Source organism: Cyanistes caeruleus, chromosome Z (assembly GCF_971803275.1).
Source record: "Cyanistes caeruleus chromosome Z, bCyaCae1.hap1.1, whole genome shotgun sequence".
NCBI lineage: Eukaryota > Metazoa > Chordata > Aves > Passeriformes > Paridae > Cyanistes > Cyanistes caeruleus.
In genome coordinates this window covers 27,724,847-27,843,016 of record NC_141732.1, presented here as the reverse complement: position 1 = coordinate 27,843,016, position 118,170 = coordinate 27,724,847, and the positions used below count along the sequence as shown (strand labels likewise).

Genomic DNA, 118,170 nt, shown 5'->3' with positions numbered 1-118,170 from the left:
ATAGGCTTTCATGATCTTGTTTCCTCAACTAAATGCAGAGATTAGTGTGCATGTAGATTAACTGAATGCTTGCAGTCTGGCATTTCATGCTTTCTCAGATACTGTAACACATTTCAGCTCTCAGCTTAATATTAGGTTATTTCAAGAGGAGCCCTAGTGCAGGCACTGTTATTGGTGACATGGCAGGATTCTGTGAAGTGTTGCTAGCATAAGCAAATTCATTGGTTTTTAAGTCAGGAGGAAACCTAACAGTCAACAAGACGGTTCCTCCAGGCCAGAGGCTGTAAGATTTCTTCAATGTTTTCCTGTTTGCCTGTTTTCCACTGCTTCAACTCTTCCACTTGTCATGGAATTTAAAGAAGTGTATTTTTCCTAGAGACATTTCCTGGAGAGCAGACTGAAAGAAATGAAGGTTCAAAAGCTTCTGTTGCTCCTCAACTCCCAGTTTTCCTTCTCCCTAGGAAAGATGGTTGGGCCATATGTTTTTCAGCAGCCCAGCCATAAAGGCTTTGGCATTCCTCACCTTCGTCAGCACAGTGGTAGATATATATTTCCTATGTGATAAGGATGATGGAAACCAGAGCATAAGCATGCAGGAAGGTTTTCTCCATCCTCACACTTGGCAAGTGTGAAACAACAGGATGGGAACACGGGAAGACCTCATCAATAGAATATCCTGCAGGCAGGTCAGAGGTTAAAAAACAAACAAGAAGGGAGCCTGAAATATCAATTGTTGGCAAGAAAGTTTGAATACTAAAACACATGAATATGCATGAGCCTCAGGAATGATACAGTATAAAGATAACACTGTTTCAAATCTACAGCATGCTCTCTGGCGAACCGGCCAGAGACACCTTAGTGCTGGATACTTTTGTCCCTTTTCTTATCCCTCATTAAACTTATTAAAAATTCTAAAGTGTGAACTTTGTTTTTCACAATCTCCAGTATTATTCTGCCACACAACACTACTTTGGAGTTAGAATTGTGAAAAACAAAGTTCACTCTTTAAAAGTTTGAAGTTTAATACGGGATAAAAAGGGACAATATCAAGCGCTGGGGTGTTTTTGGCAATTGGCCAAAGAACACACCATTAGCTTAAAACAGTGTTCTCTAGATACTATTCCACTGATGGGGGTACATGCATATTCATAAGTTTATACATTATTCAAACATTCTTGTGAGGTTTTGATGTTTCAGGAACTCTTCTGTTTGCTTTTAACCTCTGACTTGTCTATACGACATCCTGTAGATTAAGTATAAATATATATTTTATTTCTTCCTGTGATTCCATCCTGTTGCTTCCCACTCCCTGATAACGAGGAGAAGTCAATAAATTCTTCTCTGGTGCTCTGTTTTTTGTCACTGTTATCTTATTACTTGGAGAGGCCTGTCTGCAGATGTGAGAAACAACATCATTGTTTTACACCATTCTCTGGGTTCATTACATAACTGCATTTTAACATTTCATAGTCTCCATTTTAATATTTTGCTAAAACCTAGGATATAACATCTATTTATCACACTACTATTTATATAAACTTTATATAAATATAAATAAACAAACATAAATTAAATAGAAATAAACTGATAGAGTATATTATACTAACAAGCAGTTAAATTAAAGGAATATTCATATCTAGGAATTGTAAATTGTACTATATCAAAATACTTGTGATTATTAACAACATGCAAAAGCTAATACATAAATGCAAGAGCCAATATTATATTGTCATTTATAACAGAATTTACATGGATATATTAGGACCCAAGAAGGTTAAAGATAGAAAATTGCTATTTGAAGTAAACTGTTATGGAACTCTCAGGAAATGAAATGAAGTGGAGCTGCAGAGCATTTAACATACAATACTCATCCTAATACTTGTGAAAGCCAATATCACAATATGGATTTATAACACTCTGTCATCAAAGTCCCTCCACAGAATCAGCAGTCAGTTATATTAAGTTCCTTACTTAACCTTTCCCCTAATTTTACAAACAGGTTCTTTCTTAATTTTGAGATATCTATTTCTCTGTTTAACTGCTGTTTAAGCTTTGTATACAGGTCCCGACGTGAGGTTAATACAGGGCTAGATTGCTATGCTGGCTTTGTCTTTTTTCTTGACAGTTTTGCCTTTACCAAATCTTGGACTTTTCCCTTAATGGCAAATGTGAAACAAATCCATTTTTCTCTTTTTGGACATTTGTTTGCCAAGCTGTTACCACTTGTTCTTAGATTTTCTGTAATCTAATACTTTTTCCCATTTCTGCATACAAGTATTTCATTTTGGTGGCACATAACAGTGACTGTTGACATGGGTGTGAGGAATAAAATAGGAACTCTGGTGGTTTTTCATGCAAAGCTTTCGGAAGCATTTGTAACATGGCTTTGCCAGTGTCTTGAAAGGGAAAAGGCAAAGTACAAGTGACAGAAGAAGGAACAACAGAGGTTGGGTATGGCTTATACCCTCCCCTCCCCTCCCCTCCCTATGGGGCTGCAGCCCATAGCAGCTGTACAGGATCTTTTTGGTGGCGACTACAGCGGCCAACCCGGTCTTGCCCTCTAGTTCCTCCTTACTTCTTTTCTTTTGCAATTTCCAGGCAAATTGCTTTTGACACCTCTTAACCATAGTTTCTCACCATTCCTCAGGTATTTCCCATTCAACAGACATTAGTAATTCCCATCCACAAAGCAAAATTGTTATTTCAATTGTTCTCAATAGATTTGGCACAATACAATACTTCATGCAATGAGAGGAGCTTTAACTTTGTGAACTACAATACTAAGTTTTCCACAATTTAACTCAGCTAGTATGTTTAGTATTGGCATGATTCAGACAGGGTGTATGGGATGGCACTTAAGGAAGTTGTAATTCCATCCCCTGCTTTATATAAGTCACAGGTTAAAGGCAGAACATGAGGATCTCTTGACTGAAACAGTCCGGTCTTCCTGTTTGAAGTATTCCTCCCCAAGGTGGGTATTGAAGGAGTCTCAGAACTTGTCTAGGTGGCACTTGAAACTACTGACATAAACTAAGCCTTACTTCCCAGATAGGCAGGATTTTTTGTACATTCCTTGGATCATTTGGATTGGCCTGGCTCATTACCACCAAGTCCCCACTTAAGACTCAATTTGGTATCACCCGGCTTAGATGTTACAATCCCTTCTTCAGCTTCCTTCACTGCTCCTTAGATTTTACTGGTGTGGCATGGATTTGCCCTCTTGCTTTGGTGCAGACTGCTGTCTCAGTTATCAGTAGTACCTGAAAGGACTTCTTAATAGCACAGGACAGTGAAAACATCACATCAGGATTTTTTATTGGCATTGTCTAAAACATTTGTGTTTTTTAAAAAAAGCTTAACAGTAAACGTAGAGGCAATTTTTTCTTTGTGTGAGCTATAATTAGTTAAACAAGAAAGGCCAGGCTAGTGTTGACATGAGATGAATCCCATTTATTACCTTTTTACCCTCTGGGTAATATCTAACTGTTTAGCTTCACAGACTTCTTCTTCTAACTGTTATAAATTGGCATGACAAAATAAAAGGGACAATTTAAACAATAATTAATGAAAGCCAATTTTATTAATCCAGCAAGCAGTAAAGCAAGCAAAAGCCAGCTGGGGCAGCCGGAGGACACTTCCTCTTAAGCGTCCCACACGCTCAGCCTTGGCTGAGGAGGTTCCCTTTTTTATACAGTCTCTGCCTCTGTGTCTTCCTGGATCACATCAGCGCCTGCGCCTCCTGTTGCTAGGGGGTCTTCTTCTGCCTCCCGGTGGTGGCGGGGAGGCAATTCTCCTGAAAAAGGAGATGTTCTACTTCCCCTTTGTACAGCCGGACAGCATCTTGCAGCTTCAGCTCTGCAGTTTCAGCCTCTTGCCTTCACAGCCGGACATGTGGTCATTGTGGTTAGGCGTTTCTGCAATATTAGCTCTTAAAAAAACCTTAATAATGAAATTTTATTTTAGTAATCTATTAAATTTGATTAACAAACAATAAAAATTTATTACATAACAGTTTCTGAAAACAAAAAAACCTCTTCCTCTTAACAACGAGGAAAAAAGGAAATAAAGGAAGAGAAGAAAAAGAAATCTTACTTTAAGAAATTAAAACTAAACACCTTGGTGAAGTTTGGAGAACTAGCGAGAGATTAAGGCTATTTTGCCTTGGTCTCATCCCCCACTGCTCTTTTTACTCACAGCAGCTCTTCCAGGCTGTCCCTCACTCCTGCCCCGCTGCTGCCGTGGCTCTGGGCAGGGCGAGCTCTGTTTTAGCAGCTCACTCTGCAGGCGAGGGGGACTCATAGACAGCCACCTGTGTGGGGACCCTGGGGGCGAAGCCCGTGCCCCGCCTAGCCCTGCTGCGCTGTCCCCACACACAGGACTGGCATGTTCAACACAGCCAGCCCCAGCACAGCCCACGGGCAGTGCCCGGAGCCCACAGTGCTGGGCTCCAGCGCTCCGCTCTGACGCCTCTGTCACCGGGCCAGCGGTGAACTGCGCGAACCGCACCCAGCACTGCTGCCGGGCCAGCGAGCGTGTCCAGCAGCCCTGTGCCTCTCCACACCCGGCACAGTAAAGGCAGGTCGGACCTCAGCAGCGCCCCTTGCAAACCGCGCCCCACGCCACCTCCACCGGCTGCGTGAAAACCAGAAGCCTCCGAGCCGGGCCCCTCTGGTGGCCACCCACACGGACCAGCCCTTGCAACAGCCTTCCAGATCCTGACGCTTGCAAAAAAGCGGTCAAACAAACCCCTCAAACGTGGCAACCCCCAACCTGGCATCCCTAGGTGTTCCTGATATTTTCTTTCCTTGGCACAACCCCCATTTTTAATTGTATTTGCAAGTCCCTTCCCAGCAAGTTGATGTCTTAGCTCCAGGAACTAGTAAAACATCTCCTGTTCTTATGCTGGTTTTCCTTCGAATTTCTACAGCTCCAGTGACAGGAATCTCAAACTCTTCTCCCCCTGCTACTTCTACTGTGTTACCACCTACACCACATCTTTCTGTAATTTTTACTACATAACTTCTTCCTGCTTCAGAATCAACCACAAATTCTAACACCTCTTCTTGAGGGCCTACCCTCAAGTTATCAAAGGCTTCAGATGGCACTCACCTCCCCCCAGAAAAACCAAAGAGAGCTTACTTCCTCCCTACTCTCTCCCTGGGTGCATCTCCTGGAATCCTTCCAAACCCTTCTCTAAACTTCGCTGTTCTCCCCAAAATCCAAGACTTTAAGCAGAGACATGGCCCACCGCTGCAGAAACTCACAGCACAATCACACAGGGAATTCTTCTGAGACCCAGGAAAACAAGTACTGCAGCCACAGAGTGCCCCTGGATTGGAGCTCATGCCACACGTTGGCGCTGCTTCGCATCCCACTCGCACATCTGGCCAAGAAAGAGCTCTCTGAGATAGTTCCACATTAGTCTCCACTCCTGAAATCAGAGAACCAAATGTGCCCGGGGCTCTAGAAGACCCGGAAAACTCGGGTCCCAGAGGAACTCCTCCAACTCCTTCACTATTTGAAGTAGGCACTGGGAACAACCCACTCCACAGCATGTTCCTGGCCTGTTTCACAGCTTCAGGAGGTTTCCAGGAGCTACTGAGAGCCCCTCTGATCCCCCTGTTCCTGGAGCGGGGACCGGAACACGGGGAACCCAGACCAGCATCTGGGGCTCAACCAGCCCACCTGAAGGCACCGGAAAAACCAGAGCAGGGCTCTGTGGGCTGGGAAGCGCCCTAAATGAGTTTAAACAATCTATGGGCACCAAGATCTAGATGGCCTCCACCCTTGCCCCACTTGAGAGGGGAGAGCTGAACTTATTCCCAGGGTACCCCTCGAGCCCTGACCTCATTGCCCAGCTGCTCCGGAAGACCTACGGAGTCCGACCCAACAGGAGCCCCACTCCACTCCTGAGGCTGATCCACCACTCCAAGTGCCACAGCAGGCCACAGCTCCTCAGGGAGTAGCTGCAGGAGCACTATCCCTCAGGAAAATCTTTTCACTGCTGCCACTGCAGCCCCAGTGGGGCAAAACCCTAAAAAACCCTCAAATGCTTCTGCTTCTCCTCCCCAGGGCCCTGGCCGAGCCATATACTAGCTCACAGCATACAGGAGCAACTGTCCCCCAGAGGCTCCATTTGCCTGGGGGAAAAGAAAGTGCTGGGAGGAGGGAGTCACTTCTAAAAATAACCTTGACTCTGCTCTGGGACCAGAGCTGCCACCCTGGGGCAGTCTCACTGAAAACCAATTTGGGGCAGAACTCTGGGGGCCCTTGGACCGCAAGCCCCAGCCCTGGTTTGCCATTCCGAGACTCCAAGACAGAAGCCCCTAGGGAGGAAGGGAATCAACACCAAGTGTCCCCACTGTGACCCAACCCCATCAAGACCCTCTGGTGGCATTGTCCCTGTCCCCACTCTCACCCCTCCACAGCACAGAAAATCTTTCTCCTTTAACAACACAATACAATCTACCTTCCTCCAGAAAACAAACTCAAACTTTCAATCAACAACCACATACATTTATTTACCCTTACTCTCTCACATCTGTGACCCACCCTCACTCATCTTAGTCACAACAAGACAACAATAAGATACCTTTTACTTTCAAGTCACTTGTTAATATCCACCCATGGGTATTGTAAAAAAATGTCCCAGGTTTCTTGGATTAATCTTCAGTTTGGCCGCTTTAAGCCCAAATTTATTGGATTTAATCCTCAAATTGTTTTGGGGAAATTTTGGGGATCCCCACATTTATCTTGTTTTCCCAGTGGATTGTGCCAGGGAAACATTTGTCTCCCTTCCCCAGAGGGGTCCAATCCCTCCCCTGAGACTCAGTCCCAGTCACCCCAGAGGCTGTCTTGCAACCTCCCTTCCTGCTCTCCTGAAAAATACTTACAATCTTTTGTCTTCTCTGGGTCTTCATGCACAAGAATTATGCAGCTAAATTCTGTGATTTAGGGAGCATTTTCCCTCTCCTGTGCTTTATCTGTCTCCTTGTCCACTGAAGGAAATTGGCCAGGAGACAAGACTCCTGTTTGATGCCTTTCTTAGGATTCAGCTCTTGGGGTGGGGGGCCCGAGGAGTTGCTGGCACCACGGCCATTCCCACACTGGCAGCTCCAAGGAGGAGGCACAATTCAGCTCTGTAGCACACACTGCAGAGCTGGGGCTTCCATCCTCATGAGAGTAGCCAGGACACCTGTTGTTCTGGCTCATAGTCTAGGGGGGTCAGTCCTTTCCAGTCCTCTTGAGGTCATGGTGATGCAGGAAGATGGTTTCTAAGCAGGCTTAGGTGACGCAGGGAGATGATCTTTCATCATAGATTGCTAGAATATGTTTCCCTGTCCTTTTATTCCTGTTAGCTCCTTGTTTTGGTGTCTTGCATGCCTTTGTTTGCATATTACTCGGTTGCACATCTTCCTGGGAGTTTCTTTGTTCTGGTGTGGCACAGCCTCCATGGGAGTTGCTCCTTCTGTGGCATACCTTTCTAATGGGTTGCTTTTGTTAGTTTGATTTAGCCCCCATGGGAGCAGCTTTGTTACAGAGTAGCAAGGAAGTAAGGGAAAGGGTACAGGAATGTCTCATAAGAACCTTTAAAACACTTGAGAAACTGCTAAGTAATTAACATTACTAATAACCATCGGAATAAACAAGGTGCACAAGGTTTACAAATGGGATGAGAACATTACCTGTACACAACTAAACACAGTATTTTAAGCGGGGTGGATTTCTTGAGAGATTTTATTCATGACATCCACAGGGTTTTTACCTGCAGCCACTGATTCATGCCAGAAGGAGCGAGGTCTACTGAAGTCAGCAGGGCGCACCTTTTCTCTGCTCAGGATCTCTCAGTGGTCTCAGAGGTGAGGTGCTCCTCCCAGATGAGTCCCCAGTTGTGAAAAATGACATTCACTGTTCTGGTAAATTTTAGAAGACACGAATGCTGTTGCTGGCCTGAAAAGAATGGGAAGGCCAGAGCTGTCTCTCAGAAGCAGGGAGGTCCCCCAGGAAGCCACCTGGCAGAGCCAGGCTGGAGCTGGGGGAGAGGGCTGGCTGTCAGGCTGCTAAGGAGGTGCCTGAAGCTGCTGAGTACGTCCTGTGCATTCTTTGTCAGATTGAGCAGTGTATTCTAGTGTATGTGCTTCAGCATGAGCCGCAATAGCACATGTTCCTCCTCACTTTAGTATCACACAGACATTTTGGACCCCCTACTGAAGCCATTGTGGTGCTTGAAGGCAGCCAGGGAGCACTTTGGAGCGTTCCTTTGGCCTTTGAGGGCAGCTGGGAGTGGGTGGGCTTTGCCTGAGCTTCCCTGTGCAGTAAAGACAAAAGTGGGGATTGTTTCCTGAGCAGCAGAAGGTTGTGACCTAGCAAATGGCCCAGTGAACGTGTGTGTGCTAGTCAGACTAAATTGCTCAGAACTGTGGGCTTCCTAGATTCCCCTTAAACTCATGACTTGTCACCAGTCATTGGAGACCAAATTCTTCAGAGAAATTACTTGGCTCTGTGGCTGCTTTCCTATTGGTGGTGTTTGTATCACTGGTATTATTTCCCCTCTTCTTTCTACAGGTCACATGGCCCCTGCCACAAAAATCTCCACTCCGTGTGCTTTTCAAATGAAAACGTAGGACACTTGCAGCAAAGCAATTGAGGAAGCTGAGGACATGACCAGGAACACTTCAGGATTACTTTCTCCAATGCCAGCTAGCAGCAGACTCGCAATAAAAATCCTAGAAACCCCCAAGCCCCTTGCAAGATTCCTTTCCTTGTCTCCCACGCAATATGGCTCTACATTCACTTCTGAATTCTTTCTTAAATGTCCCTCCTGTGGGCGTTCTGGTATGGTTTGGAATTGGGAACAGTCTCCTTCCTTTATCAACTCCAGCCTACCCTGCCTTTGGAATATGGCCACTGGCCAGGTTTTGCCCAGCCGTGGACTTGTGGATGAGGCAGAAAGTGCAATTGCATTTCCAGCCAGAAAGCAATGAAGAGCAGGGCAGCCAAAACCTCCCAAACATTCCCCCCTTTTTTTTTAAATATAAAAGCAGTATCTGTCATGCTGTCTACTGGGCCCTTTGGAGACAGGGTGACAAACAGGGCACTTGGACCTTCCACCTAACCCTACAGGCCTAGTTCCTTTCAGCCAGTGATACCTCTTGTTGTATCCCTGGTGATGTGACAGTCATATCCAGGAGCTGTCAAATGGCATTTCCAGTGATCCAAACTCTCAGAGTAGCATGCTGCAGGCTTGCTAACTTCAAAGTTACAACTTTAAGGCTTAACTCCAAGAACAGGAAACAGTTTAACCTTAGAATCCTGGGAAACCTCAAGAAAGGAAAAAAAAACCGCTTGTCTAAGTCACTTTTTGACTCATCGACTAAATACTCAAGTCCTCACCTTAGAAAGTCTTTGTGGTCATAAACAGATAAAAATCCTCAAATAAACTTGTCATCTCTAAAGGTCCCAGATCACCATAGATCAACTGCACGAGTCGTCACGGCTCCACAACTTCTGCTGGAGCTTGGTCAGGGAGATGTTGTCTCCTGGGCAGCATGTAGGTGCAGGGCAGACACCCCTGGCTACTCACCACCGTGGTCTGGTGTCCGGTGAAACACAGGGAATGCAATGGGTTCCCATGGGCCCTCCCACTTATTCGTATTCATGTCTTTGTTCATTACTTCAGGTGTGGGAGACAGGGCATCACCAGACAAATGCTGTGACCGGAAATGACTCAACATTACTGGGTTCTGGGATCGTTCCGCTGCTGTTAAGTGATTTAGGGTGTAAACAGCTTTTTCTACTCTACTCTGTCGTGTTGTGCTACACATTCCCCCGTTTTGTTTATCTAAGATGTGTTTTAAAGTGCCCTGTGCTTGTTCTACGATAGCCTGTCCAGTTAATAAATGGGGAATACCCGTTTGGTGTGACACACCCCATAGCTGTAGAAATTGTCTACTTTTTTGGGAGGTATAAGCAGGTCGGTTTTCTCTTTGGATGTTATGGGGGATGCCCAAAGCAGCAAAGGCTAATCAACAATGTGCGATGGCATCCCGACCTTTTTCTCCTGAGTGTACTGACGCCCAGATTGCCGATGAAAAGGAATCAATTGACACACGCTCCTATTGCAGTCTAAATTCAGGAATATCTATGACATCAGTCTGCCAGATTTGGAAAGCTTTGAAGGCACGGGGATTAACTCCCCTTTGTGGTGGAGCAGTGTGGCTCTGGCAGTCAGGGCAGGTATTAACTATGTTACGAGCTTCTGTGTTCCGCAGCATAAATTGCCTCCGTGGAGCTACAACACCTTGATGGAAGAAGGCGGCGTGTGTGAGGCTTTTGCTCGGGCAAGTGTGTCTGGTTGTGGTGCTGTGCCGGCGGGGCTAGCTAAGTGATCTGCTGGTGCGTTGCCCTCTGTAATAAAACCTGGAAGACTGGTGTGGCTTCTGATGTGAAGGATGTAGTAAAGACGATTTCTTGCTTGAATGCTACGCCGCAGGGTTTTGACTAGGCCAAATAACTGTGCATTGTCAATTTCCTTTAATAGAGCTGGATCTAATCTCTGTGTAATGGCTGCAACATCGGCAGACTCAGTGACTGTGTTTAAAGGAGTATGGGGAAAACGCTGAAAAGCCACGGTTATGGCATGTAGCTCAGCTAACTGAGCTGACCCCTTTTCATGACCTAATGTTTGCCACTCCCTTTCTTCCTTCCACAAGGAACAATTGCTTTTCCTGGTTTTCCCAAACCATCAGCAAACACAGCGAACACAGTAATACCTTTTAAGGGAGTTTTACTCTTCAGAAGTTTCAGGGATACTGCAGTGGTCTTAATTGCAGTGACGTATGACTCGGTAGATGGTAAGAGATTTGCCCTGAGAAATTTCATAAGGCACTTGGCAAAGCAGTGCTCTTGGCCTAACACCATTCAAATTATTCTTGTGTTATTGAAAAATGATTTTTGAAGGATCTTTTGCAGTCACTTGTAAGCACCTTTGATGACATCTCATGATTAGCTGGGCAATTAATTCAAAGATGCTAGGGGCTGTCTTTTTTGGTTGATGGGGTAAGAACATCCATTCTAAAACATGCAAAAGGGTCAGACAACTGAGTACCCCATTGTCCAATAATTGCAGCAGGATGGAATTCAGCAGTGCATATAAACACAGTGACACACACTTCTGGGAAAAGCCGGTGGACCTGTCTGTTTGTGAGGGTCTGCTCTCCTCTTTCAAGAATGGCTTTTTGCTTCCTGAGGGAAGTTAGATCAAGATCACCCTTTAGGAGGCAAAATAAGGGTACTAATTGTGGAGCGGTGGGTCCTAGATAGGTTCTGAGCCACTTGATAAGAAGTTTTGAGCATCACTGAAATTCTTAATTTTTGTTGAGAATTGAATTGTTTGGGGCTGAATAGTCTGATGCATAATTTTGGGCCCAAGGTACTTCCAAAGTGGTTGCTGCTGAAGCTTTTCTGGTGCCACTTGCAGTCCAAATGATTTTCATGCTTATATCAGGCTTGGCCAAATTAGTGAAAGATCTTCTTAGCTAGAGTGGCTATTAAAATGTCATCCATATCATGATATAATGATAACAGTAAGGCAATTGTTGCCTTACTGATGAGAATGCCCGAGCAACATGCCATTGGCAAACGGTAGGGCTATTTTTCATGCCTTGAGGAGGAACTTTCCATTGATTGTGCTCCAAAGGGGCAGTGTTCTTAAAAGAAGACACTGTGCAGGCAGACTTTGAGGTATCATTTGGCTGTAGTGGAATAGGAAAGAAACAATCTTTTAGATCCACAGTCAGAATGTCCATGTTGGCAGGAAGCATTGTGGGAGATGGCACAGCAGGTTGTAAAGCTCCCATGTTTCTGTGACTACACTGATTTTTTTCAGGTCCTGGAGCAACCTCCATTTCCCCGACTTCTTTTTGATGACGAGCACCGGGGTTTTCCAAGGACTTGTGGAGGGTTCTAGGTGCCCTTGAACCAGCTGCTCCTGTATCAAAGACTTCAGGGCATGTAGTTTTTCCTTCTCTAGGGGCCACTTTGGTACCCACAGAGGCTGAGAGATAACAATTTTAGGACTAGTGTATGAGATTTCAAACAGCCCTTTCAAACAGTAGCCCCATCAAAAATCTGTCCCTACCCGGACTCCCCAGGCAGATAAAACATCCCTCCCCAAGAGGTTAGGTGGTGCTGCAGTGAAGTAAGGTCAGATGGTGGCTGTGTGACCCTCTGGACTTTTCAGCAACACAGGCTTACTGCTCCAAGAGCTCTGCGTGGTCCCATCGAGGCCAGCAACAGTGGATCCCGCAGCTGTGGTGGGCCATGATGAAGGCCAAGTTTGGGCAGAGATGATGCTGACATCTGCCCCTGTGTCAATCATTCCACTAACCTTTATTTGGGAGGGCTGTGCCCACGGCACTGTGATAGTACACACCATGTTAGGCCTCTGATCGCCAGCAACCTGGGTCCAAAATACGTGAGGTTCGTTCACCGGTTGACCTGAGGCCTTGGTCTCCTCTCACCTTGGGGTCTGTATTTGGAACACAAGACATCAAAGGGATAAGCTGGGCTATTTTGTATTTTTCAGGGATAGTCACAATAGTGGAATAGAGGGGTAGCATGTATTTATCCGGTAAAGTCTGAATTAATAAGAGCAGGGTGTACATCGATATCTTGCATAGTGGCACTGGACCTTGCAAGTACGAGTGCTCTCAGCCTTCTCCCGATAGGCCCCTGGGCATCAAGTGGGATTTGATGTACTTTTAAGGTGCTTATGGTCACTGAGATGAGGGTGGAAACATCCATTCCAGCGGCTCCTTCATTCCTCCCTGTGAGCTACTCGCACAGGCCTGCTGTGATAGATTGGCATTTAAGAAAACAAAGAGAAACACCTCAAGAAGTCCAAACTGCTAGAGGCTGTTTGGTGGGAGTTTTTCTCCCGGCCAACAACTGGCCATTTCTAAGAATTGACATCCCTTTTGACTATTGAAAAGTGAGATCAACCTGTGAACACCACCTTAAGACCTAAGCCTGGGAATTTCTTTGTCTCTTTGTTTCTGGCTGGGAAAGGTAGCAGAGCTCCAGCTGGCCTCCCGTTCCCCTGCCCAGGCCATGTGGCCCACGCAGGGGCTGGGCTGGGCCTGCCGCGGCTCCCGGCCGAGAGATGGGGCCTGCGGAGCTTCCCCCCGGGCTCTGGCCGGGCCAGGCCGGTCCCTGGCTCGGCTGCAGTTTTTGCTCTGACTCAATTCACCAGAGATGGTCGAGTAGAGAAAGAAAAGCGCTCTTGACTTGCGGCGAGCTGAGACAGTGACCACACTCTCTAGAGCTACCATGAAGAATCTTCCATCGCAGACAGCTCCAGCTGCTGCTCCGGCATAGATCACAAAACCATCTACAAAGCCTGGACAAGGTTTTAACCCTTTCATTACCCAGATGTGACCAGCAGATTAATGGGTTTTTTTCCAGAGAAAGAAAGAGAGTAATCAACATGTAAAAAGAGACTTTATAAACTATCAGAGACAGTGAAGGAAAGAATTAAGCTTTAGAAGAGATAAAGAATAAGGAGATGCTTTAATAAGCTGAAATATTTTTCTGTGAAAGCTACAGAGATAGACAACAGCGTTCTGAAAAAACTGCTTTAATTCATGACAGAGTATTTTGGGAGGAATAGAGCAGTTCGAAGTGTGGATTTTGAGCAAAAGTGAAGTGGTTGTGATACAGTGAGGTGCTGGAACAGAGGGGGAGAAGTAATAGTTGAAGATTTGTGGCTTTGTAGAAGCAAAGAGAAAACTTCTGTTTGCAGGGAAGCTCACAGAGACAAATGAAGAGAACTTTTGCCTTTGAATAACTCATCCTTAAAAATGACATCCCCAGACTCATTTGACCCATAACACACCTCAGAGTGATGTAAAATGAGAGAAGACAACGGATAGCAGATTTACAAGCAGCTGGCATCAGAGAATTTTTTATAAAGAAAATTAGTTTTCTTGTGAGAAACTCCAGAGATTCGCAGAAAAAGACTTCTGTTTCTCTACAGAGACTGATAAGAAAACTCTAGCAAGAATTGGGACTGTTTTAAATACCAAAGTTTTTTTGTTGCTATGTTGTCATGATGAATAAGAAAATGGCTGAGTAGTGGGGGAGAAAAGGGTTTTCTGGGAGTATTATTCTTGTTTTCTTATAGTTATATTAATAATCTTTCTTTATTCCTTTTAAGTTTTATGCCTGTTTTGCTCTTCTTCTAATCCATATCTCACACCAAGAAAGAAGTAAGTTTTCTAGTAATTTTTTACTTACTGCTTTAAAACCACGGCACCTGCACAGGAAGGCAAGGAGACCTCACACTGGATTTTCCCTTTGCCTGCTCCTTGAGACAATGTCTGTTAGTATGGAATTGTGATCTGCATTGCTTGGCTAAATGACCGGGTTTTCCACCCTTGTTACAATTGATGTCCATATTCCTCTGACCCTGGCATGTTCCCACTGAGGCAGCCTTGCGGGGACAGTTCATTTTTAGGTGGCTTTGCTGTCTGCATTTCTAACACTGACAAGGTGACACTCTTACAGCAGCGGCAATTGAAACAGCTGGTAAAGTCATCCTGTGGGAATGAGAACCAACATTAGAACAGGCAGGGATCATATCATTTAGTGATGGATTTTCATTTGGTAGCAGTTCTATAATCCTTCAACCGTCCTCGTTCGCATTGCCCCTTCCTCACTGCAAAATCAAGGCATTTCTGGCCTCAGGATTTGTCATTTGTTTCTCCATCACACCTTGTAACCTCCACATGAATTGTAGATATGCTTCTTTGACTCCTTGTTGGATTTTGGAATACGCTTGTGTTGGATTGTCTTATTTGCTACTTTAAATAATGCCTTTGTTCCCAAGTATTTCATCCATGCCATTGTTAGTGGATGCAGGTTGGCCTGGAGTTTTGGATGTCTCGCTGGTGCTAGTCCTAAAAGCTGAGGGACCTTGGCCTCGTAACATGGATCTTGGAGTGGAACTTTTATATTGTTTAACTCCATGATTATCAGCGCAGTGTCTCCATTCCATCTGCTGATTCCAACAGCATATATTGGACAGTTGTAAACATTCATTTGGCTAGTTGCTTCATGTCAAATGGTGTTCCTTCCTCTGTTGTTAAAGAGCACAGCATATTAGCAACGGCAGGCAAACCTGATCCGTGCTTGGCAACCAGCTGACGCAGCTCAGGAAGTGCCAGCCATTGGAAAGGGGTGCATTTCCCTGGTAGATTTCCACTGCCTCTTACTACGGGAGATGCAGCAATTGTCCCGTCCTCTGGCTCCCAGCCCCCTGACACGGGCACATCCATTTTTTCTGCTCCTTCACTTTCCCCACTCACAATAGCTGCCTGCTTCACCTTTTGCCAGATGCTTACAGGATCAGGCAGGGCTGTTGGCAGTGCAGTGATGGCGGTGACATCTCAGGGCTAACCAAGGGGACAGTGGCTCTGGCTCTCTCTGGTTGTATCCCTGGCGTCCCTTGCCGCTCTATTTTCCAGAGGTAGCTCCATCTCCGGTGATAGCAGCGTGTCTGCTGCAACAGCAGCGGCAACATCAGGACTCTGTGGTCCACCATTATTTCTGGGTATGATGCTTCACTGGGCACCAGATGCTTCTGATGACACGTGTGTCCCAGGCGAGCGCTGTTGTGATGCTGCACAGGTGCGTTTGAAGCAGCTGCAGGATGCTCTTTCTCCATAGAAAATGCGTGGCCAGCACAGCCAGGCCCGCTCACAGAATGCCTGCTCATCAAGGCTGTGGAGCACAGCTCCACAACAGAAGCAGCTTGGCAGTGGCCAGGGCTTGACAGCAGCTGGACATGGTCCCACATTGCCCAGCAGTAAGCACCTCTCTGCAGCACTTGGAGGCAGGGCACGGAGGTGTGGCAGAGCACGGAGCGGCGGCAAACCCCACTCCATCACCAGGCACTGCCTCACTGGGGCAAGGAACCTCATCGGAGCAGCCAGGTGCCGCTTCAGGCTTTTCTGCAGGTGCCAAAGCCCATGCACCCATGCACCCATGCAGCTGATGTCCTGCAATTACAAAAAAGGAAAAAACAGAAAGGAGAGGTGTTGACCAAGCATGGCACTCTACAGCATCCTTAGTAGCTCTAAGGCTGTGGGCAGCTTTTCCCCTCTGTGCCACGGCTGTCCCACCACTCTTCACAGCTCAAATGCTGCCAGCAGCTTTTCCCAGCTGCCCCGTGTCTATCCCACAGCTCTGCTCAGCCCAGATGCTGCAGGCAGTTCTTTCCAGCTGTCTTTCTTCTCTGCCCCTTCTGTCTCCCCGCTCCACCCCTGACAGCTCCTGTATCACTTCCAGTGGTCACCAGTTGTCGCAGTCTGGGAGACACACAAGCGACAAGACACGCTGGGTTCATGCACAGCAGCCACCTTTCACTGAGTTCAGCTCTCTTTATATAGATCAGAAGGACTGCACGGGCAATCCCCACTGGCTGAACCGGTTGCCACCCGGTCAGCCAGGCAAGAGCTGCTCTGTCCCCAGTGCTCTAGGCCTGCTCTCCAACAGCTCCCACTGGTCAAGTGACATAATCGAGGCACTTACATAAACACACACCTTTCACTTACAGAATGGGGATTCATTATAATTGTGAGGCCTTCAGGCCAGCTGTTGACCACCACAGTACAGGAGAGCCTCATTTGTCTGCCCTTTGAGGTGGCTGCTCACTGCAGCCTCTTGAATCTGGAAACTTCCATCTGGAGACTGAGTTCTCTGCCCCGTGTTTTTTCCCAGAGACCAGGGCCTGTCATCTGCTGTCCCAGGTGGCTTTGAGGGTGGCCCCTGTGACCCTACTGCAAACAACAGCGGACAGTGGCAGGTGGTTGTTTCCAAAATCACGTCCTTCAGAGGCAGTGTGCTGTGTACATCCTTTGTCCAGCCAGGCCTGGGGATCACATGCAGGCACTGCTGCTGCTGCCACTGAAGTCAGTGAGGATTTGCTGGTTGGCTTCCATCCCAGCAGAACTGGTCACTTACAAAGCCAGGGGCTGATGCTGTCCTGCAGATCTCTGGGCTGCATGGGGGGGAGGGAGCTGTTCCTTGCTGTTATTCTCCATTAGGAAAAGCTGTGCCAGCCAGGTGTGCATCAACACAGCAAACAGGGAGTGCGAGAGTCTCTTCCATCTGTGTCTGCTGAGAGTTTTGACTTTTGAGATGAAGTGGCACAAAGTCCATTGCTTTAGGTCCCTCTCTGTATCGCTGTGTTAGATAATGTGCTACCTCGGCCTGTAGCACAGCAGCAGGGCAAAAAGCCTCTCAGCTCAGCAGGTGCAATAAGCTGCTATCAATGCACAGAAAAACTGCATTTTGTCTTTATGAGGGAGATGAGCACTGTTTGAGCAGTGAGAAAATAGGGAATGATGCTCCTGAACTTTCCTTCTTTCCTTCTGTCAATTACAGGCAGATCTCTGTGGCTCCTGGGTGTGCCCATGACTGGCAGCAAAAGGGGGAATCTCCAGTGCCACACCCAGGTTGGGCCATGAGGTGCCAGGACCAGGAGCATGGCCCTACATGAGCTCACCTGCAAATTGTGTCTAGACTTGCAGGTAGGTGCCACAGCCCAAGTCAATCAGTTGGGCCTGTCTGGTGGCCAGGTTGAGGAGGATTTGTTGGGTTGGATGTCCCTGTGCAGCATGTCACAGCTGCTGCCGTGTCATTGCTATAAACGGGCTCAGAGTTTTTGGGTGGAAAAACAAAGTCAAGCCCTTTATTAACCAAACTACAGAAAAACACCAGCAGAGGCAAGAGACACTGATTAGGGCACCTCCAACAATTATCAGTATTTTCTTCCACCATTTATGGGTATCATTCATTCCTAGATACTGTTTCCAAGGCAGCTCACCTACAGAAAAAGTGAATTTAGGGCCTCTTCTCCATGTACACTCCTCACCAATGGCATCAGATCGCAAGCTCCAGACTTCCTCTTCTGGTCTTTTATCTGGTGTGGATTCTCCTTTTTCTAATACCCATAGTAAATTCTGTAGGCTCAAAGGCATTCCTTTCCATGGCCAGATTTCGGCCATTTGGGTGTCACCACAAATCCAAAAGTTAGTAATGTTAAACTCACGGCTTATTCTCTCTGCCAAATCCAAGAATAGGTTTTCCCCCCTATGGTACCTGTATCCCAGGTCCCTGCTTTATTATCCCTCTCCCCTCTCTATCTTTGATCCAGTCTGGCTTATAAACTCCTTTGGCAGTACCACTTGCAATAGGCTTTTTCTGTGAACAAATCCAGTTCTCCTTCATAGAGCATTCCCCCAACAATTTTCATTTCATGTTCCCTACCTTTTCGGACAGCCAATACATTTTCCCATCCTCATTACAATAGTCAGTTCTAAAAAGTTGATACAATTGAGGTTTGGGTTAGTATGTACTCTGAGGACGGCAGTCCAAGAGTCTCCTGCATATGTGGGGTAGCAGCACTTATCACAAGGAGCCGCTTCTTCTCTCTGGACCATTACTTGTAAGAGGAGAAATACCAGCAGGAGTCTGGTACAGGTCACTTTCCCACCCATGCCTCACTTTCTCACCTGTGGCTCTTTTTGTGGCAAGAAGTGTATCCTGATCCAGTCATGCCTCCCTTCTTTTGGCACTCCTAGCCGGGTACTATTTTACTTCTTTGTTGCAGGAGCTTGTAAATTTTCCCTTTTGTATCCATTTGCTTGTTTCTTTTAGGGCCTGATTGCTAGATGTGTGGGAGAATGCTCTATCTGCTTCTTAGGATCTTGGCATCTGCAACAAGAAATACCAGAGGTTAACGAGGAACCTTCAACCTCGTACATTCTCATACGTTAGACAATTTCTTTAAATAGATTATACACAGTTAAAACTTAATATATTTTAAATACATTCAACAAGGGTTGAATATTTAAATAGAGTTAAATAATTAGTGTGGCTCATAGTTGCAACTTTTAAAACAGACTCTTATTATTTCCTGTTCCCAGGAGGTTGATTTGGAAATTTCTTCTTTCAAATGAGCTTGGTGTCTGACACTTTTGTTGTTGTCCATTCTGTGGGAGTAGAAGCTGGTTCCTTAGGAGCAGGGACTGGTCCTTTGACTCTGGTGACATGTGTCCATCCCTTTTCGTGTGTTTGGGTCACTGTTTCAGTGATTAGCAAAACTCGGAAGGGACCTTCCCATCTTGGAGTTAATGCTTGTTCTCTCCATGTTTTAATCAGGACCCAATCTCCAGGTTTAAATTTATGTACTTTAAAATCAGAGGGGGTGGTTTGAGGGAGTTATCCTTTCTCCCCTAATTCTTCCAAGGTGTTAGCCACTGCCTGTATTTATATTATATATTATTTCTATTATTGTATTTTCTGTATGTATATTATACTCCTCATATGTTCCAATGGTACCCGGAGTGGTCAGGAATGGTAGACCAAACATCATCTCGTATGGGGAAACCCCCTAATCTGCTCTAGGTTTTGTCCTTACCCTTGTTAAAGCAAGAGGAAGACACTTAAGTGAATTGCTTTTTGTCTCTTCTGTTAATTTCATGAGGGCTATTTTTAGTGTTTGATTGATTCCCTCAAAGTTCCCGTCCAGAACTTTGTGGCCTCCAGGGGGTATGGAGTCTCCAAGCCATATTTAGGGCAGCTGTTATTTGATGGAGGATTTTTGACATAAAATGTGGACCTCTATCTAAATCTATAGTATTTATTAGTCCATACCTTGGTATAAATTGTTCCAAAAGGAATTTATTAAAGACTTCTGCTGTTGCCTTGGTGGTTATGAGTTAGATGATCAATTATAACCAATAGATATTTGAATCTTTGTACCTGGGGAAGTTCAGTATAATCTAGCTTCATATTTTGGAAGGGTCTTCTAGCCAATTCTCTTCCCTCTTGAGGAAATTTCCCCATTACCTTTTGGTTTACCCGTTAGCAGATCGTGCATTCTCGAGTTATAGCTCTAAGGACTTCAAATACTCCAATAGAGGCATAAGTCCGTACAAAGGGATCATTAACACTTGGGTCCCCCAATGGGTTGAAGCATGGAGGCTCTCTAACACCTTCTGAGCCAGTGGTTTGTTTAGTACTTGCCTCCCATGCAGCATCCTCCATTCCCCTTTTTCATTTTTAACAGCACCATGCTTTTATAATTCTTCTTGCTCTTTTTCACTGAATATCGGAACTCCCTCATCTTCTTTGTTTCTATCATCCTTACCCCCCACTTCTACCAGCTGTAGTATTTTGCTGGTGTTCTCTAAAGCAACTGCCTTGGCTACTTGGTCAGCTAAGTGATTTCCTTTTATTCTCACTGAATCTCCTTTCTGATGTCCTTTCACGTGGACTACTGCTATCTCCTCTGGCCCCATCAAAGCTTCCAGCACAGCTTTAATTAAACCCTCATGAATTCACGATTTCCCTTTGCAACTTACAAAGCCTCTTTCAGTCCGAATTTTCCCAAAGGTGTGTACCACCCCCTCAGCATATCTGGAGTCTGCAGAGATAGGTCCGCTCTTTCGATTAAGCCATTTCCATCCTTTTAACAGTGCCTAGCTCTCGCAGCACTGTGCAGACCAACTATCAGGGAGCTTTCCTTTCTCTGTAACAGTCATGTTACACCCGCCAATGATGGCGTATCCCGACATTCTTGTTCCATTTACTACTTTGGATGAACCGTCCACAAAAAGAATTTCCCCTTTGGTTAACGGATGCTCCAGAAGGTCTTCTCTGACCTTGGTCTGTAAATCAATGATCTCAAGGCACCAGTGCTCTGACTCCTCTTCTGTTGGTCTTCCATACGGGAACTGCGAGGGATTCTGAATTTTTGTAATTGCTAATCCCAGGCTTTCACTATTATGCCAAATTAATTCATATTTTGAGAGTCTATTATCTGATGTCCAGTGACCAGCCCTTTTGCTTAGAATGGCTTTCAAATCATTTGGGGTATACACTTGGATTTTGCTCCCAAACGTTAGTTTCCAACTCTCTTTTATGAGGGCTGCTGTCGTGGCTATGGCTTGGAGACAATTTGGCCACCCTCTAACCACAGCATCCAATAATTTTGACACATAAGCCACAGGCTTCATAAGCCCACCCCACTCCTGTACCAGGACACCATAGGCAATTCCCTCTTCAGTATTAACAAATGGTTCAAATCATCGACTGTTGTAGTTGATAGCCTGAAATGTATCTTTTCCCATCTTTTATTTGTGATCCTCCCCCCACCCCCAGCTTCTCTTTTTCCTAATTGTTTACCTGGTGTCAAGTTACCACGGTTACTGAAGTTTCTCTCCTCAGCCCCACGGTGAGAGGCCGGATAGAGTAAAGAGAGGACCCCACTGGCATTTCCAGCTGCTTGAAGTTTCTTTAGCCCAGGAAAGCACGGGGTTGAGAGAAGAGAACCCTTCTTTCCAACACGGAAGTTTGTAACTCTGTTTTTCTTGTCCCAGAATGCCTCTGAGCTATGGAAGCTGAGAGGCCAGGCTTACCTTGCCTTCCCTTTCTTTCCCTCCTGGGTTGCCAGGAAACCAAGCCCCCCCTCTCTCCTCCTCTGCCCCTCTGTGGAGAATACTCCTACACCTTTGTGGGCATTTGAAGAAGTTGGTGTCTGTTATTTCTTATCTTGGTGTGTGTAACCTTGATTTGTAGAAAGTTTGTAAGATGTACTAACTGAGAAAAATAATTGGTTCTTTCTCTGATGTTCCCTCCCTCCGAGAAACCCTGTTAAAAGAGACCCCCAGACCTCAAATCCTTTGTCTCTCGTCCCTTGGATTCCCCTTCACAGAAATAAACTGTGGAATGCAAACCAGAGAGAGAGTCCCCCCCTGATTTCTTTACTCGCTCTATAGACTTGAATTCTTGAAGAAAATCAGTGAATCTCACAAACATATGCTGGCTCAAAACTCGAGTGAAGAGAAACCTCATCACTGAGCTAGCCGGGCCACACTCGAGAAGATCGAGTCAATCGACTTGGATCTGGCAAGCTCAATACAAGGGCACTAGCCAATCTTGCTTTCTATTTCAGGAACTTCTTTTCATCGTCCTCAAGCCAAGTGATAGGTTCACCCCCCTACCAATTAATCACATAAGAATTTAACTAATTTAGTATGATCTTCTATCCACAATTTGCAAGATCCAATTAGCCCCAATAATTTCCTTATATCCGTTTTGGTCTTTGGTGCCGATAATGATAATATCCCTTGGACTTGGTTTGGATCTAACTTTCCGTATCCTTTTCCAGTGAAATGCCCTCAATATTTCGCTTCAGGTTCTACAAATGGTAGTTTCTTTTTTGACACTCTCAAACCTTTCTCCCGCAAGAAATGTAGTAAACTCACTGTCATATTTTGGACCTCTTCTTTTGATTTCCCTGAAACCAAGAGATCATCTACATACTGTAGGACTTGTTCCTTTACTGAGCCCAGACCATTTCATTAGTTCCTCTAAGACTTGTCCAAATCAATTGAGAGATTCCGTAAATCCCTGGGGTTGCTGGGTCCATTGCAACTGTTGTTTCCGGCCTGTTTCCTCGTCTGCCCATTCAAATGCAAACCACTTCCTGCTTTCCTTCTCTAAGGGGCAGGACCAAAAGGCATCCTTCAGATCAATGACGCTGAACCATGCCTGTTCTGATGGCACTTTATTTAATAAATGATATGGATTAGCCACCACCGCGTACCTGGTGACAGTTTGTTCATTAACCTCTCTCAAATCTTGCACTAACCCATATGTACCATCACGTTTCCTGACTGATAAAATTGGTGTGTTATCTGGTGACATACATGGTTCTAATATTCCCCCTTCAACTAACTCCTTAATCGCTGTACTTAACCCTCGTTTTCCTTCTGCTGATACTGGATATTGTCTCACCCTGATGGATAGTATTTCATTTTAATCTCTATGGGGGGAATATTTAATAGTCCATGACATCCTTTTTCTGCCCACACCTTGGGATTTACCCCTTTTTCATCTTCATTTCTCAGTACCAACATCCTGGCTACCATACGTCCTCCCTCTGCTACCACTCCTATTTGTAGCTGCACTTGGAAGTCCCGGCTCAAAGGATTGCACCCTATGTCCAGCACGTACAGCAAATCTGCACACCCCTCCCAGAAACTCCCTTTTACTTTCACCTTTTCTACAAGAAATACTTCAAATGGTTCATTTTCTGCACCATTCACTTTACATCTGCAATTACTTAATTTATACCCCCTTGGAATCTCAGAAATATTGATCTATCTGACCCAGTGTCAACTGAAAATTCCTGTTCTTCGCTCTGAGGGACAATTTCCATCTTTACCACGGGCTCCCTCTGATGTTCAATCCCGTCCCATAGAGCATAGAGCCCCTGACACCCCTTATCGTCTCCCCTCAAAATCTTTTCCAAGGTATCTTGTTCTGTGGCTATACTTTCATCTTGCTCTCTCTTCTTACAAAACCTCTTGCTATGACCCTTCTCATTACAGCAATAACAAACCATATGCGCCCACAGGGATTGTCTCTCTTCATCTCCTTCTTTCTTCCCCTCTGCCCATCTTTTCAATCCCCCTTTCTCCTCTTTCACTGGCTCATTTTTATCAACCCCCATACTTGGCTTTGCCACTGCTATCATGATTTTAGCTTTTGCCTTGATTTTCTCCATCTCCCTTCTTAAGCATATATGGATGCTAGCTTTGGAACAGGCTGCAGGGAGCTGCAGAAACTGCAGGCCCATGGCCTCTCAGTCCTGCCTGAGAAGCTAGCCTGGGAAATTCATAGGAGGATTTCAAAACAATCCTCAGAGACAGAAAACAATTGCCAGGTGCTGTTTGTCTGTCCTCTTGTTTTCCTTGCAGGAGAGAGTCAGGGGGGTAGTGAGCCCCACTGACCAATGATGGTGATGTAGCACTTTGCTAACCAATAAGAGTTTCCTTTCTGTACTTTTCCACGTATCTGTCTATAAGACAAGCTAGAGCAATAAACTAGAGAGATTCTCCTGTTGTGACTCCCTTGAGAGTCCATGTCGTTCTTTATCGCCGTTCCCAATCAGAGCGACAAGCATACTTTTTGCACCTCCCTCAAGAACTCATTAAGGCCCTTCTCCTGCCAGTTACTCAATTTTTTCCAGTTTTCTTCTGATGTCTACCCTGGCTTTAGCTACAAACTGTATTCTTTCCAATACCTGTCCTTCTGGACTCTCTGGATCAACACTAGAGTATAATTGAAAATTCCTTTTCAATCTTTCGAGCCAAGTGCTGCGTCTTTCATCTTTCTCCTGGTGACTATCAAACACTAGCTTGGCATTATTTGCTCTGGCAACTGCCTCTCCTATTCCTCGTATCATCAGTGTTCTATAGTCCCTCATATTCCTCCATCCTTCTTCCTCGTTGGGATCCCATCCCGGTTGGTTATTAGGCACTTTTTCCTCTCCTCTAGGAACAATTTGATTCTCTCTTTCCCAAATCCTCATTGCAGCTGCCTGAATTAATTGATTCTCCTCTAGGGAGAAAAGTATACCCAGTATTGAATTTAATTCTTCCCAGGTATACATGCTTGGACCCAAGAATTGATCCAGTTGGTTTGGTATCTCAACTGGATCTTCCAATAGGGCTTTTATTTCCTTTTTATAATGTCTCAGCTCAGAGGCGGTCAGTGGGGCATCTACAAACCCTATTCCCCCTCTAGCACCCCACATAGGTACTTCTGTCAATGGAAACAACCTTTCAGATCTCTCTTTTTTACTCCTGTTTTTCTCAGCCTGGAATCTGGTATTGTACCTGTTGGCCTTTTTCATTCTCACTCTGTCTGTCACAACCGTATGTACTCTCTCCCCCTTGTGCACACTCCCTTTCCATTTCTGTCCCTAGTCTTTCTTTTAACCCCATCCTCTCTCCAACACATTTTGGAGTTATGGGGGAGAAAGAGAAAGGGATATTCTGGAGGCTGTTGGGGGCAAGGATAGGTACAGGAATATCTGATGACTTAGGTGAGGGTTTGAAGACCCAGCTGGGATTACAGAAATAATTGGACGAGACACAGGGGAGGCTGTGGGAACCTGGAGTCTTAAAGGTGGTTCTGAGGAGGATGTGTGTGGTGTTGGGGAAGTGGAAGGTGAATTAAGATTCGTGGGGCAGGTAGGAAGAACAGGTTCAGAAGGAGGACATGAGGGTATGGACAGGGACTTAGTGGGAACTGAAGGCAAGATGGGGTAAGGTGCTAATGGCAGAGGAGGAGGATGATGGATAACAGGTGGAGTTGGGGGAGGAGGTGGTGGGAGGTTATCTAGGGGGTTCCACTTCTTTTCAACTTTTCCTCCTTCTTCCCTACCTGACCCTTCAGATACTTGAAATACCTACACACTTTTCTCTGTCTCAACTTTCTCAAGCCAACAGGATGCATATTTTGCTGCTTCTTCATCTGGAACCTCTTTTAAACTGACCTGTTTATTTAATGCCAAGCATAACCATTTTTCCTTGCAGCCATACCAAGGCCAATAGACAGGGCCCTCTGAAATGCTTTCCATTGCCCATATTTCAGTACAATACTTTATCATTTTTATTTTATTTAGGCCCTTTAAAATATCTTCTTTTTCCCACCTGTTCAACATTTCCCCCAGGGGACTATTAGCGCCTACTTCCTTAGGGGTGTTCTTTCGTTTTCCTTTCTGACCTTTTTTCCTACACACTGTCCCATTGTCTTTTACTATTGAAACTCAACTATTACTTTCAATGAATACAACAAAATCCAGAAGAAATAACGAATGTAATATAAATCCAACGGTATTACGGTCTACCTAGATCAGAGATTAATAGGGAAACTAAATAAGAAAACACTTAAACAAGAGTAAATATGATATTCTAAACATTAGTTTAAAGAAATCCACTTTGGAAATGGCTACAGCGCAACTTATCAAACACACCCGAATGTTAACAACAACTGGAATGCCAACTGCAGGTGATCACCTGAAATAAGGGTAAGAGGGTAGCAAAACAGATTAATTAAAACATTCAAAAGCAGAAAGGCCAACAATTGAAGTAGTTGCTAAAATAGTATGGGAAACAAAAATAAATATGGTGGTCAAAGACAGAATGGCCAACAATGGAAATAGTAATTAAAATAGTTTGGGAAACTAAATAAATATGGGTGTCAAAAAAAAAATAAATGGCAGACAATTGAAATATTAATTAAAATAGCGTGGGAAAATAAAATAAATAAGTCTGTCAAAAACAAAATGGCAGACAATGGAAATTGTGACTAAAATAAAAAATCATTGTAACAATAAATATGGGTATTTATGATTAGCAGCTAAAGATGAGGAAATTCCTATGAATTAAATAACTATCCTATTCAATATGACCGCTCAGCTTAAAATGGATGCCTCAAATGACCCTCACAGTCCAAAATGGCCGCCCCGCCAGCCCATTATGATCTGAAATGGCCGCCCCGCCAGCCCCGTACCATCTCAAATGGCTCTCTTGAGAAGTGATCTGGGGACTCTTGGCTAGCCTTCACCCCAGAACTGCACTCTCCAAGGACCCGCAGCTATTCAAGAAAACCTCAAAACCACAGACCAACAGCAAATTCCTAGTAAAACTTCCAAACACAAGCCAAATCTCCCACAGATAAAATGGACATTAAATGAGCGAGAATAAATCACAAAAAAAATATAAATGACCAAATTATGACCAAACTAGAAATTTTAAACAAACTATAAATAAAAACATCAAGTATAGATATAGATATAGATATATAGATATAGATACCCCTCCTACCTCTGGGGTCCTAATTCCCTGGACAACAAATCCTCCCTTTGGTTGGTTTCCAGGCAATCACCCCTGCCCCCCCCAGTCCTTCCTCCCTCCAGTGCCTCTTGGGTTCCTAGTTCAGAGGGGACTTCCCCTTACCAACCCCCTCTTTGGGATTCCTAGCTCAGGGGGTGAGGGTTCTGGATAAGATCAACTGCACCTCACAAGCCTCCTTTTGGGAGGACAGGAGCCTTTGCGAGTAAGGCTGGTGTAAGGGAAGGTACTACCTGTCTCCCACGAGCTCCCTAAAAATCCCCTAAACAGGATTTTTAAATTGAGATTCTAGGAGTCCACTCACTCAATCTCAATTGCTTCCCTCTGTTCTCGGTCAGCCCACTTGCGGGAGTCCGGAAACGCGGTGCAAGCAGGCCCCACTTGCTTCTGGAGTCTCTATTAACAGCCCCTGTCTCACTCACACTCACACTCACTTCACAGCCCCTTCCCCTCAGACCCCACCCACCACACCAACCCGTGTGTCGTGGGCCTCGCTCCCTCTCGAGGTGGGGTTGCTGTGCCTCTGCTGGTCTTCGGGTCCTATCAGCTGTCCCTTCCACGGTCTCGATGTAGTCCAGGGGGACAAAAAATATATGCGCACCCAAATCCGTCCTATGCCGAGACTGCTCCCCGGCATGATAGTTCCAGACGAGTTCCCAAAAATTGTTATAAATGGGCTCAGACTTTTGAGTAGAAAAACAAAGGCAAACCCTTTATTAACCAAACTACAGGAAAACACCAACAGAGGCCAGAGCCCATGACAAGCCTGAACTCTGCAATAGCAATGCCAAACACTCTCCCTTAAATCAAACTCTGCAGGAGGACCCCAAGTGGAAGCTCGATGATCCTTTTATAGATGCCCCCTTGTCCATGATTGGTCCATTTTCAATCTGCCCTCTGATTGGTCCATTTCCCGGGCTGTCATTGGTCTTTAGCGTGGTGCACTCCAGACCAATCATTCCCCCAGGGCGTCGAGTGATTGGTTGGCTTTTCCACCAATGGTTGTTTCTGGTGCAGACATCACCCCTGGCACATCATGTTCTGGAGTGTTCTTTTAACTTACCACCGCGCAATACCCCACCAGCCCTGCACCATCCCATCCCATCTTGACTGCCCCCACACCAATCACCGGACTTTGCCCACTTCCCTTCTAAACCCACGAGAACACAAACTCCCTAACAACAAATGTTAACTAACGACTAGGAACATTTTCTATTGAATAATTAGTAACTTATAACCCAGACATCAACAATTAATCAACATGTTACAACAATTAGATTTCTTATGACACTTATAACACCTCATGTCCTCCAGCACCTGGCAGAGCAGCTTCAGCACCACCCAGCTCTTCTGATAGGATCTCCCACACCAGAATGAAATCAAATAGGTCCTGGCACTGCTTCATCACCAACAAGAAGTTGTTGTGGAGCTCAAACCATTCCAGGAGATGAACACCACAGAATCCAGCGGATATCTTGTCCAGCAGCTCAATCTCCAGGGTCACGTGGATGCCATAGGGCTGCAGGAAGACCACGATGCTGAGAGTGGAGCTGGTGCTGTGCCAGGGGTCTGGAAATGCTCACCCATCCTGGGATGCTCTGTTCCCTGCGCTGAACCCACCCTGCCCCACAGAGCCCCTGGCCGAGCCCCGCTCGCCCCGGGGCAGCACTGGCCACTTCGTTGCCAGGCCGAAGCAGGCTCTGATGGAATCATGGAGCAGCTCTTTCTTCCTCCATGGCCATATCCACCGTCTCGTTTAGCTTCTTCTTCACTACACTATAACTTTTATTTCCGGCAACCTGCAACTTTCCCCTGATGCTCGCATCCCCTGGACCTCATCCCGCCTACTCACCCCCCACACTGCCATCTCTTCCTCACAAGCAAAGCGCTGTCCGGACTTTCCCCTGGAGCATTAGGAAGTGTTGAATGAGGAGCCTGCCAGTGCCAGGCAGAGCCAGCCATGAGGGAGGGCAGAGGAGTGGATGAGAAGGGAGAAATGCAGCCCCTGCGGGACAGTGCTGCTCTCCCGACGGCTCAGGGTGGGGAGGTGGGGCTGTGCGCGGCACCGTGCCCTCGGCACCGGGGCTGTTGATGTTTTCTTGTGCGGTTCTGCGTGAAAATCTGAGACTGCGGATAGGATTCAAAGAAAAGAATTCAACTGCTACTCTTGCTGCAGTTTGGATGCCAATCCAATAGAGCAGCTCAGCTCTCCCCCACGTCCCTCCTCCCTTGCCAATCCAGCACTTTCACACTGGAGCAAAGGGCCTGTCTGCAAAGAAACTGCTGGCTGGTTCATTTCTCCTGCTGGTTGTTGACACAGGTAGAAAACCAAAAGAGGCTGGATCCCAAGTCTCTTTAAACATGGTAACTTTGCCATGCTAATCCAAGACGAAGAGTCTTGACTTCTGCACAGTGTCACACAAATCACCTCGGTTGTTGCTGTGTATTGTCCCTGCTGAGGGTAAAATACTATCAGAGCTTATTCCCTGTCTCTAGAACTCACACTTGAGCAAAGAACTGTACTCTAAGGTCTTACATTTGCACGTTTCTTGTGGTTCCAGCATTGCTTTCAAAGAAAAACAAGGAAAAGCAAAGTGTGCGTAGCTAATGATAGAGTGCCTAAAACTTGCAATGTCATAGGTTTTAGAGGTAAGGTGAATTTGGAATTAATGTGATTTAGAACTTGTGCAACATGGAAAAGGGGAGCTTATAAAGAAAGGAATTCCTACATATGAATATCCTGGATTGTTTCTTCCTGTTTTTATTTCACTGTGGGAAAGCTTTCTCAGTTTCCAAGAATCTTTTCCAGTCATGTTTGTTCTTTTCAAGCTCTTCTCTTTACTGGACAGCTAGGTTGCGCTTCTGCCACAAGATGTGCCACCAAGTGCAGCTTCTCTTGGCTTTCAACAATGTGTGTGCAGCAAGACTCTTGCAGCAAACCAGGAGAAATGGTTTGTGACTTTTACATCTTGTCTTTTCCTTGAAAACTAGAGAGTTGTGCCATTGGCTGGGTTTTCACTTAGACCATTGTGCCTGCCCAAGGAAAACTGCAGATAGTACCAGGAATTGTAAGGGACACAGCCCTGGGTGAACTCAGAGATAGGAGCTCCAGAGCCTACAGCCAGAAAGGGAATCTTGTGCAATAATCATTCCAACACCTCAATGTACATCTAGAGAGTGATCTAGAAGGTGAAGGTGGTCTGACAGAGGTAGTTTGCTTCTGTGTTCAGTTTAGATGATTCTACATCTTGTGCTTTGGTGTCACATTTCAGCTTTTGCGACCTCGGTCCCAGGCCAGCTGAGAGAAGTGTGGCAAGTAAAAAGATAGGCATGATTGGGTGACCCAAAAATAAAACCGCTTTAATGGCAAAATAACAAAAACAAAAGGCGAACACACAGTCCACCATAAAAGGTGAGAAAGGGGTGGCTACAATGGTGTATATATACGGAAGATCTGAGGGTAGCTCTGAAGGCAGGGTTCCAATGACAATCCAGGATTAGGAATATGAAAACTAATGCAACAAACAACAACCAATCCAGGGAGAGAACTAAGAACACTCTGGAAGCATAACCATGTATGTACAGGCTTGCTAGCGTCCGGCCTACAGGCTCTATTCCCATGGTCTTTGTTAATGTCTAAGGCTGGTTCATTATCAGTGCCAAGCAGTTCTAGCCCCAGCCTTTGGTATGAATTGAGTACAATCAGTTCATTCAAAGCAGCAGAACAAACATGACCTAGGAGAGTAGACGACTGAAAGAATTTGAGGAGAATATATGCAGGGAATGATTTGGCTATCTTGGTCTATAAGAATGATAATTCTTCTGACTTTCTAATATATTGCCTGTGCTTTTGACCTTCTTAACAAGGCCCTTTGCATCACACGTTCATCAGGAACTGAGCACACTGAGCTTCTGTAACTGCATGAAAGATGTTCCTCTGCAGGGACACGCAGGGGGAAAAAGGAGCGGGTGCTTGAGCCCTCTCTGCATGTGAAAGTTCAGACCCCACTTCCCACGTGTCAGTGGCAGGGCTGAAGAGCCAGGTCATGGCAGGACTCCAGCCCTCAGCATCTTCAGCCACTAAGGGCAAATGCTGCCTGATCAGAAGCTTGCAGCTCTGCACTGCGCCAGAGCTTTGCACTGGACCAACCAAAGCTACCCCTTACTGGTTCAGGATGCTCAGGCCCTGGACTGACAACACGTGCGGGATTGTTGTCATTTGGCTCCCCTTTAGCCTCTGGAGGCACAGAGCGAGCCACAGGAGGTTCTGCTGCTGGTGTGCTGCTCTGCAGACAGACAGGGGCATGAGGGACAGGGAGTAAGTTGTCATTTAGAACCTTATTTCTCCTGAGCTCTATCCCCAGCTGTCCGAAGGAAAAATAATAAATGTGGAAAGGAATTGAAATCCAAGTCTTTAAAACAAACTTCAAACGTGTTGATGACACCCATTAGATGGTACTATGTATGGTTCTGAAGGAGATCTTCCAGCCTGGCTGCAATCAGCAACTGATCTTCTGTCTGAAGATCTCAGTTTCATCTGATTGGAAATGGAAATGCAAAATTTTAAAATAGGCCATGATCCCTTTCCTCCCAGTGATGTGAACACTGAAGTTTTACAGAGGCTTCTGGCTTCCCAGGTAAAGCCAAGGCAAGCGCTGCTGCTGCTGCTGCTGTGGCAGAGAGCCCTGGCTGGGCAGGGAAGGCACCCACTGTGCCACGGGCTGTTTCTCCTACCTGAGCTGGGCGGTGCTTTTGAGCCAGTAATGACAACCGGTGGGAGAACGAAGGGGGCTCTTCTGGCACCGGCACTTAGGGATGCTGTAGGGTGACCTTCAGGGCAGAGCTTGGGCCCCCACAAAGCAAAGCTGAGGTGTAGTGTTCTGGGGCTGCAGCATTGTGTCCAGGGAGGCTACAGTTTACCAGTGACCAGCATGGGACTCAAGGAGATGATCTCCTGCTCTGTAACAGTTTCCTGATCTCTGGAAACTGTTGCCACTGGAGATGAACAGATCACACGGACACAGCTCCAGGTGTGGTGAAAGGAAGAGTTTATTTCTTCTCCCAGGATTTAGAGGTTTCTGACCACGGCCAGGGATTGGATGGTCAGGATAACACTTTCCCAACTGCACTGGCCATGAGAGATGTCCATCACAAGACGTGTATCAGAAAGAATGGACACATCTCTATGTTTAGAGTTACAGTCCTGGGAAAGTCTTTAGAAAACCATGTGAGCAAGCTCAGAAGCTGAGTTTTCAAGGCGACAGGAAACCATTTCTTCAACGCAGGAAAAAACTCAACTTAGATCCAGAGACAGAGAGCCCCAGACAGAGACAAGGTGGTGGGTTTATGGGACAGAACCAGGGTGGAGTTTTAAGGTTGGGGTCTAATAGGAACATAGCAAGGGAGAAACCCCAGGGGCTCAAGCGCAATCTGAACTCCCTGGGCTGCCACCCCACAAGGCCAGCGCAGGAGGGTCCAGGGTGGGGCAATTCTTCCTGGGCTCATCTCCCTAGAGGGATGGAATCCACTCTTCCCGGGCTTTAAATAACCACACCTGTCACTTGTCCAATGCTTATCTGAAAGTCAATGTTTGCCTCGCTGGGCAGGGGGCAGCTGACACAGAGGGAAACGGTTGTTGAGCACTTCCTTTCAAGCCTTCTGGCTGTTGGCAGAGAAGGGACACAAGTGCCAGGATGAGCAGCAGGGCCCGAGGCCGCTCCGTGCCTGCAGGGAGGGGCGGCTGCCGCTGGGGGCGCCATGGGAAGGGGGCGCCCCCGCGCGGGGCGGGCGGGGCGGGGCAGCCACCAGGGGGCGCCCGGGGCGGGGCGGGGCCCCTCTGTGAGGGGGGAGAGCCTCGGGCGGCTGCGGAGCAGGGCCGAGCCACAGACGGGCCCGGCCGGCCGTCTGTCCGTCCGTCCGCAACAGCGCCAGAGCAACGCACAGCGCCAGGGCAACTCACAGCTTAAGCGCAGCCCGGCGAGCAAGGGAATCTTGCCATGGAGGGCAGGCTTCAGGGCGTTTGATTGCCAGGCCTGCGCTGAGCCGGCAGGGCACAAAGCCTCCTCAAGCACCACTGCCTCCTCTGCAGGCTTCCTGCTCTTCCTTTGCTGACAGGGTCCAGTCAGCCAGGCTGGACGCAGGCTCGGCTGGTGTTACAAACAGCTGCTGTCCAGAATGAAAAAGACAAAACCCAAAGCAGAGGGAAGGATTGCTTCCCAAGCTGAGTTCCTCACAGGAGGAGGCAGTGTTCCTCTGGTTTCCAGAAAGATGCAGAATTTTGACACGAGTACACTAAGTGCCCCTTACTTTTGTGGCCAGAACCTTGCCATTGCAGGCCAGTGTAGCTCACAATCAATATTCACCCATTCATCCAGAGTCCTCAGCTTGTTGGGATTTTCCCCCTGAGAGCAGCCTGGGAATGCTGCTTGCTGTCCCAGGGCTTCTTCCTTGCAGGAAACTCCAAAGACTCACTTAGGTAACTCCTTTCTGTGTACCTTCATCATGACATTACCCCAAGCTCTTTCCAAGGCTGCAGATTGAAGCCTTCAGCATCTGTGGAATTTTCCATTTCTCCGTTTCCCACAATGCATGAATTCACAGACCCACCTAGAGCGGCTGCTATTGTGATGTCAGCGGCGGGCTGCCACGTCACAGCGCTGTCAAGGGGAAGTTGCCCTGGTGCACGCAAGGCCTCAGCGTTCAGAGCGGCTCTTGGCGTGCTCGTTGCAGGAGGACGCTGTATTGTGGTGTTCTCAGGCAGCAGTCTGTGCCCTGAAAAGGGAGTCTTTTTTTCTTTGCCTGCTCTTGTATGAGTCTGTGGACTCGTGCAGGCATCCTTTTCTTTCCCCTGTAGTTGTAGGGTGTGCAGACAGGTTACACGTGTGGTGTAGTCTGCACACCTGTGCACATTTCTTTTGGATTTTTCCCTTATTCTTTTACAGTCCGCGGGTTGCTGCGGGTATCCTTTTTTTTTTTTCTCTTCCTTGCACGGTCTGTGCAACAGAGAGTTTTCTCTGTTTTTGTGTTTTGGCCTGCGGACTCGAGCAGCCCTGCTGAAGAGATGGAGCAAGTCCGTAGAGCAGTTGGCAGGGCTTTTTCATCTGTGTCATGCCGCAAACTATTTAGTGGTCTGAGACGTAAGTAGAAGTTGTTCCCTTGGGGCTGCATATTGGAACAAAAGTGCCATAAAGATGCCATAAGGATACATACAAGGGATGTGCCTGTCTAACTGGACCCCCTCAGTGTGCTACAATAGTGAGTGGCTTTGCTCTGAAGGGCCAAAAGCTGAGCACTTTGTGTGTGCTCCTGCACCCTGGGGCTGGGCCTGTGCTGTGTCCAAAGAGATGTGCAAGCGCTGAGAGGCGTTTGGGGGAAGCTTTTCTGAGGAATTGTTTCCAGAAAGTGCAAAAAGGGAAATACTGCATGCAGTTTAGGAAAAAAACCAAAAAACCAGTCTAGGAAAGGGAGGAAACAAGCTGCTTTAGTTGCATGGTGGACAGTGAGCTACAATGGAGGCACTGACTACTAAGGATCAGAGAGTTTTCCAACAGCACCTGGCTCATTTTCCTTTGTCTCCGGCAGGTCGCCTGAAACGTGGAAGGAGTCAAGTCCATGGTTTGGTGAGTGGGAATTGCACCCTTGACATTCCTGGTGTCAGAGAATAGTGGAGCAAGCTTTGGGCTTGGTCTGTTGCAGCCTAATGTCAGCCTGGCAGGCCAAATGAAAGTCCATGTCAGTGTCTGCATGGCAGAGACAATGTCTGTCTCTGAAAGACTGGAAGGCAGTTCCTATTGGCTTCTCCCTAATACCTGAAATCCTGAGGGGAAGCCAGTTGACCAGAACTGAGCAGGGAAATGTTCCCTGCTTCTATTCAGACACTTTCACAGCAACTCAAGACTTATGTTGTTACTCCCATTAGCACCAAGACACAACAGCTTTTGCCCCCAGGTGACCTGTGTCTCCGCTTGCTGCTGCTGCCAGCTCTCAGGAGCCAACATCCCTGCTCTTATTGCTTGTCTGTGCTTTTCCCCTGCTCCTTCCCTGCAGGCCCCAACAGGAGAGATTCTTGCCAGTCAGGACTCCTCGGCCCAGGCAAGAAAGGTGGAGCAGCAGCAGAGCAGGGATCAGGTGCAAAGCGCCCTGGAGTTCAGGTGTGTGCTAGGCTTTCTCGCTTTCTCTGATCAGGGCTGGGCATTGCTGGGCTTTAGGAGGCCCAGCGTCAAAGAACCAATTTGACTTTGTCATCGTTTGACTGGCTCAGCAGTGTTGGGGGAAGGCAGCCCATGGGCAGGTCTGGCTGCAGCCGACTGAGCTGCAGCATAGCTGCCTCCTGGGACTCACTCCTCCAAGCTTGACAAGAAGCATTGCAAACTGGAGCAGAGTAGGAGCAAGGGAGCTTCAGGCTGGGCCTAAGGAGAAGCACTGAACCCCAAAGGCAATCATGCAGCAGAAGAAGCCCCTCAGAGAGCTTGTGCACATTTCACCTCTAGAAATTTGGAAGCCCCAGCTAGATGGAGCCTTGAGCAGCCTTTCCAGATGCCGTAGCTGATGCCAGGTGCTTGGAGCTAAAGTCTGGGCTAGAAGCTTCCAGGGATCCCTGCCAGCCTAAACCATGCAGGGATCCTTTGATTTTTGGAATTGGATTGCAAGTTCATACCTATCTCCTCCCTCAGAGCCTGAGGGTCGTGGTGAAAATCTTGAGACTTTTCTGAGCTAACTCTTGTGAAGTATGGTGCAGGACCTAGAGGTGCTTTTGATCAGAAGCAGTAGAAAGGAAAGGTGTTGCAACTTCCTGAGAGTCTCTGGGGATTCTAGCTGAGCACTGATTCTTGCTCACTTGTCCACCCACCCACTGGAACTTGTCAAGGCCCATTTGGCTGGTCCCTCTTCCTTTTTAAAGAGTGCCAAAACTTAGTGAGCGCTGCTGGCTTAGTTAGCCAAAAACAAATGTCGCAATTGTTCTTGTTCACAGAATTCCAGTAATTTAAATGGCAGGATACCTTTCCCTCCTCCAGGATAGTTCTTGTTCAGATCAAATCCCCGCTATGGTTTCTTTCTCATGTTGCTAGAAACTGGTGTTTTCACCTATGCTCCAGTGCATAGCTTTAGTCTCTTTACCTTGGAGAGTCTCTGGAAAATGAAGTATCTCTAGGTACACTATGAATGGCATTAAACATTGACGAGTCAGCCAGGAGAACACTGTGTTCTGTCCCCCTGCAGAGTGACTTGGAAGTGCAGATGAGCTCAGGGCTCTTTCCTTGTTGCACTAGTGAAAGCAAGAGTAATTGTGGCTGTCCTCATCTGGACTTAGCAAGCCTGACTTAGCCAAAGAACTTTTGCAAGTACAGTAGCCAGTGTATCAGAGAGGAGCGTAAGGCCTAGCAGGCAGGAAGCTGTTCAGCTGAGAGATCCTGAGCTTTCTGGAAGTGTTTCTGTGGTTTCTGGAAGCTTGTTGACTTCCTCAGTGGTGACTCTTTCACCTGCAGGAATGACAAAGAGCGATGCTGCTCTAGCCAGGCCATTCCAGCATTCTCTTGAGGTGGATCTAGAGGGCTGTTGCAAGTCCCTGAGGATGGCCTATGTGGGACATCGTACGTAGTCGTGGTTTTGCAAGGAGGCTGTGTTGCTATGAAAGGCTTGTTTGTGTGTGCCTCTCTTGTAGATGGAAGGAGTTGGCTGCATTTGGGAGAAACCGCCCCTCCTCACTGGAGAGGGCGTTTGAAATGGCAGCAGAGCCAGAGGAGGAATCACAGCTGCAGAGAGATCTGCGGAAAGAAGAGGTTCCTCAGGCAGTGCCAAAGGTATGCTCACCTTATTCCTAGGCAGCTCCTGTGGGAGAGGAAGCTGCCCTTGGCAAGACCGCCCCAAATGTTGCTTCTGGCAGCAAGCTAAGCCCGAGACTGTGGTGTTGTTCTTCTTGAAAAATGGTGCCCCCCGCAGTTCCAGGTTTGCCGCCCTCAGCGGCCAGCTCACAGGCATCTGGAGAAGCTGCTCCAGGAGTTCTCTCGCCAAGGGCACATCCTGTCCCAGGTGTGCAGCGAGAAGGCAGCGCTGGCACAAGAGAACGCTGCCCTGCAAGCCCGACTGGCAGCCACGGAGCGGGAGCTACGAGGCCTTTCGGAGCAGCTGGGAGAGGCCAGGTAAAGGCAGGGAGGAGACCCTGGGCAGGACTTTATGGAAGACATTTCTGAGCTAACACTTGTGAAGTATAGTGCAGGACCTAGAGTTGCTTTTGAGCAGCAGCAGCAGAAGGGAAAGGTCTTACGACTTCCTGAGTGTCTCTGGGGATTTATGCTGAGCACTGATTCTTGCTCACTTGTCCACCCACCCACTGGAACTTGTCAAGGACCATTTGGCTGGTCCCTCTTCCTTTTTAAAGAGTGCCAAAACTTAGTGAGCGCTGCTGGCTTAGTTAGCCAAAAACAAATGTCGCAATTGTTCTTGTTCACAGAATTCCAGTAATTTAAATGGCAGGATACCTTTCCCTCCTCCAGGATAGTTCTTGTTCCGATCAAATCCTAGCTCTGGTTTCTTTCTCATGCTGCTAGAAGCTGGTGTTTTCACCTATGCTCCAGTGCATAGCTTTAGTCTCTTTACCTTGGAGAGTCTCTGGAAAATGAAGTATCTCTACGTACACGATGAATGGCATTAAACACTGATGAGTCAGCCAGGAGAACACTGTGTTCTGTCCCCCTGCAGAGTGACTTGGAAGTGCAGATGAGCTCAGGGCTGTGAGCAGAGGCTGGGCTTTTGCTCCCTGGCAGAGACTTTGTGGGCATAGCCACCCCTGTGGGATATGGGAGGCAAAGGCAATTTGAGCTTTGGCTGCTGAGATCAAACTCAGCTGGCCTTTCTGAGCAGGGCTAAGTCATGGGGAAAGGCTGGCCAACCACCTGGAGGGGCCTGCTTTGCTATTTGAAGTGGTAGAAATAGTCTTGGATCTGAGTTTCCACGCCAGGCATTTTCCATCCTCGGGTGTCGGGATCTTAAGGCACATCTTCCTAGAAAATGTGTTTGTGTGTGCCAGGAACAATTTCTCTTCTTTCCCACAACTTGTAGGTCAGAGAAGGAGAGCTTGAAATGCAGCCTGTTGGAGGCTCAGCAGCAGGTATTGGAGCTGGAGATCACCAGGAGCCACCTGGAAGGCCAAGTGCGCACAGCCATGCAGGCCAAGGAGGTGATACTTGGTGAGAGCCTCGTGCGCTTTGTGTCTGGCGATGGCCCTGCCTAGTGCAGTTGCTGTGAAAGCAGCTCTGTGCGCAGGGCTACCGAGGAGTGAAGGAGCTGGGAACAGGTCCCTCCTTGGCTAAAACAGAAAGGGCTTAAGGTCAGCAGAGTCTCTGAGTGTTGTTCATGCTTGCAGAGGATGTGAGGGGCCTTCGTCAGGAGCTGCAAGCTCTAAGATCTCTCAGCCAGCAGCAACTGGAAGAAATGGCTCAGCAGCTCCGCTGTGCCGAAGAGCAGTTCAGCCAGGGTCTGAGACAATGGCAATCTGCTCAGGAAGAGGAAAAGAGGAAGCTCCTGCAAGAACAGGTAGGAAACAATATGCACCTGAATTTTTCAGGCAAGCTTAGTGGGCTGGCATAGGAGAATAGCAGCCTGAGTATGTGACACAGTGGCAAGGCTCTACTGTAGGCCAGATGTTGCTGGGCCAGGCAGCAGAGGGCTTCAAGGGCTCAGAGTTGAGGGGCTGAGAATGGCCAGAGGGATCTGCTGGGACACTGAATGCAGCCACGGTTTCAGGGTGTGAAAAAGCCGAGGTCTCCTGGAGGCTGAGTGCTGCCCACACAAAGCATGGCAGCAGAGAAGGAGCAGGATGTTTCCAATGCCCTCGTGCCATGCAGCAGTCTGCTGACCTTGCTGCCAACTGCAGTCCCAGCAACTGGGTTCCTTGCTTTCTGTCCTTCCACGGTGGACAGAGGTCTTCCCTTTGGCCTTGAAGCATTCTCAGCAGGCCCCATGTTGCTGGTATTTCAGCTGGTGGCCTGTCTTGTGATTAAGGCATGGGGGTGCTGGCCTTGTTGTCATCCTGCAGTCCACCTGCAGCTTTTCCTTGATCAAAGGACAGGGGGACATTGAGAACACAGCCTCTGAGAAGAGGCAAAAATCCTGAGGAGGGAGGGGCCTGATCAAACAGGCAGCCGTCAAAGTGGCAAAGGAAGGTGGCATCTCCTTTCCTTCCACTTGCTGACCCTCCTACTGAGTTTCTCATTAGGACAGGAGTTGTGGCGGGCACAAAGCCACTACTGTGAACTCCTTAGTAGGAGGGTTGTGGGTATGATGCAACTTGCCTTATTTTCTTTGGGGAGAATGACTGGGCCTTCATCTGGAAGCGTCTCTTCCTCTCATCAGGAAAGGCAGCTGGAACAACAGCGTTTGGAGGCTTGGGAGCAGCTGGAGCAAAGGGAGAACCTGGTGGCTGAGGTACAGAGGGAGCAGGAGAAAAGGTTGCTTGAGATGAAGCAGGAAGTTGCCATCTCGCAAGCGGAAGAAGAAAAGATAAGAACTAGAGCCGGCCAAGAGGCAACGCGTGTGCAAAGAGAGTTTCTGTGTTGTTTTGGGCTCCTCTGGGCTCCTTGTGGGCACTGCTTTCCTGGACACTGTCTGGGTGGGATTGTCCCTTAGCTGTCCCTAGTTCAACAAGAGAAAAAGAGCAAAATGCTTTTGGGAAAGTGTGAGCACATCAACCTTGCTTGCCACACAAGTGTTGTGTGGGAAGTTTAATGCCATCTTCTCTTTTTTCCTGTGCAGCTCCAGCACCAGGAGGCTACTCTCTTGCAGAGGGTGCACCAGCTGCAGCGAAAGCTTAATCATAGGCAGCGGAAGGTAGATCTGCTGAAGCAGGAGCTGGAGGAACAGCAGGAAGATTGGCAGGTGAGCCTGACTAGGCGGGTAGCAGAGGGAAGGGCAGTAATGAGGACGTGAAGTTTGCATGTCAGGAAAGGGGAGGCAAGGACTATTGCAGGCACTGGGAGCACAGAGCGTGACAGGCTCCAGCGCTGAGCAGCAGGAAGAAGAGTTAGGATGGAAGGGCTGGAGCTGGGTAGAGAAGCTGAAGGAAGTGCTTCTGAATGGAAGGTCTTTGGAGACTGGGAAAGGAGAAACCTGAGCATGGTTGGATTCCACCTGCCACTTGATGGCAGGTGCTAGTAAGAATTTTCTTGACCAAATATCCAGGACGAGCTGCAGGCAGTGGTGCAGGAAGCTCAGTGGAAGATGAAGGCAATGCAGGAAAGGCACAAGGAGGAAATGAAAAGGATGCAGCAGATGCTGCAGTACAGGCTGGCAGAGCAAGAGCAGGTGAGTGAAAGAGCAGTAGGCACTGCAGTCATGCAACAAGTGGTCACTGCCCTTCTAACCTTTCCCCTGCAGAGCAGCAGGAGGATGGAGGCCATGCCTCTGGCTGCCATGTGCTGTGCTCTCCATTGCAGCTGCTCAGAAGGACACTTCCTGGGCTGCTGAATCTCAGCTGCTGCCCTGGGCAGCAGGGCTAGTGCTTTGGCTGTGGGCCAGCAATGCTCAGAATGTATTTCTGCTGGCCTCCTGGTGCTCGCTTTCTTTTTGGGGCTTTCTTCAGGTCAACATGGTGACCCACATGGATTCTGAACAAGTTGTCCCTGTCCATGGTGAATGCAGTCCTCAGGACAGGGTGAAATTGAAACTTGTTCTTTCCCTTCCACAGTCTCTACTCGGGCTGGCTGTGACAAGCTGTAGTCTCTGCCTGCTTGGTGGGGTTGGACTTGAGCGGGAAGAGTTGAGAGCTCAGCTTGCAGCCTAACACAAGTGTTGTTCCTAAGGGCTTGCCTTTGATATGCGCTCTCTGGGGCATCTCTGCCAGCCACCTTTGTGACACCAACCAATTTCTTGTTCCAGATGGACGTGGGCGCTGCAGCAGCATCTTCCAAAGGAGCCTTCCCTCCGCAGCCTGAAAACCTGAGCAGGAGCAGTTCGTCCCGCCCAAGGCAGGAGTCAGAGCAGCGGAGAGAGAAGCATTGCCTGAAGCTGCTGAGTACGTCCTGTACATCCTTTGTCCGAACAAGCTGTGTATTATAGTGTGTGTGCCTGCTGTACTACAGCATATTCGTCCTCATTCTGGTGTCCGACAGACATTCTGGATTCCCTACAGAAGTCCTTGTGGTACTCAGAGGCATCCAGGGAGCACTTTGGGCCATTCCCTTTGCCTTAGAGGGCAGCTGGGAGTGGGTGGCAACTGATGGTTGCGACCTAGCAAATGACCCAGGGAACATGTGTGTGTGCTAGTCTGGCTAAATGGATCCTAACTGTTGGCGTCCTAGATTGCCTCTCGACTCCTTTCTTGTCACCAGTCATTGGAGACCAAACACTTCAGAGAAATTGCTTGGCTGTATGGCTGCTTTCATACTGGTGTTGTTTTGATGACTGTTAGGACTTTTCCTCTTCCTCCTGCAGTTGGTTTTGGTAAGAATTCTATATTTTGGTTAGCCCAACCTCCTTGAAAAGGGTATCAGGTGACAGCAGAAATAGGAGAGGAAGAGGTCTTTTCAGTAGGCCCCAGAAGTTAAAATACCATATTCTTAGAAGAATCTTTCGGAGTCAGAGAGGAAGAGGTGTTTTCCAAGTGCACGAAAAGCAGAGAAACAGAAGACTTTTTCTTTACAATCCCTCTTTGATATTTTACTTGTATGCTTAGGAAGATGCATCAAAGAGACAATGCATCTATGTGGCACAGTGAGATCCAAGTGCCCTGCAGGCAGTTCTCAGGAGGAAGGCTGCAGCCCCTCTGCTGCACGTTCCCCTGGTACCGGCCACTTTGTCACAGCTAATGCCCGGCCCATCAATACTCCTGGAGAGCCAAGCCCTGGCCTCAATCCCTGCTCGGATCATGCTCTAGGAAAGCACACCATGGCCCTGGTGACTCTGCAGTACAGCCAAGTTGCTTCTTGCATGTAATATCTGCCAGGGCAGGGCTGTCAGAGAATAACAGGTTGGGTACTGAACAGAGCCCAGTTTACTCAGAGTCTGCCGTCAACTGTTGGGTCAAAAGGGGCATTGATCCAGTCCTGTGTGGGTCTGGACTCAGTGGCAGTCATGGTCTGTGTCGAGTGGGGCACCAGCTTGTAATGGGACTCAGTCTGACTCTGGCTTCTTCACAGTGGTTGTCTGTGGCCATTGGTGGGCTTTGCCAAGCTTTTTGTCCTACCTGCCCTGCCACTGATGGCTGGTGTGACTGCAGAGGCTGGAGCCTTCCTGAGCTGTGAGGATTTAGCTGCCTCCCCATTGGCACAGCTTTGCCTGGACTTGTGAAAGAATCAGCGTCTCACTTGGGCAGCAGTCTGTGCCACGGCAGCGCCTGAGGAGCGGCGCTGTCCTTGTTACCCATCTCCACTGTGCCCATTTGGGAAGATAGGGCACGTGGGTGGTGCTGAAGAGGCCGAGTCCAGTGCTAGAGACTGCTGCACCCCAGGCTGAAGACAAGTACTTGTATTTCTTCAGTGCCCATGGGGAATGGGCAAAGTCATCTTCAGAACTTAGCCTGCTCAGCAATGAAGAGGATCCTAATTCTTCCAGCCATTGTTCTTGGTTATAGCATGAGCTGCTGTTCTTGACAAGTGGCAAGGCATTCTTTAGGCAAAATGCTGAGAGGTAGACCAGGTCCCCTACGCTCCTGGAATTCACGTTGCAATATTCTTTCTGCTCTGCAAAAAGCAGCTGTTGGTAAAAATTCATCCCAGATCCCAGAGTGCATTTAGTCTTTGGAAGTAGGAAATCTTTTGCTGAATCTTACAAGAGAGTGTGCATTCCCAAGGAAATGAAGGCTCCTGATTTTTCAGCTCTCCTTCTGATTTGTAAATGACAGCTACTTGCCTTGGTGCCTGTTGTTTTCTGATGTTGGTCTGCTCTGATGCTTTCTCCATGGGCTTAGTTTCCTCTCAAGGTAACCTTTCAAAGGAGTGTGGAGATCAGACTCTGTGCAGGCCATGTGTGCTACAGAGCTGCCTGCCTTGCTGGGGCTGCTGCTGCTGTTGTTCTTGTTGCCAACCGACCATAAATTGCTCAGAGTCCCAGAGAGTGGAGCTGAGTTTCAGATCTCCTGCAAGTCGGTATCTCTCCTTTGAAGTTTGTTCTTGTGTTTTGTTTCTTTCAGGGAGTGTTGTGAGCGTGGGAGATCCAGAGAGGAAATACACTGGATGGGAACTTATTGGTAGTGGGTGAGTGCAGCCAAGCTTACTTGTGCATGGGCCAGGTATTTTGCTGGTGCAATATCAAGTGGGAAGTCAGGCCAGCTGCAAGCATCTTCACAGCCTGGCTTTAGATTGTCCCTGTCTCACTACTGATCACAAGGCATCATCCAAGGTAACTGGATGCTGGCAATTTCTTGCCTGCCTCCAGGAGGAGGACCTGGAAGCCGTGCTGTCCCTCAAGCGTGTGGCACCACTTGGCTGCTTTTCCTAGGAGACATGGTTTTGTATGATTCAAAGTAATACGGCCACACTGATGAAGGAAAACTGTGAGAGCAGCTTCCCACCTGATAGCTGTCAGATAACTGCTGTCGGTGGCATTTCTTTCCAGTCTTTGGCTGAAAACAATATTCAGTGCTCAGGACAATAAGGAAGGCTGCGTGGTGCTGCCTGAGTTTGGCAGATAGAATGAAAAGAGAGTGGTGAGAAGGCCCAGCAGGTCTCTCTGTTCCATTGCCTGGAAAGACACACACACAGGCACAAAAAGGAAGAAGGGAAGAAAACCCCCACATCCATAATCTAGTGTGTACATTTGGGATTTGTAGCAGCCCTCTTCCTTCCTGTTGGATGGAGCTTTTCACTTGAACATGGTGCATGCAGAGGGCTGCTGGGCTGCTGGGCTACTGGTACAAGAGTAGACAAACCATGGTGTTTTACAGACACTCCGGGCAGCAGAGAGCTCCTGCCTGGGCTGCCTTTCACTTCTCAGCACTGAACAGCTTCTCTGTTCTTGTCACTCTTCTGTTTCTAGGGGTTTTGGAACCGTTTATAAGGCCTTTGACACTGCCACAGGACAAGCGGTAAGTGCCAACAGCCCTCACAGATTCTGCTGCTCTGGAGTGCTTTCCCTTGCAATGTGACCTGTGGCCAGAGCTTTGGGCCACCTGTCCTTGCTGCAAAGGCTGTCCCACAGAAACAGCCTACCTAGAGGCAGCCTGCAGAATGCATTTTGGACAGACTTTGTCTTGCATCCTGAATGGATGCAGGGATGGCGGTGGTGTGTTTCAGAGAAGGACACGCTAGTCCAAACTTACTGGATAAATATGCATAGAGTGATTGATGGCAACAGCCATCATTCTGGCCCAATTCCTCTTAAGCCCAGGTTCTGACACAGATGGGATCGCCCATTATCTTCCATCATGTGGTTTAGTTTGTAAATATAATACAAGATCTAAGGAAGGAGGGATTTTGTCTGGAGCACGGTTTTGCGTTTCAGTCCTAGAGAACCTGGCCCACACACACACACACACACACACACACACACGGGTCAATGAGAAGAAGTTGATGACGAGCCTTAAATAATACAACCTTGTGTTGGTTCTGTGTCAGTGACATTCCATTACAGGGATGCTATTTGTCCTGAACAGGCATGGTGGTGTCTTGGAGAGCCACACTGCTCTTTGGGGTTAAAAGTTCAGAGTCCTGACTTCTCATTTCTGGCTCCCAGCACATACAACTCCATCTTCCTGATAGTTCCTTATCCACCTGCAGTGCTGTGCTCAGGAACTGCGCTCGGAGGGAGGTCTACGAGGAATCCAAAAGCCCTAAACCACGCCTATAACATGGAGGGTGTCTGCCACAGAAAGGAGTATTGTTTTTTAAACCCACAAAGTAATTGCAAGTCTAAACCACATTCAAAAATGTTCTTCAGAGATGCAAAATCCAAACTATAAAAGTTAGGGAAGTTTTGAGAAAACACAACTTTACTTTCAGTTGTCTTAAGAGTTCTTTTTTGGACAGCATTTTCTCCATAATGTAGCTGTGCATTTACATTGGGGCACAATCAAGAATGGCAGCCGGTTCTGAAACAGTGAGTGGTCAGTCCCTAGAAATGCTAGCATATTTCCAGCCATTTCAATTTCTTTTCACAGAAGCAGAATTGCTTTTGGCTTACAAAACGTGTGTAAATGATAATAGTGGTGAGAAACCAAGTCTATTTGAGAAGCCTGTGGGTGCAGAGAGTGTTGTTAGCGCCTTGTGGTTGATGCTTTAGAGTCCCTTTTTCCCGAGGTGACAAGGCATCGTGGCCCATGAGCACAAGGAGAAAGAGGCTCTTGTAATGTCTGTACCTAATGGCTTTCAATGTCATTGCAGGTGGCTGTAAAGGAACTTGATCTCCAGCACCAGGGCTGCGAGGAGGTATTGAAAGAAATCCTGGTCATGAGGGAATACAAGAACCCAAATATTGTCACCTACCTTGAAAGGTAAGTACTTCTGGGATTTTTCTGGGAATTCTCCTTGCCATACTCACAAGGCAAAGGTTTAAAAGGTCTTTACTCGCTGGCAGAAAATGCATCTTTCCATTAACATCAAGCCACTCCTGGGCCAGGCATGGGAGGAGATTGCATTTTGTCCCCAGGAACGGTTCCCGGCATAAATAACTTGAAGATTGTTCTCAGAAACCTGGCTCTCTTCCTAAGCCAGCAGCCTGCACATTCACTCACTGCATGTCCTTATGAGGACATGGTTTTTCCTGAGTGTTGCAGGAGAAGTGCTGAGAAAGCATGACAGAAATGATTTCCCTTGCACTGTTCCCACCATTTTCCATTGCCTTGCATTCCAAAAGACTAGGCTAGGAGACACATGGTTTGCCAGGTCTGAAATTGTTTTTCCCCTTTGTGACTGTCCTTTATGCACCGTTTTCCAAAGGGTGTTTTGCAGTGCTGCACACTCGCCTGCCCGGGGTAAAAGCTGTGAAATCTGTTCCCTTGTTGCTGGAGTTAATGGTGCAATTGGTATATGAAGATAATGAAGCAGCTGCTGGCATGTGTCCACTTCCAGATTTATCTGGGCCATCACAAATGTGTCTTTTTCCCCTACTTGCCGCCTAAGCTGTCTCCTTTTCCACAGATGTGCCTTCCTCATTCAGACACAGATTGCAAGCACTGGATTGCCTAGGTGGAGATGGTCTTGATTTTATTCCATCTTCATTTACCAGCGACCTGGAAACAAAACTCAGCTGTAACCCTTCCTTCCATACAGCAGTTCAGCTGTGCACATTCATCTCCACGCTGTTGTTTTCATCTTCCAGCTACCTTCTGAATGAGATTCTCCTGCTGGTCTTGGAGTATATGGACGGAGGCTCTTTAGCTAAGGTGATCCACATGGGAACGATGGCTGTAGGACACATAGCAACGGTCTGCCGGGAGGTAAGGGATCCTGCTTGTGCTTGCCATGGCTTGGCATGGCTTGTCCTTGGAAGGTGCTGTTAAGTGAGTGATTCCATGTTCAGAGCTTTCTTTCTGCATTGCTCTTTTACGCTTCAGAGAAGCAAGAGCATCTGGACTTAACTGCCTGCCTGTGGCCCTGCCTGTACTGCAGTCTTCTTTACACTTATCTACTGTTGTTGAACCCTCTGTCTCTTTTGCAGTTTTATTTTCTGTTCTGTGCTTTGCCCCTCCAAGCCTTTGCCCAGAACCATTCTGCATTGCCTTCTTTGCCTGTAAGTGCAAAGTGGCTGCTGTTTGAGTTTTAAACCTATGGCAAAGCCAAAGAGAGACTCATCTCTCACAGGTCTGGCCTTCAAAGGATGGCATGGCCCCCACCATGGTGCTTGCTGCTGAAAACTGACAAAAGAGCTCCTTCTGGGTCTGCTGTCAAGGCAGCCTTATAACCCTTGTCCTCCAGTCTCCCAGCTGACAGTCATCCCCTTGGTACCCAAGGCAGGGACTTCTCCTCTTTTGGCAATCCGTTGCTTGTCCTCCGGATGGGGAAAGCACATCAGCTGCAGCAGCACTCATTCCCATTGGCTTTGCAGGGGACAGTCTCGAGCAAGGACTGATGTTTCCCCCTCAGCAACTAATATGTCTTCCCTTGGAATGATCGTGCTCTTCTAGAGTTGAAGCAGCAAGCTCTTCCTCTTGCCACCACTCACTGCTCCTTTGAGATCTGTGAATCTTCAGGAGCAGTTTCCTTTGGCATGTGATGCAATCAGATCAGGCTAACTTTTGGCTTCCCGTTTCTTTTTTCTCTCCCAGTGCCTGCAAGGCCTGGCCTTCCTTCATGCCAATGACGTGATCCACAGAGACATCAAAAGTGACAATATACTTCTGGGCCTGGATGGCTCTGTCAAGTTGGGTGGGTATTCTTAGTCAGGTGCAGCGCTGCGGGGAGGTGGTGTGGGGCTGCTTTTGAGTGGCTGCCAGCTGCTGCTGAGAGTGCACGCAGCACTCCTGCAAGCTCAGGGCACTGCTGCAAGGTGCTAAGAGGTGTAGAGAGCAACAAGGTGTCAAGGTTGGTTTGTATGTGCCCACTGCAGAGGGAGAGAAGTTCAGTCTAAAGCTTCAGGTGAATGAGGAAAGCCACGGTGTGAATGGTTTGGGTTTGCTAAGTGGACAATTCCCCATATGCATGGCTGCAGCCCTGCGGCTGCACAAGAGCACAACTCCTTTTCCACCTTGATTCAGCATTGCATTCTGAGACTTAGACTGAGGAACATTTTCCCTTGGTTTCCTCCTTGAAGCAGTGTTTGTTTGTCTCCTCAGCTGATTTTGGCCTCTGTGCTGTGCTCAGCCCTGAGCAGAGTAAACCGAGGTGTATGGCCGGGACCACTCGCTGGATGGCACCCGAGGTTGTCAGGAGAGAGCCATACGGCCCCAAAGTGGACATCTGGTCCCTTGGCATTGTGGGAATAGAAATGGCCATAGGAGAGGCTCCGTATACTTGGAAAACCAGTGCTATGGTAAGGTGCAAATAAGCCCACATGCCAGTGGCCTTCTGCTCTGTCTCCATTAGACACAATCCCATTCCCACGGCTTGGACAGCTTCCAAGAAGGCCCACTTCTAAAATGTCCCTGGGGCCCACGTAAGCTGTCAAGGCAAGAGCTGCTGGATGTTGGAATAGCTGAGGCAGCCCTGGGGCCTTTTTCTTTTGGGAGAAAAGGCTCATCTCTCACCATTTGCTAGGCAAGAAATTGCCACTGCAGACTGGGCCTTCAAATATGGGGTCTAGGTGGGTACTTAAGGATATGAAAGAATCACGTAGAGTCTGTTTCCTTCTTCCTCAGGCTAAGTATCTGATAGGCACACAAGGAGTTCCAGATCTGGACAAGCTAAGCCTACATCCCAGCTTGTGTGACTTTCTGGAACGTTGCCTGCAGATGGATGTGGACAAGAGAGGCTCTGCCAAGGAACTTCTGGAGGTACAATGCAGAGTGGCTGCAGGCCAAAGAGTGTTCCCTGTCAGGGTTTGCTCCTGGGCCGAGCTCCAGGGCATCAGATGGGCCCCCCTCATCTTAATCTCCAGTCTGGTTGCTTTTCACATGAAAACCAAGTAGGATCCAAGACTACTTCAGATTAGAAGGGACGGCTGAAGGTCATCTAGTCCAAGGCCCCTGCCACTGGCAAGGATATCTTCAAGTAGATCAAGTTGCTCAGAGCCCCAGCCAAGCTGACCTTGAATGTTGCCAGCGTTGGGGCACCTGCCAGCTCTCTGGGCAACCTGTGCCAGTGTTTCAGCACTCTCCTGCTAAAGACTTTCTTCCTTAGAGCCAATCTGAATCAACTCTCTTAGTTTAAAACCATTTCCCCTTGGCTCTTGCAATTGGCCCTGCTAATAGATGTGTCCTCATCTTCTTTAGAAGCCCCTTCAAATATTGAAAGGTCTCCTTGCAGATTGCCCTTCTCCAGGCTAAACAAGCCCAATTCTCACAGCCGTTGCTCAGAGGAGAACTCTCAACTTCTCGTCATTTCTGAGGCCCTCTTTTGCTCTCGGGTGCTGTTTTCAGGTTTACCTGCTAGCCAAGGAACTGAAGTATCGCAGTGCTGGGGACAGAGGCCCGCAGTGGGGTTTGGAGATCCCAATGAAAGCAGTCCCTGCCAAGCGCTTCTAGGCTGATCTGTGGGAAGGCAGGGGCTGTGGGGGCTGAGGGTGAGCCTCACAGGGGACCCAGCTTGTCCCTCCTGGCCCACTCTTAGGAGTTTCTGCCAGCCAAACAGGGACAGCCGAGCAGCATTTGTGCCAGCCCCATGTGCTGCCTGGCCCGGTCACGTAGATGAGAAGCGCTGCGGCTTTGCTGCCAGGTTTTGTGGCAGATGGGGAGCTGCTGAACGGGCCACTTCCTCGGCTGTCCCTGCTATGGAGGAAGATGCCAGAATTGAGTCCATCTGTGCTCTGCCACTTGTATCTGTGTGTTTCTGGACACTAGAGGAAACCAGCTTGACTCTGTTATAAATGAAAATGCTAGACTTGCCAGTACATCAGGCAATATAGCCAATTTATTAATTGGTTTGATAAAAGCTGAGCAAGTTTTTACAGCAAGTGGGCTGGGTGCGTTGAGGGCCTCTACCCTAAGCAATGCACAAATTCAGGTCTCCAAAGCTTGTCTCTTATGCCTTTCTAAGAACTTCACTTTCTCAAATCCTTACTTATTTTCTACTTGGTTTTCCCTCCTAATCAGTGGTTGTGGTTCTTGAACACCTGTTGGGGAGCTGGTCTGAGACGGTCTTCTGCTGTCTCCGTAGTCTCTCATCTTTCTCTTAAAATATTGTTTTCTATTAGCAGTTTGTTTAACTAAGCGTATATTTTGTTAGTCAGCATATAGTTTGCAAGCTTTCTTTCAATCATTTTCCAACTTAAAGCTAACTTCTCTAAAAATAGCTTCATAGGCTCTTTCTTTAGTTATTACAAAACTCAAAATGTTTCAAGGCATGTTTCAAAATGCTTTTCTAGAGCTTTTTAGCTCCCGTTGGTCTTACTTCCCTTTTTTAAGTGATTACAAGTTTTCCTTCAAACTAGTTTATACAAAGATACAAGGTAGTTTAAAGTTTAATATTTGGTTGTTAGAACAAGCTGTTATCTAAAAGCTGATTGTTATATAATTATTTTGTTCAGCTTTACTTCCATGCTTTATTTTAGCTGATTTTCAAACCACTTCTTAGTAATAATCCCATGGTCTCTGTCTGTATTGCTCGCAGACACACAGACATGGGTGAGTGTCACCATTAGATTGACACAAATCTCCACTTAATTTCTCACAACCCTGTTAGAAGCTCAGTTGGGAAAACAATGGTTCCCCTTTTTTTTGCCTTTTTTCATTTGGTTTCTTTTGTTTCTTTTTCCCTCTGGGCAGCATCCATTTCTCAGATTAGCCGAGCCTCTCTCCAGCCTCTTCTGACAACCCCATGGCTGTCATCCCGGCAGCAAAGTAATGCAGGAAGCAGAGGGGATGACGAGGACCACCTGAGCACTTGGAGAACAGAGCCTCTGAGACCAGGCAGAAATCCTGAGGAGCCAGGGGCCAGGAAACAGGCAGCCATCAGAGCAGGAAAGGAAGGTGGCATCTCCTTTTCTCCCATCTGCTGATCCTCCTTCTAAATTTCTGGTAAGGACACAGGTGCTGGAGAGCACAAAGTCACTATTAATGTGCCCTTTCCAGCTGGGGGGGCTGTTGTGTGGGGCATGAAGCTTCCACACTTTCTTTGGGGAGCTTCCACTCTTTCTTTGGGGAGCTTGTCTGGGACTTCATCTGCAAGTGTCTTCCTCCCCTCACCAGGCCTGTGAGATGGAATGTCAGCATGTGGAGGTGCAGGAGCAGCCGCTGCTGCAAGGAGAAAACTTCCTGGAAGAGGTGGAGAGGGAGCAGGAGAGATGAAGCAGGAAGTTGACACCTTGCAAGCTGAACAAGAAGACGTATGAAGCAGGGCCAGTCAAGAGGCAAAAGGTATGAAAAGAGAGTTTGTGTGTTGCTTTGGACTCCTCTGGGCTCCTTCTGGGCACTGCTTCTCTGGACACTGTCTGTCTGTCTGTCTATCTGTGATTGTCTCTTAGCTGGTCCTTGGTCAACAGTGCTGGAGAGACCTTTGTGCCATAAGGGTCGGGGCTTCTCAGGTGAGAGGCTGCCAGGGTGCAGATGTGAGGAAGGCACGAATGCTGTTGCTGGCCTGAAAAGAATGGGAAGGCCAGAGCTGTCTCTCAGAAGCAGGGAGGTCCCCCAGGAAGCCACCTGGCAGAGCCAGGCTGGAGCTGGGGGAGAGGGCTGGCTGTCAGGCTGCTAAGGAGGTGCCTGAAGCTGCTGAGTACGTCCTGTGCATTCTTTGTCAGATTGAGCAGTGTATTCTAGTGTATGTGCTTCAGCATGAGCTGCAATAGCACATGTTCCTCCTCACTTTAGTGTCACACAGACATTTTGCACCCCCTATTGAAGCCATTGTTGTGCTTGGAGGCAGCCAGGGAGCACTTTGGAGCATTCCTTTTGCCTTTGAGGGCAGCTGGGAGTGGGTGGGCTTTGCCTGAGCTTCCCTGTGCAGTAAAGACAAAAGTGGGGATTGTTTCCTGAGCAGCAGAAGGTTGTGACCTAGCAAATGGCCCAGTGAACGTGTGTGTGCTAGTCAGACTAAATTGACCAGAACTGTGGGCTTCCTAGATTCCCCTTAAACTCATGACTTGTCACCAGTCATTGGAGACCAAATTCTTCAGAGAAATTACTTGGCTCTGTGGCTGCTTTCCTATTGGTGGTGTTTGTATCACTGGTATTACTTCCCCTCTTCTTTCTACAGGTCACATGGCCCCTGCCACAAAAATCTCCACTCCGAGTGCTTTTCAAATGAAAACATAGGACACTTGCAGCAAAGCAATTGAGGAAGCTGAGGACATGACCAGGAGCACTTCAGGATTACTTTCTCCAATGCCAGCTAGCAGCAGACTCGCAATAAAAATCCTAGAAACCCCCAAGCCCCTTGCAAGATTCCTTTCCATGTCTCCCACGCAATATGGCTCTACATTCACTTCTGAATTCTTTCTTAAATGTCCCTCCTGTGGGCGTTCTGGTATGGTTTGGAATTGGGAACAGTCTCCTTCCTTTATCAACTCCAGCCTACCCTGCCTTTGCAATATGGCCATTGGCCAGGTTTTGGCCAGCCGTGGACTTGTGGATGAGGCAGAAAGTGCAATTGCATTTCCAGCCAGAAAGCAATGAAGAGCAGGGCAGCCAAAACCTCCCAAACATTCCCCCCTTTTTTTTTAAATATAAAAGCAGTATCTGTCATGCTGTCTCCTGGCCCTTTGGAGACAGGGTGACAAACAGGGCACTTGGACCTTCCACCTAACCCTACAGGCCTAGTTCCTTTCAGCCAGTGATACCTCTTGTTGTATCCCTGGTGATGTGACAGTCATATCCAGGAGCTGTCAAATGGCATTTCCAGTGATCCAAACTCTCAGAGTAGCATGCTGCAGGCTTGCTAACTTCAAAGTTACAACTTTACAACTCCAAGAACAGGAAACAGTTTAACCTTAGAATCCTGGGAAACCTCAAGAATGGAAAAAAAAACCGCTTGTCTAAGTCACTTTTTGACTCATCGACTAAATACTCAAGTCCTCACCTTAGAAAGTCTTTGTGGTCATAAACAGATAAAAATCCTCAAATAAACTTGTCATCTCTAAAGGTCCCAGATCACCATACATCAACTGCACGAGTCGTCACGGCTCCACAACTTCTGCTGGAGCTTGGTCAGGGAGATGTTGTCTCCTGGGCAGCATGTAGGTGCAGGGCAGACACCCCTGGCTACTCACCACCGTGGTCTGGTGTCCGGTGAAACACAGGGAATGCAATGGGTTCCCATGGGCCTTCCCACTTATTCGTATTCATGTCTTTGTTCATTACTTCAGGTGTGGGAGACAGGGCATCACCAGACAAATGTTGTGACCGGAAATGACTCAACATTACTGGGTTCTGGGATCGTTCCGCTGCTGTTAAGTGATTTAGGGTGTAAACAGCTTTTTCTACTCTACTCTGTGGTGTTGTGCTACACATTCCCCCGTTTTGTTTATCTAAGATGCGTTTTAAAGTGCCCTGTGCTTGTTCTACGATAGCCTGTCCAGTTAATAAATGGGGAATACCCGTTTGGTGTGACACACCCCATAGCTGTAGAAATTGTCTACTTTTTTGGGAGGTATAAGCAGGTCGGTTTTCTCTTTGGATGTTACGGGGGATGCCCAAAGCAGCAAAGGCTAATCAACAACGTGCGATGGCATCCCGACCTTTTTCTCCTGAGTGTACTGACGCCCAGATTGCCGATGAAAAGGAATCAATTGACACACGCTCCTATTGCAGTCTAAATTCAGGAACATGTATGCCATCAGTCTGCCAGATTTGGAAAGCTTTGAAGCCACGGGGATTAAGTCCCCTTTGTGGTGGAGCAGTGTGGCTCTGGCAGTCAGGGCAGGTATTAACTATGTTACGAGCTTCTGTGTTCCGCAGCATAAATTGCCTCCGTGGAGCTGCAACACCTTGATGGAAGAAGGCGGCGTGTGTGAGGCTTTTGCTCGGGCAAGTGTGTCTGGTTGTGGTGCTGTGCCGGCGGGGCTAGCTAAGTGATCTGCTGGTGCGTTGCCCTCTGTAATAAAACCTGGAAGACTGGTGTGGCTTCTGATGTGAAGGATGTAGTAAAGACGATTTCTTGCTTGAATGCTACGCCGCAGGGTTTTGACTAGGCCAAATAACTGTGCATTGTCAATTTCCTTTAATAGAGCTGGATCTAATCTCTGTGTAATGGCTGCAACATCGGCAGAGTCAGTGACTGTGTTTAAAGGAGTATGGGGAAAACGCTGAAAAGCCACGGTTATGGCATGTAGCTCAGCTAACTGAGCTGACCCCTTTTCATGACCTAATGTTTGCCACTCCCTTTCTTCCTTCCACAAGGAACAATTGCTTTTCCTGGTGGTTTTTCCCAAACCATCAGCAAACACAGTGAACACAGTAATACCTTTTAAGGGAGTTCTACTCTTCAGAAGTTTCAGGGATACTGCAGTGGTCTTAATTGCAGTGACGTATGACTCGGTAGATGGTAAGAGATTTGCCCTGAGAAATTTTGTAAGGCACTTGGCAAAGCAGTGCTCTTGGCCTAACACCATTCAAATTCTTCTTGTGTTATAGGAAGAATGATTTTTGAAGGATCTTTTGCAGTCACTTGTAAGCACCTTTGATGACATCTCATGATTAGCTGGGCAATTAATTCAAAGATGCTAGGGGCTGTCTTTTTTGGTTGATGGGGTAAGAACATCCATTCTAAAACATGCAAAAGGGTCAGACAACTGAGTACCCCATTGTCCAATAATTGCAGCAGGATGGAATTCAGCAGTGCATATAAACACAGTGACACACACTTCTGGGAAAAGCCGGTGGACCTGTCTGTTTGTGAGGGTCTGCTCTCCTCTTTCAAGAACGGCTTTTTGCTTCCTGAGGGAAGTTAGATCAAGATCACCCTTTAGGAGGCAAAATAAGGGTACTAATTGTGGAGCGGTGGGTCCTAGATAGGTTCTGAGCCACTTGATAAGAAGTTTTGAGCATCACTGAAATTCTTAATTTTTGTTGAGAATTGAATTGTTTGGGGCTGAATAGTCTGATGCATAATTTTGAGCCCAAGGTACTTCCAAGGTGGTTGCTGCTGAAGCTTTTCTGGTGCCACTTGCAGCCCAAATGATTTTCATGCTTGTATCAGGCTTGGCCAAATTAGTGAAAGATCTTCTTAGTTAGAGTGGCTATTAAAATGTCATCCATATCATGATATAATGATAACAGTAAGGCAATTGTTGCCTTACTGATGAGAATGCCCGAGCAACATGCCATTGGCAAACGGTAGGGCTATTTTTCATGCCTTGAGGAGGAACTTTCCATTGATTGTGCTCCAAAGGGGCAGTGTTCTTAAAAGAAGACACTGTGCAGGCAGACTTTGAGGTATCATTTGGCTGTAGTGGAATAGGAAAGAAACAATCTTTTAGATCCACAGTCAGAATGTCCATGTTGGCAGGAAGCATTGTGGGAGATGGCATAGCAGGTTGTAAAGCTCCCATGTTTCTGTGACTACACTGATTTTTTTCAGGTCCTGGAGCAACCTCCATTTCCCCGACCTCTTTTTGATGACGAACACCGGGGTTTTCCAAGGGCTTGTGGAGGGTTCTAGGTGCCCTTGAACCAGCTGCTCCTGCATCAAAGACTTCAGGGCATGTAGTTTTTCCTTCTCTAGGGGCCACTTTGGTACCCACAGAGGCTGAGAGGTAACCATTTTAGGACTAGTGTATGAGATTTCAAACAGCCCTTTCAAACAGTAGCCCCATCAAAAATCTGTCCCCACCCGGACTCCCCAGGCAGATAAAACATCCCTCCCCAAGAGGTTAGGTGGTGCTGCAGTGAAGTAAGGTCAGATGGTGGCTGTCTGACCCTCTGGACTTTTCAGCAACACAGGCTTACTGCTCCAAGAGCTCTGCGTGGTCCCATCGAGGCCAGCAACAGTGGATCCCGCAGCTGTGGTGGGCCATGATGAAGGCCAAGTTTGGGCAGAGATGATGCTGACATCTGCCCCTGTGTCAATCATTCCACTAACCTTTATTTGGGAGGGCTGTGCCCACGGCACTGTGATAGTACACACCATGTTAGGCCTCTGATCGCCAGCAACCTGGGTCCAAAATACGTGAGGTCGTTCACCTGTCGACCTGAGGCCTTGGTCTCCTCTCACCTTGGGGTCTGTATTTGGAAGACAAGACATCAAAGGGATAAGCTGGGCTATTTTGTATTTTTCAGGAATAGTCACAATAGTGGAATAGAGGGGTAGCATGTATTTATCCGGTAAAGTCTGAATTAATAAGAGCAGGGTGTACATCGATATCTTGCATAGTGGCACTGGACCTTGCAAGTACGAGTGCTCTCAGCCTTCTCCCGATAGGCCCCTGGGCATCAAGTGGGATTTGATGTACTTTTAAGGTGCTTATGGTCACTGAGATGAGGGTGGAAACATCCATTCCAGCGGCTCCTTCATTCCTCCCTGTGAGCTACTCGCACAGGCTGCTGTGATAGATTGGCATTTAAGAAAACAAAGAGAAACACCTCAAGAAGTCCAAACTGCTAGAGGCTGTTTGGTGGGAGTTTTTCTCCCGGCCAACAACTGGCCATTTCTAAGAATTGACATCCCTTTTGACTATTGAAAAGTGAGATCAACCTGTGAACGCCACCTTAAGACCTAAGCCTGGGAATTTCTTTGTCTCTTTGTTTCTGGCTGGGAAAGGTAGCAGAGCTCCAGCTGGCCTCCCGTTCCCCTGCCCAGGCCATGTGGCCCACGCAGGGGCTGGGCTGGGCCTGCCGCGGCTCCCGGCCGAGAGATGGGGCCTGCGGAGCTTCCCCCCGGGCTCTGGCCGGGCCAGGCCGGTCCCTGGCTCGGCTGCAGTTTTTGCTCTGACTGAATTCACCAGAGATGGTCGAGTAGAGAAAGAAAAGCGCTCTTGACTTGCGGCGAGCTGAGACAGTGACCACACTCTCTAGAGCTACCATGAAGAATCTTCCATCGCAGACAGCTCCAGCTGCTGCTCCAGCAGAGATCACAAAACCATCTACAAAGCCTGGACAAGGTTTTAACCCTTTCATTACCCAGATGTGACCGGCAGATTAATGTTTTTTTTTTCCAGAGAAAGAAAGAGAGAGTAATCAACATGTAAAAAGAGACTTTATAAACTATCAGAGACAGTGAAGGAAAGAATTAAGCTTTAGAAGAGATAAAGAATAAGGAGATGCTTTAATAAGCTGAAATATTTTTCTGTGAAAGCTATGGAGATAGACAATAGCGTTCTGAAAAAACTGCTTTAATTCATGACAGAGTATTTTGGGAGGAAGAGAGCAGTTCGAAGTGTGGATTTTGAGCAAAAAGTGAAGTGGTTGTGATACAGTGAGGTGCTGGAACAGAGGGGGAGAAGTAATAGTTGAAGATTTGTGGCTTTGTAGAAGCAAAGAGAAAACTTCTGTTTGCAGGGAAGCTCACAGAGACAAATGAAGAGAACTTTTGCCTTTGAATAACTCATCCTTAAAAATGACATCCCCAGACTCATTTGACCCATAACACACCTCAGAGTGATGTAAAATGAGAGAAGACAACGGATAGCAGATTTACAAGCAGCTGGCATCAGAGAATCTTTTATAAAGAAAATTAGTTTTCTTGTGAGAAACTCCATAGATTCGCAGAAAAAGACTTCTGTTTCTCTACAGAGACTGATAAGAAAACTCTAGCAAGAACTGGGACTGTTTTAAATACCAAAGTTTTTTTGTTGCTCTGTTGTCATGATGAATAAGAAAATGGCTGAGTAGTGGGGGAGAAAAGGGTTTCCTGGGAGTATTATTCTCGTTTTCTTATAGTTATATTAATAAACTTTCTTTATTCCTTTTAAGTTTTATGCCTGTTTTGCTCTTCTTCTAATCCATATCTCACACCAAGAAAGAAGTAAGTTTTCTAGTAATTTTTTACTTACTGCTTTAAAACCACGGCACCTGCACAGGAAGGCAAGGAGACCTCACGCTGGATTTTCCCTTTGCCTGCTCCTTGAGACAATGTCTGTTAGTATGGAATTGTGATCTGCATTGCTTGGCTAAATGACCGGGTTTTCCACCCTTGTTACAATTGATGTCCATATTCCTCTGACCCTGGCATGTTCCCACTGAGGCAGCCTTGCGGGGACAGTTCATTTTTAGGTGGCTTTGCTGTCTGCATTTCTAACACTGACAAGGTGACACTCTTACAGCAGCGGCAATTGAAACAGCTGGTAAAGTCATCCTGTGGGAATGAGAACCAACATTAGAACAGGCAGGGATCATATCATTTAGTGATGGATTTTCATTTGGTAGCAGTTCTATAATCCTTCAACCATCCTCGTTCGCATTGCCCCTTCCTCACTGCAAAATCAAGGCATTTCTGGCCTCAGGATTTGTCATTTGTTTCTCCATCACACCTTGTAACCTCCACATGAATTGTAGATATGCTTCTTTGACTCCTTGTTGGATTTTGGAATACGTTTGTGTTGGATTGTCTTATTTGCTACTTTAAATAATGCCTTTGTTCCCAAGTATTTCATCCATGCCATTGTTAGTGGATGCAGGTTGGCCTGGAGTTTTGGATGTCTCGCTGGTGCTAGTCCTAAAAGCTGAGGGACCTCGGCCTCGTAACATGGATCTTGGAGTGGAACTTTTATATTGTTTAACTCCATGATTATCAGCGCAGTGTCTCCATTCCATCTGCTGATTCCAACAGCATATATTGGACAGTTGTAAACATTCATTTGGCTAGTTGCTTCATGTCAAATGGTGTTCCTTCCTCTGTTGTTAAAGAGCACAGCATATTAGCAACGGCAGGCAAACCTGATCCGTGCTTGGCAACCAGCTGACGCAGCTCAGGAAGTGCCAGCCATTGGAAAGGGGTGCATTTCCCTGGTAGATTTCCACTGCCTCTTACTGCGGGAGATGCAGCAATTCTCCTGTCCTCTGGCTCCCAGCCCCCTGACACGGGCACATCCATTTTTTCTGCTCCTTCACTTTCCCCACTCACAATAGCTGCCTGATTCACCTTTTGCCAGATGCTTACAGGATCAGGCAGGGCTGTTGGCAGTGCAGTGATGGCGGTGACATCTCAGGGCTAACCAAGGGGACGGTGGCTCTGGCTCTCTCTGGTTGTATCCCTGGCGTCCCTTGCCGCTCTATTTTCCAGAGGTAGCTCCATCTCCGGTGATAGCAGCGTGTCTGCTGCAACAGCAGCGGCAACATCAGGACTCTGTGGTCCACCATTATTTCTGGGTATGATGCTTCACTGGGCACCAGATGCTTCTGATGACACGTGTGTCTCAGGCGAGGGCTGTTGTGATGCTGCACAGGTGCGTTTGAAGCAGCTGCAGGATGCTCTTTCTCCATAGAAAATGCGTGGCCAGCACAGCCAGGCATGCTCACAGAATGCCTGCTCATCAAGGCTGCGGAGCACAGCTCCACAACAGAAGCAGCTTGGCAGTGGCCAGGGCTTGACAGCAGCTGGACATGGTCCCACATTGCCCAGCAGTAAGCACCTCTCTGCAGCACTTGGAGGCAGGGCACGGAGGTGTGGCAGAGCACGGAGTGGCAGCAAACCCCACTCCATCACCAGGCACTGCCTCACTGGGGCAAGGAACCTCATCGGAGCAGCCAGGTGCCGCTTCAGGCTTTTCTGCAGGTGCCAAAGCCCATGCACCCATGCACCCATGCACCCATGCACCCATGCACCCATGCTGCTGATGTCCTGCAATTACAAAAAAGGAAAAAACAGAAAGGAGAGGTGTTGACCAAGCATGGCACTCTACAGCATTGTTAGTAGCTCTAAGGCTGTGGGCAGCTTTTCCCCTCTGTGCCACGGCTGTCCCACCACTCTTCACAGCTCAAATGCTGCAAGCAGCTTTTCCCAGATGCCCCGTGTCTATCCCACAGCTCTGCTCAGCCCAGATGCTGCAGGCAGTTCTTTCCAGCTGTCTTTCTTCTCTGCCCCTTCTGTCTCCCCGCTCCACCCCTGACAGCTCCTGTATCACTTCCAGTGGTCACCAGTTGTCGCAGTCTGGGAGACACACAAGCGACAAGACACTCTGGGTTCATGCACAGCAGCCACCTTTCACTGAGTTCAGCTCTCTTTATATAGATCAGAAGGACTGCACGGGCAATCCCCACTGGCTGAACCGGTTGCCACCCGGTCAGCCAGGCAAGAGCTGCTCTGTCCCCAGTGCTCTAGGCCTGCTCTCCAACAGCTCCCACTGGTCAAGTGACATAATCGAGGCACTTACATAAACACAAACCTTTCACTTACAGAACGGGGATTCATTATAATTGTGAGGCCTTCAGGCCAGCTGTTGACCACCACAGTACAGGAGAGCCTCATTTGTCTGTCCTTTGAGGTGGCTGCTCACTGCAGCCTCTTGAATCTGGAAACTTCATCTGGAGACTGAGTTCTCTGCCCCATGTTTTTTCCCAGAGACCAGGGCCTGTCATCTGCTGTCCCAGGTGGCTTTGAGGGTGGCCCCTGTGACCCTACTGCAAACAACAGCGGACAGTGGCAGGTGGTTGTTTCCAAAATCACGTCCTTCAGAGGCAGTGTGCTGTGTACATCCTTTGTCCAGCCAGGCCCCAGACCTGGGGATCACATGCAGGCACTGCTGCTGCTGCCACTGAAGTCAGTGAGGATTTGCTGGTTGGCTTCCATCCCAGCAGAACTGGTCACTTACAAAGCCAGGGGCTGATGCTGTCCTGCAGATCTCTGGGCTGCATGGGGGGGAGGGAGCTGTCCCTTGCTGTTATTCTCCATCAGGAAAAGCTGTGCCAGCCAGGTGTGCATCAACACAGCAAACAGGGAGTGCGAGAGTCTCTTCCATCTGTGTCTGCTGAGAGTTTTGACTTTTGAGATGAAGTGGCACAAAGTCCATTGCTTTAGGTCCCTCTCTGTATCGCTGTGTTAGATAATGCTGCTACCTCAGCCTGTAGCACAGCAGCAGGGCAAAAAGCCTCTCAGCTCAGCAGGTGCAATAAGCTGCTATCAATGCACAGAAAAACTGCATTTTGTCTTTATGAGGGAGATGAGCACTGTTTGAGCAGTGAGAAAATAGGGAATGATGCTCCTGAACTTTCCTTCTTTCCTTCTGTCAATTACAGGCAGATCTCTGTGGCTCCTGGGTGTGCCCATGACTGGCAGCAAAAGGGGGAATCTCCAGTGCCACACCCAGGTTGGGCCATGAGGTGCCAGGACCAGGAGCATGGCCCTACATGTGCTCACCTGCAAATTGTGTCTAGACTTGCAGGTAGGTGCCACAGCCCAAGTCAATCAGTTGGGCCTGTCTGGTGGCCAGGTTGAGGAGGATTTGTTGGGTTGGATGTCCCTGTGCAGCATGTCACAGCTGCTGCCGTGCCATTGCTATAAACGGGCTCAGAGTTTTTGGGTGGAAAAACAAAGTCAAGCCCTTTATTAACCAAACTACAGAAAAACACCAACAGAGGCAAGAGACACTGATTAGGGCACCTCCAACAATTATCAGTATTTTCTTCCACCGTTTATGGGTATCATTCATTCCTAGATACTGTTTCCAAGGCAGCTCACCTACAGAAAAAGTGAATTTAGGGACTCTTCTCCATATACACTCCTCACCAATGGCATCAGATCGCAAGCTCCAGACTTCCTCTTCTGGTCTTTTATCTGGTGTGGATTCTCCTTTTTCTAATACCCATAGTAAATTCTGTAGGCTCAAAGGCATTCCTTTCCATGGCCAGATTTCGGCCATTTGGGTGTCACCACAAATCCAAAAGTTAGTAATGTTAAACTCACGGCTTATTCTCTCTGCCAAATCCAAGAATAGGTTTCCCCCCCTATGGTACCTGTATCCCAGGTCCCTGCTTTATTATCCCTCTCCCCTCTCTATCTTTGATCCAGTCTGGCTTATAAACTCCTTTGGCAGTACCACTTGCAATAGGCTTTTTCTCTGAACAAATCCAGTTCTCCTTCATAAAGCATTCCCCCAACAATTTTCATTTCATGTTCCCTACCTTTTCGGACAGCCAATATATTTTCCCATCCTCATTACAATAGTCAGTTCTAAAAAGTTGATACAATTGAGGTTTGGGTTAGTATGTACTCTGAGGACGGCAGTCCAAGAGTCTCCTGCATATGTGGGGTAGCAGCACTTATCACAAGGAGCCGCTTCTTCTCTCTGGACCATTACTTGTAAGAGGAGAAATACCAGCAGGAGTCTGGTACAGGTCACTTTCCCACCCATGCCTCACTTTCTCACCTGTGGCTCTTTTTGTGGCAAGAAGTGTATCCTGATCCAGTCATGCCTCCCTTCTTTTGGCACTCCTAGCCGGCTACTATTTTACTTCTTTGTTGCAGGAGCTTGTAAATTTTCCCTTTTGTATCCATTTGCTTGTTTCTTTTAGGGCCTGATTGCTAGATGTGTGGGAGAATGCTCTATCTGCTTCTTAGGATCTTGGCATCTGCAGCAAGAAATACCAGAGGTTAACAAGGAACCTTCAACCTTGTACATTCTCATACGTTAGACAATTTCTTTAAATAGATTATATACAGTTAAAACTTAATATATTTTAAATACATTCAACAAGGGTTGAATATTTAAATAGAGTTAAATAATTAGTGTGGCTCATAGTTGCAACTTTTAAAACAGAATCTTATTATTTCCTGTTCCCAGGAGGTTGATTTGGAAATTTCTTCTTTCAAATGAGCTTGGTGTCTGACACTTTTGTTGTTGTCCATTCTGTGGGAGTAGAAGCTAGTTCCTTAGGAGTAGGGACTGGTCCTTTGACTCTGGTGACATGTGTCCATCCCTTTTTGTGTGTCTGGGTCACTGTTTCAGTGATTAGCAAAACTCAGAAGGGACCTTCCCATCTTGGAGTTAATGCTTGTTCTCTCCATGTTTTAATCAGGACCCAATCTCCAGGTTTAAATTCATGTACTTTAAAATCAGAGGGGGTGGTTTGAGGGAGTTATCCTTTCTCCCCTAATTCTTCCAAGGTGTTAGCCACTGCCTGTATTTATATTATATATTATTTCTATTATTGTATTTTCTGTATGTATATTACACTCCTCATATGTTCCAATGGTACCCGGAGTGGTCAGGAATGGTAGACCAAACATCATCTTGTATGGGGAAACCCCCATATCTGCTCTAGGTTTTGTCCTTACCCTCGTTAAAGCAAGAGGAAGACACTTAAGTGAATTGATTTTTGTCTCTTCTGTTAATTTCATGAGGGCTATTTTTAGTGTTTGATTGATTTCCTCAAAGCTCCCGTCCAGAACTTTGTGGCCTCCAGGGGGTATGGAGTCTCCAAGCCATATTTAGGGCAGCTGTTATTTGATGGAGGATTTTTGACATAAAATGTGGACCTCTATCTAAATCTATAGTATTTATTAGTCCATACCTTGGTATAAATTGTTCCAAAAGGAATTTATTAAAGACTTCTGCTGTTGCCTTGGTGGTTATGAGTTAGATGATCAATTATAACCAATAGATATTTGAATCTTTGTACCTGGGGAAGTTCAGTATAATCTAGCTTCATATTTTGGAAGGGTCTTCTAGCCAATTCTCTTCCCTCTTGAGGAAATTTCCCCATTACCTTTTGGTTTACCCGTTAGCAGATCGTGCATTCTCGAGTTATAGCTCTAAGGACTTCAAATACTCCAATAGAGGCATAAGTCCGTACAAAGGGATCATTAACGCTTGGGTCCCCCAATGGGTTGAAGCATGGAGGCTCTCTAACACCTTCTGAGCCAGTGGTTTGTTTAGTACTTGCCTCCCATGCAGCATCCTCCATTCCCCTTTTTCATTTTTAACAGCACCATGCTTTTATAATTCTTCTTGCTCTTTTTCACTGAATATCGGAACTCCCTCATCTTCTTTGTTTCTATCATCCTTACCCCCCACTTCTACCAGCTGTAGTATTTTGCTGGTGTTCTCTAAAGCAACTGCCTTGGCTACTTGGTCAGCTAAGTGATTTCCTTTTATTCTCACTGAATCTCCTTTCTGATGTCCTTTCACGTGGACTACTGCTATCTCCTCTGGCCCCATCAAAGCTTCCAGCACAGCTTTAATTAAACCCTCATGAATTCACGATTTCCCTTTGCAACTTACAAAGCCTCTTTCAGTCCAAATTTTCCCAAAGGTGTGTACCACCCCCTCAGCATATCTGGAGTCTGCAGAGATAGGTCCGCTCTTTCGATTAAGCCATTTCCATCCTTTTAACAGTGCCTAGCTCTCGCAGCACTGTGCAGACCAACTATCAGGGAGCTTTCCTTTCTCTGTAACAGTCATGTTACACCCGCCAATGATGGCGTATCCCGACATTCTTGTTCCATTTACTACTTTGGATGAACCGTCCACAAAAAGAATTTCCCCTTTGGTTAACGGATGCTCCAGAAGGTCTTCTCTGACCTTGGTCTGTAAATCAATGATCTCAAGGCACCAGTGCTCTGACTCCTCTTCTGTTGGTCTTCCATACGGGAACTGCAAGGGATTCTGAATTTTTGTAATTGCTAATCCCAGGCTTTCACTATTATGCCAAATTAATTCATATTTTGAGAGTCTATTATCTGATGTCCAGTGACCAGCCCTTTTGCTTAGAATGGCTTTCAAATCATTTGGGGTATACACTTGGATTTTGCTCCCAAACGTTAGTTTCCAACTCTCTTTTATGAGGGCTGCTGTCGTGGCTATGGCTTGGAGACAATTTGGCCACCCTCTAACCACAGCATCCAATAATTTTGACACATAAGCCACAGGCTTCATAAGCCCACCCCACTCCTGTACCAGGACACCATAGGCTATTCCCTCTTCAGTATTAACAAATGGTTCAAATCATTGACTTGGATCTGGCAAGCTCAATACAAGGGCACTAGCCAATCTTGCTTTCTATTTCAGGAACTTCTTTTCATCGTCCTCAAGCCAAGTGATAGGTTCACCCCCTACCAATTAATCATATAAGAATTTAACTAATTTAGTATGATCTTTTATCCACAATTTGCAAGATCCAATTAGCTCAAATAATTTCCTTATATCCGTTTTGGTCTTTGGTGCCGATAATGATAATATCCCTTGGACTCGGTTCGGATCTAACTTTCCGTATCCTTTTCCAGTGAAATGCCCTAAATATTTCCCTTCAGGTTCTACAAATGGTAGTTTCTTTTTTGACACTCTCAAACCTTTCTCCCCCAAGAAATTTAGTAAACTCACTGTCATATTTTGGACCTCTTCTTTTGATTTCCCTGAAACCAAGAGATCATCTACATACTGTAGGACTTGTTCCTTTACTGAGCCCAGGCCATTTCATTAGTTCCTCTAAGACTTGTCCAAATCAATTGGGAGATTCCGTAAATCCCTGGGGTTGCTGGGTCCATTGCAACTGTTGTTTCCGGCCTGTTTCCTCGTCTGCCCATTCAAATGCAAACCACTTCCTGCTTTCCTTCTCTAAGGGGCAGGACCAAAAGGCATCCTTCAGATCAATGACGCTGAACCATGCCTGTTCTGATGGCACTTTATTTAATAAATGATATGGATTAGCCACCACCGCGTACCTGGTGACAGTTTGTTCATTAACCTCTCTCAAATCTTGCACTAACCCATATGTACCATCACGTTTCCTGACTGATAAAATTGGTGTGTTATCTGGTGACATACATGGTTCTAATATTCCCCCTTCAACTAACTCCTTAATCGCTGTACTTAACCCTCGTTTTCCTTCTGCTGATATTGGATATTGTCTCACCCTGATGGGTAGTATTTCATTTTAATCTCTATGGGGGGAATATTTAATAGTCCGTGACATCCTTTTTCTGCCCACACCTTGGGATTTACCCCTTTTTCATCTTCATTTCTCAGTACCAACATCCTGGCTACCATAGGTCCTCCCTCTGCTACCACTCCTATTTGTAGCTGCACTTGGAAGTCCCGGCTCAAAGGATTGCACCCTATGTCCAGCACGTACAGCAAATCTGCACACCCCTCCCAGAAACTCCCTTTTACTTTCACCTTTTCTACAAGAAATACTTCAAATGGTTCATTTTCTGCACCATTCACTTTACATCTGCAATTACTTAATTTATACCCCCTTGGAATCTCAGAAATATTGATCTATCTGACCCAGTGTCAACTGAAAATTCCTGTTCTTCGCTCTGAGGGACAATTTCCATCTTTACCACGGGCTCCCTCTGATGTTCAATCCCATCCCATAGAGCCCCTGACACCCCTTATCGTCTCCCCTCAAAATCTTTTCCAAGGTATCTTGTTCTTTGGCTATACTTTCACCTTGCTCTCTCTTCTTACAAAACCTCTTGCTATGACCCTTCTCATTACAGCAATAACAAACCATATCCGCCCACAGGGATTGTCTCTCTCCATCTCCTTCTTTCTTCCCCTCTGCCCATCTTTTCAATCCCCCTTTCTCCTCTTTCACTGGCTCATTTTTATCAACCCACATACTTGGCTTTGCCACTGCTATCATGATTTTAGCTTTTGCCTTGATTTTCTCCGCATCCCTTCTTAAGCATATATGGATGCTAGCTTTGGAACAGGCTGCAGAGAGCTGCAGAAACTGCAGGCCCATGGCCTCTCAGTCCTGCCTGAGAAGCTAGCCTGGGAAATTCATAGGAGGATTTCAAAACAATCCTCAGAGACAGAAAACAATTGCCAGGTGCTGTTTGTCTGTCCTCTTGTTTTCCCTTGCAGGACAGAGTCAGGGGGGTAGTGAGCCCCACTGACCAATGATGGTGATGTAGCACTTTGCTAACCAATAAGAATTTCCTTTCTGTACTTTTCCACCTATCTGTCTATAAGACAAGCTAGAGCAATAAACTAGAGAGATTCTCCTGTTGTGACTCCCTTGAGAGTCCATGTCATTCTTTATCGCCATTCCCAATCAGAACGACAAGCATACTTTTTGCACCTCCCTCAAGAACTCATTAAGGCCCTTCTCCTGCCAGTTACTCAATTTTTTCCAGTTTTCTTCTGATGTCTACCCTGGCTTTAGCTACAAACTGTATTCTTTCCAATACCTGTCCTTCTGGACTCTCTGGATCAACACTAGAGTATAATTGAAAATTCCTTTTCAATCTTTCGAGCCAAGTGCTGCGTCTTTCATCTTTCTCCTGGTGACTATCAAACACTAGCTTGGCATTATTTGCTCTGGCAACTGCCTCTCCTATTCCTCGTATCATCAGTGTTCTATAGTCCCTCATATTCCTCCATCCTTCTTCCTCGTTGGGATCCCATCCCGGTTGGTTATTAGGCACTTTTTCCTCTCCTCTAGGAACAATTTGATTCTCTCTTTCCCAAATCCTCATTGCAGCTGCCTGAATTAATTGATTCTCCTCTAGGGAGAAAAGTATACCCAGTATTGAATTTAATTCTTCCCAGGTATACATGCTTGGACCCAAGAATTGATCCAGTTGGTTCGGTACCTCAACTGGATCTTCCAATAGGGCTTTTATTTCCTTTTTATAATGTCTCAGCTCAGAGGCGGTCAGTGGGGCATCTACAAACCCTATTCCCCCTCTAGCACCCCACATAGGTACTTCTGTCAATGGAAACAACCTTTCAGATCTCTCTTTTTTACTCCTGTTTTTCTCAGCCTGGAATCTGGTATTGTACCTGTTGGCCTTTTTCATTCTCACTCTGTCTATCACAACCGTATGTACTCTCTCCCCCTTGTGCACACTCCCTTTCCATTTCTGTCCCTAGTCTTTCTTTTAACCCCATCCTCTCTCCAACACATTTTGGAGTTATGGGGGAGAAAGAGAAAGGGATATTCTGGAGGCTGTTGGGGGCAAGGATAGGTACAGGAATATCTGATGACTTAGGTGAGGGTTTGAAGATCCAGCTGGGATTACAGAAATAATTGGACGAGACACAGGGGAGGCTGTGGGAACCTGGAGTCTTAAAGGTGGTTCTGAGGAGGATGTGTGTGGTGTTGGGGAAGTGCAAGGTGAATTAAGATTCGTGGGGGAGGTAGGAAGAACAGGTTCAGAAGGAGGACATGAGGGTATGGACAGGGACTTAGTGGGAACTGAAGGCAAGATGGGGTAAGGTGCTAATGGCAGAGGAGGAGGATGATGGATAACAGGTGGAGTTGGGGGAGGAGGAGGTGGGAGGTTATCTAGGGGGTTCCACTTCTTTTCAACTTTTCCTCCTTCTTCCCTACCTGACCCTTCAGATACTTGAAATACCTACACACTTTTCTCTGTCTCAACTTTCTCAAGCCAACAGGATGCATATTTTGCTGCTTCTTCATCTGGAACCTCTTTTAAACTGACCTGTTTATTTAATGCCAAGCATAACCATTTTTCCTTGCAGCCATACCAAGGCCAATAGACAGGGCCCTCTGAAATGCTTTCCATTGCCCATATTTCAGTACAATACTTTATCATTTTTATTTTATTTAGGCCCTTTAAAATATCTTCTTTTTCCCACCTGTTCAACATTTCCCCCAGGGGACTATTAGCGCCTACTTCCTTAGGGGTGTTCTTTCGTTTTCCTTTCTGACCTTTTTTCCTACACACTGTCCCATTGTCTTTTACTATTGAAACTCAACTATTACTTTCAATGAATACAACAAAATCCAGAAGAAATAATGAATGTAATATAAATCCAACGGTATTACGGTCTACCTAGATCAGACATTAATAGGAAAACTAAATAAGAAAACACTTAAACAAGAGTAAATATGATATTCTAAACATTAGTTTAAAGAAATCCACTTTGGAAATGGCTACAGCGCAACTTATCAAACACACCCGAATGTTAACAACAACTGGAATGCCAACTGCAGGTGATCACCTGAAATAAGGGTAAGAGGGTAGCAAAACAGATTAATTACAACATTCAAAAGTAGAAAGGCCAACAATTGAAGTAGTTGTTAAAATAGTATGGGAAACAAAAATAAATATGGCGGTCAAAGACAGAATAGCCAACAATGGAAATAGTAATTAAAATAGTTTGGGAAACTAAATAAATATGGGTGTCAAAAAAAAAAATAAATGGCAGACAATTGAAATATTAATTAAAATAGCGTGGGAAAATAAAATAAATATGTCTGTCAAAAACAAAATGGCAGACAATGGAAATTGTGACTAAAATAAAAATGGAATGGAACCCAAATGAATCAATTGAAGAGAGTGAAATAAAAACAGTGATATGTATCCAATTAAAATCATTGTAACAATAAATATGGGTATTTATGATTAGCAGCTAAAGATGAGGAAATTCCTATGAATTAAATAACTATCCTATTCAATATGACCGCTCAGCTTAAAATGGATGCCTCAAATGACCCGTTACAGTCCAAAATGGCCGCCCCGCCAGCCCATTATGATCTGAAATGGCCGCCCCGCCAGCCCCGTACCATCTCAAATGGCTCTCTTGAGAAGTGATCTGGGGACTCTTGGCTAGCCTTCATCCCAGAACTGCACTCTCCAAGGACCCGCAGCTATACAAGAAAACCTGAAAACCACAGACTAACAGCAAATTCCTAGTAAAACTTCCAAACACAAGCCAAATCTCCCACAGATAAAATGGACATTAAATGAGCGAGAATAAATCACAAAAAAAATATAAATGACCAAATTATGACCAAACTAGAAATTTTAAACAAACTATAAATAAAAACATCAAGTATAGATATAGATATAGATACCCCTCCTACCTCTGGGGTCCTAATTCCCTGGACAACAAATCCTCCCTTTGGTTGGTTTCCAGGCAATCACCCCTGCCCACCCCAGTCCTTCCTCCCTCCAGTCCCTCTTGGGTTCCTAGTTCAGAGGGGACTTCCCCTTCCCAACCCCCTCTTTGGGATTCCTAGCTCAGGGGGTGAGGGTTCTGGATAAGATCAACTGCACCTCACAAGCCTCCTTTTGGGAGGACAGGAGCCTTTGCGAGTAAGGCTGGTATACGGGAAGGTACTACCTGTCTCCCACGAGCTCCCTAAAAATCCCCTAAACAGGATTTTTAAATTGAGATTCTAGGAGTCCACTCACTCAATCTCAATTGCTTCCCTCTGTTCTCGGTCAGCCCACTCGCGGGAGTCCGGAAACGCGGTGCTAGCAGGCCCCACTTGCTTCTGGAGTCTCTATTAACAGCCCCTGTCTCACTCACACTCACACTCACTTCACAGCCCCTTCCCCTCAGACCCCACCCACCACACCAACCCGTGTGTCGTGGGCCTCGCTCCCTCTCGAGGTGGGGTTGCTGTGCCTCTGCTGGTCTTCGGGTCCTATCAGCTGTCCCTTCCACGGTCTCGATGTAGTCCAGGGGGACAAAAAATATATGCGCACCCAAATCCGTCCTATGCCGAGACTGCTCCCCGGCATGATAGTTCCAGACGAGTTCCCAAAAATTGTTATAAATGGGCTCAGACTTTTGAGTAGAAAAACAAAGGCAAACCCTTTATTAACCAAACTACAGGAAAACACCAACAGAGGGCAGAGCCCATGACAAGCCTGAACTCTGCAATAGCAATGCCAAACACTCTCCCTTAAATCAAACTCTGCAGGAGGACCCCAAGTGGAAGCTCGATGATCCTTTTATAGATGCCCCCTTGTCCATGATTGGTCCATTTTCAATCTGCCCTCTGATTGGTCCATTTCCCGGGCTGTCATTGGTCTTTAGCGTGGTGCACTCCAGACCAATCATTCCCCCAGGGCGTTGAGTGATTGGTTGGCTTTTCCACCAATGGTTGTTTCTGGTGCAGATATCACCCCTGGCACATCATGTTCTGGAGTGTTCTTTTAACTTACCACCGCGCAATACCCCACCAGCCCTGCACCATCCCATCTCCACTTGACTGCCCCCACACCAATCACCGGACTTTGTCCACTTCCCTTCTAAACCCACGAGAACACAAACTCCCTAACAACAAATGTTAACTAACGACTAGGAACATTTTCTATTGAATAATTAGTAACTTATAACCCAGACATCAACAATTAATCAACATGTTACAACAATTAGATTTCTTATGACACTTATAACACTACATGTCCTCCAGCACCTGGCAGAGCAGCTCCTGCACCACCTAGCTCTTCTGATAGGATCTCCCACACCAGAATGAAATCAAATAGGTCCTGGCACTGCTTCATCACCAACAAGAAGTTGTTGTGGAGCTCAAACCATTCCAGGAGATGAACACCACAGAATCCAGCGGATATCTTGTCCAGCAGCTCAATCTCCAGGGTCACGTGGATGCCATAGGGCTGCAGGAAGACCACGATGCTGAGAGTGGAGCTGGTGCTGTGCCAGGGGTCTGGAAATGCTCACCCATCCTGGGATGCTCTGTTCCCTGCGCTGAACCCACCCTGCCCCACAGGGCCCCTGGCCGAGCCCCGCTCGCCCCGGGGCAGCACTGGCCACTTCGTTGCCAGGCCGAAGCAGGCTCTGATGGAATCATGGAGCAGCTCTTTCTTCCTCCATGGCCATATCCACCGTCTCGTTTAGCTTCTTCTTCACTACACTATAACTTTTATTTCTGGCAACCTTCAACTTTCCCCTGATGCTCGCATCCCCTGGACCTCATCCCGCCTACTCACCCCCCACACTGCCATCTCTTCCTCACAAGCAAAGCGCTGTCCGGACTTTCCCCTGGAGCATTAGGAAGTGTTGAATGAGGAGCCTGCCAGTGCCAGGCAGAGCCAGCCATGAGGGAGGGCAGAGGAGTGGATGAGAAGGGAGAAATGCAGCCCCTGCGGGACAGCGCTGCTCTCCCGACGGCTCAGGGTGGGGAGGTGGGGCTGTGCGCGGCACCGTGCCCTCAGCACTGGGGCTGTTGATGTTTTCTTGTGCGGTTCTGCGTGAAAATCTGAGACTGCGGATAGGATTCAAAGAAAAGAATTCAACTGCTACTCTTGCTGCAGTTTGGATGCCAATCCAATAGAGCAGCTCAGCTCTCCCCCACGTCTCTCCTCCCTTGCCAGTCCAGCACTTTCACACTGGAGCAAAGGGCCTGTCTGCAAAGAAACTGCTGGCTGGTTCATTTCTCCTGCTGGTTGTTGACACATGTCGCTATCCAGCTCCCCGATGGGACCCCTCTGTCCCACCCCCCGTGGAGCCTGCTCGTCTCTGGGCACAGGCGGCGGAGGGGGTCCTGGAGTGGATACAACACGGACTCAAAGTATCTAGACACAGGAGGCTCAAACTTGCTGGAATAATCCCGGGTTTATTGTCTGTCGTCCATCCGGGGCAAGAGAGAGAGCGAAATGCTCTGGATCTTATCTCTTATACCAGGGGGCAGAGGTGATTAGGGGATGCAGGGAGGTCACAGCCAATGGGAAGTGGGGGGAGGGAAAGAAGGTTTTCAGGTAGGAACTAACATTACACAAACCAAAGGTGAGTTTTACCCTTGGGAGGTACCAAGATTTCTAGATGCACTACAACACCTCACCCTTTTCTGTTATACAAAAATGAGAAACATGGATTTGAATAAGAGGTAGGTTATTTCAAAAAAAAAAAAGGAAACAGAAAAATTTTTTTAAAACATATTCACTGCCAAAGTATGCAGGTCAGAGGCTAGAGAGGTTTCTTCTTGCTCTCTTCAGCGGCGTCTTCTCTTGGAAGCAACAGCCACTTGCTTCTCTTCTCTTCTTGCTGGTGCTGGATTCTTTGGAATAAAAGGTTTTACCCATTTCTGAGGAATCCATCGGGGGCCTGAAGGGGTGGATACACACGCGTAGCCACGCCCCCAGGTGACAAGTTCATAGGGACCCTTGGTTTGCCAAGTTTCAGGGTCTCTGATTAACACCAGTGGATGCTGTGACAATTTAAACTGATCACCACTGTCAAAATGCCGAGTTACAGGAGGATTCATGTTTTCAAATGAACAGTTTAGGAAATTAATAGTAAACAGAGCTTTACATAGTTTCTGTTGGGGAGACATCCACACTGCTTCGCTACCTTGCCTGGCTAGGACTTGTTTGAGCGTCTGGTGTGTACGCTCGATTACAGCTTGACCTGTGGGGGAGTGGGGGACGCCGGTTTTATGTTCCACTCCCCACTGCTGGACAAATTCCAGGAACTCCTTGGATTTATACGCTGGGCCATTATCTGTTTTAATTTCTTTAGGGATTCCCAATACAGAAAAGGCCTGTACTAAGTGTTGTTTAGCATGCACAGACTTTTCTCCTGCATGAGCAGAGGCATACACCGCTCCTGAGTATGTATCAATACTCACATGTACATACTTCAGGCGACCAAAACTGGGAATGTGAGTGATATCTGTTTGCCACACTTCACAGCTCTTAAGGCCTCTGGGATTAACCCCAATGCCTAATGATGGCACTGCCTGGAGCTGACAATTGGGACAGGTAGCCACGATGGCTTTGGCCTGATTCCGTGTCAGCTGGAACTGACGGATCAGTCCTGGCACATTTTGATGATATTGCTGGTGACTTATTTTTGCCTGCTGAAACACATCAGGGAGACATACCTTTTCGGCTGGGGCAGCAAGGGAATCAGCCTTCCGGTTCCCCTCAGCGATTTCACCTGGCAATGAGGTGTGCGATCTTATGTGCATCACATAGAAAGGTTGTTCTGTATTCGAGACTAAGTAAATCAGTTTTGAAAGCAATCTAAAGAGATGTTCGTTCTCAATGTCCTTGAGAACTGCCTGTTCCGCTCTGGACACCACTCCTGCTACGTAGGCTGAGTCAGTAACTAAATTAATCGGTTCTGAAAATTTTTCAAAGGCTCTCACGACCGCAGCTAGTTCAGCTATCTGGGGTGACCCCTCTACAAACTCAACATCAGCTTCCCAAAGCTGAGTCTGTGGATTTCTCCAAGTCATCACCGACTTGTTGGATGTCCCAGATGCATCAGTGAACACTGTGAGAGCTTTGAGTGGCCTCCGGCTCCTTTTCTCACGAGGAATGAGATGGAATTCTTCATGAAACAATTTGTGTGATGGTGCATGAACTGAAATTTGCCCACTATAGCTGTCCAGAGCTAACTGGAGGTTAGCATTGCTCTGCAGCAGATGCTCAAACATCTCTTTGGTCAGTCTCTCAGGGGAGTTTTTCCCTTCTCCAGAGAGCCTGACTGGGAGGTGAATACACATAAAGTCACAACCTGCCAGTTCCCGCAGCCTTACCCTGGCCTTTTGAATCAGCTGAGCCATCAGCTCTTGTGGCTTGGTGATAGTCTTGGGTCTTTGATGGGAGAGGAAGACCCTTTCTATTATTAAGAGTGGGTCTCTCTGCCCTTCAGCCCATTGGAATATTAACCCATGTAGGTGTGGCAATTTTCCCAGGACAATAAATTTGAAAGGCAGCTCAGGTTTGAAGCGGTGTGCCTGTCTTTCTGTCAAGGCCTTTTGTGCCTTTTCAATTACAGTTTTCGCTGCTGGAGTTAGCACTCTGGGAGACAGTAACTCTCTCTCCCCTTTTAATAAATTGAGTAGGGGGCTCAGGTCCTCATTGGTGAGACCTAGCCAGGGTCTGACCCAGTTTAGTGACCCGCATAGAGAATGAAGATCTGCTAGAGTTTTAGGATTACCAATAATTTCCAATTTTTGTGGAACAACAGTCCGTGCTGTAATTTGCAGGCCCAGATATTTCCAAGGTGGCATCCTCTGAACTTTGTCTTCCTGCAATTGGAATCCAGCAGAGGTTAAAACTTTAACCACTAGGTCAAGGGTGTCTTTCAGTATGTTGTTATTGGGACAGCATATTAAAATATCGTCCATATAATGCAAAATGATAGCCTCTCTCTTTTCAGCACGCACTGAGGACAGCAATGACCCCACATACCACTGGCAGATGAAGGGGCTGGCTTTCATCCCCTGAGGTAATACTGTCCAGTGGTACCGTTTCATTGGGGCTTCCCTGTTAATGGTAGGAATGGAAAAGGCAAACCTTGGTGCATCCTCTGGATGCAGGGGAATTTGAAAAAAGCAATCTTTAATATCCAGTACTGCTAGTAGCCAATCTTGTGGTAGCGTGGTTGGGGAGGGCATTCCTGGTTGGAGAGATCCTATGTTTTGTATTTTTTTGTTTATTTCTCTTAAATCTTGAAGGAGACGCCATTTGTCTTTCCCTGGCTTTTTTATTACAAACACTGGGGAATTCCAAGGGCTGGTTGTTTCTACTATGTGTCCCTTAGCCAATTCTTCTTCCACTAATTTTTCTAGCGCCCCAAGTTTTTGTTTGCTGAGAGGCCACTGATTCACCCAAATTGGATCATTATCTAGCCAAGATAATTTTTGGACAGGACGCTCTACAGTGGCCTCTATCAAAAATCCTGAGGTGTCTCAGGAATAGTGAGTTTTACCCCCCACTGCAACATGGTATCTCTCCCCCACAGGGGGCACTTGTAGTCAATTACAAAAGGTCGGACACTAGCAATCCTACCATCCGGACCTTCGATCTGGACGATATCTCTAGCAATTTTTGCCAGTTTCATCCCTCCAACACCTTGTATTTTTCCTGCCACTGGTTGTAGTTCCCAGTGTGATGGCCACACCTTTTCCGGTATGATGGTCACATCTGCCCCAGTGTCAATTAACCCTTCTACATGGAGATGTTCTGATTTATGTGTTAAATTGCATCCTATAATTGGCTTGTTTTCACCCACTACTTCTGCCCAGTAAACTCCCGGTGTTTTGTCATCTACTGGGACTTCTGTTGGAACAGGGATTACCTGGGCTATTACCTGCCCTTTGTCTATATAGAAAGGGGGTTGGGGGCACCTAGCTAAGAGAGTGAGGTGTGTTAGGCCTCCCGTGATTGTCATGGGAGCCACCTCAATCTCTATTGGTGTGTGTGCTGTGTCTCCAATAACAAAATACCTACTATCCAGTCCAGCCAGGTCTTGTGAATTATCCTGCAAATCTACTCCAACAACAGTCCATCGATCAGATCTGAAACAAAAAGCTTTAGAAGTTACAAGTCTGAATCGCTTTTGCGGTTGCCAGACCTTATTAGGCAAACGTTTTTCACAATTATAGTTTTGCAGTTTTTCACCCCCCTTCCCCCTTTTTATTAAAGGACAGAGATTCGTTTCCACTTCATTTATGTCTGCACGCTGAGTGGATAAGCGCTGTGATGTAAGTTTTTTGGCAAGCTGGTATCCATGTGTTTCTGTTGTTTTAAAGGACAGTTTTTAGCAAAGTGTCCCAGTTTTCTGCAATAAAAACAAATTCGCTGTTGCTGGTTAGACGTCATCTGTTCATTCCTTGTCTCAGATGAAACTGCAGCAACAGGTCTTGGGGTGGTCCAGGGAGGTCTCTTTTCCTGCGAAAACATCTCTGCTTTCCTTGCACAGGCTGCTGACATCTGTGCAAGGGTTGGAGGGGGATCCACAGGCAAACCTAAAATAATTCTACGGCAAGATTCATTAGCATTTCTCTGAGCAAGTTCCTTGACTAACTCTGTCTGTACCACGGGGTCTTCTACCTGACGGGAGACTTGTTCTCTTAATCGGTCTAAGAATTGCAGGAATCCTTCTGAGGGCATTTGTTTTACATTAATATAACTGCCCTTAGTGTCAGCTGTAGGTAGCTGTGTGAAAGCCTTTTCTGCAGCTGTAGTGATTTTATCTATCACAACTTTTGGCAATGCCCTAGTTTGGTCTTCAGGTTTTTCCCATACTCCTTCACCACATAAATGCTCTAAAGTAATAGGATTATTTAATAAATCTACATATTGGGGATTAGTTTTTAATAATTCCACCAGTATGTTTTTTAGAAACCGCTTCCATGTGTTTTCCCATAATTCAAATTCAGATGGTGTAAGCAAACACTTAAAAAGATCTTTAATATCTGTAGGAACTAAATCATTTGAAGTTAATGTTGTTTTAACAATGCTTTTAAATATTTCACTATTACGGCCAAATTCTCTTTGTACCTTGCAAATTTCTTTTTTGTCTTGGTATGAAAACGGTTTGTAAGTACGGTTTTGAGGTCTTGCTCCAATAAAGGTCACCGGAGCAGCAGTAGGGAAAAAGGCTGAGTTAAAACCATTTAGTTTTCCATTCCCAGTTGTATTGACCTGGGAGGGGGGAGAGGCTTGTCCTGCTGGGACATCGGGGAAGCCCGTATTCCCCCATCCCCCAGGGGCACCATGTGGCTCCACACTGGGAGCAGGCTGTGAGGTTCCACCCCTCCATCCCCCGGGGCGTCCCCCGGGGCTATCAGGGCAATTTGCAGCAGCACAACCACACCCGCCTTTGGAATGTGGTGAGGCAACCTCACCTCCCTGCTCGGTCTCGGCCCCGCCCCCCGGACCATGGGAACTGGGCGGGGCCCCGCCCCTCAGCCCCCACTCGGCCCCGCCCCCAGCCCCGCCCCCAGTTTCCGCCCCATCTCCGCCCCCAGCCCCGCCCCCACAGGAGCCGGGCAGGGGGGCGCTCCCCCCCACGCCTGGCCTCGGGGTCCCACCCCCCCCCACACCGGGCCTCGGGGTCCCACCCCCCCCCATGCCGGGTCTCGGGGTTCCACCCCCCTCTACACCGGGCCTCGGGGTTCCACCCCCCCCCATGCCGGGTCTCGGGGTCTCCCCCCACCCCACGTCGGGTCCGGGAGGCTGGCACCCCCCCATCGGGGGGCAGAGCCAGGACACCCCTCTCCCTGCCCCTCTGCAGGAGCAAGGGGTGCAACTCTCTCCCTCCCCGCTCTTCCTCCCCACGGGACAGGGGCCGGAGGGATAGGGAATAGGGTTACAGCCTCGGGGGGCAGGGTCATAGGGTGGGGCCAGGCAGGGCTGGGGGGGATTATGGGTAGGAGAAAGGGGATACACATGGGGATTCACCATGTGGCCGGGTAACACGTGGCCGGCGCCATCTTGGCTCTCAGCCATGTGGGGATAGAAAGATACATTTTCTGTAAGACTGACAGGGTATAGGGAGGGAGCCTTGATGGCTTGTGAGGCAGGACTAGGTGACTGAGAGAGACACACCGGATTAGAACTTGTATTGTTTGTCTCGGGTATCTTTTCTATTGGGGGAACAGAGGTTTCGGGGGAAAAGTTAGGAAAATTAGGTGGATACTGTGGTGCTTGTTTGTCTTCTGTTTTTATTTCTCTGTTAACTAATTCTTTTCGAATTAAAAGAAAAACTGGGAGGAATTTCAGGGCCGATTTGTCTCCTCCTTCTATTTTTAAGGTTAATAAATTTCCAATTTCATCCCAGGCAGTTACTGAATCTAATTTTAACAATTCGATCTGTTTACTTTGCTGAGTCAAATATGATACAAACTGTTTTATCTTATGTTTTGAAATTTTTACATTTGTGGTTTTTAAAAAATTCTGTATTTGTTGTGTATGACTCCTTTCTTGTGTGCATAGCCGGGATCCCATTTTTGGAGGTCACAGCAGCCCTGCACACAATCTGTCTATTTTCCCTACCACAGAAAACAAGGTTGCACCAAAAGGATTACAATTAAACTCACACTGTACCGGCAGCAGGGAGAATTCCCTCTCCCACCCCCTCTCCGTCTCTGCCCAAGGCTGGGGGAACCCCACACGCTCGGGTCTGCTGCCGCTGGGAAGGAGTTACACGGAACACAGTCCCCCGGGGTCTGTTTCACTCTCCACCCCTCCCAGCCCGGTGTCGGAGTTCAATCTTACCTTTTTCTGTCGTTTTCTGGCGGTGGAAAGATACTTGTTGCCCTGGAATCGGTCCTCTGGTGCTGGAGGATTTTCGACTCCTTTTCGGAAACTTTTTTTTGCTGTATTTTTTTTTTTAACTGCATCCAAAGTCTCCAAAGAACGGCTCACCCTGGCTCCGATAAGCCTTTAACGTGGGCTTGTTCAGCCCCACGTTGGGTGCCACTCTGTCGCTATCCAGCTCCCCGATGGGACCCCTCTGTCCCACCCCCCGTGGAGCCTGCTCGTCTCTGGGCACAGGCGGCGGAGGGGGTCCTGGAGTGGATACAACACGGACTCAAAGTATCTAGACACAGGAGGCTCAAACTTGCTGGAATAATCCCGGGTTTATTGTCTGTCGTCCATCCGGGGCAAGAGAGAGAGCGAAATGCTCTGGATCTTATCTCTTATACCAGGGGGCAGAGGTGATTAGGGGATGCAGGGAGGTCACAGCCAATGGGAAGTGGGGGGAGGGAAAGAAGGTTTTCAGGTAGAAACTAACATTACACAAACCAAAGGTGAGTTTTACCCTTGGGAGGTACCAAGATTTCTAGATGCACTACAACAGACACAGGTAGAAAACCAAAAGGGGCTGGATGCCAAGTCTCTTTAAACATGGTAACTTTGCCATGCTAATCCAAGACAAAGAGTCTTGACTTCTGCACAGTGTCACACAAATCACCTCGGTTGCTGCTGTGTATTGTCCCTGCTGAGGGTAAAATACTATCAGAGCTTATTCCCTGTCGCTAGAACTCACACTTGAGCAAAGAACTGTACTCTAAGGTCTTACATTTGCACGTTTCTTGTGGTTCCAGCATTGCTTTCAAAGAAAAACAAGGAAAAGCAAAGTGTGCGTAGCTAATGATAGAGTGCCTAAAACTTGCAATGTCATAGGTTTTAGAGGTAAGGTGAATTTGGAATTAATGTGATTTAGAACTTGTGCAACATGGAAAAGGGGAGCTTATAAAGAAAGGAATTCCTACATATGAACATCCTGGATTGTTTCTTTCTGTTTTTATTTCACTGTGGGAAAGCTCTCTCAGTTTCCAAGAATCTTTTCCACAGTCATGTTTGTTCTTTCCAAGCTCTTCTCTTTACTGGACAGCTAGGTTGCGCTTCAGCCACAAGATGTGCCACCAAGTGCAGCTTCTCTTGGCTTTCAACAATGTGTGTGCAGCAAGACTCTTGCAGCAAACCAGGAGAAATGGTTTGTGACCTTTACATCTTGTCTTTTCCTTGAAAACTAGAGAGTTGTGCCATTGGCTGGGTTTTCACTTAGACCATTGTGCCTGCCCAAGGAAAACTGCAGATAGTACCAGGAATTGTTAGGGACACAGCCCTGGGTGAACTCAGAGATAGGAGCTCCAGAGCCTACAGCCAGAAAGGGAATCTTGTGCAATAATCATTCCAACACCTCAATGTACATCTAGAGAGTGATCTAGAAGGTGAAGGTGGTCTGACAGAGGTAGTTTGCTTCTGTGTTCAGTTTAGATGATTCTACATCTTGTGCTTTGGTGTCACATTTCAGCTTTTGCGACCTCGGTCCCAGGCCAGCTGAGAGAAGTGTGGCAAGTAAAAAGATAGACATGATTGGGTGACCCAAAAATAAAACTGCTTTAATGGCAAAATAACAAAAACAAAAGGCGAACACACAGTCCACCATAAAAGGTGAGAAAGGGGTGGCTACAATGGTGTATATATACGGAAGATCTGAGGGTAGCTCTGAAGGCAGGGTTCCAATGACAATCCAGGATTAGGAATATGAAAACTAATGCAACAAACAACAACCAATCCGGGGAGAGAACTAAGAACACTCTGGAAGCATAACCATGTATGTACAGGCTTGCTAGCATCCGGCCTACAGGCTCTATTCCCATGGTCTTTGTTAATGTCTAAGGCTGGTTCATTATCAGTGCCAAGCAGTTCTAGCCCCAGCCTTTGGTACGAATCGAGTACAATCAGTTCATTCAAAGGAGCAGAACAAACATGACCTAGGAGAGTAGACGACTGAAAGAATTTGAGGAGAATATATGCAGGGAATGATTTGGCTATCTTGGTCTATAAGAATGATAATTCTTCTGACTTTCTAATATATTGCCTGTGCTTTTGACCTTCTTAACAAGGCCCTTTGCATCACATGTTCATCAGGAACTGAGCACACTGAGCTTCTGTAACTGCATGAAAGATGTTCCTCTGCAGGGACACGCAGGGGGAAAAAGGAGCGGGTGCTTGAGCCCTCTCTGCATGTGAAAGTTCAGACCCCACTTCCCACGTGTCAGTGGCAGGGCTGAAGAGCCAGGTCATGGCAGGACTCCAGCCCTCAGCATCTTCAGCCACTAAGGGCAAATGCTGCCTGATCAGAAGCTTGCAGCTCTGCACTGCGCCAGAGCTTTGCACTGGACCAACCAAAGCTACCCCTTACTGGTTCAGGATGCTCAGGCCCTGGACTGACAACACGTGCGGGATTGTTGTCCTTTGGCTCCCCTTTAGCCTCTGGAGGCACAGAGCGAGCCACAGGAGGTTCTGCTGCTGGTGTGCTGCTCTGCAGACAGACAGGGGCATGAGGGACAGGGAGTAAGTTGTCATTTAGAACCTTATTTCTCCTGAGCTCTATCCCCAGCTGTCCGAAGGAAAAATAATAAATGTGGAAAGGAATTGAAATCCAAGTCTTTAAAACAAACTTCAAACGTGTTGATGACACCCATTAGATGGTACTATGTATGGTTCTGAAGGAGATCTTCCAGCCTGGCTGCAATCAGCAACCCATCTTCTGTCAAAGATCTCGATTTTATCTGATTAGAAATGGAAATGCAAAATTTTAAAATAGGCCATGATCCCTTTCCTCCCAGTGATGTGAACACTGAAGTTTTACAGAGGCTTCTGGCTTCCCAGGTAAAGCCAAGGCAAGCGCTGCTGCTGCTGCTGCTGCTGCTGCTGCTGTGGCAGAGAGCCCTGGCTGGGCAGGGCAGGCACCCACTGTGCCACGGGCTGTTTCTCCTACCTGAGCTGGGCGGTGCTTTTGAGCCAGTAATGACAACCGGTGGGAGAACGAAGGGGGCTCTTCTGGCACCGGCACTTAGGGATGCCGTAGGGTGACCTTCAGGGCAGAGTTTGGGCCCCCACAAAGCAAAGCTGAGGTGTAGTGTTCTGGGGCTGCAGCATCGTGTCCAGGGTGGCTACAGTTTACCAGTGACCAGCATGGGACTCAAGGAGATGATCTCCTGCTCTGTAACAGTTTCCTGATCTCTGGAAACTGTTGCCACTGGAGATGAACAGATCACACGGACACAGCTCCAGGTGTGGTGAAAGGAAGAGTTTATTTCTTCTCCCAGGATTTAGAGGTTTCTGACCACGGCCAGGGATTGGATGGTCAGGATAACACTTTCCCAACCGCACTGGCCGTGAGAGATGTCCATCACAAGACGTGTATCAGAAAGAATGGACACATCTCTATGTTTAGAGTTACAGTCCTGGGAAAGTCTTTAGAAAACCATGTGAGCAAGCTCAGAAGCTGAGTTTTCAAGGCGACAGGAAACCATTTCTTCAACGCAGGAAAAAACTCAACTTAGATCCAGAGACAGAGAGCCCCAGACAGAGACAAGGTGGTGGGTTTATGGGACAGAACCAGGGTGGAGTTTTAAGGCTGGGGTCTAATAGGAACATAGCAAGGGAGAAACCCCAGGGGCTCAAGCGCAATCTGAACTCCCTGGGCTGCCACCCCACAAGGCCAGCGCAGGAGGGTCCAGGGTGGGGCAATTCCTCCTGGGCTCATCCCCCTAGGCAGAGGGATGGAATCCACTCTTCCCGGGCTTTAAAGAACCACACCTGTCACTTGTCCAATGCTTATCTGAAAGTCAATGTTTGCCTCGCTGGGCAGGGAGCAGCTGACACAGAGGGAAACGGTTGTTGAGCACTTCCTTTCAAGCCTTCTGGCTGTTGGCAGAGAAGGGACACAAGTGCCAGGATGAGCAGCAGGGCCCGAGGCCGCTCCGTGCCTGCAGGGAGGGGCGGCTGCCGCTGGGGGCGCCATGGGAAGGGGGCGCCCCCGCGCGGGGCGGGCGGGGCGGGGCAGCCACCAGGGGGCGCCCGGGGCGGGGCGGGGCCCCTCTGTGAGGGGGGAGAGCCTCGGGCGGCTGCGGAGCAGGGCCGAGCCACAGACGGGCCCGGCCGGCCGTCTGTCCGTCCGTCCGCAACAGCGCCAGAGCAACGCACAGCGCCAGGGCAACTCACAGCTTAAGCGCAGCCCGGCGAGCAAGGGAATCTTGCCATGGACGGCAGGCTTCAGGGCGTTTGATTGCCAGGCCTGCGCTGAGCTGGCAGGGCACAAAGCCTCCTCAAGCACCACTGCCTCCTCTGCAGGCTTCCTGCTCTTCCTTTGCTGACAGGGTCCAGTCAGCCAGGCTGGAGGCAGGCTCGGCTGGTGTTACAAACAGCTGCTGTCCAGAATGAAAAAGACAAAACCCAAAGCAGAGGGAAGGATTGCTTCCCAAGCTGAGTTCCTCACAGGAGGAGGCAGCGTTCCTCTGGTTCCCAGAAAGATGCAGAAATTTGACACGAGTACACTAAGTGCCCCTTACTTTTGTGGCCAGAACCTTGCCATTGCAGGCCAGTGTAGCTCACAATCAATATTCACCCATTCATCCAGAGTCCTCAGCTTGTTGGGATTTTCCCCCCGAGAGCAGCCTGGGAATGCTGCTTGCTGTCCCAGGGCTTCTTCCTTGCAGGAAACTCCAAAGACTCACTTAGGTAACTCCTTTCTGTGTACCTTCATCATGACATTACCCCAAGCTCTTTCCAAGGCTGCAGATTGAAGCCTTCAGCATCTGTGGAATTTTCCATTTCTCCGTTTCCCACAATGCATGAATTCACAGACCCACCTAGAGCGGCTGCTATTGTGATGTCAGCGGCGGGCTGCCACGTCACAGCGCTGTCAAGGGGAAGTTGCCCTGGTGCACGCAAGGCCTCAGCGTCCAGAGCGGCTCTTGGCGTGCTCGTTGCAGGAGGACGCTGTGTTGTGGTGTTCTCAGGCAGCAGTCTGTGCCCTGAAAAGGGAGTCTTTTTTTCTTTGCCTGCTCTTGTATGAGTCTGTGGACTCGTGCAGGCATCCTTTTCTTTCCCCTGTAGTTGTATGGTGTGCAGACAGGTTACACGTGTGGTGTAGTCTGCACACCTGTGCACGTTTCTTTTGGATTTTTCCCTTCCTCTTGTACAGTCCGCGGGTTGCTGCGGGTATCCTTTTTTTTTTCCCCCTTCCTTGCACGGTCTGTGCAACAGAGAGTTTTCTCTGTTTTTGTGTTTTGGCCTGCGGACTTGAGCAGCCCTGCTGAAGAGATGGAGCAAGTCCGTAGAGCAGTCGGCAGGGCTTTTTCATCTGTGTCATGCCGCAAACTATTTAGTGGTCTGAGACGTAAGTAGAAGTTGTTCCCTTGGGGCTGCATATTGGAACAAAAGTGCCATAAAGATGCCATAAGGATACATACAAGGGATGTGCCTGTCTAACTGGACCCCCTCAGTGTGCTACAATAGTGAGTGGCTTTGCTCTGAAGGGCCAAAAGCTGAGCACTTTGTGTGTGCTCCTGAACCCTGGGGCTGGGCCTGTGCTGTGTCCAAAGAGATGTGCAAGCGCTGAGAGGCGTTTGGGGGAAGCTTTTCTGAGGAATTGTTTCCAGAAAGCGCAAAAAGGGAAATACTGCATGCAGTTTAGGAAAAAAACCAGTCTAGGAAAGGGAGGAAACAAAAAAGCTGCTTTAGTTGCATGGTGGACAGTGAGCTACAATGGAGGCACTGACTACTAAGGATCAGAGAGTTTTCCAATAGCACCTGGCTCATTTTCCTTTGTCTCCGGCAGGTCGCCTGAAACGTGGAAGGAGTCGAGTCCATGGTTTGGTGAGTGGGAAGGGCACCCTTGACATTCCTGGTGTCAGAGAATAGTGGAGCAAGCTTTGGGCTTGGTCTGTTGCAGCCTAATGTCAGCCTGGCAGGCCAAATGAAAGTCCATGTCAGTGTCTGCATGGCAGAGACAATGTCTGTCTCTGAAAGACTGGAAGGCAGTTCCTATTGGCTTCTCCCTAATACCTGAAATCCTGAGGGGAAGCCAGTTGACCAGAACTGAGCAGGGAAATGTTCCCTGCTTCTATTCAGACACTTTCACAGGAACTCAAGACTTATGTTGTTACTCCCATCAGCACCAAGACACAACAGCTTTTGCCCCCAGGTGACCTGTGTCTCCGCTTGCTGCTGCTGCCAGCTCTCAGGAGCCAACATCCCTGCTCTTATTGCTTGTTTGTGCTTTTCCCCTGCTCCTTCCCTGCAGGCCCCAACAGGAGAGATTCTTGCCAGTCAGGACTCCTCAGCCCAGGCAAGAAAGGTGGAGCAGCAGCAGAGCAGGGATCAAGTGCAAAGCGCCCTGGAGTTCAGGTGTGTGCTAGGCTTTCTCGCTTTCTCTGATCAGGGCTGGGCATTGCTGGGCTTTAGGAGGCCCAGCGTCAAAGAACAATTTGACTTTGTCATCGTTTGACTGGCTCAGCAGTGCTGGGGAAGGCAGCCCATGGGCAGGTCTGGCTGCAGCCGACTGAGCTGCAGCATAGCTGCCTCCTGGGACTCGCTCCTCCAAGCTTGACAAGAAGCATTGCAAACTGGAGCAGAGTAGGAGCAAGGGAGCTTCAGGCTGGGCCTAAGGAGAAGCACTGAACCCCAAAGGCAATCATGCAGCAGAAGAAGCCCCTCAGAGAGCTTGTGCACATTCCACCTCTAGAAATTTGGAAGCCCCAGCTAGATGGAGCCTTGAGCAGCCTTTCCAGACGCCGTAGCTGATCTCAGGTGGTTGGAGCTAAAGTCTGGGCTAGAAGCTTCCAGGGATCCCTGCCAGCCTAAACCATGCAGGGATCCTTTGATTATTGGAATTGGATTGGAAGTTCATACCTACCTCCTCCCTCAGAGCCTGAGGGTCGTGGTGAAAATCTTGAGACTTTTCTGAGCTAAGTCTTGTGAAGTATGCTGCAGGACCTAGAGGTGCTTTTGAGCAGCAGCAGTAGAAAGGAAAGGTGTTGCAACTTCCTGAGAGTCTCTGGGGATTCTAGCTGAGCACTGATTCTTGCTCACTTGTCCACCCACCCACTGGAACTTGTCAAGGCCCATTTGGCTGGTCCCTCTTCCTTTTTAAAGAGTGCCAAAACTTAGTGAGCACTGCTGGCTTAGTTAGCCAAAAACAAATGTCACAATTCTTCTTGCTCACAGAATTCCAGTAATTTAAATGGCAGGATACCTTTCCCTCCTCCAGGATAGTTCTTGTTCAGATCAAATCCCAGCTGTGGTTTCTTTCTCATGCTGCTAGAAGCTGGTGTTTTCACCTATGCTCCAGTGCATAGCTTTAGTCTCTTTACCTTGGAGAGTCTCTGGAAAATGAAGTATCTCTAGGTACCCTATGATTGGCATTAAACATTGACGAGTCAGCCAGGAGAACACTGTGTTCTGTCCCCCTGCAGAGTGACTTGGAAGTGCAGATGAGCTCAGGGCTCTTTGCTTGTTGCACTAGTGAAAGCAAGGGTAATTGTGGCTGTCCTCATCTGGACTTAGCAAGCCTGACTTAGCCAAAGAACTTTTGCAAGTGCAGTAGCCAGTGTATCAGAGAGGAGCGTAAGGCCTAGCAGGCAGGAAGCTCTTCAGCTGAGAGATCCTGAGCTTTCTGGAAGTGTTTCTGTGGTTTCTGGAAGCTTGTTGACTTCCTCAGTGGTGACTCTTTCACCTGCAGGAATGACAAAGAGCGATGCTGCTCTAGCCAGGCCATTCCAGCATTCTCTTGAGGTGGATCTAGAGGGCTGTTGCAAGTCCCTGAGGATGCCCTATGTGGGACATCGTATGTAGTCATGGTTTTGCAAGGAGGCTGTGTTGCTATGAAAGGCTTGTTTGTGTGTGCCCCTGCTGTAGATGGAAGGAGTTGGCTGCATTTGGGAGAAACCGCCCCTCCTCACTGGAGAGGGCGTTTGAAGTGGCAGCAGAGCCAGAGGAGGAATCACAGCTGCAGAGAGATCTGCGGGAAGAAGAGGTTCCTCAGGCAGTGCCAAAGGTATGCTCACCTTATTCCTAGGCAGCACCTGGTAGGAGAGGGAGCTGCCCTTGGCAAGACTGCCCCAAATGTTGCTTCTGGCAGCAAGCTAAGCCCGAGACTGTGGTGTTTTTCTTCTTGAAAAATGGTGCCCCCCGCAGTTCCAGGTTTCCTGCGCTCAGCGGCCAGCTCACAGGCATCTGGAAAAGCTGCTCCAGGAGTTCTCTCGCCAAGGGCACATCCTGTCCCAGGTGTGCAGCGAGAAGGCAGCGCTGGCACAAGAGAACGCTGCCCTGCAAGCCCGACTGGCAGCCACGGAGCGGGAGCTACGAGGCCTTTCGGAGCAGCTGGGAGAGGCCAGGTAAAGGCAGGGAGGAGACCCTGGGCAGGACATTATGGAAGACATTTCTGAGCTAACGCTTGTGAAGTATGGTGCAGGACCTAGAGGTGCTTTTGAGCAGCAGCAGTAGAAAGGAAAGTTCTTGCAACTTCCTGAGTGTCTCTGGGGATTCATGCTGAGCACTGATTCTTCTCACTTGTCCACCCACCCACTGGATCTTGTTAAGGCCCATTTGGCTGGTCCCTCTTCCTTTTTAAAGAGTGCCAAAACTTAGTGAGCACTGCTGGCTTAGTTAGCCAAAAACAAATGTCGCAATTGTTCTTGTTCACAGAATTCCAGTAATTTAAATGGCAGGATACCTTTCCCTCCTCCAGGATAGTTCTTGTTCCGATCAAATCCTAGCTCTGGTTTCTTTCTCATGCTGCTAGAAGCTGGTGTTTTCACCTATGCTCCAGTGCATAGCTTTAGTCTCTTTACCTTGGAGAGTCTCTGGAAAATGAAGTATCTCTACGTACACGATGAATGGCATTAAACATTGACGAGTCAGCCAGGAGAACACTGTGTTCTGTCCCCCTGCAGAGTGACTTGGAAGTGCAGATGAGCTCAGGGCTGTGAGCAGAGGCTGGGCTTTTGCTCCTTGGCGGAGACTTTGTGGGCACAGCCACCCTTGTGGGATATGGGAGGCAAAGGCAATTTGAGCTTTGGCTGCTGAGATCAAACTCAGCTGGCCTTTCTGAGCAGGGCTAAGTCATGGGGAAAGGCTGGCCAACCACCTGGAGGGGCCTGCTTTGCTATTTGAAGTGGTAGAAATAGTCTTGGATCTGAATTTCCATGCCAGCCATTTTCCATCCTCAGGTGTCGGGGCCTCAAGGCACATCTTCCTAGAAAATGTGTTTGTGTGTGCCAGGAACAATTTCTCTTCTTTCCCACAACTTGTAGGGCAGAGAAGCAGAGCTTGGAATGCAGCCTGTTGGAGGCTCAGCAGCAGGTATTGGAGCTGGAGATCACCAGGAGCCACCTGGAAGGCCAAGTTCGCACAGCCATGCAGGCCAAGGAGGTGATACTTGGTGAGAGCCTCGTGTGCTTTGTGTCTGGCGATGGCCCTGCCTAGTGCAGTTGCTGTGAAGGCAGCTCTGTGCGCAGGGCTTCCAAGGAGTGAAGGAGCTGGGAACAGGTCCCTCCTTGGCTAAAACGGAAAGGGCTTAAGGTCAGCAGAGTCTCTGAGTGTTGTTCATGCTTGCAGAGGATGTGAGGGGCCTTCGTCGGGAGCTGCAAGCTCTAAGATCTCTCAGCCAGCAGCAACTGGAAGAAATGGCTCAGCAGCTCCGCTCTGCAGAAGAGCAGTTCAGCCAGGGTCTGAGACAATGGCAATCTGCTCAGGAAGAGGAAAAGAGGAAGCTCCTGCAAGAACAGGTAGGAAACAATATGCACCTGAATTTTTCAGGCAAGCGTGGTGGGCTGGCATAGGAGAATAGCAGCCTGAGTATGTGACACAGTGGCAAGGCTCTACTGTAGGCCAGATGTTGCTGGGCCAGGCAGCAGAGGGCTTCAAGGGCTCAGAGTTGAGGGGCTGAGAATGGCCAGAGGGAGCTGCTGGGACACTGAATGCAGCCACGGTTTCAGGGTGTGAAAAAGCCGAGGTCTCCTGGAGGCTGGGTGCTGCCCACACAAAGCATGGCAGCAGAGAAGGAGCAGGATGTTTCCAATGCCCTCGTGCCATGCAGCAGTCTGCTGACCTTGCTGCCAACTGCAGTCCCAGCAACTGGGTTCCTTGCTTTCTGTCCTTCCACGGTGGACAGAGGTCTTCCCTTTGGCCTTGAAGCACTCTCAGCAGGCCCCATGTTGCTGGTATTTCAGCTGGTGGCCTGTCTTGTGATTAAGGCATGGGGGTGCTGGCCTTGTCGTCATCCTGCAGTCCACCTGCAGCTTTTCCTTGATCAAAGGGCAGGGGGACATTGAGAACACAGCCTCTGAGAAGAGGCAAAAATCCTGAGGAGGGAGGGGCCTGATCAAACAGGCAGCCGTCAAAGTGGCAAAGGAAGGTGGCATCTCCTTTCCTTCCACTTGCTGACCCTCCTCCTAAGTTTCTCGTTAGGTCAGGAGTTGTGGCGGGCACAAAGCCACTACTGTGAACTCCTTAGTAGGAGGGTTGTGGGTATGATGCAACTTGCCTTGTTTTCTCCGGGGAGAATGGCTGGGCCTTCATCTGGAAGTGTCTCTTCCTCTCATCAGGAAAGGCAGCTGGAACAACAGCGTTTGGAGGCTTGGGAGCAGCTGGAGCAAAGGGAGAACCTGGTGGCTGAGGTACAGAGGGAGCAGGAGAAAAGGTTGCTTGAGATGAAGCAGGAAGTTGCCATCTTGCAAGCAGAACAAGAAGAGATAAGAACTAGAGCCAGCCAAGAGGCAATGCGTGTGCAAAGAGAGTTTCTGTGTTGTTTTGGGCTCCTCTGGGCTCCTTGTGGGCACTGCTTTCCTGGACACTGTCTGGGTGGCATCCCTTAGCTGTCCCTAGTTCAACAAGAGAAAAAGAGCAAAATGCTTTTGGGAAAGTGTGAGCACATCAACCTTGCTTGCCACACAAGTGTTGTGTGGGAAGTTTAATGCCATCTTCTCTTTGTTCCTGTGCAGCTGCAGCACCAGGAGGCTACTCTCTTGCGAAGGGTGCACCAGCTGCAGCGAAAGCTTAACCATAGGCAGCGGGAGGTAGAGCTGCTGAGGCAGGAGCTGGAGGAACAGCAGGAAGATTGGCAGGTGAGCCTGACTAGGCAGGTAGCAGAGGGAAGGGCAGTAATGAGGACGTGAAGTTTGCATGTCAGGAAAGGGGAGGCAAGGACTACTGCAGGCACTGTGAGCACAGAGCGTGACAGGCTCCAGCGCTGAGCAGCAGGAAGAAGAGTTAGGATGGAAGGTCTGGAGCTGGGTAGAGAAGCTGAAGGAAGTGCTTCTGAATGGAAGGTCTTTGGAGACTGGGAAAGGAGAAACCTGAGCCTGGTTGGATGCCACCTGCCACTTGATGGCAGGTGCTAGTAAGAATTTTCTTGACCAAATATCCAGGACGAGCTGCAGGCAGTGGTGCAGGAAGCTCAGTGGAAGATGAAGGCAATGGAGGAGAGGCGCAAGGAGGAAATGAAAAGGATGCAGCAGATGCTGCAGTACAGGCTGGCAGAGCAAGAGCAGGTGAGTGAAAGAGCAGTAGGCAGTGCAGTCATGCAACAAGTGGTCTCTGCCCTTCTCACCTTTCTCCTGCAGAGCAGCAGGAGGATGGAGGCCATGCCCCTGGCTGCCATGTGCTGGGGTCTCCATTGCAGCTGCTCAGAAGGACACTTCCTGGGCTGCTGAATCTCAGCTGCTGCCCTGGGCAGCAGGGCTGGTGCTTTGGCTGTGGGCCAGCAATGCTCAGAATGTATTTCTGCTGGCCTCCTAGTGCTCACTTTCTTTTTGGGGCTTTCTTCAGGTCAACATGGTGACCCACATGGATTCTGAACAAGTTGTCCCTGTCCATGGTGAATGCAGTCCTCAGGATAGGGTGAAATTGAAACTTGTTCTTTCCCTTCCACAGTCTCTACTCGGGCTGACTGACAAGCTGTAGTCTGTGCCTGCTTGGTGGGGTTGGACTTGAGCTGGAAGAGTTGAGAGCTCAGCTTGCAGCCTAACACAAGTGTTGTTCCTAAGGGCTTGCCTTTGATATGCGCTCTCTGGGGCATCTCTGCCAGCCACCTTTGTGACACCAACCAATTTCTTGTTCCAGATGGACGTGGGCGCTGCAGCAGCATCTTCCAAAGGAGCCTTCCCTCCGCAGCCTGAAAACCTGAGCAGGAGCAGTTCGTCCCGCCCAAGGCAGGAGTCAGAGCAGCGGAAAGAGAAGCACTGCCTGAAGCTGCTGAGTACGTCCTGTACATCCTTTGTCCAAACAAGCTGTGTATTATAGTGTGTGTGCCTGCTGTACTACAGCATATTCCTCCTCATTCTGGTGTCCGACAGACATTCTGGATTCCCTACAGAAGCCGTTGTGGTACTCAGAGGCAGCCAGGGAGCACTTTGGGCCATTCCTTTTGCCTTAGAGGGCAGCTGGGAGTGGGTGGGAACTGATGGTTGCGACCTAGCAAATGACCCAGGGAACAAGTGTGTGTGCTAGTCTGGCTAAATGGATCCTAACTGTTGGCGTCCTAGATTGCCTCTCAACTCCTTTCTTGTCACCAGTCATTGGAGACCAAACACTTCAGAGAAATTGCTTGGCTGTGTGGCTGCTTTCATACTGGTGTTGTTTTGATGACTGTTAGGACTTTTCCTCCTGCAGTTGGTTTTGTTAAGAATTCTATATTTTGGTTAGCCCAACCTCCTTGAAAAGGGTATCAGGGTATCAGCAGAAATAGGAGAGGAAGAGGTCTTTTCAGTAGGCCCCAGAAGTTAAAATACCATATTCTTAGAAGAATCCTTCGGAGTCAGAGAGGAAGAGGTGTTTTCCAAGTGCACAAAAAGAAGAAAAACAGGAGACTTTTTTTTTTACAATCCCTCTTTGATATTTTACTTGTATGCTTAGGAAGATGCATCAAAGAGACAATGCATCTATGTGGCACAGTGAGATCCAAGTGCCCTGCAGGCAGTTCTCAGGAGGAAGGCTGCAGCCCCTCTGCTGCACGTTCCCCTGGTACCGGCCACTTTGTCACGGCTAATGCCCGGCCCGTCAATACTCCTGGAGAGCCAAGCCCTGGCCTCAATCCCTGCTCGGATCATGCTCTAGGAAAGCACACCATGGCCTTGGTGACTCTGCAGTACAGCCAAGTTGCTTCTTGCATGTAATATCTGCCAGGGCAGGGCTGTCAGAGAATAACAGGTTGGGTACTGAACAGAGCCCAGTTTATTCAGAGTCTGCCGTCAACTGTTGGGACAAAAGGGGCATTGATCCAGTCCTGTGTGGGTCTGGACTCAGTGGCAGTCATGGTCTGTGTTGAGTGGGGCACCAGCTTGTAATGGGACTCAGTCTGACTCTGGCTTCTTCACAGTGGTTGTCTGTGGCCATTGGTGGGCTTTGCCAAGCTTTTTGTCCTACCTGCCCTGCCACTGATGGCTGGTGTGACTGCAGAGGCTGGAGCCTTCCTGAGCTGTGAGGATTTAGCTGCCTCCCCATTGGCACAGCTTTGCTTGGACTTGTGAAAGAATCAGCGTCTCACTTGGGCAGCAGTCTGTGCCACGGCAGCGCCTGAGGAGCGGCGCTGTCCTTGTTACCCATCTCCACTGTGCCCATTTGGGAAGATGGGGCATGTGGGTGGTGCTGAAGAGGCCGAGTCCAGTGCTAGAGACTGCTGCACCCCAGGCTGAAGACAAGTACTTGTATTTCTTCACTGCCCATGGGGAATGGGCAAAGTCATCTTCAGAACTTAGCCTGCTCAGCAATGAAGAGGATCCTAATCCTTCCAGCCATTGTTCTTGGTTATAGCATGAGCTGCTGTTCTTGACAAGTGGCAAGGCATTCTTTAGGCAAAATGCTGAGAGGTAGACAAGGTCCCCTACGCTCCTGGAATTCACGTTGCAATATTCTTTCTGCTCTGCAAAAAGCAGCTGTTGGTAAAAATTCATCCCAGATCCCAGAGTGTATTTAGTCTTTGGAAGTAGGAAATCTTTTGCTGAATCTTACAAGAGAGTGTGCATTCCCAAGGAAATGAAGGCTCCTGATTTTTCAGCTCTCCTTCTGATTTGTAAATGACAGCTACTTGCCTTGGTGCCTGTTGTTTTCTGATGTTGGTCTGCTCTGATGCTTTCTCCATGGGCTTAGTTTCCTCTCAAGGTAACCCTTCAAAGGAGCGTGGAGAATCAGACTCTGTGCAGGCCATGTGTGCTACAGAGCTGCCTGCCTTGCTGGGGCTGCTGCTGCTGTTGTTCTTGTTGCCAACCGACCATAAATTGCTCAGAGTCCCGAGAGTGGAGCTGAGTTTCAGATCTCCTGCAAGTCGGTATCTCTCCTTTGAAGTTTGTTCTTGTGTTTTGTTTCTTTCAGGGAGTGTTGTGAGCGTGGGAGATCCAGAGAAGAAATACACTGGATGGGAACTTATTGGTAGTGGGTGAGTGCAGCCAAGCTTACTTGTGCATGGGCCAGGTATTTTGCTGGTGCAATATCAAGTGGGAAGTCAGGCCAGCTGCAAGCATCTTCACAGCCCGGCTTTAGATTGTCCCTGTCTCACTACTGATCACAAGGCATCATCCAAGGTAACTGGATGCTGGCAATTTCTTGCCTGCCTCAAGGAGGAGGACCTGGAAGCCGTGCTGTCCCTCAAGCGTGTGGCACCACTTGGCTGCTTTTCCTAGGAGACATGGTTTTGTATGATTCAAAGTAATATGGCCACAATGATGAAGGAAAACTGAGAGAGCAGCTTCCCACCTGATAGCTGTCAGATAATTGCTGTTGTGGCATTTCTTTCCAGTCTTTGGCTGAAAACAATATTCAGTGCTCAGGACAATAAGGAAGGCTGCGTGGTGCTGCCTGAGTTTGGCAGATAGAATGAAAAGAGAGTGGTGAGAAGGCCCAGCAGGTCTCTCTGTTCCATTGCCTGGAAAGGCACACACACAGGCACAAAAAGGAAGAAGGGAAGAAAACCCCCACATCCATAATCTAGTGTGTACATTTGGGATTTGTAGCAGCTCTTTTCCTCCCTGTTGGATGGAGCTTTTCACTTGAACATGGTGCATGCAGAGGGCTGCTGGGCTGCTGGGCTACTGGCACAAGAGTAGACAAACCATGGTGTTTTACAGACACTCCGGGCAGCAGAGAGCTCCTGCCTGGGCTGCCTTTCACTTCTCAGCACTGAACAGCTTCTCTGTTCTTGCCACTCTTCTGTTTCTAGGGGTTTTGGAACCGTTTATAAGGCCTTTGACACTGCCACAGGACAAGCGGTAAGTGCCAACAGCCCTCGCAGATTCTGCTGCTCTGGAGTGCTTTCCCTTGCAATGTGACCTGTGGCCAGAGCTTTGGGCCACCTGTCCTTGCTGCAAAGGCTGTCCTGCAGAAGCAGCCTACCTAGAGGCAGCCTGCAGAATGCATTTTGGACAGACTTTGTCTTGCATCCTGAATGGATGCAGGGATGGCGGTGGTGTGTTTCAGAGAAGGACACGCTAGTCCAAACTTACTGGATAAATATGCATAGAGTGATTGATGGCAACAGCCATCGTTCTGGCCCAATTCCTCTTAAGCCCAGGTTCTGACACAGATGGGATCTCCCATTATCTTCCATCATGTGGTTTAGTTTGTAAATATAATACAAGATCTAATGAAGGAGAGATTTTGTCTGGACACGGTTTTGCGTTTCAGTCCTAGGGAACGTGGCCCACACACAGACACACACACACGGGTCAATGAGGAGAAGTCAATGATGAGCCTTAAATAATACAACCTTGTGTTGGTTCTGTGTCAGTGACATTCCATTACAGGGATGCTGTTTGTCCTGAACAGGCATGGTGGTGTCTTGGAGAGCCGCACTGCTCTTTGGGGTTAAAAGTTCAGAGTCCTGACTTCTCATTTCTGGCTCCCAGCACATACAACTCCATCTTCCTGATAGTTCCTTATCCACCTGCAGTGCTGTGCTCAGGAACTGTGCTCGGAGGGAGGTCTACGAGGAATCCAAAAGCCCTAAACCACGCCTATAACATGGGGGGTGTCTGCCACAGAAAGAAGTATTGCTTTTTAAACCCACTAAATAATTACAAGTCTAAACCATGTTCAAGAATGTTCTTCAGAGATGCAAAATCCAAACTATAAAAGTTAGGGAAGTTTTGAGAAAACTCAACTTTACTTTGAGTTGTCTTAGAGTTCTTTTTTGGACAGCATTTTCTCCATAATGTAGCTGTGCATTTACATTGGGGCACAATCAAGAATGGCAGCCGGTTCTGAAACAGTGAGTGGTCAGTCCCTAGAAATGCTAGCATATTTCCAGCCATTTCAATTTCTTTTCACAGAAGCAGAATTGCTTTTGGCTTACAAAACGTGTGTAAATGATAATAGTGGTGAGAAACCAAGTCTATTTGAGAAGCCTGTGGGTGCAGAGAGTGTTGTTAGCGCCTTGTGGTTGATGCTTTAGAGTCCCTTTTTCCCAAGGTGACAAGGCATCGTGGCCCATGAGCACAAGGAGAAAGAGGCTCTTGTAATGTCTGTACCTAATGGCTTTCAACGTCATTGCAGGTGGCTGTAAAGGAACTTGATCTCCAGCACCAGGGCTGCGAGGAAGTATTGAAAGAAATCCTGGTCATGAGGGAATACAAGAACCCAAATATTGTCACCTACCTTGAAAGGTAAGTACTTCTGGGATTTTTCTGGGAATGCTCCTTGCCATACTCACAAGGCAAAGGTTTAAAAGGTCTTTACTTGCTGGCAGAAAATGCATCTTTCCATTAACATCAAGCCACTCCTGGGCCAGGCATGGGAGGAGATTGCATTTTGTCCCCAGGAATGGTTCCTAGCATAAATAACTTGAAGATTGTTCACAGAAACCTGGCTGTCTTCCTAAGCCAGCAGCCTGCACATTCACTCACTGCATGTCCTTATGAGGACATGGTTTTTCCTGAGTGTCGCAGGAGAAGTGCTGAGAAAGCATGACAGAAATGATTTCCCTTGCACTGTTCCCACCATTTTCCATTGCCTTGCATTCCAAAAGACTAGGCTAGGGGACACATGGTTTGCCAGGTCTGAAATTGTTTTTCCCCTTTGTGACTGTCCTTTATGCACCGTTTTCCAAAGGGTGTTTTGCAGTGCTGCACACTCGCCTGCCCTGGGTAAAAGCTGTGAAATCTGTTCCCTTGTTGCTGGAGTTAATGGTGCAATTGGTATATGAAGATAATGAAGCAGCTGCTGGCATGTGTCCACTTCCAGATTTATCTGGGCCATCACAAATGTGTCTTTTTCCCCTGCTTGCCGCCTAAGCTGTCTCCTTTTCCACAGATGTGCCTTCCTCATTCAGACACAGATTGCAAGCACTGGATTGCCTAGGTGGAGATGGTCTTGATTTTATTCCATCTTCATTTACCAGCGACCTGGAAACAAAACTCAGCTGTAACCCTTCCTTCCATACAGCAGTTTAGCTGTGCACATTCATCTCCACGCTGTTGTTTTCATCTTCCAGCTACCTTCTGAATGAGATTCTCCTGCTGGTCTTGGAGTATATGGACGGAGGCTCTTTAGCTAAGGTGATCCACATGGGAACGATGGCTGTAGGACACATAGCAACGGTCTGCCGGGAGGTAAGGGATCCTGCTTGTGCTTGCCATGGCTTGGCATGGCTTGTCCTTGGAAGGTGCTGCTAAGTGAGTGATTCCATGTTCAGAGCTTTCTTTCTGCATTGCTCTTTTACGCTTCAGAGAAGCAAGAGCATCTGGACTGAACTGCCTGCCTGTGGCCCTGCCTGTACTGCAGTCTTCTTTACACTTATCTACTGTTGTTGAACTCTCTGTCTCTTTTGCAGTTTTATTTTCTGTTCTGTGCTTTGCCCCTCCAAGCCTTTGCCCAGAACCTTTCTGCATTGCCTTCTTTGCCTGTAAGTGCAAAGGGGCTGATGTCTGAGTTTTAAACCTATGGCAAAGCCAAAGAGAGACTCATCTCTCACAGGTCTGGCTGTGCCAAAGGATGGCATGGCCCCCACCATGGTGCTTGCTGCTGAAAACTGACAAAAGAGCTCCTTCTGAGTCTGCTGTCAAGGCAGCCTTATAACCCTTGTCCTCCAGTCTCCCAGCTGACAGTCATCCCCTTGGTACCCAAGGCAGGGACTTCTCCTCTTTTGGCAAACCGTTGCTTGTCCTCCGGATGGGGAAAGCACATCAGCTGCAGCAGCACTCATTCCCACTGGCTTTGCAGGGGACAGTCTCGAGCAAGGACTGATGTTTCCCCCTCAGCAACTAATATGTCTTCCCTTGGAATGATCGTGCTCTCCTAGAGTTGAAGCAGCAAGCTCTTCCTCTTGCCACCACTCACTGCTCCTTTGAGATCTGTGAATCTTCAGGAGCAGTTTCCTTTTGCATGTGATGCAATCAGATCAGGCTAACTTTTGGCTTCCCGTTTCTTTTTTCTCTCCCAGTGCCTGCAAGGACTGGCCTTCCTTCATGCCAACGACGTGATCCACAGAGACATCAAAAGTGACAATATACTTCTGGGCCTGGATGGCTCTGTCAAGTTGGGTGGGTATTCTTGGTCAGGTGCAGCGCTGCAGGGAGGTGGTGTGGGGCTGCTTTTGAGTGGCTGCCAGCTGCTGCTGAGAGTGCACGCAGCACTCCTGCAAGCTCAGGGCACTGCTGCAAGGTGCTAAGAGGTGTAGAGAGCAACAAGGTGTCAAGGTTGGCTTGTACGTGCTCACTCCAGAGGGAGAGAAGTTCAGTCTAAAGCTTCAGGTGAATGAGGAAAGCCACGGTGTGAATGGTTTGGGTTTGCTAAGTGGACAGTTCCCCATATGCATGGCTGCAGCCCTGAGGCTGCACAAGAGCACAGCTCCTTTTCCACCTTGATTCAGCATTGCATTCTGAGACTTAGACTGAGGAACATTTTCCCTTGGTTTCCTCCTTGAAGCAGTGTTTGTTTGTCTCCTCAGCTGATTTTGGCCTCTGTGCTGTGCTCAGCCCTGAGCAGAGTAAACCGAGGTGTATGGCCGGGACCACTCGCTGGATGGCACCCGAGGTTGTCAGGAGAGAGCCATACGGCCCCAAAGTGGACATCTGGTCCCTTGGGATTGTGGGAATAGAAATGGCCATAGGAGAGGCTCCGTATACTTGGAAAACCAGTGCTATGGTAAGGTGCAAATAAGCCCACATGCCAGTGGCCTTCTGCTCTGTCTCCATTAGACACAATCCCATTCCCACGGCTTGGACAGCTTCCAAGAAGGCCCACTTCTAAAATGTCCCTGGGGCCCACGTAAACTGTCAAGGCAAGAGCTGCTGGATGTTGGAATAGCTGAGGCAGCCCTGGGGCCTTTTTCTTTTGGGAGAAAAGGCTCATCTCTCACCATTTGCTAGGCAAGAAATTGCCACTGCAGACTGGGCCTTCAAATATGGGGTCTAGGTGGGTACTTAAGGATATGAAAGAATCACGTAGAGTCTGTTTCCTTCTTCCTCAGGCTAAGTATCTGATAGGCACACAAGGAGTTCCAGATCTGGACAAGCTAAGCCTACATCCCAGCTTGTGTGAATTTCTGGAACATTGCCTGCAGATGGATGTGGACAAGAGAGGCTCTGCCAAGGAACTTCTGGAGGTACAGTGCAGAGTGGCTGCAGGCCAAAGAGTGTTCCCTGTCAGGGTTTGCTCCTGGGCCGAGCTCCAGTGCATCAGATGGGCCCTCCCATCTTAATCTCCAGTCTGGTTGCTTTTCACATGAAAACCAAGTAGGATCCAAGACTACTTCAGGTTAGAAGGGACTGCTGAAGGTCATCTAGTCCAAGGCCCCTGCCACTGGCAAGGATATCTTCAAGTAGATCAAGTTGCTCAGAGCCCCAGCCAAGCTGACCTTGAATGTTGCCAGCGTTGGGGCACCTGCCAGCTCTCTGGGCAACCTGTGCCAGTGTTTCAGCACTCTCCTGCTAAAGACTTTCTTCCTTAGAGCCAATCTGAATCAACTCTCTTAGTTTAAAACCATTTCCCCTTGGCTCTTGCAATTGGCCCTGTGAATAGATGTGTCCTCATCTTTTTTAGAAGCCCCTTCAAATATTGAAAGGTCTCCTTGCAGATTGCCCTTCTCCAGGCTAAACAAGCCCAATTCTCACAGCCGTTGCTCAGAGGAGAACTCTCAACTTCTCGTCATTTCTGAGGCCCTCTTTTGCTCTCGGGTGCTGTTTTCAGGTTTACCTGCTAGCCAAGGAACTGAAGTATCGCAGTGCTGGGGACAGAGGCCCGCAGTGGGGTTTGGAGATCCCAATGAAAGCAGTCCCTGCCAAGCGCTTCTAGGCTGATCTGTGGGAAGGCAGGGGCTGTGGGGGCTGAGGGTGAGCCTCACAGGGGACCCAGCTTGTCCCTCCTGGCCCACTCTTAGGGGTTTCTGCCAGCCAAACAGGGACAGCTGAGCAGCATTTGTGCCAGCCCCATGTGCTGCCTGGCCCGGTCACGTAGATGAGAAGCGCTGCGGCTTTGCTGCCAGGTTTTGTGGCAGATGGGGAGCTGCTGAGCGGGCCACTTCCTCGGCTGTCCCTGCTGTGGAGGAAGATGCCAGAATTGAGTCCATCTGTGCTCTGCCACTTGTATCTGTGTGTTTCTGGACACTAGAGGAAACCAGCTTGACCCTGTTATAAATGAAAATGCTAGACTTGCCAGTACATCAGGCAATATAGCCAATTTATTAATTGGTTTGATAAAAGCTGAGCAAGTTTTTACAATGCGCTGGGTGCGTTGAGTTCCTCTACCCTAAGCAATGCACAAATTCAGGTCTCCAAAGCTCGTCTCTTATGCCTTTCTAGGCACTTCACTTCCTCAAATCCTCACTTATTTTCTACTTGGTTTTCCCTCCTAATCAGTGGTTGTGGTTCTTGAACATCTGTTGGGGAGCTGGTCCGAGACGGTCTTCTGCTGTGTCCGTAGTCTCTCATCTTTCTCTTAAAATATTGTTTTCTATTAGCAGTTTGTTTAACTAAGTGTATGTTTTGTTAGTCAGAATGTATTTTGCAAGCTTTCTTTCAGTCATTTTCCAACTCAAAGCTAACTTCTCTAAAAATAGCTTCATAGGCTCTTTCTTTAGTTATTACAAAACTCAAAATGTTCCAAAGCATGTTTCAAAATGCTTTTCTAGAGCTTTTTAGCTCCTGTTGGTCTTATTTCCCTTTTTTTAAGTGATTACAAGTTTTCCTTCAAACTAGTTTATACAAAGATACAAGGTAGTTTAAAGTTTAATATTTGGTTGTTAGAACAAGCTGTTATCTAAAAGCTGATTGTTATATAATTATTTTGTTCAACTTTACTTCCATGCTTTATTTTAGCTGATTTTCAAACCACTTCTTAGTAATAATCCCATGGTCTCTGTATTGCTCGCAGACACACAGACATGGGTGAGTGTCACCATTAGATTGACACAAATCTCCACTTAATTTCTCACAACCCTGTTAGAAGCTCAGTTGGGAAAACAATGGTTCCTCTTTCCTTTGCCTTTTTTCATTTGGTTTCTTTTGTTTCTTTTTCCCTCTGGGCAGCATCCATTTCTCAGATTAGCCGAGCCTCTCTCCAGCCTCTTCTGACAACCCCATGGCTGTCATCCCGGCAGCAAAGTAATGCAGGAAGCAGAGGGGATGACGAGGACCACCTGAGCACTTGGAGAACAGAGCCTCTGAGAGCAGGCAGAAATCCTGAGGAGCCAGGGGCCAGGAAACAGGCAGCCATCAGAGCAGGAAAGGAAGGTGGCATCTCCTTTTCTCCCATCTGCTGATCCTCCTTCTAAATTTCTGGTAAGGACACAGGTGCTGGAGAGCACAAAGTCACTATTAATGTGCCCTTTCCAGCTGGGGGGGTGTTGTGTGGGGCATGAAGCTTCCACTCTTTCTTTGGGGAGCTTGTCTGGGACTTCATCTGCAAGTGTCTTCCTCCCCCCACCAGGCCTGTGAGATGGAATGTCAGCATGTGGAGGTGCAGGAGCAGCTGCTGCTGCAAGGAGAAAACTTCCTGGCAGATGTAGAGAGGGAGCAGGAGAGATGAAGCAGGAAGTTGGCACCTTGAACGCTGAACAAGAAGACGTATGAAGCAGGGCCAGTCAAGAGTCAAAAGGTATGAAAAGAGAGTTTGTGTGTTGTTTTGGACCCCTCTGGGCTCCTTCTGGGCACTGCTTCTCTGGACACTGTCTGTCTGTCTGTCTGTCTGTCTGTCTGGGATTGTCTCTTAACTGGTCCTTGGTCAACAGTGCTGGAGAGACCTTTGTGCCATGAGGGACAGAGCCTCTCAGGTGAGAGGCTGCCAGGGTGCAGATGTGAGGAAAGCATGAATGCTGTTGCTGGCCTGAAAAGAATGGGAAGGCCAGAGCTGTCTCTCAGAAGCAGGGAGATCCCCCAGGAAGCCACCTGGCAGAGCCAGGCTGGAGATGTGGGAGAGCTGGTTTTACTTCCCCTCTTCTTTCAACAGATCACATGGCCCCTGCCACAAAAATCTCCACTCCGAGTGCTTTTCAAATGAAAACGTAGGACACTTGCAGCAAAGCAATTGAGGAAGCTGAGGACATGACCAGGAACACTTCAGGATTACTTTCTCCAATGCCAGCTAGCAGCAGACTCGCAATAAAAATCCTAGAAACCCCCAAGCCACTTGCAAGATTCCTTTCCTTGTCTCCCACGCAATATGGCTCTACATTCACTTCTGAATTCTTTCTTAAATGTCCCTCCTGTGGGCGTTCTGGTATGGTTTGGAATTGGGAACAGTCTCCTTCCTTTATCAACTCCAGCCTACCCTGCCTTTGGAATATGGCCATTGGCCAGGTTTTCCCCAGCCATGGACTTGTGGATGAGGCAGAAAGTGCAATTGCATTTCCAGCCAGAAAGCAATGAAGAGCAGGGCAGCCAAAACCTCCCAAACATTCCCCCCTTTTTGTTTTTAAATATAAAAGCAGTATCTGTCATCCTGTCTCCTGGCCCTTTGGAGACAGGGTGACGAAAAGGGCACTTGGACCTTCCACCTAACCCTACAGGCCTAGTCCCTTTCAGCCAGTGATACCTCTTTGTTGGGGGTTAGGTGTCCTATTTTTTAGTTCTAGCTTGCCCATGGAATTTTTACCCATTAGTTGCAAGGACAACCTAACTGTGGGTACTTGGTGGGTGACAAAAGAGTTTGGCCAGGCCCAGAGGGGGAAGGGGGCAGGAAAAAGGAGGGTGGGGATAGTTTGGCGGGCTTTCTTCAGCTTCGGAGAAGGAAACTTTGGGTGCAGAGCTGCTGCGGTGGGGAGAAGGGAATTTCGCCATCACCCAGATGGAGCTGCTGCTTCTTCTCCTTCTTCCCTCTTTGTTGGTGGCCTCGCACCCCCTGTCCTGCCGGGACGTGTGGCAGTGCCAGGCACCACCACGGAGGTCCTGATACATCTCAGCCACCAGCCCAGGATCTCTGCTCATCCCTGCTGTTCCAGCCGACTGTTCCTCAGAGCCCTGCAGGAGCACCGGCACTGCCCGCCCGAGGGGTTTGTGAAACAAAGCCTCTCCTCCATCCCTTCCCATCTCAGCTGAGAAAGCTGTCACGGGGTCCCTGGTTCTGTTTTCTTGCTAATGCTGTAGTTATTGTTGTTTGCCTGGTTATACTAGTAAAGAACTGTAATTCCTATCCCCAGATCTCTGCTGGAAGGCCCCTTGATTTCGGAATTATAATAATTTGAAGGGAGGGGGGCTATATTTGTTCATTGCAAGGGAGGCTCCTGCCCTCCCTAGCAGACACCTGTATTCTAAAACAGGGACACTCCCCAAGAAGAAAAGACCAAATTAAGCCTGCCACTTGTCCAGGGCTAACAAGAATTATCTGTCAAATGGTCTGGATAGAAATCTAGATAGATTGATTTTTCAGTTTTTAGGATTGTTCATTCTTCTATTTAGTTGACTAGATAGACATTTCTCCATTTGTTACTTAAGATTCATTAGCATTCTTAAAGATTTATTAGGATTATTAGATTATTATGATGATTAGATTATTTGAATATTACATTATTAGGTTATTAGCTTCTTAGATTATTATTGTTAGATTATTAGATTCGATTACTAGCGACATTTCTCAATTTGTTAGTTAAGATTCATTAGCTTTCTTAAAGATTTATTAGGATTGTTAGATTATTATGATGATTAGATTATCTGATTATTAGATTATTAGGTTATTAGGCTATTGTTATCATTAGATTATTAGATTAGATTATTAGATTATTAGTGTTCGATTCTTATCAGTCAATGTAAGAGCTTTGGTGTTGTTCATTAAGCTCCATCTTTTGTTCTCTTGTTTTCATGAAGACAAAAGCTGTCTTTCTCATTAAAGCAAAGTTTGTTCCATTTTGTCTTTTTGTCTGTCTGAAATCACTCCAGCAATGTCTGTTCCATTTGTTTGGTGTTGCAAACACGCTATTGGCCCTGAGAAGGATCTGGGCACGTGCATCCTCCCACAGGCCCAGCCCCTTCCCCAGCTGGCAGGACTTCCAAAGGTGTGTCCCCATGGTGCCAGTGAAATCATGGTGGGCTTTCATCCTTGGATTCCTAAAAACCTCAGCTTGCAGTGAAAAGGGAGGCTTTGTTCAATTCAATGAATTGCATCTATGTGAGTGGGCTTGTCTCATTATACTTGGAGGGATAAAAGCTGGGGGTTTGAGTACTTTTGGTCGCCAAGCAACACAGCTTTGTTCCATTTTGCTGGACAGATGGACTTGGCCACCTTCAAGGACTTTTCCAACCTCTGCCATTCTATAAAATTAACATCCACGTGCATTAACATCTGTCATCTATAAAACCTGAGATTGGCATTTGCATGTGGAATTGTTTGTTGTTGTTGTTTTTGTTGCTTAGAAGTTGTTCATTGTAGAATTGTACTGGTTGTGGTTTTTTGTGTGTTCCAATTGAATGTTTAATTGTCATAAGCATTATCCCTCTTTTTGTAGTCCCTTACTCATTTGTTTGTTGCCATTGATGCATTGTTTGTAAGTTTAATAATCTCTTTTAAGTTTGTTACTTTCAAAGTTTTCCAAGCAAATCCCCTCACCAGCAGCATCTTAGAAAGAATTTTTAACCTGCCCCAGAAGACTTGCAACTTGACACCAGGGCAACGGTGCATACTAATGAGGAACTTTCCCTCCAAAACCTCAGTTACCCCAAGGACAGCAAACTGTTGGAGGAGAAGATGTTACCAGCACCAATCAACAACAACTACAGGGGTGGGACTGCCAGCAACAAGCTGAGGGGACAGAGATTATAAAAGGACCTGTGAAGTTTGAAGAGCTGCCCTTTTACTGTGGATTAGCTGCAGCTGAGGACCTGACACTGCACACTTCGGTCTACATCTCTTTTAGAGACTTTTTTATATAAATTTGAGTGCAGATTAGCAGCATTCACTGCAGTGCCGCCGAGTTCTTGCTTTGGGACCAAAACCCCGGTTCGGCCAAAGGATTCCTCAATCCTCAGACCTGGGACTTTTATAAAATTTATTTTCTTTTTACTCCCTCACCCATTATCCCTTCCTCCCCTTTTCTTTTTTCCCTTAATAAACACCCTAGTTTATTTGAACCCCCAAAGTTTTGTCTTTTTCCTCACACATCCAAGAAAGCAGCAGCTCACTTTCGGTTTCTCTTTCAAAGACCAGCCTCCCGCTCTGGGCCTCCACCAACCTCCTTAGATCAAGCAAAGCGGGAGTGAACATTATCCTCTCACTTCTCACAGCTTTGGTATTTGCACCAAAGGAGCAGGAAACTCGCTCCTTTATCTAGCCCAGCAAATGGCATGGCCTGGCAAGGTCTTGGGAGCAGGGGCTGGGGAGAATGGAGAGGAGACGAGGGAGGGGGGAACTACCAGGCTGGTGCTGGGATGCTGACAGAAGCTTGCTCTTGTCTGACGGAGCCGCTGCAGGTGGGATTTGGAGCCTCCAAAGCATCTGCTTTGCACTGGGCCTTGTTACAGCTGCCCCCGGGGTTTGATGCTGTGTGTGTGCAACAAGCAGGCTGGGAAGGAAGCAAGATTTGCTTTTTCCTAACATGAGGCAGGAAAGCAGTAAAACAGGCTCGGTTCCGCCCTATCTGGGACCTAAAACAAGTGGGAAGGCCATTAGTGTGAAAAAGTAATTCTGTTCGTGCTAGTCTCCCAGTCTTTTGAGACTAACATCTCACTTCTCCAAGGGAGCTGGAAGAAAGAAAAAAGGAATTGGGCATTAAATGTTTGCTAGGGAATTGCTGGTGGCGTTTCCCCATCAATTCCCCTGAAAAACATCCTGTTTCTCCAAGTTTCAGGGAACGACTGTTGAGGTGAGAGACTGGTCAGCTCAAAGGAGGGAAAACACCATCAAGAGACATCACTAGGCATCTGACAGTTTATAAAAGGGGGCTGGATGAATGCTTCCACTTTGAGGAAAAAGCTTTGTAGCTGCCTCTCCACTGAACAACTGGCAGGCTCTTGCTCCTCTCGGAGCTGGAGCAGAGCCAGGGCCAGGATCCTTCTGCTTCTGCAGTGCAGACAGTGTGCTATGGGCCCTTTGACAGAGCCAGGCTCCCGTTCAGCTGCAGGCACCTTCCAGAGAAGCACGGAGAAGACCCAGAGCTCTCCCTGCACTGCTTTGCCCCGTCCAGAGGACCGTCGAGAAATGCCCCACTGGGAAGGTGCTCAGAGCAACCTTGCAGCAGCAGAAGTAAAAGAGGCAAAGGTGCCCCAGCGCTGTTTGTGTCCCCTGGGTCCCCTGGGTCCCCTGGGCATGGAATGTGTGGCTGTGCCCATAGCGACTGTCGTCATTGTCTCCCACTCCTGTGGCTGTTGGTGGAACACTGGTGCTGGACCAGCGCTGGAGCAGCAGCTGCAGGATCTGCTCCTGGGCTGCCCCTGGCCAGCCACCTTCTAGCCTCAGTGCCAGATCTGGCCTCTGGATAGACATCCCGAGCTCGTCTGCCAGCAGGCATCCCCACACTACTTTGGCACTGGCAAAGGTAAGAAAATCCCCCTTTGCCCTCAAAGCGCTAAGAGGACGGCAGGAGGCTCCGCTTGGCTCTCCCACCAGCCACGGCAGACACGGTCTGTGCTCCCGTTCCCCAGACGAGGTGACGCATGAAAGCGGGCTCCAGCTTCTGGAGGAATAATCATGCCTCCATCTGTGGAAATCCAGAGCTTTCCATAGAGGACATAGAGAACGGTCACCGTGCAGTTTCACATTCTCATCCACCAATGAGATTTTCTGATTAAAAGTCCTCCTTGCTACCCACTGAAGTCCTACAACTATCTTGTGGTGACCCTTAAACAATCTGGTCATTACTGACGAGTTCAGGGCTTCAGTGTCCATAAAAGTCCTGTATCAGGCCCTGGCTCTCCTTACGCCTCCTCCAAAGCGTTCAAAACCAGAATGTTGGCACTTCTCCTCTGGGATCCCTGCTGTTCAAGGCATGGAATCAGTTTGCCAGGCTTGTCCTCCAATACAGCCTTTCACCTACAAAAATGGTCTGCTTGCAGCCATTCTTCTATACTTACACACTTTCATCATTTACAGCGACATTAGATTTTAGTATCTTTCTAGATTCTTTTGTTCCACCTGCATTGGGTCTCTGTAGATGAATGACAGGGGATAGATCCTCTTATCTCTATTGAGATATTGGGATGGATTTCTCTATGTTTTTCAATGCCTGTGGGGCTGGTTGTGCCTCATGGGCAGAGGCAGCTGTGAAATGGGGCCGTCTGGAGTGGTCCTTCTCAACAACACAGTCACAGAATTTGGCAGAATTTTCTGGGTTGGAAGGCACCCAGAAAGTTGAGTCTGGCTCCTGGCCCTGCCCAGGACAGCCTCAAGAATCACACCCTGTGCCCAAGAGCAATGTCCAAATGTCCATTTTTTGAGTTCTGTCAGGCTTGGTGCTGTGACCCCTTCCCTGGGGAGGCTGTGCCAGTGCCCAGCCACCCTCTGGCTGAAGAACCTTTTCCTCCTATCCAAGCTCAGCCTCCCCTGGCACAACTTGCGTGCCATCCTCTTGGGTCTTCTCACTGGCCCCAGGACTGAAGTGAAGCCTGAAGGCAAGACTGCCTGTCCTTCAGTCTTCCCCTCTTGAGGACACTGCAGGCTGCCAGAGGCTCCTGCCTCGCAAGTTCCAAGTGAAAAACGCAGCAATTGCGCCAAACAGAGGGGAGCTGGGACGCAGGAGCTTGTGCTTTGCAATGATGAGGATGAGAAGGAAGGCTAGCAACACATCATGGCTGAAGTTTTTTTACCTGGGCCTTTGTTTTGCTCTCTTCCAGGTGGAAAGGAGAGGCACAATGAAAAGGAAAGCAAGAGCCCAGATTCGACCGTGAGTTTTGTCCAAGGGATAAAAGAGCGGCAAACTTGAGGGATGGCGAGGAGGAGAACTGTTATTTCAGAGTTGGGCTGGGATTGCTTCAAGCCTGCCCATGGCATCAAGTGTCTCTTGACCACTTGCCTTTCTTCCCTCCATCCCTTTTCCCTTTAGACACATCAAGGTTGGCAGTGACTTTCAGGCTGAGCTCCCTGAGCTGCAGACCACACCACCGAGTGAGGATGAAGAGCACGCGTCCCTGGTCTGGAAGCCTTGGGAGGAAGATGACTCTGCCATGGAAAAACCTGACAGAGGTAGCGGTCAAGCTTTTCTTCCACCCCTGAGATACTTGGGTGTGTAAAAGGCAGCTTTTTGTTGGTAAAAGGCAGCTTTTTGCATGCTCTGCATCTCTCCTTGTCTCACCCGTCTTCTTCCATGGGAGGGTTAGAGGCAAGGAGAATGCTCCATTTCTGCAGCAGGGTGGGAAAAGAGCAACTTTCCTGCTCTCCATATCGGTCGGGGGCATTTGCCACTGGAAGAGGAGAGATTGGCCCCTGCTTCTTATTCCAAAGGCTGCTTTCATGGGAGAGAGAGCCAGCACTACGTGGGCCCTTGGTTCAGCTGCCCCTTTCTTTGCTATCCTTTCCACGCTCTCCAACCGCTTGGCTGTCTTCAGCTCTTGTGCTTTCCTTCTCCCTTGTATTGCAAGCTTTCCCCTTTCTTGCTTCAAGCCTGACTTTCACTGGGGTTTTGTTGTGCTTGCAGTAAGACAACTGTTGGACATGGCCAGCGCCCGTGGCGTTTCCGGGCCAGCGGCTAACCTGGAGCTGGCCCTGCACTGCCTGCACCAGGCACGCGGCAGCCTTCCGGTAAGAAGCGGCACTTTGGGTGCCCAGAAGAGTGGACAGGGAATTCCTAAGGCCTGGGCACTGGGATAGCCTCTCCTGGCTGCTCTTTGTAGAGGGGGGCTAACAAGAAGTGGACAACTTGCTGCCTGCTGTGTCTCCTCCAGCTACAGCAGGGGTGAGCCCAACTGGCTTGAGCAGGGACAATATCTCTCCTGGAGGAGCTGCTGGCAGGTCCCACAGCCTGCTCCCTTGTCGATCTCCCGCACATCTGTGTGCTCTAAAACATTCTGGGGGGAGTTGAGGGGAAATCCCCACAAGCCTCAGTGAGCAGAGGCAATTCTGGGCTCAGGAGAAGCATTGAGTGGGTGACCAACGTGCCACTCTTGGGGAGCAGGATCAAAGAGTTGGGCAGTAAAAAGGAAGGTTTGGGAGCAAACCCCAGTGTTGAACCCATATGAGATCCACTGGACTGAACCCCTGAAGAGGCAAAGTAGCTGAAAGGTAGCGTTGATGGTTCTTTGGCTCCTTTCTATGGTGGGGAAGCTAAAGCCTTTTTCCCTTTGATCTTGCAGGAGGCTCTGGACATGTTGCTCTCAGGGGGGCCTCCCACACCTCAAGGCCACCCCTTGGCTGATTATCATTACGCAGGTAAGCGAAGCACAGCTTGTTCCTTCACTGACAGATACTGCCGTCCCCTTAATTGCCATGGCAAGCATTTGTGCTCCAACAAATAATGCCATCACAAGGCCTCCTCTTGCCTGGGGCAGGGGAAAGCAGCAGCATCTCCCCCTTCAGCTTTCCTTGGAGTTTTCCATGGGTTTTTTTTTTATCCTTCCTGGGGAATGCCTGCTCTTGTCTTCATTACTTTCCAAGGGAGCAGACATGTACACAGGTGAAAGGTGGATGGCGCCAATTTTGTTTTGGCAGCCAGTGGGATCTACTCCAAGTGGATGGAGGGACCAATTTACCTGCTGCTTTTTTTGCCAGACTCTGACATATGGACACCTGAGGAGAAGGAGTCCTTCGAAAAGGCTTTTCACACCTATGGCAAGGATTTTCATCTCATCCAGAAGCAGGTAAAGCCATAGGACATTCTTGACCCTAGCAGATCATCAGGAGGAAATGTTGATTATTTCTGCTCCCAGATGCTGGAATCCAGTCTCTCTCTCTTCTCAAATACCCGAAATAATCAAGTAATAATGAAACAGGACATCAAAGGCCTGCAAGAGAGGGGTGATTCTGCCTCAAAGGCCCTTTCCTCCAAGCTCTTTCGGAACACAAAGGCTTATTCTGTCAGATTTGGTCTCCTAGGTGCGCTGATGCTTCCACAGCAGATGGTGCTGGGAGAGCTGAGAACCCAGTGGGGGAAAGAAAAACTGTGCTTCATGGATTTGTTGTTGATCTGTGCATCCCATATCTTCCCACACAGCATCATACACTGTACATTACATTGCACAAGGTCTCTGTTACACCTTATTTATTTCATTTTACACCCTACTCAATTTACTCCATCATTTTGCTTCCTAGGTGACTCCAGAACTCTCCAATTGTTCTCCAATGCACCCTACAGGATGGCCATTTTAGATTCCTTCTTCTTCTCTTCCCAACAGGTTCAGAGCAAGACTGTGGCACAGTGTGTGGAGTACTACTACACCTGGAAGAAAGAACATAAACTTGCCAAAAGTCTTGCTCAGGTGAGTGGGAAGAAAATCAAGACAAGGCCGGAGGGTGGAGAAACTGGGAGAAGGGGACAAAACCTGCTGGCAAGCCTGGGAGGCACCGCTCTGCCAGGATCACATTGTCCCGTACACTGGAAAGGCGCAGCAGATGCTGCCCAGGCCTTGATCATCAAACATCAAAACATCAAAACATCAAAACATCAGTAATCCTGGCTGCGCTCGTGCAGATTCTGCAGATGTTCAGGGACCTTTTGTAGCATCCCAGTGTACTCCCCAAAAAGGAGCTGCCCGTGCTGTGGCTCTGCTGAAACTTTCCTTACTGACAAACCAGAATTTGCTTCACAGACACTGAGAGAGAGAGAGAGAGATTAGTTTGGGCAGTAGAAACTGGGTAACCATGTGTCTTTAGGAATTTGGCTGAATTTAAAAGTCATTCCCTAGACAGGGAGGAAAAGTAGGGGTAAACAGATGCTGGGCAGAGAGGTCCAGTTAAGAAAAGGAGAACTATAGATACCCACGTATGGATCCCACCCCTTCAGGCAGTAGAAAGGAGGCGTTTTTTCCTCCAAGTGCTGTGTTTGCATTCCGCTGCAGCCCGCCCCCAAATCCAGCTGTTTTCCCAGCTCTTTAGGCTTGGGAGGAATTTGCTTAGGCCAATAGATTCTGGCGCTGGACGCTCTGATTTCCAGCTTGGTGAGAGGAAGGAAAAATTGATCAGGATTCTTGGATTTCCAGACTGTGAGCGAACCAAAGAGGAGCCAAAGCCCTCCCAGAAAGGAGAACGGGAAGACAGGGAAGAGAAGCCGCAAGAGGGCCCGCAACGCGGAGTGTCCCTGCTGCCAAGCGCCCCAGCCACCCCATTCGGCGGGAGGCCCCTTTCCCTGCGGCCAGTGCAAACGGTGCGCAAGTTCTACCTCTTTCTGCTCAAAGCCTGCGCCTTTGGACTGAAACAGGCTGACCGTGTTCAAAGGCACCACAGGGGAAGCTGAGGGCACTCGCAGGACCGCCTCTCACCGCCGTGCAAAGCCTTACAAGCCACTTTCACCCCAAAGAGCTTAGCTAAAGCCCAGCATTCCCAGGGAAACCTTGCCCTGCCCCACCAAGACACAATTCGTACACAAGAAGGAATAGGTAGACCAAAGCTTGCTTTGATGGTGCTGATCAAATCCAAAAGAAGATGAAGCGAGAGGAGGAAGACATTTGAAGGAACTGCAACAAGAAAGATCAGATTTATGCTTCTGATCAATTTACAGAGGTGCCACAGCCAGAAAAGACAGAAATTCACGGAGAAATGGAAATCTTGGAGCTTGCTTTAATGGTGTGCATTGAATTAACAATGGCTGCTTTGTTTCCTGTCTTCCAGGGTGTTTGAAACCGTGCAGGAAAGGAACGCACATAGGAGAAGACATCGCGCACGGAAGGAAGCAGGGCCTCTCCCCAAGAAGAAAAGAACCAATTAAGCCTGCCACTTATCTGGGGCTAACAGAAATTATCTGTCAGATGGTCTAGATAGAAATAAGTTTTTTAAGTTTTTTAAGATTTTTAAGTTTTTAGGATTATTCATTCTTCTGTTTAGTTGACTAGATAGACATTTCTCCATTTGTTACTTAAGATTCATTAGCGTTCTTAAAGATTTATTAGGATTATTATTATGATTAGATTATTAGATTATTAGGTTATTAGGTTATTAGGTTATTATTGTTAGATTATTAGATCCGATTATTAGCGACATTTCCCAATTTGATAGTTAAGATTCATTAGCATTCTTAAAGATTTATTAGGATTATTATATTATTATGATGATTAGATTATTTGATTATTAGATTATTAGGTTAGTAGGTTATTATATTGTTATTATTTGATTATTAGATTTGATTATTCGCTTATTAGATTATTATTGTTCGATTCTTATCAGTCAATGTAAGAGGTTTGCTGTTCGTTAAGCTCCATCTTTTGTTCTCTTGTTTTCATGAAGACAAAAGCTGTCTTTCTCATTAAAGCAAAGTTTGTTCCATTTTGTCTTTTTGTCTGTCTGAAATCACTCCAGCAATGTCTGTTCCATTTGTTTGGTGTTGCAAACACGCTATTGGCCCTGAGAAGGATCTGGGCACGTGCATCCTCCCACAGGCCCAGCCCCTTCCCCAGCTGGCAGGACTTCCAAAGGTGTGTCCCCATGGTGCCAGTGAAATCATGGTGGGCTTTCATCCTTCTATTCCTAAAAACCTCAGCTTGCAGTGAAAAGGGAGGCTTTGTTTAATTCAATGAATTGCATCTATGTGAGTGGGCTTGTCTCATTATACTTGGAGGGATAAAAGCCGGGGGTTTGAGTACTTTTGGTCGCCAAGCAACACAGCTTTGTTCCATTTTGCTGGACAGATGGACTTGGCCACCTTCAAGGACTTTTCCAACCTCTGCCATTCTATAAAATTAACATCCACATGCATTAACATCCAAGAAAGCAGCAGCTCACTTTCGGTTTCTCTTTCAAAGACCAGCCTCCCGCTCTGGGCCTCCACCAACCTCCTTAGATCAAGCAAAGCGGGAGTGAACATTATCCTCTCACTTCTCACAGCTTTGGTATTTGCACCAAAGGAGCAGGAAACTCGCTCCTTTATCTAGCCCAGCAAATGGCATGGCCTGGCAAGGTCTTGGGAGCAGGGGCTGGGGAGAATGGAGAGGAGACGAGGGAGGGGGGAACTACCAGGCTGGTGCTGGGATGCTGACAGAAGCTTGCTCTTGTCTGACGGAGCCGCTGCAGGTGGGATTTGGAGCCTCCAAAGCATCTGCTTTGCACTGGGCCTTGTTACAGCTGTCCCCGGGGTTTGCTGCTGTGTGTGTGCAACAAGCAGGCTGGGAAGGAAGCAAGATTTGCTTTTGCCTAACATGAGGCAGGAAAGCAGTAAAACAGGCTCTGTTTTGCCCTGTCTGGGACCTAAGTAGTAAAACAAGGTGGAAGGCCATTAGTGTGAATTTCTTTTTCTATCATACATTGAGCTGTGTCTGTGTGAATCATTTAGCGTCCAACAGCGACAATCCCTTTTAAAATCTGACCTGTTATTTGTAGATTTGTGGACTTCTAGTTTCTAGCCCATAGGCTTTCATGATCTTGTTTCCTCAACTAAATGCAGAGATTCGTGTGCATGTAGATTAACTGAATGCTTGCAGTCTGGCATTTCATGCTTTCTCAGATACTGTAACACATTTCAGCTCTCAGCTTAATATTAGGTTATTTCAAGAGGAGCCCTAGTGCAGGCACTGTTATTGGTGACATGGCAGGATTCTGTGAAGTGTTGCTAGCATAAGCAAATTCATTGGTTTTTAAGTCACAAGGAAACCTAACAGTGAACAAGATGGTTCCTCCAGGCCAGAGGCTGTAAGATTTCTTCAATGTTTTCCTGTTTGCCTGTTTTCCACTGCTTCAACTCTTCCACTTGTCATGGAATTTAAAGAAATGTATTTTTCCTAGAGACATTTCCTGGAGAGCAGACTGAAAGAAATGAAGGTTCAAAAGCTTCTGTTACTCCTCAACTCCCAGGTTTCCTTCTCCCTAGGAAAGATGGTTGGGCCATATGTTTTTCAGCAGCCCAGCCATAAAGGCTTTGGCATTCCTCACCTTCGTCAGCACAGTGGTAGATATATATTTCCTATGTGATAAGGATGATGGAAACCAGAGCATAAGCATGCAGGAAGGTTTTCTCCATCCTCACACTTGGCAAGTGTGAAACAACAGGATGGGAACACGGGAAGACCTCATCAATGGAATATCCTGCAGGCAGGTCAGAGGTTAAAAAACAAACAAGAAGGGAGCCTGAAATATCAATTGTTGGCAAGAAAGTTTGAATACTAAAACACATGAATATGCATGAGCCTCAGGAATGATACAGTATAAAGATAACACTGTTTCAAATCTACAGCATGCTCTCTGGCCAACCGGCCAGAGACACCTTAGTGCTGGATACTTTTGTCCCTTTTCTTATCCCTCATTAAACTTACTAAAAATTCTAAAGTGTGAACTTTGTTTTTCACAATCTCCAGTATTATTCTGCCACACAACACTACTTTGGAGGTAGAATTGTGAAAAACAAAGTTCACTCTTTAAAATTTTGAAGTTTAATACGGGATAAAAAGGGACAATATCAAGCGCTGGGGTGTTTTTGGCAATTGGCCAAAGAACACATCATTAGCTTAAAACAGTGTTCTCTAGATACTATTCCACTGATGGGGGTACATGCATATTCATAAGTTTATACATTATTCAAACATTCTTGTGAGGTTTTGATGTTTCAGGAACTCTTCTGTTTGCTTTTAACCTCTGACTTGTCTGTATGACATCCTGTAGATTAAGTATAAATATATATTTTATTTCTTCCTGTGATTCCATCCTGTTGCTTCCCACTCCCTGATAACGAGAAGAAGTCAATAAATTCTTCTCTGGTGCTCTGTTTTTTGTCACTGTTATCTTATTACTTGGAGAGGCCTGTCTGCAGATGTGAGAAACAACATCATTGTTTTACACCATTCTCTGGGTTCATTACATAACTGCATTTTAACATTTCATAGTCTCCATTTTAATATTTTGCTAAGGCCTAGGATATAACATCTATTTATCACACTACTATTTATATAAACTTTATATAAATATAAATAAACAAACATAAATTAAATAGAAATAAACTGATAGATTATATTATACTAACAAGCAGTTAAATTAAAGGAATATTCATATCTAGGAATTGTAAATTGTACTATATCAAAATACTTGTGATTATTAACAACATGCAAAAGCTAATACATAAATGCAAGAGCCAATATTATATTGTCATTTATAACAGAATTTACATGGATATATTAGGACCCAAGAAGGCTGAAGATAGAAAATTGTTATTTGAAGTAAACTGTTATGGAACTCTCAGGAAATGAAATGAAGTGGAGCTGCAGAGCATTTAACATACAATACTCATCCTAATACTTGTGAAAACCAATATCACAATATGGATTTATAACACTCTGTCATCAAAGTCCCTCCACAGAATCAGCAGTCAGTTATATTAAGTTCCTTACTTATCCTTTCCCCTAATTTTACAAACAGGTTCTTTATTAATTTTGAGATATCTATTTCTCTGTTTAACTGCTGTTTAAGCTTTGTATACAGGTCCTGACGTGAGGTTAATACAGGGCTAGATTGCTATGCTGGCTTTGTCTTTTTTTCTTGACAGTTTTTCCTTTACCAAATCTTGGACTTTTCCCTTAATGGCAAATGTGAAACAAATCCATTTTTCTCTTTTTGGACATTTGTTTGCCAAGCTGTTACCACTTGTTCTTAGATTTTCTGTAATCTAATACTTTTTCCCATTTCTGCATACAAGTATTTCATTTTGGTGGCACATAACAGTGACTGTTGACTGGGTGTGAGGAATAAAATAGGAACTCTGGTGGTTTTTCATGCAAAGCTTTCGGAAGCATTTGTAACATGGCCTTGCCAGTGTCTTGAAAGGGAAAAGGCAAAGTACAAGTGACAGAAGAAGGAATAACAGAAGTTGAGTATGGCTTATACCCTCACCTCCCCTCCCCTCCCTATGGGGCTGCAGCCCATAGCAGCTGTACAGGATCTTTTTGGTGGCGACTACAGCGGCCAACCCGGTCTTGCCCTCTAGTTCCTCCTTACTTCTTTTCTTTTGCAATTTCCAGGCAAATTGCTTTTGACACCTCTTAACCATAGTTTCTCACCATTCCTCAGGTATTTCCCATTCAACAGGCACTAGTAATTCCCATCCACAAAGCAAAGTTATTATTTCAATTGTTCTCAATAGATTTGGCACAATACAATACTTCATGCAATGAGAGCTTTAACTTTGTGAACTACAATACTAAGTTTTCCACAATTTAACTCAGCTAGTATGTTTAGTATTGGCATGATTCAGACAGGGTGTATGGGATGGCACTTAAGGAAGTTGTAATTCCATCCCCTGCTTTATATAAGTCACAGGTTAAAGGCAGAACATGAGGATCTCTTGACTGAAACAGTCCGGTGTTCCTGTTTGAAGTATTCCTCCCCAAGGTGGGTATTGAAGGAGTCTCAGAACTTGTCTAGGTGGCACTTGAAACTACTGACATAAACTAAGCCTTACTTCCCAGATAGGCAGGATTTTTTGTACATTCCTTGGATCACTTGGATTGGCCTAGCTCATTACCACCAAGTCCCCACTTAAGACTCAATTTGGTATCACCCGGCTTAGATGTTACAATCCCTTCTTCAGCTTCCTTCACTGCTCCTTTGATTTTACTGGTGTGGCATGGATTTGCCCTCTTGCTTTGGTGCAGACTGCTGTCTCAGTTATCAGTAGTACCTGAAAGGACTTCTTAATAGCACAGGACAGTGAAAACATCACATCAGGATTTTTTATTGGCATTGTCTAAAACATTTGCGTTTTTTATAAAAAGCTTGAAAGTAAATGTAGAGGCAATTTTTTCTTTGTGTGAGCTATAATTAGTTAAACAAGAAAGGCCAGGCTAGTGTTGACATGAGATGAATCCCATTTATTACCTTTTTACCCTCTGGGTAATATCTAACTGTTTAGCTTCACAGACTTCTTCTTCTAACTGTTATAAATTGGCGTGACAAAATAAAAGGGACAATTTAAACAATAATTAATGAAAGCCAATTTTATTAATCCAGCAAGCAGTAAAGCAAGCAAAAGCCAGCTGGGGCAGCCGGAGGACACTTCCTCTTAAGCGTCCCACACGCTCAGCCTTGGCTGAGGAGGTTCCCTTTTTTATACAGTCTCTGCCTCTGTGTCTTCCTGGATCACATCAGCGCCTGCGCCTCCTGTTGCTAGGGGGTCTTCTGCCTCCCGGTGGTGGCGGGGAGGCAATTCTCCTGAATAAGGAGATGTTCTACTTCCCCTTTGTACAGCCGGACAGCATCTTGCAGCTTCAGCTCTGCAGTTTCAGCCTCTTGCCTTCACAGCCGGACATGTGGTCATTGTGCTTAGGCGTTTCTGCAATATTAGCTCTTAAAAAAACCTTAATAATTAAATTTTATTTTAGTAATCCTATTAAATTTGATTAACAAACAATAAAAATTTATTACATAACAGTTTCTGAAGACAAAAAAACCTCTTCCTCTTAACAACGAGGAAAAAAGGAAATAAAGGAAGAGAGGAAAAAGAAATCTTACTTTAAGAAATTAAAACTAAACACCTTGGTGAAGTTTGGAGAACTAGCGAGAGATTAAGGCTATTTTGCCTTGGTCTCATCCCCCACTGCTCTTTTTACTCACAGCAGCTCTTCCAGGCTGTCCCTCACTCCTGCCCCGCTGCTGCCGTGGCTCTGGGCAGGGCGAGCTCTGTTTTAGCAGCTCACTCTGCAGGCGAGGGGGACTCATAGACAGCCACCTGTGTGGGGACCCTGGGGGCGAAGCCCGTGCCCCGCCTAGCCCTGCTGCGCTGTCCCCACACACAGGACTGGCATGTTCAACACAGCCAGCCCCAGCACAGCCCACGGGCAGTGCCCGGAGCCCACAGTGCTGGGCTCCAGCGCTCCGCTCTGACGCCTCTGTCACCGGGCCAGCGGTGAACTGCGCGAACCGCACCCAGCACTGCTGCCGGGCCAGCGAGCGTGTCCAGCAGCCCTGTGCCTCTCCACACCCGGCACAGTAAAGGCAGGTCGGACCTCAGCAGCGCCCCTTGCAAACCGCGCCCCACGCCACCTCCACCGGCTGCGTGAAAACCAGAAGCCTCCGAGCCGGGCCCCTCTGGTGGCCACCCACACGGACCAGCCCTTGCAACAGCCTTCCAGATCCTGACGCTCGCAAAAAAGCGGTCAAACAAACCCCTCAAACGTGGCAACCCCCAACCCGGCATCCCTAGCTGTTCCTGGTATTTTCTTTCCTTGGCACAACCCCCATTTTTAATTGTATTTGCAAGTCCCTTCCCAGCAAGTTGATGTCTTAGCTCCAGGAACTAGTAAAACATCTCCTGTTCTTATGCTGGTTTTCCTTCGAATTTCTACAGCTCCAGTGACAGGAATCTCAAACTCTTCTCCCCCTGCTACTTCTACTGTGTTACCACCTACACCACATCTTTCTGTAATTTTTACTACATAAGTTCTTCCTGCTTCAGAATCAACCACAAATTCTAATACCTCTTCTTGAGGGCCTACCCTCAAAGTTATCAAAGGCTTCAGATGGCACTCACCTCCCCCCAGAAAAACCAAAGAGAGCTTACTTCCTCCCTACTCTCTCCCTGGGTGCATCTCCTGGAATCCTTCCAAACCCTTCTCTAAACTTCACTGTTCTCCCCAAAATCCAAGACTTTAAGCAGAGACACGGCCCACCGCTGCAGAAACTCACAGCACAATCACACAGGGAATTCTTCTGAGACCCAGGAAAACAAGTACTGCAGCCACAGAGTGCCCCTGGATTGGAGCTCATGCCACACGTTGGCGCTGCTTCGCACCCCACTCGCACATCTGGCCAAGAAAGAGCTCTCTGAGATAGTTCCACATTAGTCTCCACTCCTGAAATCAGAGAACCAAATGTGCCCGGGGCTCTAGAAGACCCGGAAAACTTGGGTCCCAGGGGAACTCCTCCAACTCTTTCACTATTTGAAGTAGGCACTGGGAACAACCCACTCCACAGCATGTTCCTGGCCTGTTTCACAGCTTCAGGAGGTTTCCAGGAGCTACTGAGAGCCCCTCTGATCCCCCTGTTCCTGGAGCGGGGACCGGAACACGGGGAACCCAGACCAGCATCTGGGGCTCAACCAGCCCCCCTGAAGGCACCGGAAAAACCAGAGCAGGGCTCTGTGGGCTGGGAAGAGCCCTAAATGAGTTTAAACAATCTATGGGCACCAAGATCTAGATGGCCTCCACCCTTGCCCCACTTGAGAGGGGAGAGCTGAACTTATTCCCAGGGTACCCCTCGAGCCCTGACCTCATTGCCCAGCTGCTCCGGAAGACCTACGGAGTCCAACCCAACAGGAGCCCCACTCCACTCCTGAGGCTGATCCACCACTCCAAGTGCCACAGCAGGCCACAGCTCCTCAGGGAGTAGCTGCAGGAGCACTATCCCTCAGGAAAATCTTTTCACTGCTGCCACTGCAGCCCCAGTGGGGCAAAACCCTAAAAAACCCTCAAATGCTTCTGCTTCTCCTCCCCAGGGCCCTGGCCGAGCCATATGCTAGCTCACAGCAACAGGAGCAACTGTCCCCCAGAGGCTCCATTTGCCCGGGGGAAAAGAAAGTGCTGGGAGGAGGGAGTCGCTTCTAAAAATAACCTTGACTCTGCTCTGGGACCAGAGCTGCCACCCTGGGGCAGTCTCACTGAAAACCAATTTGGGGCAGAACTCTGGGGGCCCTTGGACCGCAAGCCCCAGCCCTGGTTTGCCATTCCGAGACTCCAAGACAGAAGCCCCTAGGGAGGAAGGGAATCAACACCAAGTGTCCCCACTGTGACCCAGCCCCATCAAGACCCTCTGGTGGCATTGTCCCTGTC

General features: G+C 47.7%; 3 protein-coding genes and 5 long non-coding RNA genes across 13 annotated transcripts; 3 read left to right on the top strand and 5 right to left on the bottom strand.

Moving 5' to 3' along the window:
* Window positions 1–6,494: 6,494 nt before the first annotated feature.
* LOC147648275 (uncharacterized) lies at window positions 6,495–27,604 on the bottom strand. 2 transcript variants are annotated; one of them, XR_015281157.1, is made up of 5 exons: window positions 27,570–27,604; window positions 27,250–27,457; window positions 18,576–18,777; window positions 14,296–16,058; window positions 6,495–12,529 (listed from the first exon to the last, which is right to left on the bottom strand). It is a non-coding gene; the product is annotated as an uncharacterized LOC147648275 (long non-coding RNA). The 2 variants fall into 2 exon arrangements; XR_015281156.1 differs by lacking the exon at window positions 6,495–12,529 and having other exon boundaries at window positions 12,572–16,058.
* A 4,739-nt stretch (window positions 27,605–32,343) lies between these two features.
* On the bottom strand, window positions 32,344–32,817 carry LOC147648274 (uncharacterized). The gene is made up of 2 exons (XR_015281158.1): window positions 32,734–32,817; window positions 32,344–32,436 (listed from the first exon to the last, which is right to left on the bottom strand). It is a non-coding gene; the product is annotated as an uncharacterized LOC147648274 (long non-coding RNA).
* Window positions 32,602–50,145, top strand: LOC147648273 (uncharacterized). Its single transcript, XM_086869831.1, has 19 exons — window positions 32,602–33,910; window positions 34,356–34,393; window positions 34,821–34,924; window positions 36,436–36,574; window positions 36,714–36,913; window positions 37,833–37,960; window positions 38,137–38,306; window positions 39,126–39,197; window positions 39,525–39,647; window positions 39,951–40,073; window positions 40,647–40,782; window positions 42,898–42,961; window positions 43,743–43,791; window positions 45,086–45,195; window positions 46,023–46,140; window positions 46,969–47,068; window positions 47,476–47,672; window positions 47,998–48,132; window positions 50,062–50,145. The coding sequence occupies exons 1-19, from the start codon at window positions 33,835–33,837 to the stop codon at window positions 50,104–50,106; spliced, it is 2,127 nt and encodes a 708-aa protein (XP_086725957.1). The 5' UTR covers window positions 32,602–33,834; the 3' UTR covers window positions 50,107–50,145.
* LOC147648269 (serine/threonine-protein kinase PAK 3-like) lies at window positions 50,062–100,481 on the top strand. 5 transcript variants are annotated; one of them, XM_086869825.1, is made up of 23 exons: window positions 50,062–50,313; window positions 50,485–50,652; window positions 60,400–60,545; window positions 83,712–83,749; window positions 84,177–84,280; window positions 85,790–85,928; window positions 86,069–86,268; window positions 87,187–87,314; window positions 87,491–87,660; window positions 88,480–88,551; window positions 88,876–88,998; window positions 89,302–89,424; window positions 89,996–90,131; window positions 92,243–92,306; window positions 93,087–93,135; window positions 94,418–94,527; window positions 95,355–95,472; window positions 96,303–96,402; window positions 96,810–97,006; window positions 97,332–97,466; window positions 99,388–99,639; window positions 99,788–99,955; window positions 100,307–100,481. In XM_086869825.1, the coding sequence occupies exons 2-21, from the start codon at window positions 50,624–50,626 to the stop codon at window positions 99,430–99,432; spliced, it is 2,226 nt and encodes a 741-aa protein (XP_086725951.1). In that variant the 5' UTR covers window positions 50,062–50,313; window positions 50,485–50,623; the 3' UTR covers window positions 99,433–99,639; window positions 99,788–99,955; window positions 100,307–100,481. The 5 variants fall into 5 exon arrangements, with proteins under 5 accessions (XP_086725951.1, XP_086725953.1, XP_086725955.1 ...); XM_086869827.1 differs by lacking the exons at window positions 50,062–50,313; window positions 50,485–50,652 and having other exon boundaries at window positions 60,232–60,545; XM_086869826.1 differs by lacking the exons at window positions 50,062–50,313; window positions 50,485–50,652; window positions 60,400–60,545 and adding an exon at window positions 82,832–83,270.
* Window positions 51,479–70,382, bottom strand: LOC147648271 (uncharacterized). The gene is made up of 5 exons (XR_015281155.1): window positions 69,766–70,382; window positions 69,446–69,653; window positions 61,530–61,731; window positions 57,219–59,005; window positions 51,479–55,449 (listed from the first exon to the last, which is right to left on the bottom strand). It is a non-coding gene; the product is annotated as an uncharacterized LOC147648271 (long non-coding RNA).
* Window positions 62,316–67,541, bottom strand: LOC147648272 (uncharacterized). Its single transcript, XR_015281161.1, has 2 exons — window positions 66,181–67,541; window positions 62,316–65,803 (listed from the first exon to the last, which is right to left on the bottom strand). It is a non-coding gene; the product is annotated as an uncharacterized LOC147648272 (long non-coding RNA).
* LOC147648270 (uncharacterized) lies at window positions 81,696–82,149 on the bottom strand. The gene is made up of 2 exons (XR_015281159.1): window positions 82,094–82,149; window positions 81,696–81,796 (listed from the first exon to the last, which is right to left on the bottom strand). It is a non-coding gene; the product is annotated as an uncharacterized LOC147648270 (long non-coding RNA).
* A 4,180-nt stretch (window positions 100,482–104,661) lies between the features above and the next one.
* On the top strand, window positions 104,662–110,695 carry LOC147648268 (zinc finger protein 541-like). The gene is made up of 9 exons (XM_086867326.1): window positions 104,662–104,822; window positions 106,117–106,166; window positions 106,326–106,465; window positions 106,917–107,020; window positions 107,572–107,647; window positions 107,987–108,075; window positions 108,610–108,693; window positions 109,414–109,577; window positions 110,042–110,695. Exons 2-9 carry the CDS (start codon window positions 106,135–106,137, stop codon window positions 110,136–110,138), a joined length of 786 nt encoding a protein of 261 aa, XP_086723452.1. The 5' UTR covers window positions 104,662–104,822; window positions 106,117–106,134; the 3' UTR covers window positions 110,139–110,695.
* Window positions 110,696–118,170: the final 7,475 nt, after the last annotated feature.

Coding starts and splice junctions, on each gene's coding strand:
- LOC147648273 (XM_086869831.1), top strand. CDS start 33,835: ATGGAGCAAGTCCGTAGAGCAGTTGGCAGGGCTTTTTCATCTGTGTCA. Junction 46,141..46,968: donor TAGCAACGGTCTGCCGGGAG/GTAAGGGATCCT, acceptor TTTCTCTCCCAG/TGCCTGCAAGGCCTGGCCTT. Junction 48,133..50,061: donor CTGCCAAGGAACTTCTGGAG/GTACAATGCAGA, acceptor CCCTCTGGGCAG/CATCCATTTCTCAGATTAGC.
- LOC147648269 (XM_086869827.1), top strand. CDS start 60,287: ATGCACAGAAAAACTGCATTTTGTCTTTATGAGGGAGATGAGCACTGT. Junction 60,546..83,711: donor AATTGTGTCTAGACTTGCAG/GTAGGTGCCACA, acceptor TGTCTCCGGCAG/GTCGCCTGAAACGTGGAAGG. Junction 97,467..99,387: donor CTGCCAAGGAACTTCTGGAG/GTACAGTGCAGA, acceptor CCCTCTGGGCAG/CATCCATTTCTCAGATTAGC.
- LOC147648268 (XM_086867326.1), top strand. CDS start 106,135: ATGAAAAGGAAAGCAAGAGCCCAGATTCGACC. Junction 106,466..106,916: donor CATGGAAAAACCTGACAGAG/GTAGCGGTCAAG, acceptor TTGTGCTTGCAG/TAAGACAACTGTTGGACATG. Junction 107,021..107,571: donor AGGCACGCGGCAGCCTTCCG/GTAAGAAGCGGC, acceptor TTGATCTTGCAG/GAGGCTCTGGACATGTTGCT.